This window comes from Gorilla gorilla, chromosome 2 (assembly GCF_029281585.2).
Source record: "Gorilla gorilla gorilla isolate KB3781 chromosome 2, NHGRI_mGorGor1-v2.1_pri, whole genome shotgun sequence".
Taxonomy (NCBI): Eukaryota; Metazoa; Chordata; class Mammalia; order Primates; family Hominidae; genus Gorilla; species Gorilla gorilla.
In genome coordinates, this window is record NC_086017.1 from 124,985,652 (window position 1) to 125,129,830 (window position 144,179).

General features: G+C 41.4%; 2 protein-coding genes and 1 pseudogene across 2 annotated transcripts; all 3 read right to left on the reverse strand.

The window, feature by feature from the left end:
- Positions 1–16,664: 16,664 nt before the first annotated feature.
- DRD3 (dopamine receptor D3) lies at positions 16,665–87,587 on the reverse strand. The gene is made up of 8 exons (XM_031009484.3): positions 87,449–87,587; positions 67,476–67,595; positions 60,378–60,682; positions 48,450–48,562; positions 36,166–36,308; positions 28,253–28,449; positions 20,415–20,697; positions 16,665–18,021 (listed from the first exon to the last, which is right to left on the reverse strand). The coding sequence occupies exons 3-8, from the start codon at positions 60,645–60,647 to the stop codon at positions 17,825–17,827; spliced, it is 1,203 nt and encodes a 400-aa protein (XP_030865344.1). The 5' UTR covers positions 60,648–60,682; positions 67,476–67,595; positions 87,449–87,587; the 3' UTR covers positions 16,665–17,824.
- Positions 87,588–119,539: 31,952 nt separating this feature from the next.
- Positions 119,540–121,164, reverse strand: LOC101133241 (atos homolog protein B-like; annotated as a pseudogene).
- Positions 121,165–122,781: 1,617 nt separating this feature from the next.
- ZNF80 (zinc finger protein 80) lies at positions 122,782–125,713 on the reverse strand. The gene is made up of 2 exons (XM_055381670.2): positions 123,614–125,713; positions 122,782–123,472 (listed from the first exon to the last, which is right to left on the reverse strand). Exon 1 carries the CDS (start codon positions 125,207–125,209, stop codon positions 124,388–124,390), a length of 822 nt encoding a protein of 273 aa, XP_055237645.1. The 5' UTR covers positions 125,210–125,713; the 3' UTR covers positions 122,782–123,472; positions 123,614–124,387.
- Between the last annotated feature and the right edge of the window lie 18,466 nt (positions 125,714–144,179).

A 144,179-nucleotide genomic window follows, 5' to 3' on the forward strand; every position in this document is an offset into this window, starting at 1 on the left:
ACAGGTGTGAGCCGCCGCACCTGGCCTGGGGTCTAGTATTTTAGGACAAATGAATAACATGGCTTTATCCAAAGAAAAGCGATAATCTGTTGGGAATTACAGCAAATGGGAGAGGTGCCTGAAGTCTGAAAACTTTTCACAAAGGGGAACAGAATAGATTCTATCAACTAGAGAGCAATAAACAAGCATTGACATCTATTCCACTGCAAATGATTAATTCAAGACTAAGCCAATCATGGTATTCCATTCACCTTGCTAGGATGGATTGCTGCTGTGATTTAAACCTGGTTAATAAGATAAAAGGGGGACTTCTGGGAGTATTGGGCAAAGAAATGACATGAGGAGAAGAGTGGTTCTGCAGTTACTGAGCATTGTTGTGTCAGATATGACTCCTAGAATGGCTCCATCATTACTTATGGAGGTGAAGGGTGGGGAGCCAGCTCGAGAGCAAAGCAAACCTCTGGAGTTAGCAGACAGGGGAGATGGAAAGAGCTTGAATCCATGATGACTCTGCTAAACCACTGAATCTGCCAGTCTGAAGCTCATACTTCATATAGACTTCTTCATGAGTGAGTAAAATAAACCTCATTGTTGAAGAAAATCTGAGTCAGGGTTTTCTAATATTTGGGGCAAAGACATATTCTAACTGATACAACAATATATTTGGCTGAAAGAGTATGTGATATTCTGTGCAAGTCCTACAAATAGCGTATGACACTGACTCTGACCCTTAGGATTTAGGCCTCAGTGTTTTTTCAATAACATGACAACATTCCCTTTAATATATTCTTCCATTTGGAGATAATTCAAATCTCAAGGGAAGTCTAAGACAGTAGCTATTGTAATTAAAATTCAGTGACTAAGCAGGCTGGAATGCTAGGATAAAACCAACAAGTCGAATAGATGATGAATACGAGATCCAGCATTGGTTCCAAAAATCTACATCCAAAGTTCAAGACCAGGCATGGTGGCTCACGCCTGTAATCTCAGCACTTTAGGAGGGTGAGGCCGGGGGGATCATCTTGAGGCCAGGAGTTTGAGACCAGTCTGGCTAACATAGTGAAACCCTGTCTCTACTAAAGAATACAAAAATTAGCCAGGCGTGGTGGCACCCACCTGTAATCCCAGCTACTCAGGAGGCTGAGGCAGGAGAATCACTTGAACCTGGGTGGAGGAGGTTGCAGTGAGCTGAGAACACGCCACTGCACTTCAGTCTGCATGACAGAGAGAGACTACGTCTCAAAACAAACAAACAAACAAAAATACAAAAATTCAAGATTTGGTTTAATAGAACTTTAGTGGAAAACATCTGAGAATTTTAGCTGAGCACAGGTAGCAGATGTTATAGTCTACGGCCTATAGTCTTACATCAAAACTAAGGCAGTTATTCCCCCAGCTGAGGGGAGTGTTGGTGGCTTATGGCCAGTGGCTGTCAGCTAAGTCCCTGTCCAGGACTGGTTCTCAGCTGAAAAGAACCATCACTCTTAAGTTGTGCCTCCTCCCTGGAGACAGATACTTCTTATAACTCAGTAATATGGGCATATAAAAGCCTGTTTTGTATGCCTAAAGCCAGGACAAGTTTTAAGGGCTATCCCAGATCCAGAGACCCCTATGGGATCTGCCAAAGTCCTTGTTACAACTGACTCAGAGTCCCACTCCTCTTCTGCCCAGTCTTCCTTTATCCTACGTGAGTGTTGATCCTCAATTTTCAATAAACTTTCTGCATGTGAATCTCCAACTCAAGAGTTTGTGTTTGTTAGGGACCCATGTCATCATGGACCTCCTGTTGGAGTGAAGTCATATGGGAGCCAGGTAGTACATGTAACATTGGCCTAAGTGTGACTCATGGTGGGTCGTTTTCTTAGTTCCCAAATGTGTAAATTCCAATTTATAATTGGGATGGACATACGTAGCAGTTGGCTGAACATCGTTGTGTGCTTGACCCTGGAGAACTAGTGTAACGGGGAAGGCCAAGTGGGAGCTTCTGAAACTTCCCCTCAAGGCAAGATAATAAATTTTAAAAATGAGGGTAGGTGGCATGACAGAAATTAGAGTGACCATTGAAGATCTAGAGAATTCAGGGCTGATGGTCTCCACTAATGCATCAGTCTGTCCCCTCCAGACCCTGGAGGATGACAATAGACTGCCACACAGCCAACTAAGTGGTAGCCCCTAATTGCAGCTGTGGTGCCAGATGTGATGTCTTTAACATGGCCTCAAGTATGTACTATGAGGCCATCGATCTGGTGTGTTTATGTGTTCATTTCCATCCCTATCAGTAAGGAAGATCAGAAATACATTCACTTGGGAAGAACAAAAGTTTACATTTACTGTCTTGCCTCAGAACTATACAGATTCTCCCATCTGTGGACATAATACAGTCCAAAGGAAGCTGGACCACATGGACATTTTGCACAACTTTTCATTAGTTTGCTACATCTGTAACATCATATTAATCAGACCAAGTGAACAAGTGGCAAGTGCTTTGGAAGCCTTGGCTAGACACATATACTCCAAAGGGTGGGAGATTTTAAAAAATACTATAAAGATTCAGAGACTTTCCACATTAGTAAAATTTTTAGAGGTCCAGTAGGCTGGGGAATGCTGAGACATGCACTTCAAAGTAAAGGACAAATTATTGTAACTTGCATTTCCCATAACTAAGAAGGAAACCCAGCACCAATAAGCGTCTTCTGGTTCTGAAAGCAGCACTTTCACACTCAGAGACACTACTCTAGCACACACAGCGGCTGAAACATGAGTCTACCAGATTTGGAGAGAGCCCAGAGCAGGAAAGGGCTCTGCAGCAGGACCAGGCAGTAGTGCAAGCTGCTCTGTCATATGATGATTTTGGTCACATGATGTGGTAGAGCCTATAGTGTAGGAGGTATCATTGATAGAAAAAGGCTGTGTACATTTTATGGCAGGCCTCAATAGGCAAACACAAATAGACCCCTAGGAGTCAGAAGCAAGACAAGCAATTTGCAGCAGAGAACTATACGTTTAGATAAATATTCCTGGTGCCCTACTGGTTCCTAGTAGGAACACAGCACCCAACTATGGGATGCCAAGGGTCCACACAGCAAGGACTGCCCATTGCGAATTCTGACAGACCCCCAAATCATGAAGGCAGGCAGGCCTACCAACAATTGTAAGGAAGGAAATGATACGTTTGGGATCAGGCATTAGCAGAGCCAGAGAGCACAGATAAGTTGCACACATATGTGGCCCAGACTACTAGGTCATCCACCACATTTGCACTGATGCCTCACCCTTAGCTCACACTTACGGCAGCATGGAGTGAGGGCAAAAGCTGAGTTTGATTTACGCACGGGTAAGACTGGAATGCAGTAGCAAGCCAAAAATAGACTATTGCTATATAACAGGGCTACATCCTCAGCATGTCCCAGAAAATTAGGGATGAGAGAAATTCTTCCTAATGGATAAAGCATCAGACAGTGCCTATGTCGAGAGAAATACTCTGAGATAAGATATGTATCACTTATAGGCAGTAGTGAATGATTTGGACAGTTGACTCTATACAACCTGGGAAGTAGAATGTCTTAGCCAGTTGATGTCAGCCAGCTCCTATCAGTGCTGGCACAACAGGCACATTAATGGACCATGGGTAAGGAAGGAATGGAGACACCATCCTAACAAGACTAATTGACTTTATTTTTATTTTTTTTGAGACGGAGTTTCACTCTTGTCATCCAGGCTGGAGTGCAATGGCACCATCTTGGCTCACTGCAACCTCCGCCTCCCGGGTTCAAGTGATTCTCCTCTGTCAGCCTCCCAAGTAGCTGGGATTACAGGCGCCTACCACCAAACCCTGCTAATTTTTGTATTTTTAGTAGACATGGGGTTTCACCATGTTGGCCAGGCTGGTCTCTAACTCCTGACCTCAGGTGATCTGCCGGCCTCGGCCTCCAAAAGTGCTGGAATTACAGGTGTGAGCCGCAGTGACTGGCCTAATTGACTTTCTTAATCAGGAGAAGATAGCTCTTCTCTTACATGATGGCGACAGAAAAGAATACTCCCTTGCCTAATTTTGATGGTAAATGGATAAGTACAACAACCATGACTGAGAAACAGTGGTGGTGATGGAAGCTATTTATAGGCCCAACAACACGCGCTCTCACTTGCTAAGGCTGATCTAATTACTGCCACTGCTGAAGATCCAGCCTGACAGCAACAGATACCATCACTGAGTCTCCAGTACGGCTCCATCCCTCAAGAAGACCAACCAGCTTCTTAATGGCAAATTATTCTTCTTAATGACAAAATGGGTCCTTTCCACCATGTGATTCCACCCTGTGATTTTGATACGAATGGACACTTATCCTATTCATACAACTTCGGCTAGACAGTGCCTATGTAGCATTTGATCCACTGAAACAGGATCCTGCCAAACATTGCATTGGACTAAAGTAACTGCTTATGTTAATGGAAGTATGGCTGTGTGGACATGACAATGTGATCCACTGCTCCTATTACACATCACAGCTCTCTGAAGTTTCCAGCCTAATGGAATGTAGAACAGCTTTTTATTTTTTTTATTTTTTATTTATTTATTTTTTATTATACTTTAAGTTCTAGGGTACATGTGCATAACGTGCAGGTTTGTTACATATGTATATGTGTGCCATGCTGGTGTGCTGCACCCATTAACTCATCATTTACATTAGGTATATCTGCTAATGCTATCCCTCCCCCTCCCCCCACCCCACGACAGACCCCGGTGTGTGATGTTCCCCTTCCTGTGTCCAAATGTTCTCATTGTTCAATTCCCACCTATGAGTGAGAACATGCAGTGTTTGGTTTTCTGTCCTTGCGATAGTTTGCTGAGAATGACGGCTTCCAGCTTCATCCATGTCCCTACAAAGGACATGAACTCATTCTTTTTTATGGCTGCACAGTATTCCACGGTGTATATGTGCCACATTTTCTTAATCCAGTCTATCATTGATGGACATCTGGGTTGGTTCCAAGTCTTTGCTATTGTGAATAGTGCTGCAATAAACATACGTGTGCATGTGTCTTTATAGCAGCATGATTTATAATCCTTTGGGTGTATACCCAGTAATGGGATGGCTGAGTCAAATGATATTTCTAGTTCTAGATCCTTGAGGAATCGCCACACTGTCTTCCACAATGGTTGAACTAGTTTACAGTCCCACCAACAGTGTAAAAGTGTTCCTATTTCTCCACATCCTCTCCAGCACCTGTTGTTTCCTGACTTTTTAATGATCGCCATTTTAACCGGTGTGAGATGGTATCTCATTGTGGTTTCGATTTGCATTTCTCTGATGGCCAGTGATGAGCATTTTTTCATGTGTCTGTTGGCTGCATAAATGTCTTCTTTTGAGAAGTGTCAGAACAGCTTTTTAAATGCACAACTGAGGCATCAGCTTGGAGATGATAGTTTCTGATGATGAGATACCAGGTTTCAGACACCAGTGTACACCCTAAATCAATGATCATTGTGTGTGCTGACCCAATCAATAGAATACATGGATCTGGGAAATAAGCTTTCTTATGTCTTTTCTTATAAAGACACTAATCCTATCATATAAGGGCCCCACTCTTATGATGACCTCATTTAACCTTAATTACTTCCTTACAGGCCTTAACTCCAAATACAGTCACATTGGGGGTTATGGATTCAACATATGAATTTTGGAAGGCTCTTCTTTTCCCAGAATTGTCTTTGCTGAAAATCAATTGACCATAAATATAACGATTTGTTTCTGGACTGTCAGTTCTGTTCCATTGGTCTATATGTCTTCTTACTGCAAATACCATACTGTTGATAACTGCAGCTTTATAGTTAGTTTTGAAATCAAGGATTAAACATTCTCCAACTCCTTTCTTCCCACGCATGGAAAACCACTGATCTCTTTTCTGTCTCTACAGATTTACCTATTCTAGGTACTTTTCTTTTTAAACAGTGTCTTTTGGCTATTCTAGGTCTTTTGTACTTCTATGTAAATTTTACAATCTGCTTGTCAGTTCGTGATGAAAAAGGCTGGTGGAATTTTGAGAGGGATTGTGTTGTCTATATATCAATTTGTAGAAAGTTGCCATCTTAACATATTGAGTTTTCAAATCTCAGAACACAGAATGTTAGAGGTCCCTGTTCTTTTTTAATTTTAAATTTCTTTTCATAATTTAAACATTTTTTCTATTGAGGTAAAATTCACATAGATAAAATTAACTATTTTAAAGTGAACAATTAAGTGGCATTTATTACATTCACAATATCGTACAACAACTACCTCTATCTAGTTCCAAAATATTTTCATCACCACAAAAGAAAACTGTGTACCCATCAAACAGTTACTCCTCTTTCCTTTTTCTCCCATACTCGGACACCACAGTCTTCTTTCTGTCTCTATGGATTTACCTGTTACTCTGAATATTTCATATAAATGAAGTCATACAACATGTGACCTTTGTGTCTGACTTCTTTCGTTAGCACAGTGAGTGTCTTCAAGGTTCATTCACATTGTAGCATGTATCAACTTCATTCCTTTTGATGACCAAATGATATCCTATTATATGTATATACCACAGTTTGTTTATTCATTGATGAATATTTGAATTCTTTCTACCTTTTGGCTATTGTGAATAGTGCTTCTATGAATATTTGTGTACAAGTACTCATTTGAATACTTGTTTTTAATTATTTGTGGTATATAACTAGAAATGGAATTGCTGGGTCAGATAGTAATGCTATGTTTAACCTTTTGAGGTAAAGGTCCTTGTTCCCATATGTCCTCTAGGGCATAAAAATCCCATTAAGCTCTAAATTATGGTTTCCACCTAGTCATTTGGAGCTCCTCATGCCAGGAGACAAACAACCAACATCATGGAAAGGATAATTAAATCTTGATCTTCAGGAGAAGGTAGGAATGTTGTACAGTGGGAAAATGGAAGAATGCATTTCGTACTTGGGTGATTCACTGAGGCGTCTCTTTACATCTCTTTGCCTAATTTTGATGGTAAATGGATAAAATGCAGCAACCATAACTTGAGAAAGTCACCATGTCTCTCAGAGCCACTCCACCACTGTGATGGCTAATTTTTAGTTATCAACTAGACTGAATTAAGGGATACCCAGATAGCTGGTAAAGTATTATTTCTGGTATGTCTGTGAAGGTATTTCCGGAAGAGATTGGCATTTGAATCAGTAGTAAGGAAGATTCCTTTTTACCCAATGTGGGCAGGAACCAGCCAATCAACTGGGGATCCAGATAGAACAAAAAGGCAGAAGAAGGGTGAATTTGCTTGCTTTCTCTTCTGGAGCTGGGACACTCATATTCTCCTGTCCTTGGACATCAGAACTCCAGGTTCTCTGCCCTTCGAACTATGGGATTGCATCCGTGGTTTCCTAGGTTCTCGGCCTTGGGCCTTAGGCCCAGAGTTATACCATCAGCTCTCTTGGTTCTCAGGCCTTTGAACTTGGACTGAGCTAAGCTACCAGCTTCTCTGGTTTTACAGTTTACAAATGGTGTATTGTGGGACTTCTTAGCCTCCATAATTGTGTGAACCAATTTCCATTATAAATCTCCTTTCATGTATCTATATCTACACATATCCTATTAGTTCTGTTTCTCTGGAAAACCCTGACTGATACAACCACCTAGACCAGTAGAGTGCTAGTCAATAGTGAGGAGAATCTGGAATAGATCGTAGAAAAGGGTGATGATGAGAATTACTTTGGCTCCAAGACCAGCTGCTGTGACAGAGACTACAGTTTGTCCTACTAACCTTCTCCAGGAAGAGATACCAGCTAGATTCCTGATAAAGCTGTTTCTAGCATTTATTTTTGAAGAAACTAGAGCCAAGTGGCATATAGTGTAGACTACGGTGGATGCTGTGATGTGCTACCAAGATCTTACTGAGGAATTTGTTCCCCCAGTTGTTGGGAGTGTTGACAGCCAAACGTTTTCAATTGAAGAGAGCTTCTTTGTCTAAGCATGCCTTCTGCCAGAGGCAGCCCCCATTTAATAACTGTCTGGGGCCATAAATGCCCTGCCCTCTACAGAGCTCCCTGTGGGATTGTCTGAGTTCTCTGTGTGACTGCATTATAGTACAACTCTTTCCTGTGCCGAAATCTACTTCCTTCACTCTCCTATAGGTGTTGATCCCTAAGGCATACCTCATTAAACTTATCCATTCTCCATGCAAATCTCCTTCTCAGAGTTTCAATGAGCCCTAAAAAGTCAATGCAATTTGAGTTGGGTCATTAAAAAATGAATATTCTAATCATGGGAAATAATGAGTTCATGGCACTCTGAACTGGTTACACAACATTTAGAGGATTGTGTCCTATTTGGGGTCTAGTATTTTTATTTTTATTTTTATTTTGAGACGGAGTCTGGCTCTGTCACCCCGGCTGGAGTGCAGTGGCGCTATCTTGGCTCACTACCAGCTCCGCCTCCCGAGTTCATGCCATTCTCCTGCCTCAGCCTCCCAAGTAGCTGGGACTACAGGTGCCCGCCACCACGCCAAGCTAATTTTTTGTATTTTTAGTAGAGATGGGGTTTCACCATGTTAGCCAGGATGGTCTCGACCTCCCGACCTCATGATCCGCCCGCCTTGGCCTTCCAAAGTGCTGGGATTACAGGCATGAGCCACCGTACCTGGCCTGGGGTCTAGTATTTTAAGACATACTAATAACATGGCTACAGCCAAAGAAAAGCAACCAAGATGGATAGTGTAAGAAAATATTACATCAAGTAGAGGTAAAGCAATGGAAGCTTTGGAGAACTGTTTTAATCCCACAAAGACTGCGATGAGGAGGAAAGAATAGAGATTTCTGTGCTAGAGGAGAGAATAGGAACCAAAAGGTGGATTTCATAAGGCAGCAGATTTGGGTTTAATGAAGAGAGGAATTTTCTAAAGGATGACCTGTCATGTGTCTTAGGAAGAAGTGAGCCAGCTTCTTAATACAGCTAGATGATCATGGGTCAGAGATGTTCTAGAGAGAATTTCTGCAATTACTAGCAGACCGGGCTCAAGTCTCTTCCAACTTTCAAATCCAATGATTGTAGGCTGTGATAAATTACAGGCTTCTTGAAAGTCTTTCATATGGAGTCTTAGGGAATCTGTCCAAGCATAATAAAAGACTCAATTATATCAGTTTTTCTTAAAGAGAAAAAATACCCCCATCACTATTAGTCAGTCTGGACTGGTGCTGCATGAAATAGGATAAATACAGGATTTTCCTTTTTTACTTTCCCCAACTCCAATGAGTTTGCTATTAAATTCCTTTTTTAAGACACAGAAGCAACAGATTGTCTTTGTACAGGTTTACTTTTTATTAGTAAACATATTTACAGGTTTTTAGGGCTCAGAAGATAATTCATGTCCTTCTAGGATTATTTTTAGCCTGTCTTATCATAGCCTTAGGAATCCAGACTTACCATATTTACCGATAAGAAAGTTGAGCTTTAGTAAGTTTACAGACTTGACCCAGGCCATCAAACAGACTACACGCCAATGCTGGAAACTGACATCTTGTATTCTGAATGAAACAGCCTTTGCACATTTCCCCTAGTCATCCAAATTGCAAGTTCTCTTGCCTGTCATACCACTCTCACTATATTTTATGGATTGAATTGTATCTGGCAAAAAGATTTGCTGAGGTCCGAATGCCTGGTCTTTGATCCTGTGTTGAAATAGGGACTTTGCAGATATAATCAAGTTAAGATAATGTAATATTGCATTAGGGTAGGCCCTTGTGATTAGCCTCCAGAACGCTGAGAGAATAAGTTTCTTTGTTTTAAGACACCCAGTTTGTGGCACTTTGTTATGGCAACCCTAGGAAACTAATACGCCATATCCAAGGCATTGCACCCAGGCAGGAAGAGATGGAGTAAGAGGAAGGGGTGTCAGGCTCAGATTTCACAAGGGACAAAGACAGAAAGTCTTAAAGAATAGATGTGTTCTGCTCCTCATTTTCTGGCCAGAAGAGGAACAGAGTACCCAAGTTAGCCTTTAGCAAGCAAGTATCTGCCACCATCAGCCTGGGTATTAGAGCATAACATACTTGTGCACTGCACTGTGTAAGCAGGAGAAGGTGCCCTGTTAGGTACTATCCATTTTTCTAACAATCAGACTACAAAGTCAGCCAAGTATCCTGGGCACATATAGGGAATAAAAGACAAGAGAAAAATCAGATTTTCTGTGAGAGATTGAAAACACTATGCCAAGTAAATAGGCTCTGGGTGGGCTGTGAACTAGATAGATATGATAGGAGTAGTTGCTTAGGATGAAAATAATAATAACAAGAGTACCAATGATAATAATAATCTCTTACATTTGTTAGGGCTTTACAGTTGACAAAACACTTCTGCTATAGTTTGAATGTTTGTGTCGCCTCCAAAATTCATGTTGAAACTTAATCTCCGATGCAACAGTATTAAGAGGTGGGACCTTCAGGAAGTGATTAGGCCATGAGGGCTTTGCCCTCATGGGTGGGATTAGCTTCTTATAAAAGGGCTACAGGGATCTACCTGTGCCTTTTGCCCTCTGCTGTTTTACCACACGAGGACACAGTGTTTACCCCCTCAGGAGGACTCAGTAACAAGGTGCCATCTTAAAAGCCGAAACCAGGCCCTCACCAGACACTGAACCTGCCAGCACCTTGATCTTAGATTTCCCAGCCTCCAGAACTGTGAGAAAATAAACTTCCATTATTTATAAATTTCCCAGTCTGTAGTATTTTGTTACAGCAGCAAGAATAGACTAAGACAGCTTTTAATATGTGATTTTTATCTAATCTTCAAATATACTAGTAAGGAAGATCGGGCTGTGGCCGGGCGCGGTGGCTCAGGCCTGTAATCCCACCACTTTGGGAGGATGAGGTGGGTGGATCACCTGAGGACAGGAGTTCAAGATCAGTCTGACCAACAAGGTGAAACCCCATCTCTACTAAAAATACAAAAAAAAAAAAAAAAAAAAGGAAGATCGGGCCTTCAGGTCACTGTTTTACTCACGAGGAAACTGAAGCTCATGGAGGTTAAACCACTTGTCCAAAGTAACTTGTCTGTGCTAGCACTAGAATGCCAGTCTTTGACTCATTTCTGTTCATTTTCTTTCTCACAGGGTGGTCAGAACCACCCTGGGTTCAGCCCAGCTCCCTCTCTGGGACACATGTATCCTTGGAGGCCTGTAGCCACCACTCACTCCTCTCAGTGCCCTGCAGACTATACACAAAGCAGGAGTCAATGCACAATAATGGAGATGGGGTGATTAATTGAGGTGAGGGTGGGTGGAACAAGAGGTCCCAGGTCTTGCGCTTGGCACGAACTCTCTGGTTCTGCCTCTGCCAATGTGTGCTGCAGACAGCTAAGCTGATACTGGCATCACCTGCACTGAGTCTCTGTGTCATGAGGTAGTCATGGAAACTCACTCCTTCCTAAGGTAATGAGGAGACAATTAGGTAGGAAGGAGAAATCGAGTTAATTGCTTGTCATCCCCTCTCTGCTTTCTGTGTATTTATTCAAATTAAGCTTTTTCAGTTTTCTAGTGTCAGCAGATACCAATGATCGGAGCACAGGCCTGGGAGCCAGGACCTCCAGGAAACAGCCAGTACTGCATGAATCACTTGCCCTTCCTGCCTCTTTGTTTAGTCCTGACCCAAGCATTCAGGAAAACAAATCTCTTTGCCTGACCTCCCTTGGCTTCTGACCGAAAGTCTCTGAACTGACTTAATTTTAACCATCTCTGGCTCCACATCCATTCAGCTAGTCATTCCTCTTCTTTTAGAGAAAAAGGGAGGAATTCAAATTAAATTCTACACTTGTGGAAATCCAACATAACTCAGAGAGATGTAGTTAAATAAATCAGTGATGGATGTTTCGTGGTGTGTATTGTCCGCATGGATGGTAAGGAGGCAAGACCTAGAGGTCAGTTGTGAGTAGGGCCCCCATAGGCTCAGCTGCCGCTTGAGCAGAGCAGGAAAAGATCTGCCAAGATCACACCCTTTCCTTCCCTGTCCTTTCCGTAGGGTCTCTTCTCTACAGCAAGATGGAATTATTTGAAATTCCTTTCATGGTCCTTGCTTCTACTTATCTTTAGCTCTTCAGAGGTCTGCTCTGTATAGAATGCCTTTCCTACTTTTTTATTACATCTCAACCCTGAAAATACTTGTCCAAGAAGCCTTCTCAAGGCTGAATATGGGGCTTCCAAGTTCATGAATTTCAAGAATTCGTGGGTTTCCAAACACCATGAATTCTCTTTTTTATAGACAACAAGGAGTTCATCACTGTACACCTAAATTCTACTGTGGGCTAGAAGCTTTTGGGGGCAGGAACCATGTCTTCTTTTTTTTTTGAGATGGAGTTTCACTGTTGTTGCCCAGGCTGGAGTACAATGGTGCGACCATGGCTCACTGCAACCTCCGCCTCCCGGGCTCAAGCGATTCTCCTCTGTCAGCCTCCCGAGTAGCTGGGATTACAGGTGCTTGCCACCACGCTCGGCTAATTTTTGTAATTTTAGTATAGACGAGGTTTCACCATGTTGGCTAGGCTGGTCTTGAACACCTGGCCTCAGGTGATCCACCCTCCTCGGCCTCCAAAGTGCTGGGATTACAGGAGTGAGCCACTGCGCCCAGCCAGCCGTGTCTTTTTTGATGATGTTTCCCAGTACTAAGCATAATGCCTGACACATAGAAGGTGATCAATCAATATTTATTGAATAAGTGATGGATTTAGAAAATGAGTAATGGATGGAGTATTAGAGGATTGTGTCCTGGAAGAAGAACATATTTACGTAAGGTCTAGGGTTCAATGTTGGTTGTAATCTACGTGGATTTCCATGCTATTTGCATTTTACCCAAATAGTGTGAGCAACTATGAGACTTCTTTGGGATCCAGAATAGATCTGCCCCAAGAATTCCGCTCTGCTTCATTCAGGCCAACCTCTCTCCTGGGATTTTTCGCCATGCTGGCTCTGAAGGTAGTGAGCTCTGAGAGTAAGTGTGTGGGTTCATGTGGGGACTGTAGAGGCAGAGGAGGTAGAATGAGGAGTCTCAGGATGAAGAGGCTGAAGTGCTAGCTTGGAGATTCATTTGGGATTCCTGTAGGAAGCTCTTCCTGGATCAGAAGAAAATGCGGGAAAAAGATGTTGTCTAGAATTAGGGATAATAGACACTATCTAGAAAAGGGGTGGCTCGCAGTTTAATGGTGGAGGTGACAATATAACTTTTACTTTGTATCTGCATGAAGTTTACCGTTTTTATAGGGCCCTTAGGAATGCAGCAAAATAGAAAGAGTACAGAACTAGGATTCAGCACATTTGAGTGCCAGGCTGTCATTAACCAGCTAGGGGACAACACTTCTGGGCCTCAGTTCCCTTTTCTGTAAATGAAGGAGAGGGCAGACCCAAATATGCTCTAAAAACTGTTCCATGATTCTATAAAAATAGATGAGTTTCCTGTGCTACCATTTTAGAAACTGGATGTGGCAGGAAAGTAAATTAATGTCTTGGGTTGGGTTCTTAGGAAAGTATGGGGTGCAAGTGGATGGGGTAGGATGAGGCTGCCCCAGGGAACTTTGTTCCATCTTTTTCTTCCCCACTCTTTCTCCCCTCCCCTTTACCTCTCTGGTGGGAGGCAATGTGCTGTAGTGGCAAATCGCCTGGACTTGGAAATCAAACAGAGATATATTTTAATCCACGCTCTGCCACTTACTGACTGTGTGTGACCTGGGGCAAATTTCTTAACCTCCCTCTGCTTCAGTTTCCTCATCTATAACATGGAGTTTGTCTTCCTGAAGGCTATCATAAGGGTTGAATATTTGATGTGAAAAAAGGACACAGGAGGTTTGTTATTATTCTTCCTCACAAATAACTAATACTGATGTTGTTTTTGTGTTTTTTTGTTGTTGTTTTTTGAGACAGGTCTCACTGTGTTGCCCAGGCTGGAGTGCAGTTGTGCAATCATGGATCACCGTAGCCTTGATCTACTGGGTTCAAGCAATACTCCTGCCTCAGCCTCCCAAGTAGCTGGGACCACTGGTGCATGCCACCATGACCAGCTAACTTTATATTTTTTTGTAGAGACAGCATCTTGCCATCTTGTCCATGCTGGTCTCAAACTACTAGGCTCGAGCAATCCTCCTGCCTTGGCCTCCCAAAGTGCTCGGATTACAGGCATAAACCACTATGCCCAGCCCGTTGTTTATGTTTATGCCTTTAGAACTCTGGTTTTGACATGGAATTCTATGGTCTTTTACTCCACCGTCTCATCCATTTTCTGTTTATTTTGCATGGAAAAACCTGGAAATCATCTATTTTTACTTTTGCAGATTTTAATCATCTCAAGGCTCAGCTTAGCTCACACCATGAACCTGGATGAGCTGGGTGGCACAAGGTACAAGAACTAATGGGCAGACAGAATTTTCCCACCAAGTTACAATATAAACATTATTATAGGCATTTAAAAAATGCTGGCATTGGCTGGGCATGGTGGCTCACACCTGTAATCCCAGCACTTTGGAAGGCCAAGGCTGTTGGTTCACCTGAGGTCAGGAATTCAAGACCAGCCTGGCCAACATGATGAAACCCTGTCTCCACTGAAAATACAAAAAATTAGCGAGACGTGATGGTGGGTGCCTGTAATCCCAGCTACTCGGGAGGCTGAAGCAGGAGAATCGCTTGAACCTGGGAGGCAGAAGTTGCAGTAAGCCGAGATCGTGCCATTGCACTCCATCCTGAGCAATAAGAGCGAAACTCTGTCTCAAAAAAAAAAAAAAAATGCTGGCATTAAAAGCATTCACGAGTAACAGGTAAGCAACTCACTGAGAGTGTATGTATTTCCTTATTATATATTTAAGGGCAAGAGGAATAAAGACAGGGCAAGGGAGGCCTTAGTTTCCTTGTAAAGTCCTAGTGTACTTTAAAGTTTTAACAGCAGGCTGGGCGTGGTGGCTCACGCCTGTAATCCCAGCACTTTGGGAGGCCGAGGCGAGAGGATCACTTGAGGTCAGGAATTCAAGGCCAATCTGGCCAACATGGTGAAACCCTGTCTCTACCAAAAATATAAAAAATTAGCCAGGTTTGGTGGCACGCACCTCTAATCCCAGCTACTCGGGAGGCTGAGGAAGGAGAGTCGTTAGAACCCGGGAGGCGGGGGTTGCAGTGAGCTGAGATTGTGCCACTGCACTCCAACCTGGGTGACAGAGGGAGACTCCATCTCAAAATAAAAAAATAAATAAATAAAGTTTTAACAGCATTGCAGCAGGTATCTGCCATGGCTACACACTAACAGCTCTTAAAAGTAAATTTACTGAAGTTCAGGATATTTCATAAATTATCTATAAATTGTATCTTGATTCTGCAATCAATAAAAATAGCTTCTGTAGGTGAGAAGTTAAATGGTGAGAATATTCAGGTTCCTTCTAAATGTGGTTTTGAATAACATTTACAAATTATTTCTGCTATACCTTTAATCTCAGTCGTTGGATGGGTGACATTTAGGATCTGCACCAGGACTTTGCAAAGACTGTTCATGTGATGGCTTTGGACAGCCACCCCGCCTGGTGCCATCAGTCCTGAGGTCCTCTGGCAGTCCAGGTGAGTTCCTACCACCCTTAGACAAGTAAATGGGCAAATATAAAAGCAGGAAATGAGCTCCCTGAGGGCAGGAGCTGTGTTATTCATTGTTGTATATCTAGAACCTGGGGAAGTGGCTGGCACTTTGTGGACACTACTTAGTGAGTCTCAGAGTCTGAGAGTACATTCACACATTGTTTAACTACAGGGATATGTTCTGAGAAATGCATCATTAGGTGATCTCGTTGTGCAAACATCATGTAGTATACTTATACAAATCCAGATCATATGGCCTACTACACAATTTAGGCTATATGGTGTAGTCTATTGCTTCTAGGCTATAAATCCAGACAGCATGTAACTGTGCTGAATATTGTGGGCAATTGTAACACAATGGGGAGTATTTGTATAACTCATGTAGAAAAGATACAGTAAAAATATGATATAAAAGACAAAAAACGGTGCACCTATATAGGATTCTTACCATAAATGGAGCTTGCAGACTGGAAGCTGAGTTCAGCTGTTAAGACTGGGTTAGTCAGTGAGTGAGCGGTGAGTGGATGGGCAGGCCTGGGATATTACTGTACGCTACTATAGACTTTATCAACACTGTACACCCAGACTACACTAAATTTATTTTAAAAGTTTTTCTTTCTTCAATAATAAATTAATCTTGGCTTACAGTCCCTTTTTTACCTATAAACTTAAAATTTTTTTGACATTTTTGACTCTTTTGTAATAACACTTAGCTTAAAACACAAACACACTAGATAGCTGGACAAGAATATTTACTTTCTTTATATACTTACTCTATATATTTTTTTCTATTTTTAAAACTATTTTTTGCTTTTCAAACTGCTTTGTTAAAAATTAAGACATAATCACACACATTAGCCTAGGCCTAAACTGGGTCAGGATCATCAATATCACTGTCTCCCACCTCCACACCTTGTCGCATTAGAAGGTCTTCAAGGGCGATAACACACAGGGAGCTGTCATCCCTTATAACAATGCCTTCTTCTGAAATACCTCCTGAAGGACCTGCCTGAGGCAGTTTTATGATTAACTTTTTTGAAATAAGTAGAAGCATACTCTAAAATGGTGAAAAGTTTAGTATAGTAAATACATAAACCAGTAACATAGTCATTTATTATCAATATTAAGTATTACGTACTGTACACAATTGTATACTTTTACATGACTGGCAGCATCATTTTGTTTACATCAGCATCACCACAAACATGTAAATAATGCATTGAGCTATGATGTTGCAACAGCTATGACATCATTAAGTGATAGAAATTCTTCAGCTCCATTATTATCTTATGAGACCACCGTTGTATATGTGGCCCACTGTTGCCCAAAATGTCATGATGTGGTCCACTATATTGGGTCCCTGTTAAGCAGAAATGGAAATGCCCTGGGTAGGAAAATTTGGTAGTGTTATGAAAAGCATATCTAAGGTATGTTCTGAACCATAAGTTTCAACAGTGAAACTACAATGGGATGTGTCATTCCGTCTTCAGAAAATATCCCCATCTTGAATGATTCTGGAAGTTGAGACTCTGAGATTTCCTCTAGAGAGTAAAGGAATGGAATCAAAAAGCCTTCTTAGCTAAAGCTAAAATACAAGGGTAGCAAAGTTTGAAATGAAGTCCCCATCCCAATGTGGGATAGTGTTTCTCTTGGTGTGAGAAATTCACCTCACCAAATGTAGCCCATCGGATTCTACAGAGAGGTAGAAGCACTGGCCTTGCCATTCACATTTCCAGATACAGTGAAGGAAAGAAATGACCAAGAGGAATGGGCCCGTAAAAGTACAAGGTTAGCCTGACAGTTAATTAGAGGTTTGAAGGAAGACAGACTGGCTGTTCTAGAAGGTGGTTTACTGGCTGATTTCAAGGACCCCTGCAAGTTGAGAATGATGAGATCTGTTCATTTTTCCTTCAGTGTAATGAATCATGCCTCTGATGACAATTTTGTGTGAGTCATGTTTTATCAGCTTCTTTCTGAATTATTGCTTATCACTCGGAAGCTCCCCAGTCATTTGAAGATTGTCAGAATGAAGTCAGATTTTAGCTGGGGAGGTAGAATATTCTGTTTTGGAGGACACATCTGGTTATACCTGACAAGCAGGGACATCCTGGCTCCAGGAATCTTCTTCCCACTGCATGCCGGAGGACACTGCACAGTCTTTCTGAGTGGGCCAACAGCCTGGCAGCTAGAAATGGGTACAAAGAGTGTTCCCTCTTCTGCTCCCTCAGCAAGACAGGATCTTGAGGAAGGCTTTCCGGAACTCGATATTGAAGGTGGTATAGATCACAGGGTTGAGGGCGCTATTCACGTAGCCCAGCCATGTCGTGGCACTGTAAAGCTCTGGGGACACGTGACATGTCTGGCAGTGGGTATTGAGAACATGGGTCAAGAAGAAGGGCAGCCAGCAGACAATGAAGGCCCCTAAGTTGCCAAATAAGAGAGAAACTGGGTAAGGGATTTGCTTACTCCTTTTGTTATAACATGAGAATGACTCACGGTTGTCTACTTTATGCCAGCCACTAAGCTGGAAGTTTTGCATACCCACTTACTTTTTTTTATAACAACCCTAGGCCGGGTGTGGTGGCTCACGCTTGTAATCTCAGCACTTTGGGAGGCCGAGGCGGGTGGATCACCTGAGGTCAGGAGTACAAGACCAGTCTGGGCAACCAGGTGAAACCCTGTGTCTACTAAAAATACAAAAATTAGCTGGCCGTGGTGGTTCATGCCTATAATCCCAGCTACTCGGGAGGCTGAGGCAGGAGAGTTGCTTGAGCCCGGGAGGCAGAGGTTGTGGTGAGCCAAGATTGCGCCATTGCACTCCGGCCTGGGTGACAGAGTAAGACTCCATCTCAAAAAAACAAAACAAAACAAAAAAAACAAAACAAAACAAAAAAAACCCAACCCTATGAAATAGGTGTGATTAGCCAAACTTTTTTAGGTGAGAAAACTGCATGCTAATGTCTTTCATTCACTTTGGCCTTTGTTACTAAATCAGTTTTCTAGTTGGGTCTCTAGGTAGTTCTTTACTAATCTTTTTCTTTTTCAATTTAATTCAGACGTTTATTTAATGCTTACCTATGCAAAACATGATCCTAGGCACTGATAGGTATGAAGACCTTAAAGATGTGACTGACATCGTTCCTGCTGTTGAGGAGATTACATCTAGGAGTTCTAGTAAACTCCCTGATACAGGAGAGAGTTGGGGTTTGTCAGTGACACTGAACAGGATGAACTAACTGCCTTCACTAACTCTATAGCATACCTGTGATTTATTCATTTTTAATTTCATTATTTAAATAAAGTTCAGGCTGGGCACAGTGGCTCACACCTGTAATCCCAGCAGTTTGGGAGGCCAAGGTGGGTGGATCACCTGAGGTCAGGAATTCAAGACCAGCCTGACTAACATGGTGAAACCTTGTCTTTACTAAAAATACAAAAATTAGCCGGGTGTGGTAGCGCATGCCTGTAATCTCAGCTACTTGGGAGGCTGAGGCAGGAGAATCACTTGAACCCAGGAGGCAGAGGTCGTAGTGAGCCAAGATCGTGCCATTGCACTCCAGCCTGGGTGACAGAGTAAGACTCTGTCTCAAAATAAATAAATAAATTTCATATTTTATGACTATAAAAATTACCCCTGGTTCTGGCAGGGTGTGGTGGCTCACGTCTATAATGCCAGTGTTTTGGGAGGCTGAGATGGGAGGATTGCTTGATGCCATGAGTTTGAGACCAGCCTGGGCAACGTAATGAGACCCTGTCACTACAAAAAACAAATAAAAATTAAAAATATTAGCTGGTCATGGGGGCATACGCCTGTAGTTCTAGCTACTCAGGAGGCTCAGGCAGGAGGATTGCTTGAGCCCAGGAGTTCAAGGCTGCAGTGAGCTATGATTGTGCCACTGCACTCCAGCCTAGGCAACAGAGTCAGACCATGTCTCAAAAAAACAAAAAACAAAAAATCTTGATTGTATGCAGTATGGAAAGCTTGGTAAATACAGAGAAGTAGGAAAAAAGGAATAAGCACCCACCACTCAAAGACAATCACTTTTGATATATTGGTGAATTTCTTTCCAGTCTTTTTTACTCTGTATTTAAAATAATCTAGATTTTTTTTTTTTTTTGAGATGGAGTCTTGCTCTGTCGCCCAGGCTGGAGTGCAGTAGCGCGATCTCTGCTCGCTGCAAGCTCTGCCTCCCAGGTTCAGGCCATTCTCCTGCCTCAGCCTCCTGAGTAGCTGGGACTACAGGCGCCCACCACCACGCCTGGCTAATTTTTTGCATTTTTAGTAGAGACGGGGTTTACCGTGTTAGCCAGGATGGTCTCGATCTCCTGACCTCGTGATCTGCCCACCTCGGCCTCCCAAAGTGCTGGAATTACAGGCTTGAGCCATCATGCCCGGCCTAAAGTAATCTAGATTTTATCATACCATATCACAATAGTGTTTTGCATTCTTATTTTTATCACTTAATATTTTAAATAACTAAGCATTTATTAAATATCCAATATGTACCAGACAGTTTTATTGAATCATTATCTTACTTATTGTTTGATTTATGTGTTGTAGCTCCATATAATGGACAGCGCAGTTAAGTGGCTTGTTCAGCTTCATAAATTTCAGCCTAGGTCTTTTGAATTTCCACCAGAGTTAGCATTTATATACAAATACTTTTCAATTATATTGTGAACATTTGATAAGTATTACTGTCATCGAATTTCCTATTTCTCTCAAATGTGGCTACCTTAGTTAGCATCTTCTACCAGCTCCACTTAACACAACCTAACCCAACCCAACACAGCTCAAGCCAACCCAAACTTACCAAGCACAATGGCCACCATCTGGGTTGCCTTCTTCTCCCGAAGTGGCACTCCCCGAGGTTGCAGGGGCCCCAGCTTCAAAGATGTCGATAATCTGCCATTGCTGAGTTTTCGAACTTCTAAGCTGAGCTTGGGCGCTATGGTGGGACTCAGGGAATTCCGAGTCTTCTCCTCTCTTTTCAACTCTCCTCCTCTTTCTTGGAAGCCTGGTCCACCCAAGGCAGTGTCTTGGCAGATGCTGTAGTAACGCTTCAGCTCCAGATGTGCCGGGTCAGGAGAGAGGGTCTGCAGGTGTGACAAGAGGGAATCTTGACATTTCTGGGGGTATTGTTTATCTTCTGAATGTTCCTGAAAGGGCCAGAGAATTCAAAGAAGGAAGACGGCAACACAGTTGTGGGAAACCTACAAAGGGAACATCTGAGGGAGTGGTGGGACCCTGAGAAGTTAAGGGAAATGAAATTTGCTTTAGACTTTACAACTAAAAAGCACCCACCATATCATCAGAGTGAACAGGCAGCCTACAGAATGGGAGAAAATTTTTGCAATCTATCCATCTGACAAAGGTCTAATATCCAGAATCTACAAGAAACTTAAACAAATTTACAAGAAAATAACCCCATTAAAAAGTGGGCAAAGGATATGAATAGACACTTCTCAAAAGAAGACATTTATGCAGCCAACAAACATACAAAAGAAAGCTTGTCATCACTGGTCATTAGAGAAATGCAATCAAAATGACAGTGAGATACCATCTCAGGCCAGTTAGAATGGCAATCATTAAAAAGTCTGGAAAACAACAGATGTTGGTGAGGATGAGAATAGGCACGCTTTTACACTGTTGGTGGGAGTGTAAATTAGTTCAACCATTGTGGAAGACAGTGTGGCGATTCCTCACGGATCTAGAACCAGAAATACCATTTGACCCAGCAATCCCATTACTGGGTATATATGCAAAAGATTATAAATCATTCTACTGTAAAGACACATACACATGTATGTTTACTGCAGCAATATTTGCAATAGCAAAGACTTGGAACCAAGTGAAATGCCCATCAATGATAGACTGTATAAAGAAAATGTGGCACATATACACTATAGAATACTATGCAGCCATAAAAAAGAATGAGTTCATATCTTTTGCAGGGACATGGATGAAGCTGGAAACCATCATCCTCAGCAAACTAACATAGGAAGAGAAAACCAAACACCACATGTTCTCACTTGTAAGTGGGAGCTGAACGGTGAGAACACATGGACAAAGGGAGGGGAACATCACACACCAGGGCCTATCAAGGGATGGGGGACAAGGGGAGGAAGAGCATTAGGACAAATACCTAATCCATGCAGAGCTTAAAACCTAGATGATAGGTTGATAGATTCAGCAAACCACAATGGCACATGTATACCTATGTAGCAAACCTGCTTGTTCAGCACACGTACCCCAGAACTTAAAGTAAAAAAAAAAAAAAAAAAAGCAGCTCCCACCACATATAGAACATTTGATAATCACAACAACCCCTTGAGCAGGGTAGCATAGAATTGTAGTCTGGCCTTTTTGAGTTAGAATGACCTGGTGATACAGAGAAACACATTAAGTGACACCACTATGACATAAGCCCCGAAATGTGGAGTGTGGGAAACTCCACAAGACAAATGACTCAGTTTCTTCAACAAATAAATTTTAACAACAACAATGACAATACTTACCAGTTGCAAAATATGTGCCTTATTTGAATTTTGATTCAAACAAACCAACTGTAAAATAATTTACAAGACAATTGGGGAAATTTGAACATCAATTGGACATTTAATGATATTAGAAAACTATTAATTTTTTAGTGTGATGTGGTATTGTGGTTATGTGTCTTATAAAACAGTCCGTATTCTTTTTTTTTTTTTGAGACAGACTTTCGCTCTTGTTGCCCAGGCTGGAGTGCAGTGGTGTGATCTCGGTTCACTGCAACCTCTGCCTCCCGGGTTCAAGAGATTCTCCTGCCTCAGCCTCCCAAGTAGCTGGGATTACAGGCATGTACCACCACGCCCGGCTAATTTTGTGTTTTTAGTAGAGATGGGTTTCTCCATGTTGGTCAGGCTGGTCACAAACTCCTGACCTCATGTGATCTGCCCACCTTGGCCTCCCAAAGTGCTGGGATTACAGGCGTGAGCCACCATGCCTGGCCAACAGTCTGTATTCTTTAGAGGATCTTGCAGAAATATTTTGGTTGAAATAATACAGTGTTTAGTATTTGCTTCACAGCAATCCAGTGGGGATGTGTGAACGTAGGTGGGATTGTAGATGAAATAAGACTGACCACGAATTGATCACGACTGAGGCTGCCTGATGGCTACTGGGGGGTTGTTATATTTGTCTACTTTTTTATTTTTGAAAACTTCCATAATAGAAATTAAAAAAAAAAAAGAAAACCCAGGATTTTCTTCTCAGCTTTCTTACTTAGTAGATGTATCTTTAGGCAAGTTAATTTAATATCTCTGAGCTTCATTTGTAAAACAGAAAAGAAATAGGGAAAAATGGGTTTGGGATGAGTAGCCTCTGAGAATGGAAAACTGAAAAGAAATAGGGAAAAATGCGTTTGGGATGAGTAGCCTCTGAGAATGGAAAACTGAAATATGTTAACTTTTCTGGTATGGAGGGGGAGATGTGTGTGTGCCCAACTTGAACTTCTTTTCATGTTTGAAGAATCAGACTATTGTGTCAGTCTTGAACAGGAGGCAGAACTCAACTCTTCAACTCCCATTACTGATGCCATAAAAGCCAGATATTCACTTCATACCTCCATTCCCATGCAGCTAGAGCTCAGGCACATGCACCAAGCCCAGTCAATTGCAGATTCACACCTGAGACTTTGAACTGGAACTTGTGAAGCAGGGAGACTTCAGAACTCCTCTAGTAGTGGTGGCATTCAATGTCCAGTGTGTTAGGTCTTCTAGCTAGATTATTTCTTAGGCATGAATAGCATCTTTCTGAAGCTGTTCTTCAGCCTTCTCATTGAGCCTGTGAGCCACCTGACAGCTTTCCAGTAAATTTGTTTTCTATGTAAGTCAGTCAGTGTCAGCAACAAAAACCCCTCGCTTTGGTTTCCTTAGTTCAAGGAAGCAGTCTTCTAGATACACAGAACTGGCACATTGTACATACTCAGAATGAATGAATGAATGCAAGCGGTCTTCAAGACTATTTAGTGTTCTTTATTTATTTATTTATTTATTTATTATTTTTAGTAGAAATGAGGTCTTGCTATGTTGGCCAGGCTGGTCTCAAATTCCTGGGCTCAAGTGATCCTCCTGTCTTGGCCTCCGAAAGTGTTGGGATTACAGGTGTGAGCCAACATGCCCAGCCAATTTAAGTTTTTTAAATTTTTATTTATTTATTTATTCTTTAAGACAAAGTCTCACTCTGTCACCAGGCTGGAGTGAAGTGGCGTGATCTCGGCTCATTGCAACCTCTGCCTCCCAGGTTCAAGCGATTTTCCTGCCTCAGCCTCCTGAGTAGCTGGGATTACAGGCGCCCACCACCACACCTGGCTAATTTTTGTATTTTTAATAGTGATGAGGTTTCACTATTTTGGCCAGGCTGGTCTCGAACTCCTGACCCCAAGTGATCCACCTACCTCAGCCTCCCAAAGTGCTGGGATTACAAGCATGAGCCACTGCACCTGGCCTAGAGTTTTTTTTTAAAATGGTGCTCCACAGAGGTATTCTTAGGAATTCTAGAATAATATACATTTTTTCTTGAAGATTTAAAAAATTCATATATAATAATTTTACATATTTGTGGGGCAAATGAAATATTTTGATACATGCATACAATGTGTAATGATCAAATCAGGCTAGTCATCACTTCAAACAATTATCATTTCTTTGTGTTGGGAGCATTTCAAATCTTTTCTTCTAGGTATTCTGAAATATATAAAAACTGCTGTTAAGTGTAGTCACCCTACTGTGCTATTAGACACTAGAACTTGTTCCTTCTATTTAATTGTATGTTTGTACCCCTGAATCCACCTCTCTTTCTCGCCCCCTTCCCCATCTCCTTCCTAGCCTCTGGTAACCATGAACCTACTCTCTATTTTCACGATAACCACTTTTTTAGCTTCCATATGTGATTGAGAACATGTGATATTTGTCTTACTATGTCTGGCTTATTTCACTTAACATGATGTCAAGTTAAGAGAATACATATTTAACATTTTTTGGTTTTTAGTTTGATGGCATTTTCTAATAATTAAAATAAGCATATTTCATTTTATCTGAATGCCTATTTACAACAGAGATTATGGTGTGTTTTTTTGTTTGTTTTTTTTTTTGTTGTTGTTTGTTTGTTTTTGAGATGGAGTTTCCCTCTGTCGCCCAGGCTGGAGTGTAGTGGTGAAATCTCAGCTCACTGCAACCTTCGCTTCCCGGGTTCGAGTGATTCTTGTGCCTCGGCCTCCTGAGTAGCTGGGATTATAGGTGCATGCCACCATGCCCGGCTAATTTTTGTATTTTTTTAAGTAGAGATGGGGTTTCACCATGTTGGTCAGGCTGGTCTCGAACTCCTGACCTGGTGATCTGCCCACATTGGCCTCTCAACTTGCTGGGATTACAGGCATGAGCCACCACACGCGGCCCCAAGATTATGTTTACAATTAAACTGGCACCTACTGAAAACTGGCACCTACTGATCTTCTTAAAGTGACAATATTTGACTTCTAACTCATTATTTCTAAAACTAGGGGATGGGAAACAAATTCTTGGGATTGCCTAAGAAATCTCATATTAGCTGGGTGCAGCCCAAGAGTTCAAGGCTGCCGTGAGCTGTGATCACACCACTGCACTCCAGCCTGGGGAACAGAGTGAGACTCTGTCTCAAAAACAAAAACAAGAACAAAAAAACCTCATATTTGAAAACATTGATCTAGTATACCCTGTTTCCATTTTACAGATATGGAAATTCGGTCCTATAGTAGGAAAATGATTCTTCCAAGATTATATATTGGTGAGTGTATTTTTCAGCTCTGTCTGCAAAACCTGATCACTACTTCCATGACTGACATGAGGAAACACTGGATTCCTCTGGGTCTGGCTGGCAGAGCCCTCCACTCCCAGATGGCAGGACAGAACCTAATTCTCCACACTCTTGGAAATGCCAGTCTCTTGGCTGTCTGATCTCTCTTTTGTATTCAATATTTTTCCTCCTCTTGGCCTTGAAGCCTCCTTAGACCTTGGATCAGCCATAGGCAACTTTGAGCTGCATAGCTATTATCATTTAAAATGATTATCTCCAATTCCCACACCAGGCCTGTGTAAAAAGTCATTAACTATACCGAGATTGAACAAAGCTCAGACCTTAATTATTACAAATTTTTGAAGTTTTATTTCTAATGTGGAATTCAGAGAGGAATACTGTTCTCATATCTAACACCTCCAGACTCCATTCTGCACTCTGCTAGCTGGGCGAGGCAGGCCTGGCTTGAATTGGAAGAACAAGGCTAATGGTGACCATGAAGTTGTCTTGGTTTTTCCCACATTCAGTGGTAAATATGGCACTTGAAATTTTCCTTTCTCTGCCTGGTTTTTGCTGTGTCCATGTGTGTTCCCTTGACGTCTGTTTCCTCTAATGCAGGTGGCCTTGGATGGCATTGTCACACCGTGTGCAAGAGTCATTGGCTCCAGTCACTAAGGTCAAGCCCAATAGTCATATGCTTTCTCAATATCATCTGATGAATTCTATTCTGAAGCTTAAATTAGGAAGAATTTCAGATCTTGTCTTGTAGATATATGTGTGGGAATCAGGGTAAGGTTTCATTCTGGGGTGAGAGTAGAATCAAGATAAGCCAGTATTGTGGGAAAAGGTCTCTTATTCTTTCTGTATGATCAGACATGGCCCACTTACCATTTTTCCTGTGGCATGTGATGGAAATCAGGCCCTTACTGAAAACTGCTGAATGGGGTGCACGTGCAGACAAGAAGACTGGGCAGGGGGTGTAGAAGAAGGAACAGTTAGTTGTGGGTCTAACCATGTCATTGATAACCACGGGACATGATAATATTTTGAATGCAATACTTTCATATCCTCAGCCTTGGGTCTTGATCTCTTCTTTCATGGGGATTAATAGTCTTGTTTCACTCAAGCCTTGGGACTTCAACTTAAGAGTCTGGCCTTCATTCATACTTTTGACATCATCAAAGACCTTAACAGGTCATCAGAGATAATGTAGGTCATCAGGCTGGGCACCTATGCCTGTAATCCCAGCACTTGGAGAGGTTGAGGTGGGCAGATCATTTGAGGCCAGGCATTATAGACCAGCCTAGCCAACAAGGAAAAACCCTGTCTCTACTAAAAATACAAAAATTAGCCAGATGTGTTGGTGGGCACCTGTAATCCCAGCTATTCAGGAGGTGGAGGCATGAGAATTGCTTGAACCCAGGAGGTACAGGCTGCAGTGAGCTGAGATCATGTCACTGCACTCCAGTCTGGGTGACAGAGCAAGACTCTGTCTCAAAAAAAAAAAAAAAAAAAAAAAAAAAAAAAAGATTATCCAGGTCATCAAAGATTAATCTAGACACCCAAATTGGATCTGTCTTCAAGATCAAACTCAATTCTTACTCTGTCTATGGAGCCCTTTCCTGAGTGTATTAGCCTGTTTTCATGCTGCTAATAAAGACATACCTGAGACTGGGTAATTTATAAAGAAAAAGAAGTTTAATGGATTCACAGTTCCATGTGGCTGGGGAGGCCTCACAATCATGGTGGAAGGCAAAAGGCACGTCTTACGTGGCAGCAGACGAGAGAAAATTTGTGCAGGGAAACTCCCCCTCATAAAACCATCAGATCTCGTGAGACTTATTCACTATCATGAGAACAGCAAGGGAAAGACCCACCCCCATCATTCAGTTACCTCCCACTGGGTCCCTCCCACGACACATGGGAATTGTGGGAGCTACAATTCAAGATGAGATTTGGGTGGGGACACAGCCAAACCATATCACTGAGCGTATTGGGTTTTCTCTTCTATAACCTCCAGAGCACTTCATAATTGAGTGCTTAATTGTCTTCACCTCACATTTGGCAAACATCCTATTCAGCTCTGGGATCTTCATTAACATTGAGTGGAGGGGTGCTTTATTTGCTTGTCTAGATTCTAAGCTCCATGAAGGCAGATGCTGTTTAATGTTACCACTGTCCCTTCCCTAGTAGATTTCAAGTGATCGGTATATATCCATTCATGCTTCAAGTACATCGTGGGAAAACTACTAAGTGCCAGGCAATGGGGTAAGGAGAAATTAAAGCCCTAGCAATTAGAAGATCATTGCAGAGGCAATGACATTTCTTTTCAAAGCCTAGAAAAATCCAATAAAATGCTTTATCAGCACCCTATCCCACCAGCTTGTCAGTTCCTTGACACATGGACAGATCCAGTAAGGAAAAAAGGCTTTGATGGACCCCAGTGATTCTTGGCATGAGTGGTTTAGATAAAAAGTCCGTTCTGGGAACCCACCAGCAGTGCAAGGTACAACTGCTGCACTGAAACTTCAAAGCCTGTGGGACATCTGAGCTGCTGCCCATTTGGGGAAAATGAAAGACTTTGAAGGGAAGCAGAACAAGCCCAGGAGCTATCCAATCACTTTGCCAGGTAAGGTAGGCTCTAGAGGCAACTTTCAGTGTTTTCTTGAGATTGGATTTCCTACCTTCAAAGCGCAGCCAATATTAGCAGATTCCAAAGTGGGTGTCAGATTTGTGTCTTCAATTTAGCTAAACGGCAAAATCGTGCACTGCTGGACACAGGCTGGGAAGTCAGGAGATTGGGTGTTGTCTTCCCTCTACCCCCTCCAGGGTACTTACTTGTTGGGGGAAGCCAGGCCTGACACTGTTGCACTGACTGTTCTGTCGAGTGAGGATCCTTTTCCGTCTCCTTTGTTTCAGCACCACATAGATTCTGGCATAGACAAGGACAGTCACTCCAAAGGGCAGGTAGAAGGACACCACTGAAGAGTAGATGACAAAATCAGGATTGGAGATGGAGCAGACAGTGGGGTCCCCTGCGGATGAGAAGGGGGAAGGTAAAGCAGTTAGCAAGTATCAGAACTCAGTAAGGAGCATAAAACACGGCTCCATGTCATGTGTGGTGCCTGCACTTTCTGCTGCACAGGGGGTGGGGAGAATGCAGTCTCAGATACGTATACTGTCAGGTCCTTGAGGGTAGAAGGTCTAATTCATCTTTGAGTTTCTCACAGCTTGCTTAAAATAAAAAGTTACCAACAATCATATGCCAGACACTGGGGCTACAAAGATGAATGAGACACCATGTCTTCTCTCAAGGGAGCGAACAGTCTAGATAGACAGATGATCCCTTTCATAGGATGTCACAAGTGTCACACAGAGACATGCAGCCTGGGAGGCTGGGGAGAGCATTACAGGGCAAGAGGGCAGAGGCTCCCAGGAGGGATGCAGCCCTCAGAAAAGGGCCTGCTGGTGCGGAGGCATTGGAGAATTGTTTGACTGCAATGAAAGGAAGAAGCCTTATTTGCTGAGAATGCTAGTTCTCCAATTTTGAATCTGGGATGGAGGGCAGATGGCGGCTGAATACAAGACAGAGATTTGATTTTTCAGGGAATCCCAGCACTTGTCAGAGGTGGGATGGGAAAAAGGCAGGTAATGAAATTGTGACATGGAGAATGTGCACTTAGAAGGGTCCTTGTCCCTGCTTTATATCCTGAAATGTTCCTGCCATTTCTCCTTAGGAGGTCCCTCTAGCTTTGCCTTCTTCATAGCAGATGCTGAGATTCCTCCAAGGCCCAAGATGGGCCTGAAACGTGCCCCATCTTGAAAAAGAAAAGCAAAGCAAACTAATATCTGCCAGGCAATGAGCCAAGAGCTTTGTACCCCTTATCCTACCTAATAATTATGGCAACATTGTATGAGACAGGTGCCATTACTGTCTCTCTTTTCGGATGAGCAGATTAAAGCTCAGAGAGGTTCAGTAAGTAGCCTAAGGCTGCACCTGAAAAATATGTTCTTGCAGCCAGTTTTATGCCCAAGCCAATGTTCTTTCTATAATTTTAACACCCCATCCCTCTTTACCATTGTGACATGGAACATCTGTGCTTCATCCAGCACTGTGAGCAACAACTGTTGGTACACCCGGCCAGTCTTCATAAAGGGTTGGGGATTCTTCAACCTCAAAGTTGGCCTTGGAAGATGAAGCCTCAGGTGTGGGCTGGTGGGGAGAGGGCAGTGGCCATGTAGGACCCTTATTCTGCTTCTTGGTCTTCTGAGGTAGGTGGAAGCCAGAGAGCCTTCAGTGTCAGATTCAGGTCTGCTATTTATTAACTGTGTGATCTTGGACACGTTTCATTTATTTATTTATTTATTTATTTATTTATTTATTTATTTATTTTTTGAGATGGAATTTTGCCCTTGTTGCCCAGGCTGGAATCCAATGGCTCGATCTCGGCTCACCGCAACCTCCATCTCCCAGGTTCAAGCGTTCTCCTGCCTCAGCCTCCCAAGTAGCTGGGATTACAGGCATGGGCCGCCATGCCCAGCTAATTTTTTTGTATTTTTAGTAGAGACGGGGTTTCTCCATGATGCTCAGGCTGGTCTCAAACTCCCCACCTCAGGTGATCCACCCGCCTTGGCCTCCCAAAGTGCTGGGATTACAGGCGTGAACCACTGCACCCAGCTGACACATTTCTTAAATATGCAAAGCTTCAGTTTTATTACCTGTTAAAAAAAAAAGCCTAGAAATATTGTATAGTAGTTGTGAGAATTAATGAGAATAAATGGTAGCTATTCTTAATATTTATTTATTTATTATTTATTATTTCTCTCCCCTGAGCTTTTTGAACTGAAAGGGAAGGTAACATCTGAAATGGGAATTTGGAGACAGACTTATAGGGAACAATATTTGTGGGAGAAGGAAGGGAATAACAGCTAAGAACTAAAATGAAAAGAGTGTGCTCAGTGACCAGTGATGCATTTTACTGACATCTTTGCCACTAGAATCTTTACAAGCTACTCCTAAATTCTCTGGTTCTCCGAAGAGGAGGTAAAATTCAGGTAAATTTCATGTTGTTTCACCAAAGCCTATGTCATCATCCTTTAGAAAATGGCTTATAGGGGCCAGGCATGGTGGCTCACGCCTGTAATCCCAGCACTTTGAGAGGCCGAGGCAGGTGGATCACAAGGTCAGGAGTTCGAGATGAGCCTGACCAACATGGTGAAACCACGTCTCTACTAAAAATACAAAAGTTAGCCGGTGTGGTAGCACACACCTGTAATCCCAGCTACTCAGGAGGCTGAGGCAGGAGAACCGCTTGAACCCAGGAGGCAGAGGTTGCAGTGAGCTGAGATGGCGCCATTGCACTCCAGCCTGGGCGATAGAGCGAGACTCTGTCTCCAAAAAAAAAAAAAAAAAAAAGAAAAGAAAATGGCTCATAGGCTCTGCGTAGTTCACCAAATTGGCATCTGCTGGTATTTGGGGGTGATGGAGTTGGGGAGAGGGATAGGGTGGCAGTGCGTGGTCTTTCAGAATCTCTAGGGAGCCATGTTGGTGGTGATCTGCTCCTTCTCTGAAGTCTGCTTTTCTGTTGTCAGCGTCTGACTATGGTTTTAAACCCTGCCTGTGATAAGGAGGCGTTTCACATGTCTCACGTGTGAGAAGAGGCCAGTGGGGTGGCACTGCCCATCTTGTTGCCATCCTTGGTGTCCTGGATATTCCCTGTTGGTCCCTCCACCTAACTTTCTACCTTTTCCTACCCACTCTGGGTTCTGGGAGGCTGACCTCTAAATTTTATATATGAGCTACTTCTTTTAAAAAGTCAGGGTCAGATAGGGGTATGGTATGCTTCTATTTGTGTAATAATGAATACACATACACATACATAAACATATTTGTGTATGGACATGCACACTGTTGCAAGCATTATCTTGCAAGAATATTAATGTTTGTTTCTAGGGAAGGAGATGGGAGAATGTAGTAATCTGGGGTAGAAGGGAGACCTACATATAAGTATGTATGTATCTCATGGACACCTTATGAATGTTTTATGTGCAAGCATTTATTTCTCCATTAAAAATATTGAGAGAGTTGAGAGGGCATATAGCTATTTCAGGGTCCCTAGTCAACGAAGGCTCTCACATATAATCACAGAACCTGCATTGCCATCTCTTCCTTCCTCCCCTATCTAAGCAAATAGCTTCCCTTCCTTAGATCAAGCATTGCAGCCTCTTCCAGAATGTCCCCATTGAAGGCAGAGTGACACTGGAGGTGGGTGGCCAATGAGTAGGGCCTGCCCCAGCCCCCAGCAGGCCTGGCCCTGGTTGTGTGTCCTGTTGGCAGGGCAGAGTGATGCACCAGACAGCAGCAGTTCTGAAACCTTCTCTGCTGTGTACCAAAGAGGTAAGGAAGGCAGTAATGCCCCCCAGAAGCTGACACTTCCCCAGGAGATGAGGTGCCTTGTTTTGATGATTTAACTGCAAGAGTGTTGTTTTGTTAGCACAATAGTCATTGAGCAAATGCATAAATAATAAATAAATGAGCAAAATGTACAAATGAGCATTTTATATAAACACGTGAGCACTCACTGACCAGAGGATAATGGAGAAGGCCTGTGCCGGGGGAGGGGAGGTTACTCCTCCTCTGAGATTAGAGATGCTTATCCCAACTAATCTCAACATTTCAGGAAGAAAGGATGATGATGAAGAGTCATCTATTTACTCATTCTACAAATTTTGTGGAGTACGTACTATGTTTAAAGCACTGTGCTGGGTGAAATAGGCAAAGGCATCTATGAGGCTTTTGCAGGCTGTCTTGGGAAACTGAGACCTACCATGATGTGAACAGCTTGGCTCAGAGCAGGTTTACTTGAAAGATTCACGAACTTCAAATTCATTGATGGATTTGACCCCAGCTTGATTCCAAAGACATGCGGTGCCAATGAATCTGATTTTAGGATGGGCCTGTTATTCTTTTAATTTTGTGCTTCTACTATTCTCTTAACTTTTTGTGCAACTAAGCTCCCCCTCCCCCAACCTAGCTCCAGTGCTCTGAAAACTAGGTGAGATGTTCTATTGATGAAATCAAATAAATAGCACTCCTCCATTTGCTTCTTTCAAGGGAAAATCAAGCCAGCTGATAGAGTTTTCTTAACTTTAAGTTTCTCCTCCCTTGAAGATTTCTTAAACCCTTATCATCAGCTTATTCACTCTTTGCTTATTCATTCTAGATTTTTAAAAATAACACAATAGCTTTCTGATTTAGCAGGAATTTATATACTAGTTATTTTTCTTATCTATGCAATGAAAGGGTTGGGCTGCTCATTCAGGGATCTTCAGAGTTTCCTCTGGCACCGGCACACCATGCTCTGCTGTATCAGGGTCTGTTGATGATGTGATATTTGCCTAGACTGCTGGGCCTCTGCTGGGAGTTAAGGCAACCCTGGCCAGCCAGGCCCCCGCCTCGGAACTCTCTCACCCAAAACCCTGCCTCATATTGACCTTTCATCTGAGAACAGGAGCAACTCCAAGTTGGAAGAGACTGAAGTTCAACTTTTCTGTATCTTATGTTCTCTAATAATTCACAATTGCGTGTGGCAGCCCATGGCATTAAAAGAAGAGCTCTGCCAGAAAGTTCTTTTTTTGTGTTGCACCTATTAGTGAAAGTCCAGCTGCTTCCAATATCAGGTGTTATTGGCAGGATCCTGCCCTCTCCCCCTTGATTTTCCACAGAAGGAGTAGAAAAAATGACTGAGAAGAGTCCTTTATATTGGGCTTTCAAATGAAGTTGGGAACTTCCTTATAGATGAGAGAATTGCTGCAGGAACCCACATCTATCAAGATAATGAAGCTGTACAGTGAAGGTCAGCTTGAGGCAGAGGAGGACAGCTGGGCCTGAGCTTCACTTACTAAGTCCCCTAACTGTGTTCTAGGAAGGGGCAACTGATCTCTAAAACCATCAGCAGAACTCTTACGACTGCAGATGTATAGTTACATTTTGATGTATAAACTTTTCCAATAAATAATAACAACCATAACACCAGCTAATATCTACTGAGCTCTTACAGTGGAACCTGACACTTTAACACAATATATGAGTAATTGGAAGGCTTGCTAGAGTGCTATTAATAAACTTAAATGTAAAAGACAGAGCTATTGTGAGAGACGAGAGAGAAGTGAGAGCGCACATACTAAGTCACAGGCCTTTTCTGCCTTCTCAATTCTATACTTGAAAATCCTTTTGGAAAAAACTTTCCTGAATTTTGTTTCTGGAACAATAATGATCTCACTGGGGGCAACAATACTGCAAATTCATCATTCTTCTTCACTCTGGATGTCGACATTAACCGAGAACTCAGTCTAATGTCAGATTTTGAGATTGTTTCAACTGTTTCCAGTGTGGTGTGTCTGTGAGAGTGAATAAGACCGCCTCCCCCAAGAATGAGTCAGGGGAACCACAGCCAGCCCAGCAGATGTTGGCAGGGATTTGCTGTTGGCTAGCGGGTAAGCAGTGCCTTGGTCTAGCAGTGGTGAGTTTCCCACACTAGAATTTCCAACTAAGAATGCATTTTCATATAGAAACAAGGTTACAGAAGGTGACTTAGTTATCAGACTAACTCATAAAGCACATTTAGCATTCACGAAAAATGATATTTTAGTGCCACAGAGTCAGCCTCTATAGCTGTGTTAAGGGATGTTGCTTTGTACTGGGTAATGTGAGCATGTTTGTGTGTATAAAGTGTCATTCAGTTAAAATAACAAAGTAATGAGTGGTAAACAGTAACGCAAAGATAACCTCACCATATTTTGAGAATAGCCTGGGTTGAACAGGCAAATATTTGTTGATAAGTTGGCTAGTTACCCTTTACTGTGGCAGAGAAACAAGCCAGCCTTGAGTAGGCGGTACGTGCTTGGCATATTTACATATGTTATCCCAATTTAATCCTCATTTAATGGCAAAAATCTCTCTGAAGAAGTTGGAGTGCAGTTATATGTAGCCTTAGATTCTAAAGTCAATAAATAAAGTGAAAATTATATAGACTCCAAATTTGCCTTGAAAATCTGAATCACATATAAAGATATACATGGTTTTATTATAACCCTGCAGAGTAATAAGTTGTATGGTACATATAGTAATATATCATATATTGTAGAGTTCCTATGGAACATATAATTTTAGAGATAAAATTGCTGGGCTCATTTGTAGGGGGTCATATATAAAAATAAATATTAAAAAGTCTTAACTAAATATGTAGATCAAGTTTACATATTTTAATTCACTCAAGTGTATGCTCCACTGTAATTTTATCCCACATTTACCAATGAGGAACTCAGAGAAATTAAGTAACTTGTTTAAGGAGAGACAGCTAGTAAGTCTGGACTTTGATTTGGAGTTTGGACTTAGATTTTACTTACTCCAGAGCCTATACCTATCTTCCAAAATATATTTTGACTTCTAAATCATTGTCCAGCAAATGACACTTGGAAGATTACTTAAAGTTAGAATTTGCCTGTATTTATATGTAATATGTTACATATAATATCTGCATACACACAAGCACATGGCTATGTGACTAGTACATATATACTAGACATTTACAAACCTGGAATATAGGCATTGAATAAATCAATTCAAATGGACAAAATAAGAAATCCAGATGACCACTGGAACACTAATCAAGCAGTTTTTCCTTAGCACGCAGTGTATATTGTCAATACCCATCATGTTACTATGTGGGTTAATACCTTTCATTCGACATGTTAAATTACTGAGGCTGGCCGAACGCGGTGGCTCACACTTGTAATCCCAGCATTTTGGGAGGCCAAGGTGGGCTGATCACTTGAGGTCAGGAGTTTGAGACCAGCCTGGCCAACAGGGTAAAATACAAAATTAGTGGGGCGTGGTGGTGGGTGCCTGTAATCCCAGCTACTTGGGAGTCTGAGGCAGGAGAATTGCTTGAACCCAGGAGGCAGAAGTTGCAGTGAGCCTAGATTGTGCCATTGGACTCCAGCCTGGGTGACAGAACGAGACCTGGTCTCAAAAAAAAAAAAAAAAAAAGAAAAAGAAAAAGAAAAAAAATTAGTGAGGCTAAAAGATGGACATGGTACAAACACAGAAGGCACTGATTCATCTGAGGTATTGGTGTCATGCTTAAAATCCCGAGCATTTCAGACATATACATTGTCCATCCATCCATCCACCCAGGAGATGTACCATGCGCCAACCATCATACCCATAATTTTTATATTAAAAATAGAAAATATACTCTCCAGGAATTTGGGAATCTATACTGGTTAGTTCTGAAGAATTGGAAATTATTCTTATTGAGTAAAAAGTTAGAAGTATATATCCTACTATAAGACTTTTACAATGTGTTATTTTGCATTGTAGGTCTGTTATGAATTGTTATCTTTTTATTAGCAAACCTTGCCTGAATTATTAATATATATCTTGGTTTTTTTAACTGGTACATTTCTGCAAATGAATACAATGACATTTCTTTCAAAATAAAGATGAGCCAGACTTTTCATTAATTGGGGCAGAACTTTACCCCCTGTGCCAATAATTGATGAGGTTTTACTTTATATTTTATTTATAACCCACAAAGGCCAAAGCTTTGCATTCTGTGGCATTCTCATTTAATTGCAAAGTACACTGACCGGGGGTCAGAAATTTCAGGGCTGAGCACAACTCACAGCCAGTCATTCAGCTGTGCTGTGAATCACATGGATGCTAGAAGTGAAGCCATCACTGTTACCTGTGGTATTAAAGCCAAACAGAAGAGGGCAGGACACAGCAAAGGCCAGTACCCAGACGGCCGTGATCATGAGGGCCACGCGCCGACAGGAGCTCTGTCCCGTGCCATGCTGGTAGTGAACGGGCATGACCACTGCAGTGTACCTGAAAAAGCAAGGGGAGAGGGGATAGGCATGGTGAGATGGAATGGGGTACTTTTCTTTCTGTGTTGTTGTTGTTGTTGTTGTTTTTGGAGACAGGGTCTCACTCTGTCACCCAGGCAGAAGTGCAGTGGCATGATTACTGTTCACTGCAGTTCAACTCCTGGAATCAGATCCTCCTACCTCAGCTTCCTGAGTATCTAGGATTATATGCCTGTGCTGCCACCACGCCTGCCTAATTATTTTATTTTTTTGTGGAGATGGGGTCTTACTTCGGTGCCCAGGCTAGTCTCAAAGTCTTGGGCTCAAGCAACTCTCTGGCGTCAAGCAAGTCTCTGGCCTCAGCCTCCCAAAGTGTTGGGATTACAGGCGTGAGCCACCAAGTCCAGTGAGGGGAACTTTTCAAAAGACCAGATGAAAGAAGTTAGTAGAGAAATAATCAGGTTGATACATATGGTATGAGAAATATAATTTAGTTAGAGGAAGAGAGAAAAGCAGAAAGGTCGAAAATAGCAGAAAGGTTGAGATAAGATAAATGAAGAACTTACTGAGGGAGATGAACTCGGAAAGGGAAGAATAAAAAAGTTAACACAGGATCACTGGATTGCTGGAGAGCTTCTTTATCGGTTCTACCTGATCGCCCAGCATAACCGGCCTTACTGTCACACACCCTTCACTCTGAACACTCTGGGTGCTGGTCTGTGTGCCTTTACTGTCTCTTGCAGGTTTTCAGACAATGATAGAACATACCTAAAGAGGATACTTACCTCCTGCTTGTATCCTAATATAAATTATAACCTTCATTGTGACAGCTCCTCTAAGTAGTAGATGTTTTAAAAATAGAAATGAGGAATGTCCAATGAAAGCTTATTTTAAAATCCAGTTTTCATTCTTTTACATAACCAAAGCCCAGTTCCTTACTATTATTGGACATCGTTGTGTTTTTTTTGTGACAATTCTTCACCAGCATTTCCAGCTGCCCGTAGGACTTAGCTGGACAAATGTTCCACAGTCAACTCAAACTCAAGATGTCTAAAACAGATCTCCCCAACTCCCCAAACCTCTCAATCTGGTTTCACTTACTGCCTTTCTTCAAGACATCCAGACCCAATACTTAGACCTTTTGACTCTCCCTGGACCCTTTCATATAAGTTGCTTGCTTGCTTATTTATTTATTTATTCTGAGATGGAATCTCATTCTGTCGCCCAGGCTGGAGTGCAGTGGCGCGATCTCAACTCACTGCAACCTCTGTCTCCCGGGTTCAAGCAATTCTCCTGCCTCAGCCTCCCGAGTAGCTGGGACTACAGGCGCCTGCCAACATGCCTGGCTAATTTTTTGTATTTTAGCAGAGATGGGGTTTCACCATGTTGCCCAGGCTGGTCTCGAACTCCTGAACTCAGGCAATCCACCCGCCTCGGCCTCCCAAAGTGCTAGGATTATAGGCGTGAGGCACCGTGCTCAGCCTTGGTCATTTATTCATTTAATCTTTATTCAATATTTATTGAGTCCCAACTATATGCCAGGCCTCATTCCAGGTATTCAGAGGTGTGCAAAAGGCACATTGTCCCTGTTCTCTTTGAGCTTAGAGTTAAGTGGAGTGAATGAACAATAAAAAAGGAAACAAATATGTTAACATAAAATGAAGAGTACCATGAAAGAAATATGCTGGGTGATGTGTTAGAGAACCAGGGAGGAGGTAAAACTAACACAGAGTGAGCAGGGAAGTGAGTGATACGAGAGGGAGCCAGCCATGAGGTCAGAAGGGGGAGGAACATTCCAGGTCCTGTAAATTTATCCATTGCGATATCTTCCCCATTTATTTATCCACCTATCCCTTTCCTGCTACCTGATTTCTATGATGGCTACAGCCTCCTCGTTGGTCTCCTGCTGCCAGGTTCCAAAAATAAATTTCATCACGTCTCCCCATCTCCCCAGCTGAAAATTATCTGAGATAGGCAGGACTCTAGGATGGCCCCAAGATTTCTGCCGCGTATAATCCCCTCCGTTGAGTGTAGGCTGAACCTGTGACTATAATGTAATATCACTCCTGTGATTAGATTACTGATCAGTTGAGGTTGAGTTAATCAAAAGGGAGATTATCTTGAGTGGGCCTGACCTAATTAGGTGAGCCCTTAAAGGGGACTGAGAAATTATCCTCTTGGCCTTGAAGAAACAAACTGCTATGTTTTGGAGAGGGTCATTTTTTAGGAGATGGCAAAAGGCTTACAAGGAGCTGAGAACAGCACTGGTTGACAGTCAGCTAGAAAGTAGAGACCTCAGTCCTGCAACTGCAAGGAACTGAATACTCCTAACAACCTGAATGAGTGTGGATGAGGACCTCAGGCTCCAGATGAGAACACAACCCAGTCTACACCTTGATTTCAGCCCTGAGAGATCCTGAGAAGAGAACCTACCTACACTGTGTACACAGTGCTGACTTACAGACTCTGCAAGATAAAAATGGATACAGTTCAAGCCTCTAAATATGTGATAATTTGTTCCACAGCAATAGAAAATGAATACACTGTTGATGGCTCGTCTTTTACCTATAAACCAAGCTCAGCCTTCTCCAACATGACCTCAACTTACGTTGCCAATCTGAACTCCCACTGATCCTGACACTCACTCACAGCTCCAGCCACACTGGCCTGGTGATGAGTACTCTTCAATAGTCAGAGACTGGTGTCTTTGCTCAATTAATCATTCCTTCTTCCTCCCTGGGCAACTCAATCTTGCCCTCCATTAATCTCAGATGAACTTTCCAGCAACCTTCCCAGTTCTTTCCATCATGTACAGAGACTTCTAACTATGAACTCTTAGCACTTCTATGCAAATCAATTACAATGCCCTCCTGCATGCAGCTGTCTTGCCTCATGACTGAATTTGCCTCGTGGCTGGAGAGAGAGAGCTCCATATAATTTTAGTTACTTCAGGATCAAATCTTCTTACAACCTTGATATTCTCCATAGGTCCTTGTACAAAGAAAGTAATAAGAAACTGTTAACTGTCTGCCTCATGGGTCACGAAGGCCTCCTTTCCTGTAAAAGGGGAAGGCTTCCTTCCCTTCTAATCCTGGCCAGGCTCAGGGATCTAAGGTATAAGCTGGATCTACCTATGGCTCAACATTTTTTGTCTTGTCAGTTTCCAAGGAACCTGGAGCCTCCTTAACCCTTGTTGTGCACATCAAGGCCTGGGATTAAGGAAAGGAAGGACAGATGCTGGGCTCGAAGGGATTGGGCAAGGCTTCCTGAGGCTCCTCCTGTGTGTTTCCCCTGCTCCTATGCGCCAGCACTGCCCGAATCTGCCTCTTGTGCATCTTGTTGTAGAGTAGTAACATTTGCATTCCCAAAAGGGCAGATTACAGTTAGCTGTGAGTTCTGAGATGAAGGTAAACTGTGCAGGACTTGGCCTTGACACCATGCTGTATGACAAAGGTGGCTTCTTTCTCAAAAGGGAAAAATTTGATAAGGTCAAATTAAGATCCTGCTACCCACTTCTTGGGAGGCTACAACAACCTAGTTCCCTTCATCTGATGCAAGTCCTCTCTTAAATCCCCTCCTTGGTTTATACAAGAGCAGGTCAAGTAGCAGCTGGTGTTTCTCTAGGCCTCTGACTCTCCTCAGAGCTTTAGACTCTGCCGGGGGCTTCCAGTACAATATGTCTACAGGGGCCTCGCTGTTAGTGGTAACTATGAGGCACCTTGGAGGAGGGGCTGAGCCTTGAGTCCTGCTGCTGCTATGACTGAACAGCAAGGGGAAGGAATGCTGTAACTCACTTTCTCCAGGCCTTCCACTTGCATAATGTCCTTTGATGTAAAAGAGCCTGACCCTTCTGTGTATTCAGTGGTGTGCTGGTAAATGGCTAACAACAGGCTCTGTAGTTTACAAAAAGCCCTAATTTGTATTATTTGCCAATTTCTGTGGTGTCAATACTCTCACCATGGCCGATTTTAAGCTACCACCAAAGCTTTAATAACGGACTCAAAAAGTTTCTAAAATTTTGCCAATCAGCTCTCGCTAGCCATGATAAGCTGGCTTCAGCAGACCACTGAGAGTTATATACTTTCCTAAATATGCTATAATGTTCAGCAACTCCCTGGAGGCTCCATGAATGAAGTGGGCCAGCAAGTGTAGGGAACCCTGGCTCTATCCCATAAAGGAGGAAGCAGAGATGCAAGGATGTCAGTTATGAGCCCAAGGTTCTGCAGCAAATTGTGGCAGAGCCATGTCTCCCACCCCTGAGGTGTGTTAATCTCCTGAGTGCCCTCCTCCCTCTCGAGGGCATCGACAGCTCTCTGAGTTCTTGTGGGGGACAAGGGCTTCCTCAGTGAAGTCAGCATGGCAAGGGTGGTTACCGCTTGCAGAGCACTGTGTGCGCCCACAACTGAGTTTCCTCAATTAGCTCGATTCTGTTAATTGCCTGGGGGTCCTGTTAAAATGCAGAATATCAGGCTTAGTTTCTGGAGATTTTGATCTAGTACTTCTGAAGTGGAATCCAGAAATGTGCATTTTTGTTTCTTCTTTTTTGAAATTATTTTATTTTATTTTTCGATAAGTTATTGGGGTACAGGTAGTATTTGGTTACATAAGTTCTTCATGGTGATTCGCGAGATCCTGGTGCACCCATCACCCAAGCAGTATACACTGTACCATATTTGTAGTCTTTTAGCCCTCACCCCGCTCCCCTTCATCTGATGCAAGTCCTCTCTCGAATCCCCCTCCTTGGGGATTCTTCCCCCAAGTCCCAAAAGTCCATTGTATCATTCTTATGCCTTTGCATCCTCATAGCTTAGCTCCCACATATCAGTGAGAACAGAAATGTGTATTTTTAACAAGCAAGTGCATCTTATGATTAGACAGGTTTTGAGAAAGTCTGCATTAGGGAAAACTTCTGTGACAAAGATTTTTGTTCACTTGGATAAGAAGTAAGAGACAAGACTACAATTTAACACTGTTACAGTAATTTTCTTCTTGCTCTTTTTTAAACATGATTAAACTGTTAGAATAAATGAGGCCCCCGCTTGTCATAAGCCGACTGCGACAGGGAGGCTGTACCGGAATTGGCCATCGGAGGGCACTATAATGCAGCAAGAACTTTGCCAGCACGGCTGGGGTGAGAAGTTCACTGCTCACCTGGGGGCTCTCCAGGCTCTGTGTGGAGGCAGAGAGGGAAAGCCCGGCGCCCTGCTTCCTGCAGCCCTGCAGGGACCCTGCATTCCCACCCAGGCCGACCGCTTAGCCTCTGACTTCCTCTCGGAGCGATTGCACGTGACCGACTGCAGGCGAGGGCCGCGCCAAAGCACCCGGAGGGCTGGGCTGGGCTTGGCCGGGAGAGAGAGGCTTGGCCCAGGGCCACCTCTGAACATCTGGCCGCTGCGCTCGCGGCGGTATTCCCGGGCCCGGACCTGCCAGCCTCGCACTGTGCGCGCCGCCCCTGCAGACCCTGAGCCAGGGACCCTCCCCTTGTGTCTGAGCTCTTAGCTCCCTGGGCCGTTTCTGGTGTAGATGATTCCGCTGACCCCAGCACTGGCAGTGTGCTTGGTGATTAAGTCCGCGGGCATGAGAAACGGACTGATCAGCTCTGAATCCCGGCTCTACCACTGAACTGTGTAGCCATGGGCCAGTGGTTTGTTTTTTCTAAGATCCAATTTTCTCATCTGTACAATGGGGATAATAATTTCTGCCCGAAAAGGCTGTAATGAATATTGAATGATATTTTCTCTGTAAACCTTTTTTTTTTTAAGTCACAGTGCCTAGTGATTAATACTAAACATTCAAAAGACGGTATTATTATTTTTATTGTTGTCATAATTATTGTGCTAGCTCAAGGGATCAGTGATTGTTCATATCAGTGAGTTTATGGTTGTCTTCCCCTTCCTCCTGATATCAGGGAATATTAAATTTGTTTGTTTATCCACCAAAAATGTACATGACACTTTCTATGTGACAGGCACTATTTGAAGTGCTTTACAAATATTAATTCATTTAATCCTCCTAACAACCCTTTGAGGTAGTTGTTATTATCTCCACTAAACAGATAAGGGAACTGAGGCTCTGACAGGTTAATTGACTTGCCCAAGGTCACATTGCTGTTAAACTGTAGAGCCTGGATTTTTAGCCAGGCAGTGTGACTCTATAACTAGGGAGCCCAGAGCCAGACTCGCACCTCAGCATCTCTGAGTAAGGGAGTGTGCTGTAATAGACAGAGGCTGCCTGAATCCTTACTCTTGCACCACCCAGTTGTGTGATCTCGGCAAGCTCACCTACCCATTCTAGTCTCAGCACCTTTATTTATATAGTGAGGGTAATACATCTCTCTCTCTGGGTTGTCGTGAAGGTTAGCAATAATGAATGAAGAGCTCTTAGTGTCTGGCACGTAGTACATGCTAAATAAATGTTAACTATTTTTATTGTTGTTGCTTCCAGACTCATGTAAGTTAGCAGTAGCATAGAGGTAGCCAGGGCATTGAAGACATAGGTGCCCCATCCTCACCTTCACCAATGAAGGTGTCACTTATTGTAATAGAGTGCTGGTGGAAAGTCAGGAGATTCCATTTCTAGTCCCACACCTGTGCTAAGAGGCTGCAGCACTTCATGCAAGCATTTAGCATTTCCGCTCAAATGAGATAACTGTGATGCCCCTTCTGACTTCCGGTTCTATGAGCTGGATGTTGCCCCTTCTGACTTCCGGTCCTATGAGCAGGATCTATATGGTTGGTCACTTACTGAAGGTCTCAGTACCTTGCAGAATTTGATTTCAATCTCAGAGCCCTGTCCCAGGGTGGGAGATGTGTGTGTGTGTGTGTGTGTGTGTGTGTGTGTGTGTGTGTGTGTACTGACAAGGGTTGCTCTTTAGGAAGCTAGCAGTCCAGGAGGAAAGAGGCCAGCCTGGGTGGGAAGGCCTGACTCTAACTCCCTGCCTGGGTTTAATGAGCCCCAGAGTTCTGTGAGGGCTGCTTTTCACCACCTTTTATTTGGTCAGACAGGGGGCTCAATAAATCTTTAGTTCTGTGGACTCCCCTCCTGGAGTTGTTGAAGGAGAAAGCTTTTTGCAAATGACTGGAAAGCCTTTTGCAAATATAAAGTGCTTATTTAGATGCAAACTAAAAATCCAAGGTGCCTGTGACTCATCTGGTACCTATTGTGCTCGCTGCAAAGACGCGGAGGCTTGCCTGTGTGATGGGTGCCATTTGAGAGCCACTTAAAGAACTCCCTGGTGAATGAATTTGGCTGCATTATTCCTGGGCTCCTCTCGGAGGACTCTAATTCTCACCACTTGGTCGTGTCCTCCTCTTCTGACACATTCTCAGCCCTCTTCCTGAGTTAGTTTGGACCCAGGATGTGATGGGAGGAGGGCTGGCTCCCTGGGGAGGCAAGGAGCTAAAGGAGTGGGGGCTTGTGCTCCGAGGACTTCCCACTCTGCTTTTTAAAAAAGAAAAGGCAGCATTAATCCAAGCATCAGAGCTATGCCTAAGAATCTAATGACAATAGTATTACTTGCTTTCAAAAACCCTTTTATCATTTCCTTTTCTTTCATATCTCTTTCCACAGCATTATTATAGATCAGGGCTTCATGACCAAAAAATACTGAATCCATTTGGTTAAGTTTGTCAGATTGGTGACTGGCATTGTGTGAAGACCAAAGGTCTGCGTGAATGACTGCATTTTTAATGAATTGACCAGCTATTTGTCATCACATGAACAGAATGTAATGCAAACTGCTGTGAAGAATAATGAACCCAGCTTTTCCAAGGCCTGTTTTCATTTCTAGAATAGGAGGGGGCTCCATTTTGAGGTTTGGTGAGAATTCATTGGCCCATATAGAACTATGAGCCAAGAAGGGAGCTTCGTTTTCGCTTGGGATCTAAGGCATGGCTGGTCCCTTCAGGTAGGTAAGTGCTGTGTATTCTCGGAGTTTTCCTATGTGGGACAGAAGCCAATTCAAAGTTACTCTTGTTGGTTGCGTTTTTAGTGGTAAAAACTAGAGGTGTGTGTTAGGCATGGCTGCTGGCCGCAAAATGGTGATCTTGTGCAAATTAAAGAAAGGCGCCCTCTCCTGGCTGGCAGATCGTAGAAAAGCACCCTCTTCTGGCCAACTCTAGGCTTGGAAAAGGGAGTGATAGCTGAATTTCATTTCCACACCCTTGCGCAGGGAACAACCTGCACAAACTCACCCACAGCCCTAAGTGCATAAGAATACAGGTGGGTGGAGTGTATAGGCACACTCTCAAGAGGGAAGAGAGGAGGCTCAGGAACTACCAGGGCTGAGGGGGCTCTCTTTACACAGTTCTCCCTCCTCACAAAGCGAACCCTCTCCCATTCTCTCACGTCCTTTCCGAAAGCCTCCTCCCAAAAGTCAAAAGCCTCCTCCCTTTACTCCTTGGAGTTCTCTCCCTCCCACTTCCCCTTCCACCTCTTCTCCTTCTCCCAATAATATCATCCATCCATCTCATAGCTCCAGCAGGTGACCCAAATAAGATCTGCCATTTATTGAGAATTTATCACATTGTGCTAAGCTTTGACACACATTAACTCATTTCATCTTCACAATTCTTAGGTACTGTTGTTATCTTCAATTTCCAACTTCTTAGAGTATTTAAGGAATTTGTCAAAGCCACACCACTAGTACTGGGCGGTGCCAGGATTAGAATTCATGTCTATTTGACTCCAAGTTAGTAATCTGAAGCTTTGTGCTAACCTCCCTAAATCTCCAACTACATCCCTGCCTTCTCCCCTGAGCTCCAGATCACATTACTTCCTGGATAGTCCACTTGTTCCTATTATGCCAGATGTTAAAAACCAAACCATTAAAGCATCAAATCGTCTTGACATGGTGATCTCTTCTTGACAGTATCTTTCTCCTGGAATCTTGTGTTCTGTTTGACTCCTTTCTCTTCCTAATCTTTCATATTCAAGAGGTTGGTGTTTATAGACCTTTTGCCGTTTTGTTTTTTTTTTTCAAAATTTCCCCTACTTTTCCTTTCTTGTTTCCTCCTACTTATTTTAGGATCCTATGATCCCTTACCTGAAATTCTGCTGCACTTTTTAACTGGTCCTTCATAGCACTATCAAAATCATTCCCCTAGAAGTAAAGCCCCACTCAAAATCCCTCAGTGCCTCCTTGGCCTCTTGAATAAAAGTTAGAATTACCTCCACGGCCTGACATTCAATGTTTTCCACAATATGGCTTGCCTCTTTCTTTCTTTCTTTCTTTCTTTCTTTCTTTCTTTCTTTCTTTCTTTCTTTCTTTCTTCCTTTCTTTCTTTTTCTTTCCTTTCTTTCTTTTCTTTCTTTCTTCCTTTCTTTCTTTTTATTTCTTTCTTTTCTTCTCTTTTCTTCCTTCCTTCCTTCTTTCCTTCCTTCCTTCCTTCTTTCTTTCTTTCTTCCTTTCTTTCTCTCTTTCTCTCTCTCTTTCTTTTTTTCTTTCTCTCCTTTTTTTTTCTTTCTTTCTTGTTGTTTTGAGTCAGAGTCTTGCTCTGTTGCCCAGGCTAGAGTACAATGGTGCAGTCTCAGCTCACTGCAAACTCCACCTCCCAGGTTCAAGTGGTTCTCCAGCCTCTGCCTCCTGAGTAGCTGGAATTACAGGCACCCACCACCATGTCTGGCTAATTTTTGCATTTTTAGTAGAGATGGGTTTTCACCATATTGGCCAGGCTGGTCTCGAACTCCTGACCTCAAACGATCCTCTTGCCTCGGCCTCCCAAATTGCTGGGATTACAGGAGTAAGCCACCGTGCCTGGCCTCAATCCCCCTTTTCAATTTCATCTCTTCCCAGGTTGCCCCATATCCTTCTCATGCTCCAAAGTCTATCACAATGATCCTCTTTTCCATAAAGCTCTTTCACATTCCCACAGTCTGATTCAGTCACCCTTGAACTTCACAATGCTTTCTCTGTCACTATGTTGTGGCATCTCCAGCCTGCTTTTTCTAGAGGTCATAGCACAGGCTCCCTCAATTGGCCCAGTGTTGTGCCCTCTGTAGCAACAGCCTCACATTTCCTTTTACGTGCTGAAATGGGAATTTTGAACAATAACCAAAAAATGAATATGAACACACTTTGCTCTGGTGATCCTGCAAACCAATCAGCTAATTGGATGATTTTTTATTTATATCACTTGGTTGGCTAGCCAACTGAGAAGAAAGCTAAAGAACATGTCCACAGTGCTGAAAATAATACCATTAAAGAGTGTGTTTCAAAAAGAGGGGTAGGCCAGGCACAGTGGCTCACATGTGTAATCCCAGCACTTTGGGAGTTTGAGGCGGGTGGATCACCTGAGGTTGGGAGTTCGAGACCAGCCTGACCAACATGGAGAAACCTCGTCTCTACTAAAAATACAAAATTAGCCAGACGTGGTGGCGCATGCCTGTAATCCCAGCTATTTGGGAGGCTGAGGCAGAAGAATCACTTGAACCCGGGAGGTGGAGGTTACAGTGAGCCAAGATCGTGCCATTGCACTCCAGCCTGGACAACAAAAGTGAAACTCCATCTCAAAAAAAGAAAAAAGAAAAAAAGAAGGGTCCAGATGCAGTAGTATGTGCCAGTAATCCCAGCTACTTGGGAGGCTAAGATGGGAGGGTTGCTTGAGTCCAGGAGTTTGAGACCAGCCTGGACAACATAGCAAGACCTCATCTCTGCAAAAAAGAAAACAAAAAAAAAAAGGAATATAATTGCATAAGTCTGTAAACATACCAATATAACATTGAATTACACACTTTGAGTGGATGAATTGTGTGGTATGTGAGTTATATTTTCATAAAGCTGTTTTAAAAAGTGAAGAGTTGGGGATTTTAGAATGTTTTTAGCTCTAATATCTAAGTCTTTTGTGTAATTTCTAGACATTTAGTACACATTTTCAGGAGTGCATTATTTGCAGACATAGAGGACTGCAGCTGGTTTGCTTTATTATCATTACCCCAAACTCTTCTACAAGACCTAGCTCCTGATCACCTGTGACCTTCCCTGCTGTGCCCATTACAGAGTCTTGAACAAAGAGTATTCAGCTGAATTCAGTGGTCCCTGTTTGAAGGTAGCCAATGTTTATACCATAAAATAATAGTACCTAAGATAATACATAAGATAATAACAGTACCTAAGAATTGTGAAGATGAAATGAGTTAATGTGTGTCAAAGCTTAGCACAATGTGATAAATTCTCAATAAATGGCAGATCTTATTTGGGGTCACCTGTTGGAGCTATGAGGTGGATGGATGATATTACTGGGAGAAGGAGAAGAAGCGGAATGGAAAGTGGGAGGGAGAGAACTCAGAGCAGGAACGAGAGGAGGCTTTTGACTGGCATCAAGGGCCATAGGCTTGAAAGTGACCTCCTTTCCCCCCAGGGCTCTCAGTGAGGCTGGTGATGTCCCAGGGGAGCCAGGCAAATCTCAGGCTCAGGCAGAGGAAAGGGGAAAGAAGAGAGGAAGACAAAAGGAGACAGGAAGGGAGAAACAGAGGGACCCAGAGCAAGGGTGGTGAGTCCAGGTGCTCTCAGGGATAGAAAGCAATGTTACTCAGGCAGAACACACAGAGAGAGGAGTCAAAATCACAGCAATTCACTTCAGCAAACAAAATGTAATTTTAAAAAACATACTATACTTGCTTCTCTAAGCTCTATGAGAGAAACATATAGATCACAGCCATGCTTTCTAAAATTGCCTTTCTCCCCCACTTCTCTCCTCTCTCCCCCTCGAAAATTATCCCTACACCTGCCCCTCTTTCTTTCTCTTTCTCTCTCCCACCTTCTCTCCATCTCTCCCTTCAACAAAAACAAACAAAACAACAACAGAATTTCCTACCAACCCCAGTCAGCTCACCTTTCCTCCTTCTCCCCCTCCCTAATAGGAAGCTTTCCTTCCTATTAGGAAGAAAAAAAACCCCCAAAGGATGGTGGAAAAGCAAAACCAGAATCCTCTTCAGGGAGCTGGAGGAGAAGAAAGGCCAGGAAAGCTTATAGGGTCATTATTTCCCACCTGTCGCAGGAGTTTCTTCTCACCTGCAAACCATACTTTAAAAGAAAAAGAGAGGAAAGAAAATGTTCCAGTGTCAAGTTCTACTTGGAGGTGACCCCAGTACCCTCAAGTGCAAAATCTGTCTCTCCCCACTTCCCCAGCTTTTGGGCCACCTGGAAGGGGAATTGCAGCCCTACCTGTCTATGCTGATGGCACAGAGGTTAAGGATGCTGGCTGTACACATCATGACATCCAGGGTGACAAAAACATCACAGCAAATGCGGCTGAAATTCCAGACTCCACCTGTCACCTGGGTATCAGAGACAAGGATGTTAGTGTTTACCCCAGTGAAGGAACAACAACCCAGTTGGCCCTATTTTCTTTGCTTTGCTGCCTAGTGTAGATGTTGGCACTCCTACTCCCTGTGTACCGTTGTTCCCACAGGGCAGACGGACATCAAGGGAGTGCCAGGCTATCCAAAACTGGTTGCCTAAAGAAAGGACAAATTCACAGAATGTTAGAATGCTAATGCTGGAAGTGATCTTCCAAGTCAGTTAGTCCAGTGATTCTCAAAGTGTGGTCCACAGTGGGGTGTTTATTAAAGATGTAGATTTCTGAATCCTTCCTATACCTACTGAGTCAGAATATTTGGCTCTTTGGTCTGTAAATCTTCTTTTTTGTTTTTTTTTCTTTAATTTATTTTATTTTTTGAGATGGAGTTTTGCTCTTGTTGCCCAGGTTGGAGTGCAAAGGTGCGATCTCGGCTCACCACAACCTCCACCTCCCCAGTTCAAGTGATTCTCCTGCCTCAGCCTCCCAAGTAGCTGGGAATACAGGCATGCACCACCAAGCTGGGCTAAAATCTTCATTTTTAAATAAACACTCCTATACATACCAAAGTTTGAGAATCACTGTTGAAATTCAAACTCAGGAGGCAACTAATGCTGCTTGTGGTTAAGTGATAACTTCCTCATAGATGCTCAGCTGGTGGTAAAAGAACTTCGGTGACCGCCTGATGTGTACATTGTGCCAAAACTGTCTCTCTGAAGTCCTTCACCCAGTAGAGAGCTCATCATGCACTCAAGAAATAAACTAAGAACACATTTTTCATAAAATTTACCTCCAAAGTAAAAATCTATCTGGCTTCAGCTTGTAAAGCTTGGAAACATTCTGAAACAACATTTATGGGAATCTATGTAAAATAAGTCTGTGCCAATGTGACTGCCTTCAACACTCTCCCTCCCCACCCACATCCCAAAAAACAAAAGTGGGGAAAAGGGCTGGATTCTCTCCACTACTCAGAATTCATGAGGATGGTTTCAACCTCATGCGTCTATCTATACACGTATTTCAAGCTCCATAACATCCTCTGAGTAATGCTTACAGTCAGGAATTTAGGTAATATCATATACTCTAGTATATTTCTATTTATTTTTGAAACTTTTACATACCCTAATTGAATCAGGAAGATGTGTCAGGGAGAGTGACACTTTTAAAATGTCCACCAAAGGCCACTCATGGACCAAGGCTTTGTGCAGTTACCAGCTTCTTTCCTGGGGGGGTGGGCTGTCATTCTTGGGGACCCTAGTTCTCGGGAAGAAACCTGCCAGGCTTTGGGCCTCTGGCTGTAGCTGAGTATTCACAATACCACTCCTGAACAGGCCCAATGGCCATTTAAGAGGAAGAAAGAGTGAAAAATGGTACAGTAGCCTCTGAAGTAGCTTCCCAATAAGAAAACAGATACTGACCAAATGACTGTGCATAAAGACAGCGCTATTCCTTCATCTGGATTTTCTCATCCAAGGATCTTCTTATATGACCAGGTCACTTTAGTGTTCATTTCTGTTTTATCCTAATAAAATAAGGTCCTAAAAGACCGTCTTTCCTTCCCTGTCCCTAATAACTTCTTCCCATTGGATTTATTTCTTTTTTTGCATCTCATTTTATTCCTATGTTTGGTCATCTCCAGACTGTTTTGAGAAACCCTGACCAATGATTTTTTGTTTAAAAGCAACAATGAAAATTAAAACTAGTGAAGAAGTCAAATCCACTTATGGATTTACTGTCTCTCTTTTAGTTTGACCAATTGGCTCTATATAAATAAAGGCTGAATATGAATTTACAGGAATTCTGAGAATAAAAAGCTTTTAAAAGATTGAGACATAAGAATTCTGATCTAAAGAGTCATAATAACACAATGATTTAGGGGAACCAAGAGAATAAAAGATGGTTTTGTTCATTACATAGGACAGTTGCATACTGTAAAAGCTTCTTGCAAAAGCTGATTTTGTATACTAAATTTTATTTCAATATTATATCTACTCTGCAGTTAATGTTTTAAATTGGGTAAAAAAACACTTTTTGGCATAATTGTGAGCACATGTTTGTTTATGCGTCTTTTGGGCTAGAGTAGGTAAGAAAGGATAGTTAGGATAGCAGCAAACTTCAGTGTTTGCTGGATATTCATTCATTCATGCACTTGTAAAGCAAATACTTGTGAAGCTCTTAATACTTGGTTTGCAGCAGTGTATGTCATGTGTGTTGAGAGGTTTTACAAAATGTACTACAGGGCCTATCCTTAAAGAATTTACAAGATAACTGGAGAAGTAAGGCATTCATCAATAAAATACTAGAGATCATCATGATATCCTAATATTGTTAATAGGAATTAACATTTATTGAGAATTCACTGTACATGTGTTACCAACCCACATCATGACCCATTCCAGGAATTTCTATAACTTTGAAACTTCAGACTTTGAAAACTGAATTTGTTTTTATTGTATGTGTTCTTAGAGCTTTTTGAAGACAAGTTATACATTTACTTGATAGGAGACGGAGTTATTGTTACTTAACCAACACCAACAGGAGCAGGAAGATTTACTTGTTTGCTGCTGCATCCCCAGCTCCCAGAGCAGGGCCCAACCATGAAAATATATTCTGAAATAATAAATGACTTCTGACATAATCTGTCATAATAATAGCTAACATTTATTGAACGCTTACTAAGTGCCTGGTGTTCTGCAAAGCACTTTACATACGTGGCCTCTATTGCCGATTATAATCCTATGACAGAGGATTATTATCTTCATTGCAGAGGAAGAATCTAAAAGCTTAGAAAGAATAAGCACTTTGTCCAAGGTCACAGGGCCAGTACAGGGAGACAGAGCATTGGAATGTAGGTTGTTACACACCCTGCTATAGGGAAGTGTTAGGTGAGGAGGGGTAGTTGTTGGAAAAGGGATGGAAGTGGGTAGATACTAGGGGAAAGAAGAAAACCAGGTGTTCCTCAGGGATTTTTGTGTGACAGACCATATCATCTCCTTTCTAGGGAAAGAGACACTCTCCTGATTGCCTCTATCCCAGGGTTCAAAGAATGGTGCAAGAGACAGTGGTAAGTGCTGCCTTTGGGGTTGGTGAAAGTACACAGACAGTTTTATTTAATACTCCTCCTGCTTAGCCCCCAAAGGACAAAGCCCTCAAGCTGTTCTCTGGCTTCCAGGCCCCCACTGGCCTGTCATCCCATTCTGGCTATCCTCTTTTCTTGTCTCCTGATTCTGCCATCAAAATTCTCATTCTCTCCTTGATTTCAGCTAAGAGTCAAGAAGAAAACAATCTGATTAGCTGATTAAAATAATTCCCACTAAGGTGCCATCACTTAGCCTTCCCTGGAGCTTACTCATTAAAATGAGTCTCTAATTGGTGGGACTTGTAATGAATTTTTTTTTTCTATTGACATCCTCCATATCAAGCAACGAATAGTAAGGGATCAATAAAGTGCATCTAGGTGCCAAGAATATGCTGGTAATTCTCACACATTTTCTCATCACAACCTGAAGAGGTAAATGTGATTTTTAACTTATAGGTAAAGAAATGGAGACCTGGAAGGGTTGAGTAATTTGTCTAAGGACACATAGCTTGTAAAAGGAGCTAGGATTTTGACCCCTTTATATTACCATTACTCTTCCTGCCTCTCAAAGTTTAGTGGCTTGCCTCTTCAGAGATGTGTACAATTTAACTCTACTCTAATATCATAGGAGGTAGAAGAGTTGGTGTGTGTCCATCCATTACCCCTATAGCCATGGTCTAATGAGTGCCCAAGATGTGTCTGATACTTTGCTTGGGCGGGTGTATTGAAACAAACCTGTTTTTGTTCCCAGGATCTCAGAATACAATGTGTGCCTGTTACCAGAAGTGATGTGTGAATGGGTATGGGTGAACTGAGGGCCCGGGAGATAAGTACTTAAAAAACAGCTATGAGGCAATGTGATAGGCACCAAAGGTGAGATAGGTACAAAGTGTTGAAGATTATGAAAGGCAAAATGATTTTTGAAATTAAAACAGATAAAAGTGAAAAAAGGCCTGGTGTGCTGGCTCCCGCCTGTAATCCCAGCACTTTGGGAGGCAGGTGGATAACTTGAGGTCAGGAGTTCGAGACCAGCCTGGCCAATGTGGTGAAACCCTGTCTGTATTAAAAATACAAAAATTAGCTGGGTGTGGTGGTGGGCGCCTGTTATCCTACCTACTTGGGAAGCTGAGGCATGAGAATTGCTTGAACCCGGGAGGCGGAGGTTACAGTGAGCCGAAATCTCACCACTGCACTCCAGCCTGGGTGATAGAGCGAGACTCAGTCTCAAAAAAAAAAAAAAAAAAAAAAGTGAAAAAAATCAAATTGATTTGAGGCTTTTTAGAGACATGATTCTTTCTCCTGCATTCTAATGAATAACTCACTTTAGAATTATACAGCAACCAGGTGGTGTTACTCTTACTTGCTAATGAATGTAAGTAACTCCCTGTGGCAATACAGAAGTTGAGTAAGCAGGAAAGTGTCTTCAGGTACTGAACTTGTCTATTGATTTTCAATAGCCACAGCCTAGGGCAGCATTCCCCAAATTTACTGATTGTAAGGCAGCATTTCCCAAATCTCCAGACACTCTTGTTAAACAAAATGATTCTTAGGCCTCGCTCAGAGTAATAAGTCCCTCAAGTCATTCTTATTGTCTTGGTTTGGGAAACACTGGTCTGGGGTTAAGGGGAGCATAAAATGATCCTCAGAAATTGTTGTTCCTAAAGCAGGTTTTCTTAAGCATTCTTTATCCTGTGGATTTCGTTAGCTTCATGATCCCCTTCTCAGAAGAATGCTTTTCTTCTTTTTTTTTTCTGTTTTCTTTTTTGAGATGGAGTCTCGCTCTGTCGCCCGGCTGGAATGCAGTGGCACAATCTTGGCTCACTGCATTCTCCACCTCCCGGGTTCAAGCGATTCTCCTGCCTCAACCTCCCAAGTAGCTGGATTATAGGCTCATGCAACCAGGCCTAGATAATTTTTGTATTTTTAGTAGAGACGGGGTTTCACCACATTGGCCAGGCTGGTGTTGAACTCCTGACCTCAGGTGATCCACACACCTCGGCCTCCCGAAGTGCTGAGATTACAGGTATGAGCCACTGCGCCTGGCCAGAAGAATGTATTTAAAGCATGAAATAAATACAGTGGTTCATAAAGGATATCAATTTTATTGAAATATAGTTATCAAAGTATTTAAAATATATGTGTTTCTTTAATAATTCATTAAATAACAAGATCTAGTGGCAGGTCCAAAGTTCCTATAATTTGAAAGTAATGATGAGTATAAGTGATGTTTCAAGATGTCCGCAACAATCATAATGTGGTTTGAAAATATAAATATCATCAGTGTGCAGGAAGGAGTGTTAAAAAGTTAAACAAAATTTGGGAGGCTGAGGCAGGAGAATCGCTTGAACCCGGAAGGTGGAGGTTGCAGTGAGCTGAGATTGCGCCACTACACTCCAGCCTGGGCAACAGAGTGAGACTCCATCTCAAAAGAAAAAAAAAGAAAGTTAAAAAAATTAAGAAAAAAAATCTGTGATTTCTACTGGTGACACTAAAGATTTCTTCTGCTGTGGGTTGATACCTACATTTGGAATTAAAGGAAATTCTAAATTTCATCTCAGGGAAAATAAAGGAGTAGTTTTATTTACATCCAAGTTGATGAACTCCCCAGATTAAGAACTCCAACTCTAAAGGGATGAATTTTTAGTTATTTATTTGGAAATATCTAAGAGGCAAAGATAGAAGTACTTCTCTAATTAGCCTCTTCAGTCCATTTTTGTTTGCCACATTTGGAGTATTTCTTGGTGGGAGGGTTGCTGTGGGGCAAAACAGAATAATAAATAAGGATTTTTCACTTCTCTGCATCTTCATTTCTCCATCTATGAAATAGGGGGTTTGTAGCTTATTGGTTCCCAAATGTCGTAGCAGATGACTAGCTGGTTGCACAAGTCACATAAAGTGGGAGTGGGGCCTGGGGCTTACTCTAGACTTCCAGGGCTGCCCTGGAAATGCTGGTTTGGTAGACCCGAGGTAGACCCAACAGTTTGTATTTTTTTTTTTTGAGACAGAGTCTCTGTTGCCCTAGCTGGAGTGCAGTGGCATGATCTCGGCTCACTGCAACCTCTGCCTCCCGGGTTCAAGCAATTCTTCTGCCTTAGCCTCCCAAGTAGCTGGGATTACAGGTACCTGCTACTATGCCTGGCTAATTTTTGTATTCTCAGTAGAGACGGGGTTTTACCATGTTGGCCAGGCTGGTCTCGAACTCCTGACCTCAGTTGGTCCACCCACCTCGGCCTCCCAAAGTGTGGGGATTACAGGCGTGAGCCACCGTACCCGGCCAACAGTTTGTATTTTTAACAAGCAGTCTCTCCTTCCCTTATGCTATAAATTGTGTCCCCCAAAAGGCATGTGTTGGAAACTCAATCCCCAGTGCAACAGTGTTGGGAGATGGGGCCTAACGAGAGGTGATTATCCTTGAGGATTCTGCCCTCATGAGTGGATTAATGTTGTTTTTGTGAGAGTGGGTTCCTTATAAAAGGACAAGTTCGGTCCCCTTTTGCCTCTCTTCTGCCCTCCCACCTTCCACCATGGGATGACAGCATGAAGGCCCTTCCCAGATGGAGGCCTCTTGATCTTAGACTTTCAAGCCTCCAGAACTGTAAGAAATAAATCCGTTCTTTGTAAATTATACAGCCTCATGTATTCTGTTGTAGCTGCACAAAATGGATTAACACACCCCCTAATGAAAGTTTAGCTCAGAGCTGCTCAAAGTTTAGGTGCATAAGAAGTATGGAGGAGCTCATTTGGATATGAGACTCCAAGACTCATCCTCAGAGAAACCATGTCAGTAGAATATGGCCAGGAATTTCCTGTGGTTGGATCACACTGTGGAAATGATGGCAAAAATAATCTCCAAGCCCTTCCAGCTTTAATATTCTATGACTTTTATCAAAATCCAGAGTTTGGTGACGAGATCGTGAGAATCTTCTGTCTTTGTTTTCCAGTAGGGAGGTCTTAAATTATCATTTGGGGTTTTTTGAGCTGTGGTAAAACTTTCCTTTAAAAAAACCCACTTCTTTATTCTTAATAATCAATATCATTACAAAACTCAAAGATTCTTCCCTTCCCCAAATTTTGCTATTCTTTTCTTTCATCACAATCCGACCTCGATTGCTTTTTCTGTGGTGCGTTTCCTTGCCTGAACTCATCCTATCCTATCTTACTTGACTACCTTTCTTAATCCTCAAGTTTTTCCTCCTGTCTACACTGGGACCCAAGTAGTCTGAGTTTAGTATTCCAAATGTTCCCCTGGCCGCTTATACTGCCTTTCTATCCTGATGAAAGTGTTTTAAACATCACAAAAGGTGCTTCACTGAGTGGAACAAAATGAGATGTTTGTGCTTGGAGAGGAAGCTCTGGAGTGCAGTCGGTAAAGCAGGAAATTAAAATCTTGAGAGGAAATCTGAGACAGAACTATTTGGGATGGTACAGAAAAGTTGAGAAAATGCTGCAAACTGAATTAAACAGATAGCCAAGCCAGAAGCCCTCTGAAATATAATCTTCTGTGAGGTCACCTGCTTGGTTTTTGTCCTGAACTTATCTGCCAGGCTTGAGGACAGAGAATACTGAAGCACGTCAGTGACTGGTCCCTGTGGGCCCCCTTATGTATGCCCAAGTGAAGGCTCCTGTGTGTCTTAAAGATGAGAATGATACCAATGAAAGCTGACTGTGGTTCCCACTTACTGACTATCCTCTTCTATCTTTTCAATAAATAGTCCCTAGATTCCACTGTGAATCTATGAGATCGCTGGGCAGTATCCAAAGAAGAAACATATAACCTGTGTGAAATCAATTTTTCAAGCTGGAATTCATGTGCCACAAGCCAGTCCAATCAGAGCACATCTTGATACTTCTACTAGAAATTCTAAGAAAAGGATTTTCTCTCTTGCTGTGAATGGTGTGGTGTGGACATGTGAGACCTATAGCTTAGCCTGTTGCCTGCAGGTAAGGTCAGTATATGGAAAAAGGCAGAGCTGAGAGAATTGTAGGGAAATGGAGCTGGTGCCCTGATGGAACTGTGCCTGCAGCCCACCCTACCAGAGGACTTTATAAAGTTCCTGGTATGACAGCCAATGCATTCTGCTTTTTCATTTAAGCCAATTGGAGTTAAGCTGCTTTAAACTTATAATTAAAAGTGTCTTAAGTGAGATATTTATAGATCAAAAGTTTTGGTTATCAAAATACTCTATCAGTTGATGACAGCTGAGTCTAACATCAGCTCAGGGTGGAAAATGTTGTTGTCACCTCCATTTTATGCACTTAAATCCACGTCTTCTGACTCCAAGTTCTGAGTCTTTTTCTCACAGCATGACACTGTGTTGAAATGACATTCATCCCAGTGAATTCCAATAAAGGCAATGTGATACTTTATTGCCTACGTCAGAGCAATTCCCCACCCCTACATCTTTTATAAATAAAACACACGTTTTCATTTTTTCTTTTTTAGCTTCCTTTGCAGCTAAAGGTGGCCTTATGACTAAGTTCTGGCCAATTAAGCTTATGTGAAACCTCTTAGAAACACGCTTTAAGCTACTACAGGGAAAGTGCACGCTCTCTCTCTCTCTCTCTCTCTCTCTCATTTCCTGCTGTCCCTACCCATCCTATTTTTGAATACTGCCATGGTGCTGGGGGCTATGGCAAGATAAAGAACTAAGCCAGCTTGCCAAGGATGGTGAAGAGGAAGGATGGAAAAGTGGTCTGTGATGACACCACGGGGCAGCTGAACCAACACAATAATTCTTTTCCTCCAGAATTCTGGTTATTTGAAAAACATTAAATGTAATTAAACCACAACTAATCAAGGTTTCCAATATTTACAGCCAAAACATTCCTACCTCATAAATACTGGTGTCTGGCAAAATGAGCCAATTTTTCTTCGAAGAAGGTGGATGTGTTCAAATCAAAGCACATGCAGCTATGAATCTGGTGAATCTTTTGGATCCCAAAATGGTGTTCTTCTCATGTACATCTTATCTTCCTGGGGGCCCTCAAGCCTACAGCAGTCTCAGTGGTCAACATTGCACCGTTTTCTTTTCCAAAGGGAGCTCTTAGGTATAATTAAGTAATTAGTAGAGTAGCTACTCAAACTGTACTATCATTAGGACAAGTTAGTGAGAATAATACTTTGCTTCTTCTTGAGGAACATGGATTTATGTATTCATAGCCCATATTTTAAGGGCTCAAAGTGCTCTTTTCTTTCATTAAGATGCCTCATTTGCCTCTAAGGAAAGATAGGAAAACATTTGAGATTAAGAAAAGTATAGACTGATGTAAGATAGAGAGACTTGGTCCTCTGTATTCTTCACTGGCTTTAGGGCCTCTTTTTGGTCTTACCAACTCGCTTCAAGACATTGACTGGGTCTTGAAGCAAGTTGATAAGACCAAAAAGAGGTCCTAAAGCCAGTGAGGAGACGTCTCTGCTCCCCTGAATCTTCCTTGTGTGAATATAGATTTTAAACATCATGCTCTCATTGCTTCTCAGCCTTTTGGTTAAGATCAAATGTAAAAATTATGATCTTGATCACTGAATACCTACATGAAATAACCTGTTGGACAGAGGGCATAGTATTATGGTTTTTATGGGGAGAAACCAAAAACTTCATCAGAGCTGTTCTCATGGAAGAAAACCTATATGTACTACTACAGTGATTTCTTTAAGGCCTTTGACAAGATTTCCTGTCGTTTTCTATAGTCTCACCTGCCCTTCTATGCTCAGTAGTAGAATAGGAGCACCAGTATATCAGAAGGTATGGCTAGAAGGGGTGCCATGGATTTCTAGTGTGGAAAAGTCACAATGTCTATCTCCTAAACCAGTACATACAGATGTTTTCCAGTATGGTCCAACCAGAGTCCTAGAAATAATCACAAATACATAGCCAACAAATGCCCCTGAGTGGCTTTGTTACAGACACCAAAAGCCTGGTTTTATCTTAGAGGGAATAAAAATGCTCATTAGAGTGAAGGTCCACTGCCTACATTTCTTCCTGCCATTCATCCTTCTGGAGGACTTAAGATTCCTTGGAACACATAGAAATGGACAAAAACATTTTAGGAAGATGATGACAGTGCTATGAGTTATTGACCAATTCATATTGGCTGGTTGCACCTAAAGCGCCTCATTCTTGAACAGAAATATCACATGCTTCGAAATTTTTTCAGGCTCATTATTGTTGGATGTAAAATAACAAATAGCTCATCCCCAAAAGTCCTCTCCCCAAAAAGTCTGAGTGTAACAATAGATAGAGAGGCAGATGGTATTAGCAGGAATAGCCCATATAATGCATACATTACAGAGAAGATTCATTTCATCATTCATATATCAAATGTTATAGCAGTTAGCATGTATTTTGTGCCAGGTAGTATGTTTAGGCTACAGGAGATGAAGAGTAAAGATCTAGTCTCTGACTTCAAGGTTGACTCAGACTAATTGGGTTGACAGAAAAATCAAGATAATTATAAGACCCTTCACCCTCCCAACTAGGATTATCCTAACTGGGCAGAATAAATGCATATTTTTTCCTCAAGTATTCCCTTAGCCTTTAGATCTACACAGCCTAGTTGTTTTTCTTCTTTTCCTTTTATTTCTCTATTTTCTTTTTTTCTCTCTTATTGTCTCCCCCTTGAGATCATAAGTCTAATTTTAGTTCCCAGCCATTCTTTAACAAGGGTATTAGCACAGGCAGTCTATGTACAAGGTTTTTGCTCTCCCGTGATATGTCATACTTAATTAACTGTCACTTTTACTATCAATATTAACTGAGATATTAATTTGATGAATCTTAATTTCTCTTAATCATAGCATCATTTTGATCCTTCATTGGATACCTCTTTAAAATGACACACAGTGCAGAGGAGAAATATTAATAGTATACTCGGGTTTTTTTAAAAAAACATATCTTAAGTAATTGCATGTTTTCCTGGTAAGAATATCTGTTTCTTGAACAGATATGGTCACCCTGATTTCTTTGTTAGTAAATGGGTGTTTTGTCTTGACCACCCCCTGGCTCTGTTTTGCACTCCCAATTGAAAATACTTTCAAATTTAATAAATGTTTCTCCCCAAAAGAATTCACCAGGATCTGCTGCACTATCTCTCTGGCAAAGGCTCTGTACTATTCATGGACACATGGAAAACATACATTTGAGGGTTTTGTCTGTTCCTTTGGTAGCAGAGTCTATGGAGAACTGGTACCCAGGAGGAAAGAGCAAAGAGGGACTGAGCCTTCAAAAGAAGTCTGATCTGTTTGCTGGTCATTCTTTCTATCTTTCCCTACATTCACTAATTTTTTTTTCTATAATTCCTTTTTTCCTCCTGGCCTCACATCCCTCCTGCACACCCTCACCCTCATATACATTGAGCACTGGTGAAGAGGCCTTCTGGACCGCTTCACCCAGCTCACCACGTCATTGAGACATGTCTGGCACAGAGAATAAACTCTAGGCCGTATTAGGAACAGTCCCATCACTCAAATCCAGTCACCTGAACACTGGAGACCCATGAACAGAATCATTCTCAGCTCCTTGGTTCTGATGTGGATGAGGGACAGGATGGTGACTGTTTTCCAGAGCTTTAACTCTCTCATTACAGGGAGAATGAGAGCTCTCCTTCCTTCCTCAGTTCCTGACTGTCTGGGGAGTCTTTTGAGCCCCAAAGGCCAGAACTCAGGGAAGACAAATACTAGCACAGTCATAGAGACAACATGCGCCTGAAGTCTACTCACCTCCAGGTATACCACCCAGGGCATCACCAAGGTGGCCACCAGCAAGTCTGCCACAGCCAGGCTCACTACTAAGTAGTTGGTGGTAGTCTGCAGGGCCCGCTCCTTCAGCACAGCCATGCACACCAGGCCATTGCCGAAGACGATGGCCAGGATGAGCGCGCAGTAGGAGAGGGCATAGTAGGCATGCGGGCGGGCCTGGCTGGCACCTGTGGAGTTCTCCGCCCCACAGGTGTAGTTCAGGTGGCCACTCAGCTGGCTCAGAGGTGCCATAGCCCAGAGGGAGGTGCGTGATGCCAAGGGGCTTCCTGTGAGGAGACAGAAAACAACATTAATAAAATCAGACTCTTTGGGGCTTGGTTGCTTAGTTACATTTTTTTATTTATTGCATCAGCAAATATTTATTGAGCATTTTCTATATAGTAGGCACTGTTGTGAGAGTTGGAGATAGAGCAATGAACAAAACAGATAAAATCTTAATTCCTCCCCTTTGAAGCTCCCATTCTAGAGGAGAAGACAGATAATAAACAAGATAAATAAAAGATGTGGTGTGTTCAATAATGATACGTATATTGGAGACAAATCAGAGAGGCGGGTAAGTAACGGGTGAAGATTGTGTGTATGTGAGTGAGTATCTGAGTGTAATCAGGAACTCCTCATGGAGAAATCAGCAATTGAGTCGAGACCTGGAGGAGATCAGGAAGCAGACCATGCAGTTATCAGATGTGATAGCAGTCTGAGCAGTGAGAACAGCAGGGGCCAGCAGGAAGGGCTAGCACATAGAAGTCATAGGAGGGAGTCTGGTGAGGCTTGAGCCAAGTGAGGCAGGAGTAGAATAGGAGGGTGTGAGGTAGAGAGATTGTGCAGGGCTATTGAAAGTACCATGCTTGGACTCTGAGTGAGACGGGAAGCTGTTGCAGGATTACAATCCCAGCTCTGCTGCTTCCTAACTCTGGGACCTTATGCATATTACTTTACCTCTCTGAGCTCCAGATTCTTCCCATGTAAAACGTGGGAATAATGAAACCCATCTATCTTAGTCATTTTGGGTCGCTATAACAGAACACCTGGGTCTGGGTAATTTATAAAGAGCAGAAATTTATTGTCTCACAGTTCTGAAGGCTAGGGGAAGACATAAGGCCTGTGACTTAGGGAGTAACCCTGAAACCCAAGCAAAAGTGACTCTTGCCCCAAGCTCTAGAGGAGGTGCTATAGAGGAGTCCACTCTGGTCTTCTGCTGTGGTCTCGGTGTTTGTGTCTCCCTAAATTCATATGTAGAAATCCTGATTCCCAGTATGATGGTATTAGGAGGTGGGGGTCTTTGAGAGGTGATTAGGTTATGAGGACAGAGCCCTCATGAATAAGATTAGTGCTTTTATAAAAGAGACCCAGAGAGCTAGCTAATCTCTTTCACCATGGGAAGACATAGTGAAAAGACAGCCATCTATGAACCAGAAAGCAGGCCCTCACCAGACACTGAATCTTCTGGTGCCTTGATCTTGGACTTCCCAGCTTTCAGAACTGTCAAAAATAGATATCTGTTGTTTATAAACTACTCAGTTTATGGTATTTTGTGATAGCAGCCCAAAAGGACTAAGGCACCCTCTACTGGTTATGCCTCTAGCCTCTACAGGATGATGTAACCTCCCACAGTGCCAAGGAGAAGGTCCACTAAGTTTACAATCCTGTCTAGACCACACTCAGGGAATTCTCTACCCAACTGCTCAGAGCCTGTTTCCAAGACATCACGGGTCTCATTCTAAATCTGTCACTCTGATGGGAGACTGTGCCATAAATGTGTAGGGTTCCTGGGGCCAAGTGGTGGCTTTCAGTTAGAGCTCAGACAAATAGATTCTATGCAGCCTGAGGTTGGGAGAGAAGAGGCCAGGGTCCCTGAGGCAGATTAGGGGTGGGGGCCCAGCTTCTCCTGTATGGTCACATTTTGTATGGAATTTTGAAGGGTCCAGGAATCTTAAATTCAAACTTGGCCTTCCATGTTGTTACAAAGGTGTATTTGTCAAGGTGGGAGGATGAAACATTTTACTCAATGGCTTGTTGGTTACAACTTTAAAATATTTAAGCATGGTACATATAGACCTTTATGGGAACTCTCTCTTCAGGCCCTGGAAAAAGTAGAGGCTGACTTGGTGGCCAGAATTTGCCCTCAAGCCAGGTATCTGTAGCTCTCCCTTGATTAGGAGACCGGCCTAATCATGTCTGTCATTTTGTACCTCACTTTGAAATGTTTCAGCCTGAAATATGAAAGAGTTAAAATGAACAAATAATTGGGAAAGGGTGACAAACTTGGAATGAATTTAGAGAATTGTTTAAAAAAATTGTCCTTTATCTTGGCACACTGTTTGCACTCAATGTATTTTAAAACATAATAATAATTCTTGATAATAATTATAATTTTCTCATTATTCAGAGGAGGGCAGCCGCTACCCTGGAGACAGCACCGCTGCTGCCAAGAGCTTTTGGAAAAATACAATGCTTTCTGATTGTTCAAGGATATTTCCACTTTTAAGGCAGGCTGAGGCCCAAATGTCTTCTCTTTCACAACCGGGCCACTTTGGAACACAGTGGCCAGAATCCCTCTTTTCTGGGCTCTGCAACTGGTGAATAATGTCTTAGCCTCCTCTCACCTGCCACGTAAGAGGGAGGCATAAAACCTTAGGATATTTGTTACCCTTTTGCCGGACTTTTTACTCTGCCAAGAGGTTTGACAGCTACCTAAAAATAGTATAGCTGAATGCCAGTGGCTAATTATACGAAGGGAAACCCTCAACTCTGAAAATCAATTCTGAGCCTGATGTTGGAATCACAGTTGCATGGATTTCTGATTTCATATTTATTTTTTCCACATCTGATCTTAGATCCTTTATAGCAGCAGGTGGGTTAAACCGTGATTGTTCAGGTAGTTTCTGATGAGTTGTGGATGTGGGAGATGAAAGCAAAGATGAGTGAGATGCTAGATTACTCTCTAGCTCTCAGCTAATTGTTTCAACTTCCTCCCTGCTTAGATTTTTTTTTTTTCAAACCAGAGTTGCTTATATAACACAGAACTGAGCTGGGCTTTCTTCTTTCTTTTTCCCTCTGTAAGATATGCTAACAGATAGGAAACGGGTCTCAGGTAGGAAGAAGCAAAGAGCCTAGAGAATTCATTAACTCAATCACTCTCTAAGTAATTTACAATGATAGGCTGGCTTCCTCATCAGCAAAATGGAGATAATCATATCCACTCCATAAGGTTATTATGGAGACTAAATGAGATCATATACATGAAGTTTGGCACTACTGACAATTTGGGCTGAATAATTCTTTGTTGAGGAGGTTGTCCTGTGCGTTGTGGGGGGTTTAACAGCATCCTTTACATATACCCACCAGATGCCAGTAGCATACCCCTCCCCACAAGTTGGGACAATAAAAAATGCTTCTAGACGTTGCCACATATCCTGGAGCGGGGGTGCAAATTGCTCTCCCCATGAAGAATCATCACTCTAGCATAATGTCTGGCACATAGCACTAGAAATATAGTTGCTTTTATTGTTAAGAGGAAAGTGAGAATAGGTGAAGAGTTAAATAAGCTGCAATTGTAAAGTATCTAGTGAACTTGGAAATGATGACATTCATGGTGGCATTCATGCTTAAACATTCATGAAGATGTTCTTAATGTCATCATGTCAACATTCATGATGACATGCTTAAACATTCATGACGACATTCATGATGGCATTCATGCTTACAAAATCTAAGCAGGGAGGAAGTTGAAACAATTAGCTGAGAGCTAGAGAGTAATCTAGCATCTCACTCATCTTTGCTTTCATCTCCCACATCCACAACTCATCAGAAACTACCTGAACAATCATGGTTTAACCCACCTGCTGCTATAAAGGATCTAAGATCAGATGTAGAAAAAATAAATATGAAATCAGAAATCCATGCAACTGTGATTCCAACATCAGGCTCAAAATTGATTTTCAGAGTTGAGGGTTTCACTTCGTATAATTAGCCACTGGCATTCAGCTATACTATTTTTAGGTAGCTGTCAAACCTCTTGGCAGAGTAAAAAGTCCAGCAAACAGTGTTAGGAGTTAAAAGTGGATAGGAGGTAAAAGAACAGAGAAGGCAGAGAAATAGAAGATTACTCTTGGCATCAGTCTTTTAAGATTCATTACATATAACACTACTTACACATTTTAATGAGCTTTTAAATGCCTTACAAAGTATTGATTTATCTTGGTCTTTATAGTTTGTTCTGGCATCTCTTAGAGTGAGTGCATAACCTATTTAAAAAGGCAGGGGAACAGAGAGTTGTCAGGTCCCCATCAGTTATGACATTTGTCCTACTTTGCTGATGTTCAATCCCTCAGTGCTGAATAACAGTCTTCCTGAAACATTCATGGGGTTCCTCCTTAGCACCTCATTAAGACTTACAGAGTTTTAATTATTTGTTCTCTTTCTGTAAGAAAACAAATGAAGATGAAGACAACTACATCTGGGCTACTACTGTGTGGCAAGTATGAGTACTTTACATGCATTTTAATACTTATAGCAGCCCTAAAGGTGGATAATGACCGATTTCTTTAATGGATTAAAAAAACTGAGAGAGATTCAATTACTCTCTCAAGATTACACAATGTGTAAGGGGCTGATTTGAACCAAGCTTTATCTCAGGCATTCTTAAATCCCAAACTCACAATTATCTAATGTGTCTATGCTGGGCATGGAAGTTGATGTTAGTCATTCCCAGCCCTGCTTGGGGGCTCGTTCCTGTAATCCCAGCACTTTGGGAGGCTGAGATGGAAGGATCACTTGAGGCCAGGAGTTTGAGATCAGTCTGGGCAAAGTAGTGAGACTCCATCTTTGCAAAAATAAAAGAAAAGAAAAATTAGCTGCGTGTGATGATGCCATGTGCCTGTATTCCCAGCTACTCGAAAGACTGAGGCAGGAAGATTGCTTGAGTCCGGGAGTTAGAGGCTGCAGTGAACTATAATTGAGCCACTGCACTCCAGCCTGGGTGACAGAGCAAGATCCTGTCTCAAAGAAAAAAAAAACCCCCACAAAACTGTCATTCCCGAGTTGAGATGGATTTTACTCAACCCAGAACAAAACGCTTCAGTAACAGGGTTCCATGACCACATCTTCACTCATTTCACAGATCTCTGCCTGTTGCTACATCTAATCTTTTACTCAGACAACTCCTGACCACCAGTCGCCAGAGCTTTTCTGGTCTGGGCTATAATTTGGACTTGCTATATTGCCTGATAAAATTAATAATTATAGCTAAAATTTATAAGCATTATCATCATTCAACCTCACAACAACCTGATGAAGAAGGTAAGCACTATTATCCTATCAAGTTTTCTAGATAAAAAAGGTGAGTCACAGAGAGGTTAAATATCTTGCTGAGATCACAAACCAGTAAATGACGGAGTTGATTCAACCCAAGATTTGTCTGATTCCAGAGCTCATGTTCTTAACTATGCCACTTAACTATGCCACTTTTTGGGGTGAGGCAGACAAATGTGAAATTAGTACTAATTTTAAAATCTCACTTGTTCAGAGTATCTGAACAAGTCACATCATCTGACTAGGCTTGGTGAAGTAATGCAGGTGCACACTGCTCATAGAGCCAGTGGGAGTTACATTGTTATTATTATTAGAGTTAGTCTTTAGCATTTCTATGCTACTTTCTTCTTGCAAATTGCTGCCTATTTCCCTGAAAAAGATTCACAAATGGATTGCAATACATAGCATATTTACGTATTTGGGCACATTTACATTGTTGGTAAATGTACAGAGAAAAACTATTGCTGGTTACTGAGTAGCTAAGATAACAGTTTTTTCCCCTCATTAAACCTGACTAGTAAAGCAGAGCATACTCACTTTCCATCACAACCTCTAGAGACTGAGCATCCTACCATTCTAATCAGAGATAAAATGGGGAACTCAGCAAATAAATCAATCAATAAGCAAATATTAATTGATGACAAACTTCAATGCATTAGAAATTGAATCTGATATTGAGTAGAAACTGTTCGGTATTTGCTTTAATGTATATTCCATAACAAACAGCCTTCTGTATGGATGCTTTAATATTAGGCACCCATTTGGATACTGTCAGTATTTTCCTTGCTCAATACCCTTGCTCACTGCTAGCCATACAGACCCTTGAAAATATTCAACTACAAATAAATGAGTGCCAAGTAAGAATCTTTCTCACATTGTCTCTGCTTCTCCTTGACTATAAGAGATCCTAATGCCATGTCAAGCAGTGGTTCTTCACTCTTATCTAAGGACAGATATTTTACAGACCTTTTAGTATCAGTAAGCAAAAGGCTTCACCTATAAAGTGAAATAGTCATGCACAATGAGTTTAGAATCCAAGTTTCACTTTGCTATTGCTGCATTATTATTCATGCATGTATTTTGATGGTATTCAATTAAACTAAATGGATGAACTGGAACAAATACCTAATTGCAATGACTTCTGTTGCCCCAGTAAGCTACAGCAAGTAATGGAAGTCTCACAATTAAATAACAACAATACCCTAAAAATCATATACCATCATCAAAGGAAACATACACAATCATCATCTCAAGTGCTACATATCTCTGCTGGGAATAATTGGATTCTGACTTAGAAACAGCCTGACTTTAAATAGACCATTGAAAATAGTGCCTCTCCAAACCTTCAGCTCTGAATTGCCAGGGTGCTGAATTGAGGAGTTTAAAATAACAGACCCTTACAATTAAGTAAAATCCTTAAGAGGAATACAATCAACTTCCATACAAATCCTAGAAATAATAACAGCTTTTTGTTTTCTATCTTTTAATTCTTCCTTGATATAGCTTCTAGAGCCCACAAGGATACAGTTTTGGGGGAAAAATTAAAAGAAAAAGGAATATAAAAGGTTTCTGCTGTCCAACCACTTAGAAGAAAAAGAAAACCATTTCCTCAGGGCTTTGGTTTTTAAATAAGAGTGGATATTGAGTTTTAATGCATATTTTTAGAGATCCACAGAACCCCAAGCTGATTAAATAACCTTGAGGAAAATACTATGTCCTAAATTAGAAACGAAAAGAAAAATTACTTACCCTAAAATTTTCTTCTGATTTCTGGAAACCGAGGAGTTTACCACTTCGGCTCCTGCAGCCATTTACTGACAGCAGACATACCCAAGCAAAACAAACTTTGCCTTTCTCAGGACTCAGAAACTATGAAATGAACAGAAAGAAATCACCCATTTTTGCCTCTAAGGTGAAATTACTTGAGTGCTGCTTTTCCAGCTTCCCTATTAGACCTTAGTGCATGTTTCATAGCTGCTTTCGAATGTATCCGTTTTCTGTAGAGGATTTGGGAGGGACCCTCAACTGAGCATTGCTTGGGTCAGCCGCTCAGAGGTTCTGTCCTTGGTGCTGAAAGAGGGATGGAGTAGGCATAAGCAGGATCCGTTTTCTACCTCTCTCTCTTTTCCTCTTTGTCTCTCTATCTGCTCGGATACTGTGCTTTTTAGTACATGTATATTTTCTCCTCAGTGCTCTTTTTAATCTTAGTTTTTCCACTGTTTTTACCTTTATGCTTTAATTTCTCTTGAATAACTCTCACCTTCCTCAGTTTAATTGCCTTTCCAGATTTTGGTGGGTGTAAAGATGATTAGTTCAGAAGAAGGAACAGATCATCAAATTGATACCACAATTGGTTAATGGAAATCAGTACAATTTAAAACACAATTGACAGGATAATTGAACTTGGAGGTGTAAGCCTGTCTGGGAAAAGAAGGTTAAAGGAAACATATTACAAAGGTAGCAAAACTGAGGCATGGCGTATAACTGGCAATAAAGATGAAATAAGCTTAATACTGTAAGAAATGTTAAATGTTTACTTAGCAGCACTTCTTGTTTTCAGAGGACTTCATAAATATTTGCCAATTCATTCTTACTGCTTCTCTGTGATATATACAAAGATACCTTTTTAAAAACTGGTTTAGAACAAGCTAAAGTGAGATGCAACCAAGGACAATATCAGTGAAAGTCAGCAGTAGAACATAAACAATCCTAACTTATGGTCACCTGTTCATCTTACATTTTACTGTGGAATCCTAACCATTTCCTGTTCTCTCTCTCTTTTTTTTCTCCTCTGTTTAGTCAGTGTGGTAATTCTTCGGCTGTTTTCTCTGCCAACAGTGGATGTGCTTGGCAACTGCAGTGCAGTTATAGGGAAGCTAGTTCTTGTTTGACTATGATGGAGACCTCTGCTGGCTGAGAAAGAAGGCGGCAGCATCAACAAGGTCTAAATACTGCTATTGATAACAACCATCATTTATTGAGCATGTACTTTTAGCCAGTCATTTTAATGTGTTGCTCCTTTTAATCCTTTCAACAACCCTACAAGGCAGGTACTATTTTTTTTTACCACCCTTAATTTATGGATAGGAAAATTAAAGCTTATGGAGGTTAGTATAAGTCTGAAAGTCACACAGCTAACAAATGGCTGACCCAGGATTTGGATCTAAACATCCTAATTCTCTTAACCACTATGGTATAGTCTTCCAAAAGTAGAAAATTTAAACTTCCCAGAAGACTGATAATATGTCAGAGAGAATAATAATTATGACAGTAATAATAATATTAATAATACATTTGTATATAATTATATTTAGAAATCATTTAGATGATTTAGAAATCATTCTGTAAATTATATTACATCAGTCTTCATGATGCCATCTTTATAGAGGCTGTTATGGACTAAATTGTGTCATTCCAAAATTCAAGTGTTGAAGCCCTAACCTTAGAACGTGACTGTATTTGGATGTAAGATCTTTGAAGTGTGAATTAAGTTAAAATGGGGCCTGGAGGGTATACCCTAATCCAATATGACTGGTTTCCTATAAGAAAAAGAAGAGACACCAGAAATGTGCACACAGAGGAAAGGACACAGGAAGATGGCATCTGTCTGCAAGCCAAGGAGAGGGGTCTTGCAGGAGAAACCAAACCTGCCACCCTGTTGATTTTCGATTTCTACCCTTCAAAACTGTGCAAAAATAAATTTCTCTTGTTTAATTCACCTAGCCTGTGGAATTTTGTTATGGCATCCCTAGCAAACTAATACAGAGGCTTAGAGAGGTTAGGTTCCATACCCAAGGTTGCCCATAACTTATTGGGCATAAATGTATTAGTTATATGACATAGCTATATTGAACATGCCCTAAGACTAGAACTCCTGGGTTGAATGTGAATTCCAAGGCTTTTCTTCCCTTGGATAAGGGGACCAAGAGAATATGCACTGCTAAAACTTGGCTTGTCTGACATATAAAAGCAGGGAGTAATGTCAGGCTGGTGTGTGAGCAGAATGAAGCAAAGGCCTTCTAAGGAGTTAAGAACCTCATATCACTCATTTTCAGCAACATGGTTTTCACATTTCAGTATCCTATGTTTATTTTCTTTAACATTTGAAGACATTGTGCCTAATGATAATGCTATCTTGAAAATGCGTGAATGTAGTAGGAAGAACCCTATTTCTAGACTTTCTGTGTTGAATACACATATTCTCTCTTCAAAGGCAGTTGTAAATGCTGGCAAGATATTCCTCAGCATGTTTTTAGTGCCTTCCTTTGGCAAAAGTAAAAGGAAGATAAAGAGGGATATAGACTCTAATTCTGTGTAGGAACAAGAGACAGGAAAATTAACTGACATGCCTAAAATCACACATCTAGGCAGTCAACTCTGTTCTGACTTAGCTGTCTCTGGTAGACTCCTTGACCCCCATGGTGAGTGGGGAGGGATTGGTGTGGAAATAGAAGAGAAGCAGGGTAAATGAGGTGATCCTTTCTCTCTGGACTTCACTATAGGTGAAGATTAGCAATTGCTCCTTTTATCTGGCACTTCCCATTCATACGACAACAAACAATTTTATTCTTTTAAGTAAGTGGAATCCTTATTCATGATTGGCATTGAGCTATGCCTTCTGGGAAGAACTCCAGGATGCCTACAGAAGAGATATGCCTGGGCAGAAATGAAGAAAAATATAGATCATTTTTTTCATCTTCCTTCCAGAAACTCCATCTCAATAGCATGGCTGGAACATTCTCATGTACTAGCCAATGGCCCTTCATCAGGGAAAGTCTTTATGTTTTCAACTTGAAGTGGCAAGTTTAGAGCAAGAGAAGAGAGATGGTGGGCTTCTGATACATACGGTTACTCAGTGATTTTGGTTGAAAGGAAATTGATGTGAAGTTTGTGGTGGGAATATTCTCTTCTTGTCTTTGAAATGCTGTTCCAGGGAATGATACAAGAAACCTTGCCTTGAGCACCGACCATTGAGTACACCACTTTAAACCCCCACTGAGTTCCCACTCACTAGGACAGTATGGAGACTAAATGAAGCATTATGGGGAGGCAATTTGCAGGACCTATATGAATAAAGGAACATTTTGTCTCCATGTCTTATTATAACTGGCATTCCTTACTGTGAACTGGAAGATTTGATTATCATGATGATCTTAAACTGCATGATACTGATCTGGTCTGAACAAGAGCCTCTCAGTATGTTTTTCACTGGAATCAGACCTCAAGTTGTAAAAGTGTAAATGAAAGTTGGCAAATGCAGTGAGTGGTCCAGTAGTACGGTTATGTCTTCTCAACCTTAGCCCCTGTTCCTCTCCAATGAGATCTGGTGATAGATGAGAACCATCTGAGAAAGTCTTACGTTTTATGTTTGAATTCATTCTTCTGCTGTAATACAGTTCTTGAAAGAAAAATAGTTCAACTCATTTATTATTATCTAATATTGAGCACCACTTTCTTCCTTTCTACAAGGGAATGGCAGGAAATAACAGAAGGAGGCTTCTCAATCAATCAGATTTGTACCAAATCACTCATTATAGGTAGCAGAGTAATAGTAAGGAAGGAAATAAATAAACGATATTGGTTTTTTATATCTGCATCTACCCTTCTGTGTGCTTGCATGTTACCTCCCTTTTCTACTTCTATCTTAACTTTTCGACCTATTTTCTTCCTGTTTTTTACTACCCTCCATCATCATCTAATTTTTTCTTTTTTTCTTTTTCTTTTTTTTGAGACAGAGTCTCCGTCTGTCACCCAGGCTGCAGTGCAGTGGTGCAATCTCGGCTCCCTGCAACCTCAGCCTACCAGGTTCAAGCGATTCTCTAAGTACCTCATATAAGTGGAATCCTACTGTATTTGTCTTTTTCAGACTGGCTTATTTCACTTAGCATAATGTTCTCAAAATTCATTGATATTGAAGTATATGTCAGAATTTTCTTTCTTTTCAAGGCTGAATAATATTCAATTGTACCACATTTTGCTTTTCTGTTCATCTGTGGATGACACTTAAATTACTTTCACATTTTAGCTATTGTGCATGACACTGCTATGAACATAGGTGTTCAGATATCTCTTTGAGATCCTGTTTTCAGCTCTTTTAGATATATATCCAGAAATGGAATTGCTGGTTCATGTGGTAATTCTGTTTCTAATTTTTTGAGGTACTACCATACTGTTTTCCACAGCAGCTGTATCATTTTACATTCCCATCAATAGTGCATGAGTGTTCCAATATCTTCACATCATCAAGAGCATTATGCCTCCATTGTAATTTATTCTTTGATCCACTGATTCTTTAAAAGTGTGTTGTTTAATTTCTACAAATATGTGAGTTTTCCAGTTTCACTCTGTTATTGATTTCTAATTTCCTCCCATTATGATCAGGGAAGACTTTGTATGATATTTGTCTTTTAAAATCTATTGAGACACAATTTGTGGCCTAACATATGGCCCATCCTGGAAAATGTCCCATGTGTACTTGAAAAGAATGTGCATATCATTGTTGTTGGGTAGAGTGTTCTGTATATGTCTTTTAGGTCTAGTGGGTTTATTGTGTTGTTTATATCCTCTATTTTCTTACTTATTTTCTGTCTGGTGGTTCTATCAGTGATTGAAGGTGGAATGTTAAAGTTTCCAACTATTAATGTAGAATTGTATATTTTTCTCTTTAATTCTACCAGTTTTTGCTTCATGTATTTTGATCGTCTGTTATGAGGCATGTTAATGTTTAAAATTGCTCTATTTTCTTGTTGTATTAAATATTTTGTTAATATATAATACCCTTTTTTATTTCATAATTTTTTGACTTAAATTCATTTTTGTCTGATATTTGTCTAGCCATTCCTGCTCTCTTTTGGTTACTATTTGCATGAATATCCTTTCCCATCTTTTCACTTTCAACCTATTGTATCTTTGTTTTCTTTTTTCTTTTTTATTATTTTTGTGTGTGTCTTTGGATCTAAAGTTAGTTTCTTGTAGACAGTATATCCAGCAATCATGTGTTTTTTATCCATTCTGCTGATCTCTGTTTTTTGATTGGGTAGTTTAATCCATTTACATTTAAAGAAATTACTGATAAAGAAGGACTTACTTCTGTTGTTTGCTATTTGTTTTCTATATGCCTTATAGCTTTCCCACATCTCACTCTGCATGACTCTTTTTTGTGTGTGTTTAGTTGATGTTTTGTGGTGAAATGTTTAATCTCCTTTCTTATTTCCTTTTGTTTATATTCCTTAACTATTTCTTTTTGGTTGCAGTGGAGATTACATTTAACATCCTAAAGTTATAATACTCTAACTGGAGTTTATACCAGTCTAACTTCAATAACATAAAATATCTGGTCCTCTACTATTCTTTCTTCACTCTTTTTGGTTGTTAATGTCATAAAATTATACCTTTATATATTGTGTAACACCAAACATAAACTAATAATTATTTTAAATGCGTTAGTCTCTTAAATTATATAAAAAACAAAACATGGAGCCACAAACCAAAGTTACAACAATGTTAGCTTTTAGACTAATGATTGTTTTCTTTTAAATATATTAGTCTCTTAAATTATGTAGATAGCAAAATACTACTAGCTTTTATAAAGGTCCTTGCATTTATTGAGCTCTTTGTTTCTTCATACAGCTTCAAGTTACTGTCTAATGTCCTTTCATTTCACCTTGTAGGAATCCCTTGAATATTTCTTGCAGGGAAAGTCTAGTGGTAATGTGGTAATGAGCTCCTCAGCTTTTGTTTATCTGGCAATGTCTTATGTTCTCCTTCTTTTCCTGCTTCAGTCCCCCAAGTAGCTGGGACTACAGGTGCATGTCACCATTTCTGGCTAATTTTTTGCATTTTTAGTAAAGACAGGGTATTGCCATGTTGGCCAGGCTGGCCTCGAACTCCTGAATTCAAGTGATCTGCCCACCCTGGCCTCCCAAAATGTTGGGATTATATGTGTGAGCAACTGCACCTGACCTCCTTCACTTTTGAAGGACAATTGTACTGATATAAAATTCTTGGTTGACAGGTATTTTTTTCTTTTAGCATTTTGAATACATTGTCCCACTACCTGATGGGCCAAAGTTTCTCATGAGAAATTTGTTAATATTCTTACCAAAGAGCCCTTATATATGATGAATCAGTTCTTTTTTTGCTGCTTTCATAATTCTCTGTCCTTATATTTCAGAAGTTTGATTATAGTGAGTCTTGGTGTGGGTTCATCTTGAAGTTCATTGTGCTTCTTGGATGTTTATGTCTTTCATCAGATTTAGAAACTTTTCTGCCATTATTTCTTCAAATATTCTCCTTACCCTTTATCTAGCCCTTCTCTTTCTGGTGCTGTCACAGTGTGTTAGTTGGTTCACTTGATGGTGTCCCATATGTCTTTTAGGCTCTGTTCACTTTTCTTCAATCGTTTTTCTTTTTGTTTCTCAGACTGATAATTTTCATTGTATCTGCAAGTTTGCTGATTTCTTTCTTGCCTGCTTAAATCTGCCTTTAAATCTGTCTAGTGAAGTTTAAAATTTTAGTTATTATATTTTCAGCTTCAGAATATCTTTTTGGTTTCTTTTTAGTGTTTCTATCTCTTCACTAATATTTCCATTTTATTCATAGGTTGTTTTCTTGACTTTTCCCACATCTTCTCTTAGTTCTTTGAGACTTTAAGTTAGGTGTTTTAAAGTCTTTGTCTAGTAGATCTGCCACTGAGACTCTTTCGGGAATAGTTTTGGTTGATTAATTAAAAAAAAATTGAATGTGCCATACTTTTCTGTTTCTTCATGTGCCTTGTAATTTTTTTTTTTTTTTTAAGAAATGGGCTTGGTCTGTCACCCAGGCTAGTGTGCAGTGGCATGATCATAGCTCACTGTAACCTCAAACTCCTGGGCTCAAGCAATCTTCCTCCCTCAGCCTCCTGGGTAGCTAGGACTACAGGCTACCATGCCTGGAAAATGTTATTTTATTTATTTATTTATAGAAGTGGAGTCTCACAATGTTGCCCAGGCTGGTGTCTTGTAATTTTTTGTTGAAAAACAGACATTTGAAGTTAATAATGTGGTAACTCTGTAAATCAGATTCTCCCTCTTCTCCAGGGCTTGCATATTTTTTTGTTAGTGTTTTGTTTACTATTTTTAAAAAATGTTAAGTGCTGTTTCTGTGTCAAGGATCAGCCTGACGTGCAAATTTAAGGTTTCTTTTCTAAATCTGCACCTTTCCCTAGGTAAGTGCAGTCACTTTCTAATTTTCCCTGTATATGCATTGTTTTTTAATGTCCTAGTCTTTAATGTCTGACTTCCAAAAGGGGGAAATAGAAAAATAAAGGTAGATTTTTAAAAAATGGAAGCGATTCTCCTGCCTCAGCTTCCCAATCTCAGCTGGCATTACAATTACATCCCAATTACAGGCATGTGCCACCATGCCCGGTTAATTTTGTATTTTTAGTAGAGACAGGGTTTCTCCATGTTGGTGAGGCTGGTCTTGAACTCCCGACCTCAGGTGATCTGCCCACCTTGGCCTCCCAAAGTGTTGGGATTACAGGCATAAGCCACTGCACCTGGCTCTAAATCTTCTTGAAGTTACTACAGCCAGACAGGGAGGGGCTTATAACAGTGGGGGAGGTGCAACAACCGTAGTAGCATACTCCTTTGTCTGAATATCTGTGATCAGAAGGAGCAATCAATTATCAGACCATAGTTCCCCTCTATTTGGAGGACAAGGTTCTTTTTGCCCACTCTGGCTCCTGCAAGCTGCTCCCAGAATTCAGACATAGCTGTATGCCACATTGCTGGAAGTGGAGAATGAGTAATTGCTATTATGCTAAGAGCTGACATGACCAAAATAAACTTAATTTACCATTCAAGGCTTCTCCTGGAAGTTGCAAGCTTTCAATAGATTCCAGAGTTCCAAAATAATTACATCAGGCGGACTCTGCCAGTGCAATTGTGTCTAGCTGGGGAAACAGATTCCTGGTGCTTCCTACTCCACCATATTTCTGAAATCATCCCCTTTTTTCCATTGGCTTTTAGTGCTCCCTCTGGAAATCAGAGAACTGTGTATATAGAAGATGGAAGATGAGAGAGATGTGGAAGTGTTATTATGATGGAAGTAGAAATGTCTGAGAAAGTGAAGATCTAGAGGCTCAAAAGTTGCCTGGAGACTCTAGATTGGGTGAGACATGTTTCAACTGTTTTATTCTAGGCATTTAGGGACATGTATCACGGGGAATAAGATGGAGGAGTAGTAGAGGCACTTTAACTTTTTCGTAGTTGACAACATTCCATCAAAGAACAGGTCGTGTGTTTCTTTTCTTTTTTTGCAAATGTCTAAAAAATGTTCTCTAAGATTAGAAATAAACGATCATTATTTTTGTCATAAGTTGGGGTTTGCGTGTTCACACACTGTGCTTCTCTTGGTTAAGTGCCTTTATAATGGTTTGATCTCTGCCCTAGAGCACAAAGGAGCAGCTTTATCTTCATATCTTGTTTTTCAAGATACTCAGCATGTATAAAGTATATCTGCAATCCATTTTCTGTGGGTTACACTGTCTAATCTTCAAAAGTTCATTTCTCCCCAGCAGACAGGACTTGTAGGACTTTGTATGTTAATGAGAATAATCTTGAATTCAATGAAGCTTTTGTTGCTTCCACAACTCCTTTGCAATCTTGTCATTGATGTTCAGATATCCTACTGCATTGCCATGATTGAAATATGGTCATTCCCAGAGTAAAGCAAAATGACAGACTATTACAAAGTAGTTGGTTTGAAAAGGGACAAATATTACTATCCAAGAAGGGCATTTGGTATCACTAGAACTCTTGGGAGTTCAAAAACTCAGCTTTATTGGAATGGCTTCACTATCCCTGGAAATGCCCATTTTCTCCTCTTGTCTATCTTATTTTCCCTATGTCTCTCTCAAACTGGCTCAAACTGTTACTTATGTTTTAAAAATGCCATATAAAAGTGCTGATGTTCATAAGGTTCTAGTCATATTAGGGTACTTAATAGAACCATAGCAGGTAACTCAGGCAAATGGATTGTGCCTCATATTCATTATGACCAAACTCGTGAAATGAGACACTAGATAATTCAACACAATCATGCTCCCTGTGCCCTAGGAAGAGAAAAAGAGAAGCAAATACCTGAGCAGCTCCCCTCTCCATATAGGTATCCAAGTGCACTTGGAGAATCAAGTTTATTATTTTGGCTGGGGCTTTGGCAAATAACAGAAAACCCCTTCTCAATTGAATGAAATGATAAAGAGTTGATTATCTCACATAAAAAATCCAGAGGTAGATGGCTTCACACGAATTCATTAGGGATCAACATTTCTTTTTTTCCCTTTTTTTTTTTTTTTTTTTGAGATGGAGTCTCTCTCTGTCACCCATGCTAGAGTGCAATGTTGAGATCTCAGTTCACTGCAACCTCCGCCTCAAGTTCAAGTGATTCTCATGCCTCAGCCCCTCAAGTGGCTGGGACTACGGGTGTGTGCCACAACACCCAGCTAATTTTTGTATTTTTAATAGAGATGACGTTTCACCATGTTGCCCAGGCTGGCCTTGAACTCCTGACCTCAAGTAATCCGCCCGCCTGGGCCTCCTAAAGTGCTGAGATTACAGGCATGAGCCACCACACCCAGCTCCGTTTCAACACTTCTGCTTTTATAGATCTTATCCTGGGGCTGACTTGCCTCATGTTCACAATATGGCTGCACCAGCTACATGTATTCATATTCTCAGTGCAACATCCAGAGGTGGAGAATGAGACTTGTTTTTAACATTAAGGGAGTTCTTTCCCAGAAGTCCCTTGGCAAGTTCTCTTTACGTTTCATTTGCCAGATTTACATCACATGTCCATACTTGAATCAATTAGCAGCAAGGGAAATAGGAGCACTGCTGCTGACAGATTTATTAGGACATTCCTGAGTCATAAAGGAAAAGAGGGGACACCTGAATAAAATGTGGAATTTTTGCTAGCAAGGAAGAGTGTAGGAAGTGACAAACGGCTACACTTAAGATTAAAATGAACCCTAAGTAATGTTGTCAAAGGGAATTACCTGAAATACTCCAAAGAATAATATAGCAGCATTACAATGATTTTAAAAAGAATAACAACATAATCACGCCAGTTTCATTTTGCAAATTTTATTCTAGTCTTTGTCCACTTGTACGTATATTTTACATAGTTGAAATCTTAATTTTATAGTCTATCTTTACCATGTAAAGTAATTATAAATAATATTTGTACACATTTTATATTATGGTTATCATCTTTAATGACTAAATTCTCTTTTATTCAGTTGATTTAACATTTTAATCCAGCCTATATCATTTCATCCTTTTACTACTATTAATATCAGTGCAATATATCTTTAAAGGGATTATTTATATTAAGCACACATCAAGAGTAAGATTATTATCAACACATTAGGAAAAGCAATGGCAAGTAGCTGAAAGATCATCAGACTTGGAGTTGAAGAGTGGAGTTTTGTCTATATCCTTGCTATATCCTTGTTGCATTTGCTTTGGCTGGTTTATCAGTCTTTTGAGCCTCAGTTCCCTTATTTGGAAAAGATGAAGTTGGAATAAATAAATTCTATGATCATTTCCAGCTCCAGTTGTCCATGATTTTATGAATTCTAAGATCCTTTGAAAAGCTTAAGTATTTGGGCCGCAGACTAGGAAACTGACTTAATAAAGGCATAGAGATGGAAAATTGGTGGCCACATTATGCCTGTAGAAAACTTATGTTTAGCCAGCCTATTTTTATGGAAAGTGAATGCAAATACTTTTTAGATAGAGCATGCACCATTCAGTTTGGTCACAGTTTTCTCCACTCCTTGTTGTTTGACACTAGGAGACTTCATACCTTTCTAGTACCTGTCTTGCCCCGAAGGGCTTTGAGTTTGCAACCCCTGGAAGAAGGTGACACTGTGGCAATTGAATGACTCCCCAGCCTGAACCCCTGAACCTAGCACCTAGGTTTCCATGGAAGTCTTCCTTCAAAGAATTGTTGAAAGGCAGCCTTATTTGTTCGCAAGATCTTGTGATGGTTTCCATGTTATGCACATAAACACCTTGTCAGGCATCAGAGACAGGTTGGAAAGGATGATTGATGGGAGTGGGCTTGTGAAATCACACCTGCTGTCACAGCAGATGGGGAAAAAAGCCGGAGTAACCTGTGGAATTGCTGATTCTTTTTGAAAATTCACTCATAAAAACATAATTTTAGCTCTTTTACATACTTTAGATAGAGCCAGTATCACAAACCAAACTCTAGGGGAGCAACTAATATATGAGTTTGCAGAAGTATAATTTCAATAAAATAGCAAGAAGCCTTCACCAACCAGGTGAACTGGTATTTGAGCACAGGGGTGGTGAAGCAGCTCTTTCTTTGCCAAGCAAAAATATGTCATTCAAGCTGCAATTGCTGGCTGGCTGCCCACTGGGCCTATAAGCATGTCCTCAGTGAATGTTATCCCAATCCATGCATAACTATTGCCTTTGGAGCACAGAATGCATCCTAGAGAGGAAAAAGGATTTTATATATATATATATATATATATATATATATATATATATATATTTTTTTTTTTTTTTTACAGAGCAAACCAATAAACAGAAAGTGGGAAACATGGGCTTGTCCCAACAGGGAAGCCATGTGGACCTGAGGAAGTGCTCTGAGATCTCTTTTGACTTTATGCTGTTGTTGGCTCTGCCCTGAACAGCTTAGTAATAGTTATACTAATTTTACCTGATATGCATTTAAAAATTTATTCAACACAACTAGTTATTGAGTTTCCACTATGTTCATGGTACTGTTTTATAGGAAGTACAAAGCAATGTGTTTGGGAGGGTAGAACATGCACATCTGCCTAAGTTAAGAAGCAAGGGAAGAGTTTAACAGGACTAGAAGGGAGACCCCAAAGTAGGATATGATCAAATCCAAATGAATCTTTTGAACAGTCAGAGCTGTGTGTATGGAAAAGGAAAAGGCAGATCATCTGAGTAGAAAAGGAAGACTGTCCAGAGAAGCGGGGGATTGATTTGGGCCTTATAGGGTATGGGAGTTACGTTCAAGCTAGGGCATGATAAAAGAGAATAGTTTTACCTACCAGAGTCCAAAGTCTCTGGCAGTTCAATGAGTCATTTATTCATGAACTCCTTTGTTCATTTGTTCAACAAATACTTATTGAGAATTAATTATATGACAGGCCTGTTTTGGGCCTAGAGAATACAGTGAATAAACATGACCGATAGATCTCTGCTCTGGTATAGGGAGGTGGAGAATAAAACCAAGTAAAACGAGAAAGTCTCAGATAATGGTGAACATTATGCAGAGAGGTAGAATTGGGTGACAGTGAATGGGTGACTATGGTAGACTTGGTGCTTTCTTTGCTTCTCTGAAGAGGTGACAGATAAGCTCATATCTGAAAGACAAGGGGCAGCCAACCATGCAAAGGTCAGTGGGAAGAGTATTCCCAGCTGTGCAGAGGCCCTGAGATGGGAACACGATCGGCACATTTGAAAAGGCCAGTGTTGCTGGGTGTAGTGGATGACAAGAGAGGTGGAACAAGGTGAGGCTGGGGAGAGAAGATGCCAGATGGTGTAGGAGTTTGCATTTTATTCTAAGTGGGATGGAAGCCCTTTGAAGGTTTAAGCAGAGAAATGATGTATTTGATATGCAGGTCCCTCTTTCTTCTGTGTGAGAGTGGATTACAGCAGGAGCAAGCCAGGGCATGGGCAGGCTGTTACAGTAACTCAGAAGCAAGTTGGCGGCTCCCTGGACTCCACTGGTAGTACTAGAGATGGGGAAGAGTGAATACATTGGGTTATATATGAGGACTTATCAATGGATAAATTGTGGGACATGAGGGAAAGGGAGCTGCCAAAATAGTGATTGAATTGGATCCAGTTATTAGGAGTGTGCTGGTTTCTCTGAAATGCTTAAGGAAGTTCTATAAGAGCATTGAGGATCAATCAATTAGAGGAAACATGCTGTAGAAATAAATGAAGACCAACCAAATAAGACAACAAAGGCTATTTATTTGGAGTTTGCTATAGTAAGGGAGTCAGATATCATCACTTGTGTTTTGGGAAAGGCTCAATGGCAGAGAGAGGAGGGGGAAGCTTTATAATGGAAAAAAAGGGAAGGCTTCAGGTATGCCCTGATTGGAGGCTGGTGGCATGGGGAAGCTGTGGGTTAACTATTATAGAAGCAGACTATCCTCTGTGATTGGTTAGAGGTGCATATTTTGCTTTCTCCGACTGGGCCTAAGTTGGAAGTGAGGACAAAAATTAGGGAAGCTGTCAGTTATTAATCAAGTCTTGGCCACTTGGGACCAATTGCTATGAAAATTATTGTTTTGCTTCTTGGATTGTCACTGAAGATAGCAGTCTGGCTCCCTGCAAGTCTGATTTATAGCAGTCTGGCTCCCTGGTTGCTTATTGTAGATAAGGGGTTGGTTTCCTGGGTAGGTTGCTGTAGATTGTGGGCCAAAGTTCTGTATTTATGTATGGTCTGGCTAGGGTCTGTATAGTCAATTTCTCAATGCCTTGATAATGCTTGTTTTTATTTCTGAATTAGGTCATACATTTTGATACATTTTTTCTCTGTGCTCCTCCAAATCCATTTCTCTTCATCTCCTTATTGTTCTCTGTCTTTTTCTTTGCTTCAACCTCAGTTCTGTTGGTGATTACACTTGCCTTCAATAGCTCATACAACAATTACCTCTCCCAGATGACTATTTTATGACAGATGTTCATCGAGCTTCCAATCCTAAAGCTTGAGTTTGACTAATGAAATTTTATGTCTACTTATTCCAATTGTCAATGGAACAGTCTCTAGAGATCAAAGTGTGGTTTATCAATTGATGCTGATAAGCAAACTTTGTAACTGGGTCTGAGATAAGGTAGATACAAAAATTGAGAGTAAGTATCAGAAACACTTATAGCAATTTGACAAAATACTTTTATTTCTGTTGAACTTAATATTTAAATTTTAGGCTTATATGCCCCCTTTTACCCTACTTCGTCTTTCCTATAGGTAGATTGGAAATTTAAAAAAAAACGACAAAACAAAACAAACAAAAAAAGAAGGCCGGGCCTGGTGGCTCATGCCTGTAATCCCAGCACTTTGGGAGGCCGAGGCAGGTAGATCACGAGGTCAGGAGATTGAGACCATTCTGGCTAACACGGTGAAACCCCGTCTCTACTAAAAATACAAAAAATTAGCCGGGCGTGGTGGCGGGCGCCTGTAGTCCCAGCTACTTGGGAGGCTGAGGCAGGAGAATGGCGTGAACCTGGGAGGCGGAGCTTGGAGTGAGCCGAGATCGCGCCACTGCACTCCAGCCTGGGCGACAGAGACTCCGTCTCAAAACAACAACGACAACAACAACAACAACGACAACAGAACTTTCATAACATATAGTTTGAAAAATACTGTGCTAGATTTCTCACAGTTGCCAGCTCTACAACAACCAGAATGAGATGAGAAATGGAGGCAAGCCAACAGTTTAATGCTTATCCATGGGGTCAGAGACAGCGTCTGACCTGAATAAATAAGGGCTGCTCTTCCAGCCTGAAGGCTCCCTCTCCCAGCTTCTCAGAGCAGTTCCTGAGTCAACTGGGGCTATACTGGACTTCTATTTCACCTACTATGCAGATATAGAGCATTTCTATTGCATATGGCCACCTCCTATGAATGGAGAGTAAGGGAGGAAGAGGAGGAGATAACATACCTTCCTTGCATCCTAATCACATTTTTTTCCCCAAACGCTATCTCTCCTTCTTAGGGATTTTGTGCATTTAATAATGGGACTTAGATTCCTTCCTACATTAAAGACATAGAGGAATGGAATATCAAATTCCAGAAAAGGAAATATTAAAATAAACATCTTAATTTTTATTTATTAAAGTTTTTGAGTATACATGAGCACACACATATAGTTTGCAAATATAAAACAGTTTCATTTGGCTTTTTTTGATGATGTTCATTCACTGAGTAGATATAACTTAGATTTTCCTGTTTCCTTATTCCTTTGTCATTACACATTCTGCACTCTTGGTCAGTTCTAATTTAAAATATTCTATCCTATAAATAAATTCACATCTGTCTGATCATGTGCTCTGATTTTTAATTCATAAAATATGGTCAAGGTGTCAATCAATTTTTATCCCTGCTTACCTCTAGGACTGTGATGGCGTATCCTAAATGATATCCCCAAATAACACAGCCAATGTGATTTTTGTAGTCCTGTAAGTCAGTGTTTTAGATTCAGTTTCCTCATTTTGTTTCCATCCAACTGGTGGTTTTGTCTAGCTATGTTTCAGAAGGCACACCATAGCAGGACCCTCTGAATCCTGAAGGCAATTGTGCTGTATTGTCTTGCATCCCTTCCTACCATTGCTTCCTTCCATGGGAAAGACTGACATGGTCTTGGGCATCTTGCAAAGATTTTTTTTTTTTTTGAAACCACTTAAGTAAAACAAAGTCTCCTGCTGTCAAGTCATGTGTTACTAATGTTCAGAGAAAATTCTGCTTTTCTTAGTCATCAACAGTGAAGGAGAAACAACTTTCTCCAGACTTACGGGAAGCTTGTCTGCTCTCAATTCATAGGAAATTCCCCCAGGCAGGTATCTCCAATCAGCTCTAATCTACTCATCAGTGATTTTCTTTCAAAAGGAACCACTTGAGGCTGAGCCAGAGGCTTGTCAAGTACTTTAGGCCTTTTGGGGAACAGGGAAGAATAGAATAAAGGTGGATGAAGATGGGAGCCATGGAGGAGCTTATAAATCTGCTACTAAATACCAGTAAAACATTTTCTTGAGGTAGAGTACCTGAATTCTAAGGAGAAGAGTGTGATTTCCTGTAAGTTATTTTTGTTTAGTTTTTGTCTCATTTTCAACAACTGGGAGATACTTAAAAAAATCTCCATAAAATGAAGACTAGGTACATTCAGCCCTAGTCTAGGTAAGGGATGTCTGGCTGATATTGTACTGATTCACTGCATAGCCAAGGATGATTGACATACCCTGGAAGAAGTGTGAATATCAAAATGAGAAAATGTTAAATGTCTGAAATCACATAGTAAAATGTATAAAATTATGAAAATATTTCCATTATTCACAATTTAGCTAAGCAAAGCAACTAAATTCCATAGTACTCTTTATTATTTATGTAATAACAGAAGATGGCAAATAGAGAGAATAAGACATAAATTGACTTTTAAACGTTATTGGCCTTGTGACTGAACATCTATATAGTTTTATTTTCAGGTTTAAAGTTCATTCAAAGTGGGGAGGGGTAGCCAGTATATTGCCATTTTGAATAGTGCAATTAGGATTCCAAAGGGTTAAATATAAAGCATTTATATTTATAATATTATAAGACTTTAAACTTACAAAATATCTTACATATAAAACACCCATTTACATAAGAAGAAGTTGGGGAGATCTGGCTTGACAATACTGTGTGACTAAGACTTGGGCAGAGAATGGCTGGTTGGATCATAAGCTTAAAAGGAGCAATCTGGTTAAAATAAAGGAGACATCCACAAAACTTCAAAGCTGTGCAACTTTAGGCTGTATAAACAAAAGTATACAGAACCAGGGAAGGAATATACCTGTTGTACTCTAGACTCTCTAGGTAACCTTTGGAATATCTTTGTGCAACAAGAGCACATTTTGAGCAGGATGGCCGTGTTGGCAGAGGGATTGCTATCCATAACATAGGAACTGTTTTTGTTGTTCACTTGGCCTAGTTATTTCCTATTCATGTTGTTTGTATCAGTAGTCACTTCTTTTTAATGCTAAGTAGTATCCCATTATTTATCAATTTCCAGTTTTTGGTTATTACAAATAAAGCAGCTATGAACACACATACACAAATCTTTGTATGGATATATGCTTCTTTTTATTTTACTTTATTTCTACTTTTTCATTTTTATTTTTTTAGAGATGGGGTCTCACTCTGTCACCCAGGCTGGAGTGCAATGGCATGATCATAGCTCACTGAAGCCTGCAGTTCCTGGGCTCAAACAATCCTCCTGCCTCAGCCTACATAGTAGCTGGGACCACATGCTCACATCACCATGCCTGGTGGGATTTATGCTTCTTTTCTTGTGAATAAATACTAAGGCATGGAATGACTGGATCCTGTGATAGGTATAAACCAGTACCACACAGTTTTCTAAAGTGGCTGTACCATTTTACATTTCCACCAACAATGCATAAAAGTTCCAGCTCTACATCCTTACTGAACCTTGTATGGCCAGTCTTTTAAATTTTAGTCATACTAATAGATATGACCTGAGGTCTAGTGGTTTTAACTTGCGTTTCTCTGATGAATAACGATGCTGGGCATCTTTTCTTGTGCTTGTTTACCATCTCCATATCTTTGTGTTAGTGTAGTATCTATTCAAATCCTTCCCCCATTTTATATTGGATGTTTGTTTTCTTATTATTGAGTTTTGAGAGTCCATTATACATTCTAAATACAAGTCTTTTATCTAATATATGCTTTGTAAATATATTTTTTTCCAGTCTATGTCTGTCTTTTTACGCACCTAATAGTCTTTTATTTACTTTTTCCTTTTTTTTTTAAGTCAAGATCTTGCTCTGTTGTCCAGGTGGAGTGCAGTGGCATGATCGTAACTCACTGTAACTTCAAACTCCTTGGTTTCAGCGAGCCCCCGGCCTAAGCATCCTGAGTGTCTAGGACTATAGGTGCACTTGGCTAATTAAAAAAAGTTGTTTTTTTTTTTATAGAGAAGAGGTCTCGCCTTGTTGCCCAGGCTGGTCTTGAACTCCTGGCCTCAAATAATCTCCCCACCTCAGACTCCCAAAATGCTGGGATTACAAGCATAAGCCACTGCATCTGGCCAATAGTGTCTTTTAAAGGGCATAAGTATTAAATTTTGATAGAGTACAGTTTACTAATACTTTCCTTTTAATGGATTGTGTTTTGGTGTCTCATACAAGAAATCTTTGCCTAACCCAAGGTCACAAAGATTTTCTTTAAAAGTTTAGTATTATCAGGTTTTAATCTTAAATTTATTATTTCTTTTGATTTTGTTTTTGTTTATGGTACAAGACATGGGTTGAAGTTCATATTTTGCATAATAATTTTCATGTTTTCTACCAACTTTTGTTGGCAAAGTTATTCTTTCACCATTGAATTGCCTTTGCAACCTCATCGAAAATGAGTGTCCATATCTATCTAGGTATATTTCTGGACTCCTCTTTTGTTCTATTAATATATTCGTCTATCTTGACACCAATACCAAACAGTCTTGTTTACTGTGGCTATATATGTCTTCAAGTCAGGTGATGTTAGACCTCTCTAACTTTGTTCTTGTTTTTCAAATTTGTTAGGCTATTCTCGTTCCTTAATATTTCCATATGAACTTTAAAACCAGCTTCTTATTTTCTACCAAAAAGTCTGCAGAGATTTTGATTGGGATTGCATTTATTCTACAGATCAAGTTATATAGATCTTCTATATAAATCTATATTGAATCTTTTAACACATAAACAAAAGTATATCTATTTATTTAGGTCTCAGTTTTTCTCAGCAATATTTTTTAGGTTTTAGGGTACAGGTATTTTATATCTTTTGTCAGATGTATCTTTAAGAAAATTTCATATTCTTAATGCTATTATAAATGATATTGTTTCATAATTTCTGGTTTTTTTTTTTTCCTTTTTTGGAGATGGAGTCTCACTCTGTCACCCAGGCTGGAGTGCAGTGGTGCAATCATGGGGCACTGCAGCCTCAGCCTCCTGGGTTCAAGTAATCCTCCCGCCTAACCTGGTCTCGAAGTCCTGAGGTCAAGCTATCTGCCCGCCTCAGCCTCCCAAAGTGCTGGGATTACAGGTGTGAGCCACTACACTCAGCCTGGTTTATAATTTCAATTTCCAATTGCTTGTTGCTCTTATATAGAAATACAACTGCTTTTTATAGATTGATTTCGTATTCTGCACCTTACTTACTTATTTAGTTCTAGTAGGATTTTTTTTTGGTAGATTTTTTGGTGTAGATTTTATACATAGATTACCATGTCATCTGAAAATTATGACAGTTTTATTTCTTCCTAATTGGCTAGCTTTTATTTCCCAATCTGTCTATAGCTATAGATACATAGGTATCTATAGATAGAGAAATAAATACACACACACCGCTACACTTAATTTACAAAACATATAAATATGTTTTTGTTTTTTTAGAGGCAAGGTCTTGCTCTGTTGCCCAGGTTGGAATATAGTGGCACGATCATACCTCATTGCAGCCTTGAACTCCTGGGCTCAGGCGATCCTCCCATCTCAGCCTCTCAAGTAGCTAGGACTATACAGGTGCATACCACAATGCCAAGCTAATTTTAAAAATATATATTTTTGTAAAGACAGTGTCTCATTATGTTGCCTAAGCTGGCTTGAGCTCCTGGCCTCAAGGGATACCCTCACTTCAACCTCCCAAAGCATGGGGATTATTAGTGTGAACCACCATGCCTAGCAAAAAATTATACCTGTTATATAGAATTTAAAAATTCTTACTGTTTCATTTTGGATAGTTTTTGTTTTCATGTGAAATTCACTAATTTTTACTTCCATGATATCTAACATGCTATTAATTCCATCCAACAACATTTTCATCTCCCATATTGTCTTGGTCCATTCTGTGCTGCTGTGACAGAATACCTGAGACTGGATAATTTATAATGAACAGAAATTTATTTGGCTCACAGTTCTGGAGTCCGGGAAGTCCAAGAGTGTGGCACAAACATCTGGCAAAGACCTTTGTGCTGTGTCATCTCATGGCGGAAGGCAGAAGAGCAAGAGAGGGTGAGAGCAAGAGGAGGTTGAACTTGCTTTTATAATGAAGCCACTTTCAAAATAGCTAACCCACTCTGGTGATAGAAACATTAATCCATTCATGAGGACAGAGCCCTTATGACCTAATCAGCCCTTAAAGTCCCACCTCTCAACACTGTTGCATTGGGGATTAAATTTCCAACACACAAACTTTGGGGGACACATTCAAACCGTAGCATATATCATGATTTTTATGTCTAAAAATTCAATGTGTTTTTTTTCTTTTGCATGCCTCTACATAACTTTGTAAATATAAAGAATACAGTAACAATAATGATGTCAATATCCTTACCTGCCTATTTAATATCTGTGTCAGTTCTAAGTCAGTTTTGACTAACTTATTCTTTCCCTCATTATGAGAGTTAATAACTATTGGAACTAATCTCTGAATGAGATAAAAAGAAATTCTACTGTAACAATTGATTAGAAGGCCTAAAATTAAACAGTTCAGATTATAACATAAAACAAGAAAAGTCATGAAAGTTGTCTTCAAAGAGAAGGCAGATAGATGTATTATGAATTGTTGAGAACCTGCAAGTACAAGGTATACTATTGGTGAGAGGAAGATTAAAACAACAACAACAAATCTCTATAAATGAAAAGTATCACCAGCAGCAACAACAAAGAAATACAATTAGAAACTCAGAGAAAACTGAAAATGCATATAAGAAATTTATGTTATGAAAATGAAGTAAATTATACTGCATGATATGAGCAATTGATGGAAATGAAAAAGCAGTATTTTCTGAAATAACAAAGCAAAATTTCAGATAATTCAGAAAGTTGAAGAGGAACAACTAATGCTTGGTATTCGTGTATACTTTCTTTAGGCTTGTCATAATTACTAAATTTAATCATATTCCTGTGATGTATTTAGTTTTCCTGTTTGAAACTAATTTGTCTTTTTTATAGGTTATTTTCTTTTTCATAGGAGCTTGTCCCTATTTATCTCCTCCACGGGTTCAAAGTTTTTAAAAATAAAAACTTTTCTGTTGTTGTTTAGGCCTAGTAGTATCTTCAGATGCTTAAAGACAGTTGATTAAGTATTGCCTTTTGGAAACGTAAACTTATGCCCATTAAGCACATGTTGAAAGACTCTTCACACAATCACTTAAACCCCTTCATGTTTTTTCTTTTTCTTTCTTTTTCTTCTTCTTTTTTTTTGAAACTGAGTTTCGCTCTTGTTGCCCAGGCTGGAGTGCAATGGCGCGATCTTGGCTCACTGCAACCTCTGCCTCCCGGGTTCAAGCGATTCTCCTACCTCAGCCTCCCGAGTAGCTGGGATTACAGGCACGTGCCACCACACCCAGCTAATTTTTTGTATTTTTAGTAGAGACGGGGTTTCTCCATGTTGGTCAGGGTGGTCTCAAAGTCCCGATCTCAGGTGATCTGCATGCCTCAGCCTCCCAAAGTGCTGGGATTACGGGCGTGAGCCACCACGCCCAGCCCATGTTTTTTCTTAAATTGTTTTCCTTAACTTCAAAGACAAATTTTTGGATAAAATTTTTTTTTTAATAAATAATTTTCTGAAGTTCAGTGACACCTAAGGTTTCCTTTCAGTTTATTTTTACTGTCAGATTCAAATTTATATTTTATAGCTTTATTTAGAAATAAATAAATATGTATTCACTGTGTTGGATGAGAAATTTATCATTCATTTACTTCCTTCATATTTCCTCTCCCAAGTTCTGGATTTCATTAATAAAATCTGAGATTTTATAGACAGATTACTTTTGTTATTACCTTTCAGATTATTTACCATCTTTCTGACTTAAGAGTTACCTGTGGCATTACTTTTACTTTTAAAAAAGGTGAATAGCAATTATTTTTTATTTTAAGGTATTGTAGGTAGTACTTCCTGTGAAGCAGACAGTGAGAAGCATCATAGCTCAACTTGTTCCCCTGCTCAGTCCTGCTTTCCAGGATCCTTATTATTTCTAGGTAAGATTTCTCAGGGTTGTCCTCTAGTACTGTCCCCAGGCCCCCTACAGATGTCACTGCCCTTTCTGTTTTCTCTAATTTCAGTGTTTTCAGTTTTGTCTTTCAGTTAATCTGTTGTTATTTGTTTTATGACTGTTTTTAATTATCACAATAATGATTTGTTTCTTTTAATTCCTCCTGAAGTCTTCTTTTATATTGCTTTCTCTGTATTATTGGTTTTAGTTTCAGAGATACAATGTTCTTTCTTGAGGATTACAAAAGAAACTAGAACATTTTGGGGAAATTTCTCCTTCAAAGAGGACAATATTTTCTCTGTTGGACTGGTCTCTTTTTTCGATTATTTACATTTTTTTTAGAATTACATTTAAGTTGATAAATTAGGTTTTTAGTTGTATCTATTTGTATTACATTTTAGTGGATGCTATAGGGTTTATAATATACATCTGTAATTTTTCATTGTCTATTTAGAATTAATATTGTCACATGAAATGTAGAACTCTTTTAACTATGTAGGTTCATTTATTCCCATCCCTATAATGTATATTTTAGTTACTATATGTATTACATCTATAAACATTATAAACCCTAACAAAATATTATTATTGTTTTTGCTTTAAGCAGTTATATGTAGTCTAAAGAAATTAAGAGGAATACATATTCCTATACATTTATCAGATATTTGCCATTTCTGATGTGCTTCGTTCCTTCCTTAAGATTTTGCTTCACAAATCAACAAGCAAAAAACAATCCCACTGAAAAATGGGCAAAGGACATGAACACACACTTCTCGAAAGAAGGCACAGAAGTGGCCAAAAAGCCATGAAAAAATGCTCAATATCACTAATCATTAGGGAAATGCAAATCAAAACCATGGTGAGATACCATTTCATACCAGTCAGAATGGCTATTACTAAAAGGTCAAAAAGTAACAGATGCTGGAGAGGTTGCAGAGAAAAGAGAATGCTTATATACTGCTGGAGGGGATGTAAATTAGTTCAGTAATCTTATTGCTGGGTATATATCCAAAGGAATAGAAATTGCTCTACTGTAAAGACATTTGTATGAGTATGTTAATTGCAGCCCTATTCACAATAGCAAACACATGGAATTCACCTAGATGCCCATCAATTGTTGACTGGATCAAGGAAATGTGGTACGTATACACCATGGAATGACATGCAGCCATAAAAAAGAATGAGATTATGTTCTTTGCAGAAACGTGGATGGAGCTGGAGGCCATTATCCTAAGTGAATTAATGCAGGAACAGAAAACCAAATGCTGCATGTTCCTACTTATAGGTGGGAGATAAACACTGACTACACATGGACACAAAGAAGGAAACAGTAGACACCAGGACCTACTTAAGGGTGGAGGGCGGGAGGAGGGTGAGGATGAAAAAAACTACCTATTGGATATTATGCTAATTACCGAAGTGACAATTATCTGTACCTCGAACTCCTGTGACATACAATTTACCCATGTTAACATACCTGCACATGTTCCAACCTAAAATAAAAGTTGGAAAAAAAGAAAAAAAATGCGTTTCATATGACTAAAAAAAAAAAAATTGGTTTCATTTTCCTTCGACAGGAAGAACTCCCTTTATACTTTCTTAACAGTGCACATCTGCTGGCAATGAATTATTTTAATTTTCTTTCTTTTTCTTTATTTCTTGAAGGATATTTTTGCTGAATATAGAATCCTGAGTTTATATTTTTCTTTTGGAACTTTAAAATTATTCTCTCTTCATCTTTGGTATTCAGCAGTTTGACTATGATGCTGCTAGGTATGGCTTTGTTTGTATTTATTCTGCTTATAACTGAATTGCCTAAGGTGGAATCTGTGAATTTATGTTTTTCACCAAAATTGGGAAAATTTTGGCCATTACTTTTTCAAAATTTTAATGCCTCATTTTCACACTTTTCTCCTTTAAAGATTTCAGTTGCATGTATGTTAGGACATTTGATATTGTCCCATGGGTTTCTGAAAATCTGTTCATTTTTTTCAATTTTTTTTCTTATTTCTATTTTTTCAGATTAGAAAATTTCTATTAACCTATCTCAAGTTAAAGGATTGTTTCGTTTGTCATCTCAATTCCATTAAGTCCATTCAGTAAATTTTTTAAATGTTTACGTTTTTAGTTCTTGAGTTTACATTTAGTTTTTAAAATATAGTTTCTACTTCTCTGCTGAGATTTCCTATCATTTTATTCATTGTGATTGTTTTTCTTTACCTCATCAAGTATAGTTATAACGGTTGCTAATCCAACATTTGGGTCATCCTGGAGTTGGTCTCCATTGATTACTTTTTCTCTTGAGAACATGTCAACTTTTCTCATTCTTTGTATGTTGAGTAATTTTGCATTTTATTCTGGACATTTTGAATGGTATAGGTGTGGATTCTGCTGCATTCTTCTAAATATTTATTTCACTGGCATTGTTTTATTAGGCAGTTGACCTGATTGCACCCCCAAAATGCAAACTTTGCTTTTTAGATAGCAACTCAAATCTCAGTTCATTTCTTTTGTCTTTAGTTGGAATTTGCTCCACAGAGATATGGTTCAGGAGTCAACCAGAGATTTAGGCAGAATTTATACACAGCATGTAGAGCTTCTCCTTTCTGACTGCTTTTCTGAGATTCATTCCTTAATTTTCAATGGCTGTGGTTTCCCCAGGACTGTCCTCTCATTCTTCAGACTAGATGGATTATGATTTTCTAGTAGTTTTAGCTGCTTTGAGCAGCTGCTGACTGCAGCTTGCCTTCAGTTGCTGACTGCACCTTGCTCTACACCATTTGAAAAACGGGAAATTCATCATGTGCCTATTCCTTTTTTACAAGTTTTAACATTCCTCCAGAGTCTACCTGCTGTTATTCACTCTCCAAGGCTTTCAGATAGTTTACTTCTTATATTTTGTGCGAAGTTTATAGCTGTTATCTGTAGGAGAATCAGTCTGGTTGGACCTTGCTTTGGCATACCAAAATTGGAAGCAAATTCCTTTCTTTTTAATTGCAGAAATTTTATAAAGGTCCGGTATTTTTTCTTGCTTACTCATCTTTAGTTTGTCAACATATGCTTGACAATTATTAGCTTACTGTAAAATATGAGTTGGAATGGGTTCTTTGACATACTGTGGTTGTCCCTTTCTCAATACTTCAATCCAAAACAAAGAAGTATAAACTGTTTAGTTATATTGGAAATCCATGTTACTAGTGTAGAGATGCTTAAGTCTCAAGGGAGTGGAAAAGCAGCTGGAGCCAGGAGAGAACTGTAGAGAATTCTGCCTCTGTGCCAAAGTATGTCTCTTCTATATATGAATTGGGATAACCCCGGCCATGTCCCTGAATTTTGCCTGACAAGGTCCCTGATTTTTGCCTGACAAGGAGACCTATACCAGATGTTATATTAGAACTAAGCCTCTTCTATACTCAGCTCAGTGAAGTAACTAGAAATAACTTGGTAATAAAACCTGTCAATACTGAGTTTGAACTCTTGTAAATAGTGAGTTGCCTATCACTGGAATTATTCAAGTGGGAGCTTGATGATCATTCCTCCTTTATTATTTTTACCTCTATACTTATTAAGAGGGGTGGAAGGAGAATATATCACTGCTTTCCCCTTGACACTCAATAGCTATATGTTGTATAAACAAATATTTATTGAATTCATTGCATGAATGAATTAGAAGAGAGTTTTCTCTATGGTATGAGAAGGCATATTTTGCATTCTGAGGAGAAGAAATTAAAAAGTTAGGGTAAATATTGTCAAATGGTCTTTAATTCAGAATATTTTGGTGGGAGGAATCATGGATAGTGTATTAGAATATTTTAAAAGAAAAGCAATGATTTGATTACAATCAGTTAACATGAAATAATCAGCACATGAAACTGGCTACCACAATAGCTGTTTTAAAATTATTTCAAATTATCCCTGTGGGAGAAATTTGAACTAAGATGGAAAGGCTCATGGCAGGCCCTCAGAACCTAGGTGAGTTCATATGTTCAACTTAGCAACTTTCTTTTGCTATTTCTTTATAATCTTAAAGAAAAGGCTACCTGTTCATTTGTCACAAAATTTGAACAGGTGTTCCTTTGCCTTCTAGTCTAGCTTATCCAAAACAGCACAAACAGATTGTCCTAAACAGCACACAAATGAGTCTTATTTCCTACCCAGGAGTGAAAGAACAGTCTTGGTCTTCGTTAAGTCCTTAGTCATGACAATGCTTCTTTCTTTATTCTCAGGAATCAGTGTGCTCTATTTAAAGATATTGGCACAGTCATACTGGCTTTTCAAAACTATTTGTAATGTAAGGTGAACTGGACACTAGAATGAATCTGGAAGATTTTAATTGCTCTAGGAATTTCATCTAGTTCTCACAGTGACTGCAATCGTGGCTATTATCCAGTTTACACCTCCCAATCCTGCCCTCACTTTGTCATACGAATGAAGCAAGACTGCATAAGTAGAATGGCATTCACACAGGAAGCATTCATTAAATGTTTGAATGAAGAAATGGGAAATGATCTATTTTATTCATCAGATACTTGGAAACTAAAGTTAAATAATTCTTCCCTCATTTAAAGTTCCACAGACAGATATTTAAAAGGTTTGGTAAGTGATTGATAGTGCTCTGAAATCATATTAGCTGCCATTTATTTCTCACTGTGATATGTACCAGGCCACTTCTAAATCCTTTATATGCATTATTTCATTTATACCTTACAATATCATATGAACGAGGCATTGTTATCTTCCTTTCACAGAGAAGAAATGGAAGTATAGAGAGGTTGACCAGCTCACAATCACTCTCTCAGGAAGCTTCAGAGCTGAGATCCAAGCTCCAGGGTACTTGGCTTCAAGGCCAGAGCCACTGGTCTAGAGTGCCATAGGTAAGTAGCCATTATAGAAGAACAGCTGAGCAATTTTAAAACACGTTGTGAAATCACATCAAATCTTGAGGGCAACTAAGGTGAAAAGGAGATGATCTAAAAGGGCAAAATTTGCCTTTGTGTAAGTTTTACCTGAAACTATGAGCGTATATCCCCCAAACTATCATAGGAAATATAGTAATCTCTCCCCTATTCCTTCTCAGATTAGAGCTAGGTATTTATGGAAAATGTGGTATCCTAGAAATGTCAACCAAGGAAGAAGCTATTGGTGGAAGAAAATTTGACCTCCCTCATCCTCTCCACAATCTCTTTAACATCTCATATCTGGCAAGGCCACACAGTTCAAGGCATTCAAACGATTGCCTTCATGGGTTTCTGCTGATGGTATGATTGTTTGTCAAGCACCTGCTATATTCATAATTTTTTAAAATTGTAGTAAAACATATATAATTTAAAATTTGCCATTTTCATCATTTTAAAGTGTACAATTCAATGGCATTAATTACTTTCACCATCTTATATAACCATCACAATTTCCAAAAATCATTTCATCATCTCAAAGAGAAATTGTGTCCATTAAGCAATAACTCCCCATTATTCCCTTCTCCCGTTCCATGGTAACCTCTAATATACTTTCAATCTCTGTGAATTTGTCTATTCTAGATATTTCATATAATTGAAATTATGCAATATTTGTCCTTTTGTGTCTAATTTATTTCACTTAGAGAGAGAAAGAGGGCTTAATTCTTTTTTCAGTAACCCACTCTCCAGATAATTCACTCTGCAAAACAGCATTAATTCATTCATAAAGTCCGAGCCCCATGACCTAATCATCTCTTAAAGATCCCACCTCTCAACATTGTTGCACTGGGGATTAAGTTTCTAACACATGAACTTTGGGGGACACATTCAAACCATAGCACACCACCTTTGGCTGTTGTGAATAATGCTGCTATCAACATTAGCTTATAAGTATCTGTTTAAGTCTTTGTTTTCAGTTCTTTTTGGTATATACCTAGCAGTGCAGTTGCGGGGTCATAAGGTAATTCTATGTTTAATGTTTTGAGGAATAGCCAAACTGTTTTCCACAGGGCTATACAATTTATATCCTCACCAGCAATGCACAAATTTCCATTTTTTCCACATCCTTACAAACATTCGTTATTCCTTATTATTTCCTTTTTTAAAAAATAGTCATCCTAACAGTTATGAAGTGGTATCTCATCGTGGCTTTGATCTGTATTTCCCTAATGACGAATAATGTTGAGCATCTTTTCATGTGCTTATTGGCCATTTGTGTATCTTCTTTGGAGAAATGCTTATTCAAGTGCTTTGACATTTTTAAATTGAGTTGTCATCTTTTTGTTGTTGAGTTGTAGGAGTTATATTTATTATCTTTAATTTTCATCACAACTCTGCAAATTACGCATTATTGCTTTAACTTCTTAGAGGAGAAAATCAAGGCTGAGAGACTCTTACTTGTCTGAGGTCCTACTATAAGTGGCAGAGCCAGAATTTGAATCCACATATGATAGGGCATCTCTAAGAGGGTCTCCATGATTCTCCCCTCCTGATACTCATGCCCTCATGTAATCCCTTCCCCTGGGGTGTGAGGTGAATGTTAATGACTCATTTCTAATAGGTATAATATATCAAAAGGGATGGGATGCTGCTTCTGAGATTAGGAAGTGAAAGATTGTGGCTTGCATCGTGCTTGCTCTTTTTCATTCTCTCGCTTGTTAACTCTGAGGGAAGCTAGTTACCACATTGTGAGCAACATGATAGAGAGACCCATGTGTCAATCAACTGAAGGAGTCCTCTGGCCAGCCAACAGCCAGTGAAGACGTGAGGTGTTCAGTCCAGAAAACTGTGAGGAACTGAATTTTACCAACTATGTGAGGAGCTTAGAAATCAGTCCTCCCTTAGTTAAACCATCACATCAGACCACAGCTGTGGTCAGCTCCTTGATTATAGCCTTGTGAGAGACTTTGGGGTACAGGCATCTGGCTAAGCTGTGCCCAGATTCTTGACCTATAAAAATACTAATAAATAATTAATATTTGTTGTTTTAAGCTGCTAAGTTTTGAGGCAATTTGTTATGCAGCAATAGATAACTAATGCTTCATATCTACTGCTTTTTAAGTAAAAACATTAAATTGGTTTAGATGCCAAGCAAAGACATTTTAACAGAAGATAATGGGGCAAGTACTCTCTCTGGGCCTGTTTGGGCACAGCAGACATGGGCCAACCTAAAGAAGGAATTAAATTTGGGATGGGAATAGTCAACCTGACTGTGGTTATGAGAAGTTTATTGAAAATAATTTTGTGTGTTGACCTTTTGTATTATTCTTGTGAGTCATGGGGTTCAGCCTATACTCTAGTCTCCCTTAGGAGCACAGAAAAGCTATTTTGAGATATCCTTACCTCTTCTCTGGAACCCCTAGGTTCTTCCATTGGACAGAAAGGTACTAGGGAGAGGGACAAATACGTTATGACTTCTTCCTACTTTAGAATTTTTCTGGATTAAAACCTCAGTGTTCATTTATCAGGCTTTGGGCACTCGTTCATACAAGAAATCCAATCTATCATCATCAACATCAGTAAAAAGTATTGATGGTGCGTTGTGTTCTGAACCTGTAGTTCTTGAATGAACTACATGGGGTTCAAAGAAGTCTTTGCAATTATAGGCACAATGATGTATGTTTGTGCAAATTGCATTTTTTCCTGCAGAGAGGGGCCATAACTTTCATGGACTCTCAAAGGGGTATGGAATCTAAAACAGTTAAGACCATTGCTTGGGTTTCTCATTAGCATGCTTACTCCTGGCTATAACTGTACCCTTATTTTGAATCTCAGATCAGGGATGGACCTTTTCTGCTGTCCAGAGTCTCCTGTTCTTGTTCTTCAGATCACAAGACTGGACCTTTTGGATACTGACAGCAGCTCAGCTTGGGCCCAGGTAACCACAGCCTCTTAAAATACTGTGCCTGAGTTGGCCAGGCAACCTCCCAGTGGGAGCACTGGTCCATGCTGTACAGTCTAACTCCTATCTGCTGGCCCATTGTGAGGCTCCTCTGTGCTTTTGTTTTTCTATCTCAGGGCAATTTACTCTTATACATACCTGGTAATGCCAAGAAGAGACTTTTTGGCAAATAAATCTCTTCTTTAGTGTCAAAATGATAAACAATTAGCATTGAAGGTAGAAGAACTCTAGTCCAAATTATATTATCTTATCACAGTCTTCTCTCCAGTGTTGAAGAGCTTCTATCATCCTTGCAAAGAACCCATTCCATTGCTGGTCAATTTTGTTGGAAATATCTTCCAACAAACCCTAGTGTTGCTCTGCTTCTTTCTTCACATTGGCAGCTGTTCCAATGATTGAAAACAGCTCTCAATTCAAGTTACTTTAAGAGTTGTTTGGCTGGGTGTGGTGGCTTGTGTCTGTAATCCCAGCACTTTGGGAGGCCGAAGTGGGTGGATCACCTGAGGTCAGGAGTTTGAGACCAGCCTAGCCAACATGGTAAAACCCCATCTGTACTAAAAATACAAAAATTAGCTGGGCGTGGTGGTGGACACCTGTAATCCCAGCTACTTGGGAGGCTGAGGCATGAGGATCACTTAAACCCAGGCAGCCCAGGTTTCAGTGAGCTGGGATGGCGTCACTACACTTCAGCCTGGGCATTAAGAGCAAGACTCTGTCTGAGAAAAAGAAAAAGAGTTGTTCATGTCATGTTTTTGAGCCCCCTCATCTCGCTCAACTTGAGAGCATCTGTTTGTCTACAATAATGGAGAGGGTTTTTCTCCTCCCTCACAAGGTTCTTGAAAGTAGTCCCATCCATTAAGTCTACCTCTCCCCATCAGTTGTATTGTAACCTATAGGTTGGGGGTTCTAGATGCTGAAGGAGATGTTGCTAATGTTATGTTTACATATTATGTTTATATATGTATGCATATATGTTATGTTTACACCCACACACCCATATATGTCTTTCCCATTCATTGTCTTTACTCTACCATCCTCATCACAGGGATGGTGGTGAGAAGAATAATGAATGTGTATTTTCTAGTCCTGCAGAGCATAATTAATCTGAGAGTATGAGATGGCAATGTCTATGCTTGAAATTGATTGGGGGACCCTCAAACTGATTGAATATGAACTGTTTCCCTTTCAGGCCAATGGAGGCTTAGAATAGATCATATGATTTTTCCAATTCTGTGAAGAAAGTCAGTGGTAGCTAGACAGGGAGAGCATTGAATGGAAGACAGTGTGGCGATTCCTCAAGGATCTAGAACTAGAAATATTATTTGACCCAGCAATCCCATTACTGGGTGTGTACCCAAAAGATTAGAAATCTTTCTACTATAAAGACACATGCACATGTATGTTTATTGCAGCATTATTCACAATGGCAACGACTTGGAACCAACCCAAATGCCCATCAATTATAGACTGGCTAAAGAAAATGTGGCACATATGCACCATGGAATACTATGCAGCCATAAAAAAGGATGAGTTCATGTGCTTTGCAGGGACATGGATGAAACTGGAAACCATCATTCTCAGCAAAGTAACACAAGAAGAGAAAACCAAACACCACACGTTCTCACTCATAAGTGGGAGTTGAGCAATGAGAACACATGGACACAGGGAGGGGAACATCACACACTGGGGCCTGTTGAGGGGTGGAGGGCTGGGGGAGGGATAGCATTAGGAGAAATACCTAATGTAAATGATGAGTTGATGGGTGCAGCAAACCAACATGGCACATGTACACCTATGTAACAAACCTGCACGTTGTGCATATGTACCCCAGAACTTAAAGTATAATAATAATAAAAAAAGAATAGATCATATGATTAAAGAAATAAAGATACATAACATTATTTCACACCTGGGTGCTGTGGAGTAACATTCATACCACTACTTACGATTATTTAGTAATATCTTGTTTATGGAGGTTTTCATAGCAAATTTTCCAATTGGAATTTTAACACTACACCAGGGAACTTGTCAGTTTCAGTATGTGTGTGTGTCTAAACAGTGATGATCTTTGTGAGATGGTGTACAATCTGTATTCCTGCAGCTCTTCCCTGTTTATAAAAACATTATTTTTTTTTGTTTCCTGCAGTGGTCTTTTAGGGTAGGTAAGGATCATTACCCTCCATTTTACAGAGCCTCAGAGAGATCAGGGAACTTTCTGAAAGTCACAGGCTTAGTGGGCCTCAGGCAGGGCTTCAGATGCAGACATTTGGATTTTGAGTTCTGAGTGTGATCAGCCACTGCACACAGAGCCAGGAATGGAACTTCCGGGCTGCCCATTTTCACTTGGTACCAGAAAGGTAGGTTGGAGGTGAGGAGTGTCAGAATTGCCCCTCTCTTGGCCTCCTGTATGAAAAATAGAATAGCTTTTTTATAATGAAAGTATAATTGACCTACAGTAAAATGCAGACACTAAGTGCACAGGCTGATCAGTTTTGATAAATGCAGACACGCATACAACCTACATCTGATCAAGATGTAGAACATTTCCATCACTCTGGAAACATTTCCATCACTTCGTATCCCTTGTCAATCAACTACCCCTCCGTCTCTGTTCTGCTAGCAACCTCTGTTCTGATTTCTGTCCCATAGATTTGGAGAACTTATTTAAGAGAGTTCTGTTTCGGTCACCTGCGGTAAGGGCCAAGCGAACAGCAGCGACTTTGTCATTCCTTTTGGTTGCCGTGGTCAGGCTGGAGCCAGTCTACATGTGAGCCAGTTGGATGGGTCTGCCAGCTGTCACTGAACAGAGGCAGAGTCTCTGTGACAACAGCGCCCTTATGCATTCTAACAGGTAGTGAGTGTAATTTAAGCAGCTTTGAGACCTTGCCTGAGGTTCTTGTTCACTTGCACATAGCATACCAATGGAATTAAGTTAATGTTGACATAAAAAAGATGTCAGCTCCATCCCTATCTACCTCTGTGAAGAGCAGGTATAATCCCGTAAACATCTATTCTGGGGGCTCCCCTTGGGAGAGAGACCCTCCCCTGCACACAGGCTTGGGAAGACTGAGTCATGCTTTAGAGCCCATTAGCCAACATCTTCTTCAATAGCAATCACCACTACTCCCTTTTATTTGTAGTTACTCTATGGTAACTCTGTGGAGATGACGTGCATGTGGGGGCCACTGCCCTTTGTGGAAGGAATTAGATTTGAGGAATTGGATTATCGATAGAAGGTGGCTGGGCAAGTGACGAGTCAGAGTCAGGAGATGGTTCTGAGGAAAGAGACCTGGCTGCCCAGTACTGTGCCCCGTATCTGAGCCCCATTTCTAGTCAGGAAAGGTCTTTCATGGGGTGGGGCCAGCCAGGATGGTCCAGCCTACTTGCCTCCTCCCCCAGTTGGCATTCTAGGCAATTTCTTGAAAGGACATTCCTTGCCTTCTTCTTACACAGCTTGAGTGAGTACACTTTGTGCTAGGAGCAAGATCCAGCTCATCCCAGGCTGAGATCTCTTTCTGTCCTGGTTAGGAACAGGGGCCAAGAGAGGCTGCCATGGGAAACACATGGCTCAGCCTGAGATGAGCATTCTCAGCAGACTCTTACTTCCATTACAAGCAGCAGTAGTAGGAAGCAATGTTTTTGGAGAGCGTCCACTGCACTCTCCTTGGTCTTGCCAGTGAAGTGCAGGGGCGGGGACCAGCTCACCTTCACATTCCTGGCCATGAAGGTGAGAATGGATCCAGACAATAATGTGTTTTCATTTGTGGTTGCTTATCTTTTGTCTCCAACTGGCAAGCTGGAATGATGTTGGCACCACGCGACAACAGCAGGGAGTCACAGCCTTTTCATAAATGCATGGAGAAATGAGGCATCAGCAGGTACAGGTTACAGTGACTCAAGTGGGGCACAGGAATTTCATGATTTTAAAAAAGGATTCCAGATTCTTCTGTTCTCCTTGCCAAAGGCTAGTCAATTTTCCCGGTTGCTTCTCTATTGCCCCCATCTTATTCAAAACTGCACAAATTCAAATGACCCCACTTCATCTAGACAAAAACGTAAAAAGAAAAGACAGTCAATCAATATTCTGCTTGATTAACATCTTGGGAGAAGGCTAACATGAGTCTTCAGGGATGAAAATAAATGGCTCTGAGCCTGGGCTGTGGTCATAAACCTGACCTTGTCACTGCCTAAGCGAGGAAAGCAATGGAGGCAATTAGAGCTCTCGTTCCAGTGTGATTACAATTGTACCCTTACAGGACATGACAATGTTTTTTGGCATTCAATTATGTTTTGCTATGCGTGCATGCATACACTCACACACTCACACACGCAGAGCTAGAATTGAAATCATCTCAAGTGAGAATTCTTGTGATGCATTTAAGGGGCCTGCATTTGACAGGTTGCTACCTAGTTATGGACTAAAATCTCACCAGGCACCCCCATAGCTTATCGCCTGTCATTTCAAAACAAAGACATCCTGCTTCCCCTTTCTGTGTCACACCTCATCGACTCGTTCTCAGCAGACTCTTACTTTCATTACAAGCTCGGTGCCACCTCCCGGACTTTCATCAGATGAAAACTTGAAAGAAAAAAAAACCCCATTCCATGTTTTGACTTGGACTCTAGGTGTTGTTATTCTCTCAGTCCAGCTTGAGAAAAAAAAAAAAAAAAAGCCCACCCCACGAGGGGGCAGGCCTGCTTTCCTGTCTCCTACCACCACACAGTCTCTGAAGTGTGTGAAGAAGAGAGGAAGAGACAATTAACACTCAGCGCCAATCTGCATTTCCTTTTTAGCTGCCATTTACACGCTGCTCAGGTTTTGAAAACCAGCATTTCATGCTACTCCCTAGAGAGCCAGCACCAGCTTCAGCAGGATCCATCTGCACAGCAGTCACATTGCTGAAATCTTCAGCCAACCCAGAATTCATTTATTTATTTTTTGAAAAAAAATGAGAGAGAGGAAGTGAGAGAGTACGAGTGAGTGAGCAAGCAAGCGGGTGAAAATAATAGATTAGAATCTGGTAATATTTAATGCGCACGCTTGACCAATCCCTGCGCTGGTCCAAGCAGGGGTGAGTCAGTGGAGTTTTTCTTTGATCATCTTCTAGATTAGTGTGAGCAGCGAGCGAATGAGCAAGAGCGTGTGACAACAGAGGATGACAGGCTGTGAGGTTCGAAGCAGGAAGGACACACTCCATAAGTCTCGGCACTGCTCATCAGCCCATGTGTCAGCACGCTCTTGCTGATGGGAGCAGCGGGGAGAAACGCCATACTGGGAAGTCACTGCTGGTGTGGGACAAGTTACAAGATGCTTCTGGGGGAGGAAAATGTGTATCATCAACTCCTCAGGTCTGGCCAACTTGCTTTATTTCCTTTAGCCCCCAAAGGGTGGAGCATTGAAGCATAATAGCTTCAATAAGCTTTGTTATTTTAACATTATTATTTTTTAAACTGAATTCACCACCACAGGAGGTCACAGAGTCAATGGTCACAGCTGGCTTTTAAAAAAGGGTTGAGTCATTTTGTGATTGATAAAACAGACTCAGCCTGAGATGAGGGCAATCAGGTTTCCTGCTTGAAGGCATCAGTTGATCACTACAGGGGTCAGAAAGAAGTGTTTTTCTTATGCAAGTTCTGGCATAATAGTCTAGGTGAATGCAAAAAAAAAAAAGTTAGTCTTTTGATTTGTTTGTTTTTGTTTCTAAGAGAGAGCAGAGCTAAAAAGCCCATCCTTACCTCAGTAGACCAATGAGTGGTCTGATTCCATCTGGCTCTGCTGCTCAGATGGCAGTTGTGATGATAGTCATGCTACAGACACATTTACCAACTAAGCAGTGCAGACAGTACTCTGCATTGGCCCAGATTTACCTGGGAACAAGCACAGGTGTGCTCAGATAAGGAAAATACCTTAGGTCAGGAGGTGGGGTGAGCACATGGTTGTTAAAATAGAATTTAGTGAGTTAAAAAAAACCCAGCAAACCAACACAAGACTCATAAGTACCCTATAGTATCTGCGGATGCCGTTACACATCAAGTTAAACCACATCTTCTCAGGATACAGGGGTGTTTTGCAGCTCTCACATTAACACAGATGTGTAACGTGGGTTTCTCAGCCTATCAGAGATGGGGCAAGATAGGGTTATAATAAACAGCTTTTGTTTTTTTGGCTCTGCCCTTACTAGGGGAGACTTCCAACCTTACCAATTCTCAAATAGTTCTTGGAGTCCCTGGTGAGAAGGATGCCCCTCTTCCACCATTCTGACTTAATGACACTGGAGCCACACTGCATGGGTTCAAATCCCAAACTCATTCCTCCACTCAAAATGTATTTAAGGGAGTGCCCACTGTGAACTTGACATTATTCTAGATGCTGAGGAAAGAGCCATTCCACATTTTCCTGTAATTTTGGTTCTAGTGAAGGTGTAGAAATGCAAATAAATAAACAAGTAAATGTATAATATTTCAGATAGAATATTATAGAGATGCTGTGGAGGGAACAAAAGCCTACTTGAGATGTCTTCAACAGAAGACAAGAAGAATGAGAGAGAGAGTAAGAACAACCATTTTAAGAAGTTTGCTGCAAGGGGGAAAGAAATGGAGTCGTTTGACTTAGGAGTGGAATCCAGGGAAATTTCTTGTTGCTGTTGTTGTTTGTGGTTTTGATTGGAGAAATAGCATCACGTTATTCTGATCCATGTTATTAATTATTCTCACATTATTCTAGTTCTGATTCAGTAGAGAAGGAAAATAGATGATGCTAAAGCAATGTCCTTGGGTGGCGTGAGGGGTTGGGATCTGGTGCAAAGTGGAGGGGTTGGCTTTAGGTAGAAAATACACAGTTCATCCAGAGCAGCAGGAGTGAAGGTAAACGCATGGACATAGTGTAGAAAGATGTGAGGGTAGAAACTTGTGCAAGTTCTTTTTCTAATTGCTCCGATTTTCTCAGTGAAGTAGGAAGCAAAGTTATCAGCTGACAGTGTGGAGGAAAAGAATGTGTTGGAGATTTGAAGAGAGAGAGGAAGATGTGAAATAGTCTTGGAAAAGTGAGTTGACTAGGGAAATACAGTAGGCTGCCACGCTACACTAAGGGCTCACTTGTGGTTTGTGATGATAACTTTAAAGTGAGACCAGTCAGCATGGTTGTTTTCTTTGGGTATATTTGGCTGGTTTGGTACAGGCATGGAGAAGTGGAGAGCTGGCCAAGAGTTTTGTCAGCTGAGTATGACAAAGAAAGAGAGGGTTGAGGCAGTTGAAGGAGTGTGCAGTGAGTAACACATCATGGTCCATGAAATCTAAACTAGGTGGGAAGAGAAGTAGGGAATGAAGGGAGTGAAAGACAATAAAAATGTTCCAGGAACAATGGTTTTTAGGTCTCTGTGTGGTCCACGAATTGTTGGAGTTGGCAGACTAGAGAAGGTGAGCTGGTAAGAGGAGGCGGAGGTCCGAGAGGGAGAGGGTGAAACATGGTGCAGCTGCAGTTGTAGTTGTTGATGATGACTAGGCAGGGGCATGAACTTGTGATGCTAGCAAAGGTAGAGTAGAACCAGAATCACTGGGGGAGAGGAGGTGAGATAGTTGGGGGCCAGCACTCTGGGAGGAGCATCTCCCTGCAGGTCCGGTACATCTCTGGGGGCAGTTTTCTTGTTGTTTTTTATGTGAGTAATGCCCTGCTGGAGCCCAGCTCTGTGAAGTCTAAAAGGATGTTGAAAGCACCAAGAATTACAATACAAGTAGCTTTGGAAGGGGTTCAACCAAACTGACATCTTCAAGCAATGGGTCAGAGGAAAGCGAGGTCAGGAGATGACTGCACTAAGGACCCAGGGAGGACAATGGCTTAGAAGTGGTGATGAACAGAAAGGAAGACACTCAACTTACCCTCCAACCTAGGGCTCTAAAGGAATGAGGAGAAGACGTTTGAATGGTTGCAGAGACTCCATTTGTTAATTATGTGACTCAGAAAATTATTTAACCTCTGTATGCCTTAGTTATCCCAAATGCAAAATGGAGATAATAATTGTATCTCTCTCACAGGGTTGTTCTGAGGATTCAATGAGGCAATGTCTGAAATGCATTTATCACAGTACCTGGTGCAGAGTGAGTACGGATAGATTTTTAATTGAAGCAGTTTTGTCAGCTATCTAGGTCACCAGAGCCCCAGTATTTCTGAAGGGACAGAATGAGCTTTTGGCAGGTACTGAGGAGCTTCTCAAGGAGGGTGAGCACAGATGCTGACTTAGCCATGAGAGGCACAGTTCAGAGAGGAGGGTAAGGAAAACAGGCCCACAGCCAAGACAGAACAATTAAATATGTAGGGAGCTGAGAGGCTTGACAGAAGAAGTGGAAGTAAAACATGTTTCTAGTCAGGGCTATGAGGAGGGTTGCCTGGAGGCTCTATTGGTAATTGATGTGCCTCTGACAATAATTAGAAACAATTTCTGGGGACTTACAGGGTACAATCACCTAGTGATATTATTTACCACAGAGAGTAGTGTCTGAGGTGAAAATGGATGTTATTGTTTCCTGAGAGCACATTACAAGGTGACTTCATGGTGAATAGATTTTTCAAGATATTTGACATTCATTGACTTTCTATTTAGCTCCTCTTACTCACAGAGGCCATTACTGTAATGACAATACCTGGATTTATTTCTGTTTATGGCAGAAGACATGTGAAAGATAAATCCTCGTTGTGTGGGCCTCCAAATCATGAATGCGACAGCTTTGCCTTCCCAAGCCTCTTAGATACCCAAGGGATTCTGAGAGTGTGGAAGGCCCAGGGCATAGCCTCACCCCAGTTCAAGAAATCCTCAACCACTAATGCCAAGGGACCGGACTAGCACAAATTGTCTTGTCTTTTTCTAATGTGAGCTTTATTTTATGTCACTTGGGACTAAGTAACATAGTGTATATAAAATAGCACAGAGCCTGGCTCATAGTGAGCACTAAGGAAGTGTTGAGTCAAGAATTATTGTTTTCTTGGGTTCTTCTGATAAGACCTAGGGGGCCTCCCATATTTGGCATACTTCAAGCCCTGGGGAAGCGATCAGGGTTGGGGGAGAATCAGTGGCATTTGGACAATGGTGCTGGAGAGCGGTATTCCCCTGAGGAATCCCAAGATTCGGTGGCTTGGTTTTTCTTTGAGTTGGCTTCTCTTTGTGTATAAGCTTGGAGGCAAGATGGCAAATTACAGCTCACCTACAAGGGTATTACATAGGGGTTTGAAGTCAAAGCTTTATAGATTGAACAGTATCAATTTGGCTTCCATTCCTTCTGCATTGGAAGTCAAATGGGAACGGAGATAGGGTCCAGGGAAGGAGACAGGAGGGGGCATCTATGATTGTAACCTAGCCTCCAAGCTGAGGGTCAAAAGGAGTCCCAACAGCTTATCCCATGTTCTAGCCCAGCTCGCCAAGATGGGAAACAATACTTAAGGCATGTTGAAGTCTAAGCCCTACAGATGGTTTCCCAAAAGAGCGTTATTGGCATTTTGGGAGGAACGATTCTTTATTGGGTGGGACTGCCCCTGGCAGTGCAGGGTTATAGAACACCTGTTGCCTGTGCCCATTACATGTTGATAGAGTCTTCCATCCACAGGCACTGCGATAACCAAAAATCTCTACACATTTCATAACTTGCCCAGGTTGAAAACCTTAGTATGAGTGACAGCACGCCTGGCATGTCCTCGGTGCAAATAGACTTCTCTGCAAATGTGACTGCACACCAGCTGGCTGGCCAGCTACCTGGCCTCATCTGAGTCACTCCCTCGTCGCAGTTTGAGAATGGGGGAGGCTGGCAGAGCAGTCTCCCGAGACTGAACAAGTATTTAAAGACTGTAGATCCTGGCTGTCCCCTTCATGGAGATGCGACCCTCTGTGCAAGGGCTGTATTAGTCACACTACCTTCAGTCATGCATAAGTGTCCCAGTTCATCACATACCACCTGCAGGGGGTGTGTTTACTCTGAAGCTAATGAAGCTTTAAGATTCGGAGCCTCTTTCAAGGCTCGTGTATGAAAGAAACTTGATAGAATTCCCAAATTTGAAACAATCCTAAAATTTTATATGACATTACCAATAACGCCTCATCTGAAAAATTTGGCTGTGGAATGATATTAAGAATAGCTACAAAGTGTTACAAGTCTGCGTGTGTCAGACAATATATACTACGTGCTTTCAACCTTCCCGTGAGTTCATTTTTTATTATACTTATTTAATAATTGAGGAAATTGAAGAAGAGGGAAGTCAAATGCCTTGCCTAAGATCACACAGGCAACAGGGCTAAGCATCAGGATTTGAACTTCAAACTTTCTGATTCCAAAGCCCCACATGCTCTGGATTAGGTTACACTGCCTCTCAGGCAGGGGTCATAATTAATGCATGGAGATGCTGGTTCAAGTAAAGGTGTGAAGAGTGGGACTCCTGGGCTTATCTGACCACAGTGGGTGAAGGACAAGTGCAGGGTCCCTGAGGAGATGCGTGTTTGGCTGACAGGGCAGAGAGTGTGCTAGCAGGCTAAGGGGGAAATCCCTCTGGGAGGGATGGCAGACAGACACAGGTGGAAAGTTGAAGACATTGACCAGGAAGAGTCAAATGGTCTGTTTTGAATCTCAGCTCAATCTGGAATGTTCTGTTCCTGAAAAAGGAGTGACGTTCCCCTCCTCTTTGCTGACTACATAACACAGAGCCCTCAGATTTGCAAGTTAGAGAGCAGAGGTGCAGGGTCAGGCAAGCGGACAGAAAAATCAGCAGCAAGTATTTCCCTGGCAGACTGTACTGGAGGGAGTAGCCATCTGAGGAGAGTTGTTGGTAAGGATTTGGCATTTGAAGTATTTTTGAACAAGTGCAGGTGCTGAGAATGTATATTTTCAAAAAAAAAACAGTAAATAAAATAAAGTCACCTTACAAGAAAGAGACAATGTGAACTAATGTGGGCAAGAACTGCACCCATTTGGCAGAGAGAAAAAGGATGTCACAGTAGGAGAACTCCAGAAGGGTCAGAAGGAGACACATTTTTTTACCCACAATTGGCGAAAGTGTTTCTCCAGTTTGTCAGTGAAGAAGGGTTAGAAATGTACATGAGAAACCCCTTTTACATCACTGATTCAGTCTTGTGTACAATAACGCTTAAATAAACAATGTGTAGTGTTCATCACAATATAGATTCATATTACCAACGACTCTCTTTTTTTGCCATCATAAAGAGTTAACGATTCCCTGTGTAATTTGACAATTAGCAAAATGAAAATGCACATCTTACCAGTCACTTGTTGGAATGTATCTTACAGAACTACTAGCATGGTTATATAAAGATATAGGGACAAACAAATTTATTATAGCACTTGTTGAATAAATTATGGTTCGGCAGCAGTGGTTTACTACCAGTCATTTCACAAGGTTTGAATAGATGTGTTATATTAAGTGAAAAAAGCAATGTGCAAAAAAATCTTGTGCAGTGTGCAGTCTTATTAAGAAACACTGTACATGTGTGCATGTGCCTATATGTAATTGTATAAACAGAGGAAAAGAGTCTGAGAGGACAGTGGATACATTTGAGCGCTGAAGTCAGAAATAAGAAAGGATTCTCACTTTTTAATTTATATCCTTCTCAAAAAGGTAGAAGTGGTGGGATTGTGGGTGATTTTTACTTATTTATTTTTTGTGCCTTCTTTATGTTTTCCCAAATTTCCTATAGAGAACCTGTGTTCTGTAAATGAAGCTTTTATGATTAAGCTTCATTTCTGCCTGGGAAGCAGTGCAGTGTAGAGGCTAAGCCTATGGGTTCCGAAGTCGGAATACCTGGGTTTACATTCCAGCTCTACATCTATGCAGGGGATGATGATTGTGGATGAATGACTTCGCCTCTGTGTGCCATAGTTTCCTCTTCTGTAACATGGAGGTACTAACAGTATTCCAGTCCATGAGACTGTTGGAAGTATTGCGTGAGACCCTTTGTGTAAAGGGTGTGGTCAGGGTGTAGGAAGTGTTGGCCATTATTATTGGATGTGGAAAGATCAAGCTCAGGGGCACAGGTAGACAGATTGATGTGAGCAAAGGGCTATGCTTTCCTCGTTTTCCTCTGAGACTGGAGAGAAAGAGCCCAACTGGAGGCAGAAACAAGCTGCTGCAAAGAGGAGAGTAGAGGCTGGACTTGCTCAGGTTGCTTTTCTTCTCTTGTTAGAGAACAGGAGAGAGAGCCACAGGGAGAAGATCTGGAATGACCTTTTGTTTCAGTTCCTGCCCACCTTTCTTGTGGTCCAGCAGTCATTTCCTTTCTTCTGCAGGCCTTATTCCTGCCCAATTCTCTGGGAATGGAGAATGAATGTGTGCGCTGAGGGCCTGTCCTCACCCCTTTCCACTGAGAGGCAGGGACAAGGGATTCCACTTTTCCTTCCAAGTTTTGAAATCCCCTAAGCAAATCCTGTCCAGGCTGGACCCGTCACAGTATTTCATCAGCTTCCTCCATTCTGAGGCTTGGACAAATGATTAGACACCAGGAGCTGGGTTCTGCCCACAGCGGAAATTGGTTTCTCAGAATTTACTGTTTGACTCTAAAGCCTCGGTTGCTGAAAATGACTCATGGCTCCATTTGTGATTCGTTTTCAGATAAATCACAGGCCAGACAATCCAGTGTATTTGAAAGCCACAGTGGCCGATTCAGGGTCTCAGCATGTTTAGGGCCTTTGACTTGACTGGTTAATGTACCAGGAAAGGCCTGAAGTAGGTAAAAAGGGTCACCTGTTGGTCATATAAAGACAACTATACACCAAAAAACAAGTGAGCATTATGAGAGCTTCATGTCTGAGAGCAGCCTTCCCTCATGTTAGCTTAGATGGCAGCTATGCCAGTTTGCTCTTGAGATCAATCACAGCTCTAAGAATTCAGGTGCAGACACACATGCATTGTCACTATCCAAGATGCTTCAGAGCATCTTGGCCACATCCAAGATGCTGTGGCCTCAGTCATGACAGATAGCTTCACCTCCCACATATTTCTGTTCCCCTCACCTTTGCCCTCTGCTCCCTGCCCCTAAGCTCTCATGGGAGACTTGCTTATATCTGATACCTAAGATATCTTTGCCTTTCCAAGCCAGTGCCTGCTCTCCCATGGATGGTGTTTTTATGTTGCTTTTCTGATTGGCTAGCTCCAAAACATTCTGCATGATCCCATTCAACTATAATGTGCTCTGTAATGCCTTTCTAGAGCCTTCTATGCAGAATTGATTACCTTTATCTTGGTCCCTCCTAACACTGTTCATACTTATCTCTCTTATTTTCTTTTACCATTTATTTATTGTCTATACTTATTTCTCTTACTGTAGTTTGTTATATAGGTGACCAGCAGTCCTCAAACTTTAGTGGTCATAAGAATTTAAAAGCAGCAGAATCAATAAGAATCTATTAAATACCTATGATATGCAGGCCCAGGATTGAGAAAACAGTGTACTACTATTCCACCTAGGATTGGGAAAATAGTGGAATACTATTCCACCTAGGATTGGGAAAATAGTGGACTACAATTCCACCTAGAATTGGAAAAATAGTGGGCTACTATTCCACCTAGGATTGGGAAAATAGTGGGCTACTAAGTGGACTGGGTCTCAGCATCTTATGTTATTGTGTCTCCTCCCCAAGATGAGATCTCTGATCTGGTATCTCTACCATGGAGGCTGGGAATCTTCATGAATTATTAATAATAACCCTGCATGATTCTGATTCAGGTGGTTACAGACACATTCTTTGGGTAATGGTGTAGTAGATTCACAGCCTGTATTAATATAATAAATATCATTTATAAAATGCTGTGGTGTAAATTTGAATCCAAGTGCTTTGAGCCTAGTGTATGAGAACTAGTCAGCTAGCTAGTGAGTTAAGCTAATTAATCACCTAGGACCCTCATTTCAATAATAGCTGTGGCTCTCTATTAATCTTTGAATAAATGGTGTAGCAGTTCCTAAACCAGTATGTGGGGCAACTCAATGCTACAGGATGTTAATAGGTAAGCCACAGACAAAGTTAAAGCTAAATATGTTTTCTTAATGTAGCATTTGTCCGAGCTTACAAAAAGCTATGCACATTGTGACTTTCCATGAGGAAACTATTATAATCATTTCCTGTTCCGTGAAGTGTGTGTGAAGCATATAGGCCCTGAACAAAAAGGCCTGAGCTCAAACCGACTTTGGTATTTGTTAGCTACCTACTTAGGCCAGGATTTTCCTTTCTGAGTTTCAGGTTTCTGTTTCTCATTTCTTATTAATACTGGCTCTGTCTAAGTCACAGGACTGTAGTGAGAATAAGATGACTTAAATATATGTAATAAGTGCTTTATAAATTGTAGAGTTCTGAGCAGACATTAGTTTTGCAATACATGGGAAAATGTGCTAGGTGCCGTAATTGCAGAATAAAGAAAGTACTACTGGGAAATAGAGGAAGGGGAAATAAATTAATTTTGACTATGATAATTAATTTATAACTAGCAGTTGAATGAAATGCCAAAAGCAAACAAACATACACAGGTGTTCAGGATTGTTTTTCTGACACCATTTGCTATTCATTTGTGTGTTGCTAACTGTAAGCAGGAACATGGGTGTAACTGGAGATCTGTGAATGTCAATCTTCAAGAGAAGGAACTGCCAAGGAGGACTTTGATATGGTCAAAGAATTTTATTTTGGATTTCAAATATCTCATTATAATTATACCTTAATATACAATATTGAGATATATTCAATTCTAAGCCCAAGAAAATCATAACATGGGGAAAGAGCTTCATAGAGTTATACAATAACTTTGTAGAATTTTAACATTCCCCAGAGGATGCATGAGATTATGCAATTTTTTATGTGAGTTATCATTTCAGAATAGTCTATTTGTTCAATTGATAGTCTTTTGGCAGTTCTCTTTCTCTCTATAGTAAGGTTTCGTTGATTAGAGGAGTTAGAAAAAGTCTCTCAAATTTTGTAAGAAACACTACATTTATATCATACATTTACGTATTCATTAAAAAACTCTAGAACTATTTGTTGAGTACCTACTGCATGCAAAGCATAGTACTAAGCACTAGGAAGTCAGTACTCCATAAAATAGGCCCTGACCTGACCCTCATGTAGACATAGTCTAGTGGAAGCAAGCACATGATGATAATATAATGTGACAAGCTTTACATTGGAGTGTATACAGAGTGCAATGGAGCATATAGAGGGGTAACTATTTACATTTTATGTGATTGGTAAAAGCAGCCTACAACTTCGGTTTGTAGCCCTAGAAGTAGGGATGAGGAGTTCCTCGGAAGAGTCCATTTGCTGATCATGGACAAATAAGAAAGGAAGTGCAAAGCCAGTAAATAAGGAAAGCGAGAGAGGCAATTAGAGGCAACAACATAGGGACTGGCTCCTGGGTGAATTGACTCACTCTTCCTGGGAATGATCCTTTAGCCTGGTGTCACTAAAAGCTGGACATCAGTTTGCTAAGTTGTGACATCTTAAGGGTGCTGCCCAGGGTCTAATTGTCACAGATGAGAAATGACCTGGCCCTGGGACGAGGTCTCCAAGAAGACTGAGCAAGTCTATGCCTAGTCTCCCAAAGGCCTACAGGTCACTCTTTGGGGCTTGTACTGATGGATTCAGCTTCATACAACAGAAACCACTCTAGCTAATTTAAGCAGAACGGGATTTATTAGCAAACATTAAGTGGCTACAGAATTATCCGAGGGGCTGGAAGAGCTGGCTCTAGGGTGAGCATCCAGGAACTCCTAGCCTTCAGAGATATACAGCCTCATCCATAATCAGAAAAGTTACATTTCTGCTGCAGGAGATCACTGAGTTAGAAACTGCTGACTACAGAACATGCTGCCTCTGCCTCAGTTCATGTCAGATATGAGCTCTATGTTTCCTTCCTCTTAATTCAGTTTTGAATTGAAGTCTCCTTTGAGCATACTGGAGAGTCTTTCGGAATCCTAGCTGCAAGGGAGTCTGGGAAACATAGTCTTGGATTTCCTGGCCTCTTCAGCACAGGAAAACATGAGAATGAGGTTATAATAAATTCAAAGCAAGCCAATCATAGTATCTGCAACAGGACCGTATCCTTTCTAGATTCTAACCAGATTTGAAGCCCAAAAAACATACTTAACTGCCACTCTTTTAGTTAATATGCTGAGAGGCTTGGGGATGGAATATTTGATCCTGCTGGCCCCTGAGGGTTGGTGACTTGGGGGAACTTGGTTACTTTTTCAAAGGTTGTGGAAGCTGGAGAAGGACAGCCATGGTGTGCACGAGGATGTGATGGGAAGGGTCAGGCAGAAAGTATGAGGAGTACAGTGGGAGATGTGAGAAGCGTAATGGGCGTACAGAGTTCAGACAAGCAGCTGAGTTTCAGTGTCCAGAGAAAGCAATTGACGTTTCAAGAGCAGGAACTCAGGAATGGCCACCTGGTTGTTCCAATTAATTCTGCTAGAAGTCATGATGTTGGCCTGTTGCTGCATTAATCATGAGGACACATGCGCATCACCCACTGTCTTCTTGGCTTCCTGGTCACTTGTTGATTTTAACTGAGACACAGATCACTCCATTTGATTACTTCACTGAGCAGCTTTCCTTCTGAATAGGCCTGGCTTTTGTCTTCCCTGATGGGATTGGGTCATGAGACCCACCTGCAGGCCCAGGTTGGACCTATATCCTAAGCCAATCATGGCAGAGGCCAAAAGTGAAAGAATTCCAGCCTCATCATTCAGGAGGATATAATATTAAAACTAGGTGTCCACAGACCTGATATGTGGACCACCAGAAATTCATTCCTTTATTCATTCACTTAACCACATCTACTGAGCCCCTGTCATGCAGCAGGCACATGGGTGCTCTGCATAGGTAAGGTCATGGTAAGCATCCTGGAAGATAGGAAAGACTCCCTTGGGTGGAGAAGCGATGGCAGAGCTGGTCAGGCAGAGACAACAGGAAGTACACAAGCCCTGGGGCTGAAGTAGAAGTAACAAGGGGCAGACGCCATGTGGCTGGAGGCTTGGGGCAGGGCCTGGACAGGAAAGGCCTTGTTGGCCCTGCTAAGGACTTTCACTTTTCTCCTGAATGTAAGAGAAAGCAATTGAAAAAGGTGTTAGGCAGGAGGATGGCCATAATGAGGGCAGTGTTTAAAAACTGCTCTGGTGATTTTTAAAACATCCTATGCTTGCTTGCTTTCTTGAAGTATTGATAGGATGGGGTGGCAGGTGCGGGGGGCAGTGGAGGTGGGTGAAAGTGGGTGGAGGCAGATTGGTTAGGAAGCCTTTGCAGTAGTAGTGAAGGTAAGAAGTGATATTATATCAGATAGGGGTGATGGTGGTAAAGAAGAGAGACAGGACTGAGATACAGAGAGGAGGAAGAAGACAATTGAAGGAGGAAGAGCAGTGTTGTTCTTTTTACTCTAGTCACTTCAAACTCTACTTTCACTTTTAGACTTGGTTTTCTTTTTTCATATTTATCTTTTCAACTTATATCCCAGTGTAAGAAAATCAAAAGGAATGAGATTTATTTAAGAAAATTCACATCACAATATGAATATGCTTACATACAACCCATGCCAAAGACTTGGAAGTGCTATAAAATCTGTATTTTATATAGCGCCACAGTTAAGAGCATGGATTTTGCAGAGAATCAGCTTTGTGACCTTGGACAAACTATTTCACCTTTCTATGCCACAGATTCACCACCTAGAAAATGGGGATGAAAATAGTAACTACCTTGGGTTTCACTGAGAATGAAGTGAGATAATACATATAAAACAGGCATAGAGCCTGGCATAATGAAAATGGTCAATGAATGCTAATTAGTCTTGTTATTCATAGCTTGTAGCTGACCATCCTCTGTACAGTTGATTGATGCTCCTGAAGGTCTTCAGAGCCACCAGTGAGCCCCATACAAGCAGTTATAGCATGACAGACTTGTGCACAGATTGCAAGGACCCTGAAAAGATGGTTCTGCATATTGAATTTAATTCTGCCTGTTTTCTCCCAAAACCAGGTTCTGCCTCTGGGACTGTGCAGAACTTGTTGGAGAAGCATTGCATGGCAGGGGAAATTGGGAGGCGGGGAGAAGAGGGTTGAAGAGGGTGAAGACTGTGAAGTGGAACACAGGGTTCCCACTCCTGTTGGGTAATTTTGATTGCAGTTTTATTGTGACTAATTTTGTTGTAGGGATCTGATTTATTTTCTTATTCCTCATTCATCTATGGAACATTTACATGTGCCAAGCACTGTAATAGGTACTGAGGATTCAGCTATGAGCAAAGTTCCAGCTTCCATGGAGTTTAAATTTTGGTGAGGTTATGTCTCTTGCCAGCAAAATTTATTCTCCTACAGTTCTTAGCTGGCCAAAACTTCTTCCTCCATGGTAGGAAAGAAAGGAACCAATTGGGCACATTGCCTGTTCTAGAGTCATATCAAAAAGAAAGCCCTACTGTATATGGTTTGGAGCTTATTCCTTTTGGGGGAAATTTAGTTTGTATTCTATCAGGGAGGGGAATAATAGAGAAGTTATTAATCCCAACGAACTTTCCTACTAGTCCTCAAAATATCCATACGGGTAATGTATTGCTATCCCAGATGAAGAAACTGAGGGTAAGAGGTTGAGTGATTTTCCCAAATAGAGGTGAGATTCAAGATTTCGACTTTAGCTCCCATGCTTTATTTCTTTCTTTTGTAAATTGGAAGTTATTTGTTCAACTGCAAACAAGTAAGTTTAATGGCATTAGCTCGTCTGGCCATTGGTGGTGGTTAGCACCTCTAGTTAATAGATCCTATAGTGAGTATACTATCAGATAGACTGACCTTCATGGCATGTGACGTAGCTCAGTGGTTCCCAAATGCCAGTTCCTGGACCAATGATAGTCTGTGACAAAGTTGTCACCAATTTTTGCAATGTGTGGAATAAAGTAAATTTAAATTAAAGGCCACTTCTGTTATGTCTCCTCAACATTCCATTATGGAATGATGGTAAAAGTAGGAGGGTTTTTGGGTTTTTTTTTTGCTTTTTTTTGGGTTATTGTTATTTTATGAAATAAAAAGTTGGCAAACCTGTCTGTCAATCCTTTCCTGTTAAAGTTTCCCATTTGGTTTAATTCAAAAGGCTAGGGAAACTTGATATAGCTAACTAAATGAAAAATAGAAGTTCTGTTTCTGGCAATATGAATACTAGATATTAAAAAAATCCTTCTGGTGCAAAGCACCTAAAAAAGAAAGTAAAGTTGGAAAAAATTATATATTTTAAAAAATGCATAGTTTTACTGGCAAGAAAGGAAAATTTTTAGAGGCCAAAAATGACAAGAAAGCACAAATACAGAGAAAGCCATATTTGGGAGAGAGGAGACAAATCTCAGGTTCTAATCAAGGTGGGAAATAGGATTAAAGACTGAAAGCTGGCTCTCCTAAAAGGTGACATCTTCTGTGAAAAAAGGAAATAGGAACTAAAGTGCCCCTCAAGAGGAGTCCAGTAAATACAATTACCCTTGGGATGGTGGGAAGGATAAATTTCTCCTGAAAGATTCATAACAGTGAGTTACTCCCACTGGATTTAAGTCTAGAATTCCCATTGCTTACATAAGCTGAGAAATCCTAAGCTGATAATTCAAAATATTCTGGGTTACACTGTGTCTCCAGGTGCCTGGTAAGGGCAAACACAAACTCTCCTGAAGGCATGCACCTTGATTCCAAGCCTCAAAAAATTCCTAAGATATAATTTCAATTAATATATGCTCAAAAATAAAAATCACAAAATAAAGGAGGAAACAAGATGTCACGGGGAGGTGGGGGGGTAATCAAAAGAAACATCAAGAATCAGGCCTGTAGAAACTTCAGGTATTAGTGATGCTGAGTATAAAATATAAAAGAGGTATTGAAAGTATAAGAAACTATCAAGCTGATTTTTTAAAAAGAACCAATTAGAACCTGCAGAAATAAAAATACAACCACTGGAATTTAAAAATTTCAGTTACACAGGTGAAAAGAGAGTTAATGAACTAGAAGGTAGATATGAAGTAATTACTCTGAATGCATAGAGGAACAAAGAGATTGAAAATATGGAAGGTAAGAGAAAGGGAAGATAAAGTGAGAGGTTGTAATATATATCTACAGAGAGTAATAATGGAGATAATGGGAGAGACTCATATTCAAAGTTACCATGTGTGAAAAATTTTCAGAATTGGAGAAATAAAGAAATCTTGAGATTCAGAAATCCTTATGAGCACCAAGCAGGATAAATTAGAAAATCACACTTACACACATCATATTGAAATTATAGAATATGAAAGATAAATAGATTGCAAAAAAGATACAGAAAAGAAAAATTACCTATAAAGAAATGACAATAAACTGATAGCTTACTTCTCAACATCATTAATGAAAATTAAAGGAGAGATATACATTCAAAATCCTTCATTGGAAAATATTTAACAAGCCAAATGTCATAGCTAAAGAATTACATGCCCCAAATGACTATGTTTTATTAGCTTTAGGAAAATACCTTTTCACCTGTAACTGGAATGAATTGCCCCACAAACTTGGAATTTAAATATGGACATTTTCCCTATTTTTGCAGTTAACCACATAAGTGCTCTCCTATGCCTCCTTATCCTGAAGTTCAGCATCTTCTTATGAGAGTTCCCATGCCCTTTAATTGAATTGTCCAAGAACACTTACTCCAAAGCAGGTTGATCTCCTTCCAATGTGAGATGTAGAGGGAGATGAAATTTAGTCAGTTTATACCACCCGGTGCAGTTACTTTTTTCACTGCCATGTGTATTGCAGTTGAATTTTGCCTTGAAAAATTCCATGGATATTTGTTTACTACAAAGTCTCTCTAACAAATCCAGATCATTGCATAATCACAGTGAGACCCCATTTGGGGTCTCTAAATTTATAACCTTCTTGAGTGACAATTATAACCTCCCAGGAAGCAGTGGGTCACATCAACTACCTCCACTACCCCCAGATGCAGAATTACTGTCCCAATGTCTTAGAGTGGCCACCTGCTTTCAAAGAGTAGAGGCAGGTTTTTTTTTTTTTGTAGTTTTGTCTTTTTTTGTTTTTGTTTTTTAAGTTTCCAAACAAGAATTTATTCTTTCTTTAAAAGATTTTTTTTTCTAAAAAAAGTACCAGGTACAATTTTTTCCTGTTTCTGTTTTTTCAAGTTTCGGCAAATGCTTGTTCCCCTCAGCCCAGCCCCAGGAGTCAGGACTGAGGCTGGGTCAGAGTCTGGAGTGGGGGATGGGATAGTTGGGAACCACATGACTGAGTCTGAGAGTTGCCCCTTACCCCAGATGAGGTAGGTGGGTCAGAGTCTGGCCAGGTGAGAGGAGGCACCCCAGTCCTTGGACCTGACTCTGCTTCCTGGACACCTTCCTCAGTCACACCCCAAAGTAAGGAGACACAGGTAGGAAGAAAGGGACAACTGGAGTCTGGAACTGTAGGTGAGGGGTGGTTAACCTCTGTGTGTGTGCATACATGCACACTCTCTTTCTCACACATACCACACAAAGACAAGCTTGTGCACACATGCATACATATAATTTGGCTTTCAGAGCTAGGTCAGAGGGTAGGGGAAGTGAAGGGACTAGGGGAAGGACAAGGCAAGCTGAGGCTTTGGCTACTGACTCAGTCCCTCTGGAATAACCCCTCTTCCCTCAGCTGAGGCAGAGCAGTTCTCCTTCTGCCCCCTGCATAAGCCTCTTCAACTCCTGAGGTTGGAGCAATATCTGAGAGTGGGAAAGGAAAAGGGGTGACGCCAATGATCAGGTGTGGGAGGTTACTAAGTCAATCCAATTTGAATAAGTTATAAATTAAAAATAAATAAAATAATAAGTGGTTCTTTTTCAGGACAGGGAGGCAACGCTGGCATGACTTCCCTGGGAACTTGGGATAACCTCAGGGTGGCTCTGGTTCCTCCCTACTACCTAAGCTGGACTGGGAGAACCAAGGGAGGGGACAGGCACATGGAGGACCTGAAGTAGGGCAGGTTGTAGTAAGGATCAGAAGCTTTAAATACCCAAATGATCAATCTGGGCATGAGCATGGTGAGGGCTTTAACTCGAGCCTGAAGGGTCTCTTGCCATCTCTCCATCTATGGGATGGACAAGATGGGCAGGTCATTGATCCACATTGGTTCAGAGTAATGGCAATCAGGCAAAAAGTGAATAACGTGGGTTAAGAGGGGCCCCAGTCACAGCCTGAAGTTCGTAGGGGAGCCCTGCGTCCTGCTCCAGGCTCTAGCAGGAAAAAAGCCGGCAGAGATCTCCATTCAGGCTTAAGAGGCCTGAGAGGGAGCTCCGGAACCCAAGGTGCAGCGAGTAGCAGAGGAGGCAGTGGGTGGGGTTAGCATTTTTCTCTTCACCCACAGGCACCAAAAAAGGCAATGGCACAGGAAGGGCATGTGGCAGCAGCCATGTCCAAGAAGTCAAAGGTCACCAGGAACATCTTCACCACAGTCTGGTTGGGGTTAAATGTTACTTGTGTGGTGCCCACTTTAGGCACGCTGTAACTCTTCCTCCCCAGGGGGTTCAGATCCACAAAGCCCAGGAAGTGGGTGGGGGCATTTTGCTCAGAAACCTCAAAGAAGGTGACAGTGACAGGCAGTGTGACATGGTGGGGGCAGTAGGACCCACTAGCTCCAGTCTCTGCTGTGAAGCCCTCAATGTGGCCAGATGGTGCAAAGCGTCCTTGCAGCAATGATTCCTCAAAGTTGCCCAGCAGGGTACAGCTGATAGCAGGGGTAGGAACAGGGGAGGCACTAGGGGGGCTCAGCAGGCCTGGCCCCTTCCAGAGGCTTCAAAGTGGGCTCAGCTTCAGGTGATGGGCACCTGTCAGCCTCCGCCCCATGGGACTTCAGTCCGTTAGGTCCAAAACAGGCTCCTTGGGCCCAGGCAGCAGGTGGCTCCAGAAGGGTGTGGTTTGAGCATCAGAACTGTTGGTAGCAGTAGGGTGGCCCAGGGTTCCCTGGCACATCGAAAGGGCTGGCCCCTCCCTCTTCCTTAGAACTGACATTTGGGGCTTCTCCAGCAGAAGCAGCCTTTGCTTGGTGGGGCAGGGGCCTGGAGGTCCAGGGCTGGGGGTGTGTGCTTGGGACTGTGCCCACTTTCAATGCCAGGGGACTCCCTAGGCCAGAGGCTCCCCCTCTTGCCCACCCTAGCCACTGGGCTCTTACCCCTTATTTGTGCAAAACTGCAAATCAGTGTCGAGCGTGTGTAGCTGGCCCAGAGGGCTGGCCCTGGGGACTCCCCTAGGGACCCGTCCCCCTGGGTCTGGGGAAGCCTAGTCTCTGGTGTGTAAAGTATTTCAGGAAGCATATGATCGGGGCCAGGAGGGACTCCAGGCCCCTGAAGTCCAAGAAGAGGTGGCACTACTTCCCTGTTCCACAACACAGAGGCCACGGTGGGAGAAATGGTGGCTGGCCACACCTACTCCCAGCCCCAGTCCCCCTGGGCCCAATAGCCCTACAGAAGATGGTTCTTCAGGGGGTAGTCCCTCTCTGGCCCCCAGCCCAGGGCCCCTCTCCAGCTCCTGAGGACCCTTAGTGGGTGGGGCTGGTCGCTCTGGGCCCTGTGAAGCTCAGAGGCACCAGCTGGAGGGGAAAAGATAAATACCTGGTAGAGCCTGGGGGATGTCACTGCCCCCTGCTCCCCCCACCAATTGCTGGGCTGTAGTCCATGAGCAGGCCACCCCGGAGGGCCCCCTGCCTGACTGGAGGCTGTGAAGGGCCAGCCTCTGGCTCTGAGGATGGAGACAGCTCTGCCTGCATGTGGCACATGAAGCCCCCCTTGGGTCAGGGGGGTCAGCCCCACACGGCCTTTATGCTGGGCCTGTGCTGGGGGGTCTGGGGACATCCGGATGAAGAGGGCTCAAGCCTAGCCATGCATCCCCTCTTCCTGACTGATGCCTTGTTCCTCTAGCTTGCAGTCTGATTCATGCCCACTGCACTAGCAAAGTGACTGCCACCATTCCATGCAGCTCCTGGGCTCAGCAGGACCCTGTAGTTCTGCTAGTCTCATTGCACTTGAGGAGGTGGTAGTAGAGGCAGAGTTTTAAAACCACAGCAAACAACAAAGATCTTGCATTCATCTCTCCCAGGGCAGTGAAGCCTGCTCAGTCTAGACTTACATAAGAGACTACTCAATGACTCTCACAGAAAAGAGATCTTCCCAAGGTGACATTTTCTCCTCCTAAGCCAATAAGGTCATCTTACTCACAGTCCACTTCCAGGAACTGACCCCAGATGGACAGAATCTACTTATATCATGGCACAGCTGTCAACTTCTCTTGCTAAAGAAGAGAATAACACTCACAAAATTGCCCCAGATGGTGGTGCAACATTTTTGGGCCAAGTACTACAACTGAAAAGCATGAACAGAATTTTACCAGCGGGTTACAGGTTTGTTCATATGAAAATTGCACTCCCTGTTTATTTCTAATAGGGAAAATATTTCTGATGGTATATGATTCCTAAATGAAATGATGCTAACAAATGTTCACATATTTTGTGAGGGAGAACACAGCAAATTGTAAGATATGATCCGCAGATATCAAACTCATTTTCTTTACTGGAAAACAGGTCTGACCGCATGGCACGATTATGTTGGGAAAAATGTAGCTATAGTTCTCTTCATTTGGAACACGAACGTATATCACAAAGCTAACCAGATCACATTCATTCAGTAGCAAACACAAATCAACTGTGGCTAGCAAATGTGTGTACAAAATACATTGACATCAACACCAGTTTGGTGCTTTCTTGTGATCAAATCCAGGGAAATAGAAATCAGCCATCTAAAACCTAACCACTTGCAAAAGAGCATTTATGTTACCAGCAGTTTAAAGGAAATGAATGTTCATTGAAGAGCAGCCTGTGCTGAACTCTCATTTTTACATGTATTCAAGTATATATATGCTGGCTCATCATTTTAAAACTATTATCAGCCAGGTGCAGTGGCTAACGCCTGTAAGCATTTTGAGAGGCTGAGGTGGGTGGATCATGAGGTCAGGAGATCGAGACCATCCTGGCTAACACGGTGAAACCCCATCTCTACTAAAAATACAAAAAATTAGCTAGGCATGGTGGCGGGTGCCTGTAGTCCCAGCTACTTGGGAGGTTGAGGCAAGAGAATCACTGGAACCCAGGAGGCAGAGGTTGCAGTGAGCCGAGATGCGCCACTGCACTCCAGCCTGGGTGACAGAGTGAGACTCCATCTCAAAAACAAACAAACAAACAAGCAAACAAAAAAACTATATTATCATTTATTAAATGTGATTAGGTAGCTCTGGATCCTTGGTCTGTTATTTTTTTTAAGGCATAATAAGACCAGGACTTTAAAAAAAAACACCCTGTAAAATGTACGCTTTTTAAGAAATAATAGAAGTCACTTTTATTCTAACATGCTATCTTTATTGAAATAAACATTTATTGCAAAAACAATAAATGCTTTTTATTTTTCAAACATAAACAATACTTAAGTATAAAAGTAAAAACTGAACATTGCATATAACCCTGGTCCATCCCATTTCCTGCAGAAAACCACTATTAACAGTTTTATGCTTATACTTCTAGATGTAGTTTTATTTCCTGAAACTTTCTCTTTTACTAAATACTGTATCTTAGAGATGTTTTGATATCAGTACATACAGAGATACCTTATTGTTTCACAGTATTTCATAGAACAGATGTACCATAACTTACTTCCTACTGATAAACATTTAGACTGTTCTCAACGTTTCACACATAAAAACAAAACTGCAGCGATTATTCTTTGCACGCACATCTCTGCATAACATAAGAACATTTCTGAGGTTTTCTAGAATTGAATTAACATGTCAAAGGATCTACATGTTTTATATTTTAATACACTGTATTCATCAAAACATTTTTTTCTGAGTCTCTCATTAGATTACATAAGCTGTGTTTTGTTTTGTTTGTCTTAGCTCTTGTTTAACCTGCAGAAAACTAGTGACATGCTCTTGGAGAAGCCCCTCTTACAGAAGGCCAAAGAAGCTGAGAAAGCACAGAGGAAATAATCAAGGCTCACCTGGGAAAGCAACACAGCTTCACCATCATTCTCTCGTCCCTGAGAAAATAAATCAAAACAAACAAGTATATTGAGCACTGGGTGTTCAAAACCACATGAAGAATTTTTTCTTGTTAAATAAAAGCCTTAAGTAGTCTTAAATGATGTAGCAATATATTCCCATTCAATGTGGTTACTTACCTCCTCAGATATGAAATGATTTTATATGGCAGTATCTTTATATTCTACGTTCTTACAAGTTTCACATATTCCATTACTTAAGCGTTCATATTTCTCACAAAGACTTACATTCCTCAGGAGTACAATGTTTTATAACAAAGAATGCATTCAATAAATCTTTACAGAGTCAATCTTTACAGAGGACAATTCTCCTGTAGACAGGAGTGAATACATATAAAGGACAAATAACGAGGCAAGCCCTTTGTACCTTTCAGCCATCTGCAAAATGAAGAACTGAATTCAAATTTTGATAGGCATGGCTTTCAGAGAAGTCTGACAGAAGCTATGCATGAATTTCTTTTTTTCTCTTTTACAGTTCCCTTCTTACTTAAAAAAAAAAATCCTGAAGTGGCTTAGTGATATAAACTATGGAGAGAGGTGTGGGTGGTTCTTTTAAGTGCACAATAACCAACAGGTCTCCCTCCTGGAAAAATTCTCAGATGCTGAGGAAGATATTTCCTGTGGCCAAAAGATTTTCTTCACTAGTTTTTGTCAAAATGTCTTTTCCCAGTTTAAGTTGTCTGACGTTGACTGATGTGGGCCCATTTGCAAAAGGCCTTCCCACATATCTCATAGAGTTTATCTCTGGAAGGAATTCTTCAATGCCAAGTGAGGATGAGCTGCAGGTCACAGCTTTCCTACTGTCACTGAATTCAGAGTGCTTCTCTTCAGTGTGGCTCTCTATGTATCAAAGAAAAATAAAAGAAAACTCACAAATTCCCACATCATTTGCACTCAAAGGTTTTTTCCTCCAGAGTGGATCTTACTCTGTTGGGCAAAAGCAGAGTGGTAGCCAAAGGCCTTTCTATGTTCAAGGCACTCATAAGGTTTCTCTCCAGTGTGACTCCTTGTGTGTCGAGTGAGGGAATAGCTGTAGTAAAAACCTTTCCCACATTCTTTACACTCGTAGGGCTTTCCTGCAGTGTGGGTCATACTATGTCGGAAGAAAACAGAGTGGTAGGTGAAGGTCTTCCCGCACTCACCGCACTTGTAGGGCTTCTCTCCGGTGTGAATCTTCATGTGCCGGGTTAAGGAAGAGTTGTAGTAAAAGGTTTTTCCACATTCTTTGCACCCAAAGAGTTTTTCTCCAGTGTGGGTCATACGATGCTGGATGAAGACAGAGTGATAGCTGAAGGTCTTTCCACACTCGCTGCACTCATAGGGCTTCTCTCCAGTGTGAATCTGGCGGTAGCACAGGAGGCGCGACCTGCGGTTGAAGACCTTCCCGCACTCCACGCACTTACAGGGCTTCTCCCCTGCGTGAATCCTCATGTGTCGAACGAAGTCGACCTTTTCAGGAAAGGCTTTTCCACACTCCTGGCATTCATAAGGCTTCACCCCAGTGTGAATCTGCTGATGTCGAACAAGGAGGCTGTTTTTGTTAAACACGTTCCCACATTCCTTGCATTTGTAGGTCTTCCCCTCACGAACCAAAGTGTCTTTACTTGGTCCCTGGGAGTCACATTCATGGAGATTGTCTCCTGTGGAGACCTGCTCCTGTAAAACCTGTGAGTGCAGACCATCAACTGTCCCCAACCCATCGCCTTTAGGGCTCATCTTCCTCCAGAAGGTCTCCGTGTGAGAGACTGTAGCCAAACTCAAGTGCCCTTCTGCATTTCCAACTGTGTCCAGAATTGGTGGGTTCTTGGTCTCACTGACTTCAAGAATGAAGCCGCGGACCCTTGTGGTTAGTGTTACAGCTCTTAAAGTGGCGCGTCTAGAGTTTGTTCCTTCCGATGTTCGGATGTGTTCGGAGTTTCTTCCTTCTGGCGGGTTCGTGGTCTCGCTGGCTCAGGAGTGAAGCTGCAGACCTTCGTGGTGAGTGTTACAGCTCTTAAGGCTTAAGGCGGCGCGTCTGGAGTTGTTCGTTCCTCCCGGTGGGCTCGTGGTCTCGCTGGCTTCAGGAGTGAAGCTGCAGACCTTCGCGGTGAGTGTTACAGCTGGTAAAAGCAGTGTGGACCCAAAGAGTGAGTAGTAGCAAGATTTATTGCAAAGAGTGAAAGAACAAAGCTTCCACAGCGTGGAAAGGGACCCCAGCGGGTTGCCACTGCTGGCTCGGGCAGCCTGCTTTTATTCTCTTATCTGGCCCCACCCACATCCTGCTGATTGGTAGAGGCCTGGTCTGTTTTGACAGGGCGCTGATTGGTGTGTTTACAATTCCTGAGCTAGACACAAAGGTTCTCCACGTCCCCACTAGATTAGCTAGATACAGAGTGTGGACATAAAGGTTCTCCAAGTCCCCACCAGAGTAGCTAGATACAGAGTGTCGATTGGTGCATTCACAAACCCTGAGCTAGACACAGGGTGCTGATTGGTGTGTTTACAAACCTTGAGCTAGATACAGAGTGCGGATTGGTGTATTTACAATCCCTGAGCTAGACATAAAGGTTCTCCAAGGCCCCACCAGAGTAGCTAGATACAGAGTGTAGATTGGTGCATTCACAAACCCTGAGCTAGACACAGGGTGCTGATTTGTGTGTTTACAAACCTTGAGCTAGATACAGAGTGCTGATCGGTGTATTTACAATCCCTGAGCTAGACATAAGGGTTCTCCAAGGCCCCACCAGAGTAGCTAGGTACAGAGTGTCCATTGGTGCATTCACAAACCCTGAGCTAGACACAGGGTGCTGATTGGTGTATTTACAATCCCTGAGCTACACATAAAGGTTCTCCATGTCCCCACCAGACTCAGGAGCCCAGCTGGCTTCACCCAGTGGATCCCGCACCGGGGCTGCAGGTGGAGCTGCCTGCAAGTCCCGCGCCATGCGCCCGCACTCCTCAGCCCTTGGGTGGTCGATGGGACTGGGTGCCGTGGAGCAGAGGGCGGCGCTCATCGGGGAGGATCGGGCTGCACGGGAGCCCACGGAGGGGGTGGGAAGCTCAGGCATGGCGGGCTGCAGGTCCCGAGCCCTGCCCCACGGGAAGGCAGCTAAGGCCCAGCGAGAAATCAAGCGCAGCGCCGGTGGGCTGGCACTGCTGGGGGACCCAGTACACCCTCCGCAGCCGCTGGCCCGGGTGTTAAGCCCCTCATTGCCTGGGGCCGGCAGGGCCGGCCGGCTGCTCCGAGTGTGGGGCCCGCCAAGCCCACACCCACTTGGAACTCCAGCTGGCCCGCAAGTGCCGCACGCAGCCCAGGTTCCCGCTCGCGCCTCTCCCTCCACACCTCCCTGCAAGCTGAGGGAGCCGGCTCCGGCCTTGGCCAGCCCAGAAAGGGGCTCCCACTGTGCAGTGGTGGGCTGAAAGGCTCCTCAAGTGCCGCCAAAGTGGGAGCCCAGGCAGAGGAGGCGCCGAGAGCCAGCGAGGGCTGTGAGGACTGCCAGCACGCTGTCACCCCTCACAACCACTCTTTCCCTCATTCACCTCAACCTGGAGGAACTTCTGGCTCCCTGAGTTAGTCTTTCCAGGAGCAAGCCTCCCTAGGACAAGGCTGGCTGGCTTTGGCTTTTACTTTGTCACCTGGACAGCAGCTTTAGCAAAGGTATTTTCTGCTCTTTTATCACTGCTTCAGCTAGTAGGTCAACTCTGGTTTGCATGCCCCAGTGACGAGGGGTCTGCAGGTCTCTGGTGTCACCTCCCAGTACGGGGTCCTCTGGGGCTGGTCCAGCTGCTCCCACTTCTTCCAGGTTAAGATAATGGACATGTCATGCACCGCTGCCTGGGATGTCGCCGCAATGGAGCAAGACAAAAGCCACGCGACACCTGCATCCGCATACGCAGAGAGTACTTCCGACTACAGATACCAGAGAGCCGCGTGCAGCCTCCGCCAGCCGAACTACAAGTCTCAGAGGCCTCAGTTTCATTTTTTAATTCCTGGGAATTTAACCCTCAATTATTCTAAATGGAAGTTGATGCCGGTTGGGTCGGGGGGACCTGCAAGCTTGCGCACAAACATGCACATAAGAACATGCATGTAAGGAACTTGTTCATGCAGGGCGTGGAGAGAGTGTGTCCCACTTATCACTTAATTTTACCCGCTGACCCCACGATAAACTGTACCAAGGGGCTGGCCATTAAAGTCAATCCAGTCAAAATACTCAGTGTGGAGAAGACATGGAAATTCAGGATCTCTTTTATGTTGTGGATGGTTCTGTAATTAGTAAAATCACTTTGGAAAAGTTTGGTCCTATGTCCTAAAGGTCTTTCCAAAACAAAGCTTTCCCACATGTACCAGGAAATGTGTTCCAGAATGCTCACATTAGCAAACACCTGGAGAGAGTTCAGGAAAGAGGATGGCCGCTACACAGAATACAACATTGTTCAGCCGCCTGGGACTGCTGCCGTCCAGTACTTCTCCCAGGGGAGCCAGGGAAGCATCACAGTTTATGTTGCAGAATCCTCAAAAATGAAGGGTGTAACAGTACCAAATCGCTCTGGAGCTGGTGAGGAGTGGAAGCCATCATACGGAGATTGGTGGCACTGGCTTGAGCTTTGAGCAAGACACTGATCCACTGCCCTCCCCTTCCCAAAATGCAGCTGGTTTTTAAAGTGAAGAGAGGATCTTGGAACCAGGGAATGAGAAGCAAATTGGACAGTTCTGGCGAATACTGAAGAAGAGAACTGATGGTCACTGACATATGGACCCCTCACTCCACCCCTCTTTTCTCTTCATAGCAGCTGTTTGGAATGTTCCTCTCTCAGAATCTAATCAGCTCAAGAGGAGAGACCCAAAGACGCTGATATTGCAGTTCTCCCAGTGAGGTGGCCTGGCAGGTTGACTTTTAGCAAATACTTACACTTTGTTTTATTTTTCTTTCTTCTGTGCTGGCCAGAACCTCTATCTACTATATTGAAAAGAAGAGGTGCTGTCAAATGCCATTTTCATTTTGCTGATTAAAAAAAATTCTTCTAATGTTTCATAATTAAGAATGTGTGTAGTGTGAAATTTTACTGGTATCACCAGCTTGATTACTTTTATAAGATATAAATATTGGGGTCAGAGAAATAAAAGAGCAGGCAGACATGCTAACTGAAAAATCCAACAGAGTTTTCTCACCCAAAGTATTTGGAACAAATCAGTACAGTCACAATACAAGGCAGAAGGCTCAGCTGTGTTATCCAGACAGCAAGAGTCTCCCCAAGATGGGAGGCAATAGTGGATGGCAATGACTTAGGCTGCTATGCATGAGCTCTTCTGAATCGGTTCTGAACTGTCTTGCCAGGGACAGTGCCTTCATCATTCTCAGAACGCTGCACATTTGATGGTGAAGTTCTCTCCAGCAGTGGTTCTCAAAGTGTCATTCCTGGTCTCTGTTGTGCTTATTTTTAAGAGTTAAAGAGCTGGGCACGGTGGCTCAGGCCTGTAATTCTAGCACTTTGGGAGGCCAAGGCAGGCGGTTCACAAGGTCAGGAGTTTGAGACCAGTCTGGCCAACTTGGTGAAACCCAATCTCTCCTAAAAATACAAAAATTAGCTGGGCGTGGTGGTATGTGCCTGTAATCCCAGCTATTCAGGAGGGTGAGGCAGGAGAATTACTTGAATCGGGGAGTCGGAGGTTGCAGTGAGCCAAGATGGTGCCACTGCACTCCAGCCTGGGCAACAAAGCAAGACTCTGTCTTGAGAAAAAAAAAAGAGTTAAAGAAAGCTGATCACTAAATACATGCAATCTAACCATGATCATGTGGGCGGTTACAAAATGCGTTAGTTTTGTTTCTTGGAAATGTCTATTTTTTTCTTTAATGAATTTGTCTTTCAGCATATGGTTTTAATGATATAAAACAACTCCTAAAAATGATAAAAAAATTTCTCTCATTTGAGCTGTCAGTAGCAAAGCTTGTAAGTAATGTGACTATCTCAGCAAAAAGTTGGTACGAATTAGGTCATATCAGTAACAATGCCCAGAGTCTGCTCTCTGGAAATTCTCAGGGGGTTTCTCACAAGGGATCCTGTGGATGACTTAACTAATGTGACTATAGACTCTCACCTGCAATTTTTGGTCCTTGGACACACCCATGGACTTCCCCTCATCACTGTAATCCAGGCATGAACATAAACTCTCTAGTGTTAGACCAAACTGTGGCTTTAACAAGACTTTTCTTAGGGCTGGGGATCACAGAGGGACTTTCATATAAAGAATAACAACTGGCTACTAGATAGGGCTGTTCTTGGAGTCCTCAGTTCCCAGTCCATTCAGCTGGCCTCTATACAGCTGCCTTCTGCTCAGAGCCCATTCTCTTCACCACCATTTTAGGAAGAGGCCAGTTTTTGTCTACCACCCAGAAACGTCTCACACATGCCTCAATTCCACAGTGTCTAGGCCCAAGTCAAAGTCCAGACAGAGGAACTAACGCCAGTCCAGGCCTGTATTCCCCATTTTCTGTTTCCATATTTTACAAAGATGCCTAATGAGTATATTATCTTCTTCCTTCAGTGGAGAATCCACCTTCATTCACACAATTGTGGCCTTACCCTATGACTCCAATAGTATAGCCCCTTAGAACATAGTGTCACATTTCCACAAGATATACATACTTACCACTTTGGGTTGAATTGATCCCTCCAAAAGGATGAAGTCCTAACCTCCAGTACATGATCATGTGACCTTATTCGGAAACAGAATCTTTGCAGACGATCAAGTTAAAATGAGGTCATTAGGATAGGCCCAACTAAAATGTCCTTGCCTCTAAAAACATGGATTCTCCTTGATTCTTTTTTTTTTTTTTTTTTGAGATGAAGTCTCTCTCTGTCTCCCGGGCTGGAGTACAGTGGTATGATCTCAGTTCACTGCAACCTCTGCCTCCTTGCCTCCTGGGTTCAAGTGATCCTCCTCTCTCAGCCTCCAGAGTAGCTGGGACTACAGGTGCATGCCACCATGCCCGGCTAGTTTTTGTATTTTTAGTAGAGACGGGGTTTCACCATGTTGGTCAGGCTGGTCTTAAACTCCTGACCTCAGGTGATCCACCCGCCTTGGCCTCCCAAAGTGCTGGGATTACAGGCATAAGCCACCATGCCTGGCCATGATTCTTCATGTTAGAAATACATTCTCCCTTGTATCTCCCTAGTCCTTTATCCTTTATCTCATGCCATCACTTTCTTCCTGGTAATACAGCTAACTATTTGTGCAGCCTGACTCTGTCATCAAACTGTAAGTTCTCAAGAGCAGAATTCCCATTGAACTCATCTTTATATCTCTCAGAGTAAGAAATACTGTGCCTTGCATGTGGCCAGTGAGCAAATCCATATTTTGCCTAATTTGGTTCCTTTTATAACCATCAGAAAAAGGTGTTTTATACCCTCCAACCAATGAAGAGAAGTGTGGCCAAAGATGAGAATGACCTGTCCACATAGAATTTTTTCACCATTGCTGATTGCTTCAAACAGTATTAAGCCCAAGAAACAACAATCAAAACACAAAACCCAGCACAGCTCATTTATTAATTATCTCTTTTGTGAACCAACTCTTTCTTTGTGTGAGACAGCTCTGTTTCTGTTTGGTAAGGGAGCAGTCCACTTCAAATGCAAAAGCAAATTGTTCCGCAGCCAGTTTTAGGACCTGCTTCTCCCCCTTTTCTGCTTGTATGAGATGCCCTAGGGTCCTAGAGACACTGCAGATAAACTCAACAACTGCCTCTTGGATGCCCAGGTGGATTCTGAAGTTCTCTCCGCATGGTGGTTGCTGTGGGGAAGAATGAGTTTCTGTTTTGCTCAGAAAATAGTCTTTATGACTGGAGGCTTCCCATGTGCTTCTTGTCTGTTCTACTTGTCTACCAAGTTGCTGAGTTCTCAATTATATATGTATATATACATATATATTCATTAGCATGTTTTCCATTACCAGACTAATAGCAAATCCTTCAAATGTTGTTATGAAATGTCACCATCTCATGCTGTAATATCCCACTAAAAAGGTTCAGAAATAGGAAACAGAAATATTTATTGTTTCTTGATCTAGAAGGGTTGGTAAATTCAAAGTGGAGAAGCTTAGGCTTAAGATGGGACTTACTTGTTGAATAACCTTGGGAAAATTACTTCATCATTGAGTTTCTTCACCTGGAAAATGAGGGATAAGATCAGATTCTCCACATCTAGGGATTTTCTCCTTGCCACATTTAGGTCTCAGTTAGTCTGCAGTGAGACTATAGCAGAGAGGCTGTGTAGGCCCAGGTATGATAAATTAATAAATCTCAGGGTAGACGAGAAGTAGTAAAGAGAACATGTTGTCAGAAGCAGAATTTGTGAATTCACAGAGCAGTTACATTTATAATTTCAATTTGAGATTTAAAGGGCGAATTTCAGATGAACCACCATGTTCCATTTTAATTCAGTATGTCTTAGGATTTTCCACCTCAAAACTCTTAGGTCCTTTGCTAAAAAGTCAGGTCCAGTCTTATCAGTCTTTGATTATCTAGAAATGGATGATCATGCTGTCTCTAAGGGCTCATTAACTAACTCCTCTCATTTCCATCCTTCCTAATAAGCCACTCCAGCCATAGAGCATGGATTAAGATGTGGAATAAGGAACAATAAATACAGTCCACATGAAAGTCTAAGCAGGGTATCTCCCAAGCCATGCCTTCCCATTCTGGGTGTCCTAGCCCTTTCCATAGCTTCTTGTTTTCTTATCCAATTAACATCTCCTCCGTGATGCTGTTCAAAGTGGTCAATTTGAAGATTATTCTATTAATGTCTAGACAGGTGTGGCTGTTACTATTTGAGAACTTCAGCTGTCTTTCTGAAGACTTTTTGGCCTTTCTTCCACAAGGGGAGTAAACGGAGCTCATCTGGGGGATATCCTAGTATCTTTTCATCTTGGGTAGAGTTAAGACTGATTACTGTGGTGCTGCTTTCTGGAATTTGCCTTATATAAGACAGCTTAATTTGTCCCAGCTGATATGGTTTGGATTTGTGTCCCCACTCAAATCCCATGTTCATTTGTAATCCCCAGTGTTGGAGATGGGGCCTAGTAGGAGATGATTTGATCATGGGGGTAGATACTTCATGAACGGCTTAGCACTATCCTTTTTGGTGCTGTTCTCCTGATAGAGTTCTCATGAGATCTACTTGTTTACAAGTGTGTGGCACCTCCCCTCTCACTCTTTCTTTCCCCTGCTCTGGCCACGTGAAGATGTATGCTCCAGCTTTGCCTTCCACCATGAGTAAAAGCTCCTTGATACCTCCCCCAGAAGCAGATGCTGCCATGCTTCCTGTACAGCCTGTGGAACCATGAGCCAATTTAACCTCTTTTGTTTATAAATTACCCAGTCTCAGGTATTTCTGTATAGCAGGATAAGAATGGGCTGATATAGAAAATTGGTATTGAGAAGTGGGGCATTGCTATAAAGATACCTGAAAATTTGGAAGCGACTTTGGATCTGGGTAATGGGCAGAGGTTGGAGGAGTGTGGAGGGCTCAGAAGACAGGAAGATAAGAAAAAATTTGGAACTTTCTAGAGACCTGTTAAGTTGTTGTGACCAAAATGCTGATAGTGATATGGACAGTGATATCTAGGCTGAGAAAGTCTCAGATGGCTGAGAAAGTCTTAAATGAAGAACTTATTGGGAACTTGAACAAAAGTCACATTTGTTATGCATTAGCAAGGAACCTGGCAGCATTGTTCCCCTGTTCTAGGGATCTGTGGAACTTTGAACTTGAGAGTGATGATTTAGGGTATTTAGCAGAAGAAATTTCTATGCAGCAAAGTGTGCAATAAATAACCTGGCTGCTTCTAACAGCTTAAACTCACATGGGTGAGCAAAGAATTGACTTGAAATTGGAGCTTATGTTTAAAAGGGATGCAGAGCATAAAAGTTTGGAAAATTTGCAGCCTGCCAATGTGGTACAAAAGAAAAACCCATTTTCTGGGGGAGGAATTCAAGCTGGCGGCAGAAATTTGCATAAGTAAAGAAGAGCCAAATGTTAATAGCCAAGATAATGGGAAAGAGGCCTCCAAGGCATTACAGAGACCTTTGCGGCAGCCTCTCCCATCATAGGCCCAGAGGCATAGGAGGGAAAAATGGTTTCATGAGCAAGGCCCAGGGCCGTGCTTCCCTGCGCAGCCTTGAGACACTGCTTCTCACATCCCAGCTACTCTAGCTCCAGCTGTGACTCAGAGGTGCCCAGGTACAGCTTGGGCTGCTGCTTCAGAGGGCACAAGCCACAAGCCACAATCCTTGGTGGCTTTCATGTAGTGTTAAGCTTGCAGGTGCACAGAGTGCAAGAGTTGAGGCTTGGGATCTTCTGTCTAGATTTCAGAGGATGTATGGAAAAGCTGTCCAGGCAGAAACCTGTTGCAAGAGTGGAGCCCTAATGGAGGACCTCTACTAGGGCAATGTGGAGAGGAAATGTGGGGTTGGAGCCTCCACACAGAATCCACACTGGGGACTGCCTAATGTAGGTATGAGAAGAGCACCACTATCCTCCAGACCCTGGAATGGTAGATACAATGACAGCTTGCACTGTGTGCCTAGAAAACTGCAGGCACCCAACACCAACCTGTGAAAGCAGCCAGGGTGCTGTACCCTGCAAAGCCTAAGGGCAGAGCTGCCCAGGTCCTTGGGAATCCACCTTTGCATCAGTGTGCCCTGGAAGTGAGACATGGAGTCAATGAAGATTATTCTGGAGCTTTAAGACTTGATGATTGTCCTGCTAGGTTTCAGACTTGCATGGAGCTTATATGCCGTTGCTTTTGACCAATTTCTCCCTTTTGTAATGAGAATACTTACCCAATGCTTGTATCTTGGAAGTAACTAACTTGTTTTTAATTCTACAGGCTCATAGGCAGAAGGGACTAGCCTTGTCTCAGATAAGACTTTGGACTTTGGACTTTTGCATTAATGCTGAAATGAGTTAAGACTTTGGAGACTGTTGAGAAACGATGATTGTATTTTACAATGTAAGGACATAAGATTGGGAGGAGCCAGGGGGCAGAATGATATGGTTTGGATTTGTGCACCCATATCTCATGTTCAAATGTAATCCCCAATGTTGGAGGAGGGGTCTGGGGGAGGTGATTGGATCATGGGGGTAGATCCTTCATGAATGGTTTAGCACCATCCCTTTGGTGCTATTCTCATGATAGAGTTTTCACAAGATCTGGTTATTTAAAAGTGTGTGGCACCTCCGTTCTCACTCTCTGTTTCTCCTGTTTTGGTCACGTGAAGATGCCTGTTCCAGCTTTGCCTTCTGCCATGAGTAAAAGCTCCCTGATACCTCCCCAGAAGCAGATGCTGCCATGCTTCCTGTACAGCTTGTGGAAACATAAGCCAATCAAACCTCTTTTTAAAAATAAATTACCCATGGCCAGGTTTAGTGACTTATGTCTGTAATCTCAGCATTTTTGGAAGCCGAGGCAGATCACTTGAGGTCAGGAGTTTGAGACCAGCCGGGCCACCATCGTGAAACCGTGTCTCTACTAAAAATACCAAAAAGCTTAGCTGGGCATGGTGGTGCATATTTGTAATTCTAGCTACTTGGGAGGCTGAGGTGGGAAGATTGCTTGAACCCAGGAGGTGGAGGTTTCAGTGAGCCAAGATCACACCATTACACTCCAGCCTGGATGACAGAGTGAGACTCATCTCAAAAGAAGAAAGAAAGAAGGAAGGAAGGAAGGAAGGAAGGAAGGAAGGAAGGAAGGAAGGAAGGAAGGGAGGGAGGGAGGAAGGAAAGAAAAGAAAAGAAAAGAAAAGAAAGAAAGAAAGAAAGAAAGAAAGAAAGAAAGAAAGAAAGAAAGAAAGAAAGAAAGAAAATAAATTACCCAGTCTCAGGAATTTATTTACAGAAGTGCGAGAATGGACTAATACACCAGCCCACTCTGTCTCCACAGACTCTTCATAAAACAGTGCCCAATTCTGTAGGTTTTTACTGTGCTTCACAATTTGAAACTCCTCCCCCAGAGCTGATAGAGAATAACTCTTCATCACTCTGACATTCAGAGTCTATCCCAAAACTCCAGAGCAGGGCTTCCCTAAGAAACTCCCTCGTTAACATTCTCCATAACAGAAGAGTATACATTCTTCAAAAATACCCAACTGGTTTGGTCCTGTATTTCTCAAACCATTCTTTTATTTATTCATTAAAGCTTAATTGATAGATTCCAGTTCTGGCCAAGATCAAGTAGCCCCATTTCTTACTAGTTCTGCCTCTGACAAAAAAAAATTTCAGACATAACACAATAAACACAAGAAGACTGTCGGAGGCAGATGGAAAAAAGTGAGCTGCCCTAGAACCTCAGGGCTTGAGGAACAACACAGTGGAGAGCTCCCTAGGTTTTCTTTTTGTCTCTAATTTTTCCTGAACTGCAGGGTGTTGGAGAAACCTGTAACCTGGAATCACCAATAGGCAGAGACAAAAGAAGCGCCAAGAAAATTATATCTTTAGCCAAGGACTGGGAAAACAGCAACTTAATAGAACAGAAAACTTTTTGATAACATCTGACTTGCTTCAACCAAATATCAAAAGAAAAAAAATGACCAATTTGTGGTGACAGATGTATAAAGTGCAAGAGTGATTGAAAAGAGGTGAGACTGAAGATATGGGTAAAGTCTATGTGTTTGCAGGGCCTTGAGTACTAGATAGGGCACCAAGACTATTTGGACTCCACGTTTTGGATTTAGGGAAACTACAGACATGGCTTAAGTGACTAACAACAGGTTCAGATTTGATTTTTAGGTGGATCACCCCAAGTGGTATAGGGAGGCAATTGCAGTTCCGAGAGATTGTGAAATCTTCCATTTGGCCTAGAACATTGGACTTGTGGGAGAAAGTAAAGATTCCAGAAATTTAAGGGCTTGGTAATTGGATGTTGGGGATAGTGGTGGAGATAAAACAAAGTGTTCAGAACGACTTGTAGCAGCGAAGTTAGTGAGGAAGAATCCACAATGACAAAGTAGGAGTGTCTGGACCACTAGGAAAGAATCTGAAGGATTTATGAGGTCAGACTGCAGTTGAGGCCTGAAAAGGACCATTTGATTCTTATAAACGTGAGCCACTTCCACCAGCCCTCAAGAAGCAGAGAGGAACCCAGAGGGTTGAGAATAAGTATAGTGTTCATTGAGCTCCTTTCATCTGGGTTGAGTTGACTGAGTGGCAGGAAATTCATGGATGATATGGCTAAACTGTAAACAGCTGTGTCAATCTAAAATACGACTGAAAATTTTTTGAGACTCCTTCCATTGAGAGGTGTGGTCCATGTTTCCTCACCTTGAATCTGAGAAGATCCATGACTACCTAGAACAATCAAGCATGGTGCTATGTGAAGTGGTGCTATGTGATTTCTGAGGCTAGGTCATAAAAGGTCATGCCCAGTTTTCTTGGGACATGAACTGCCATGTAAACTATCTGACTGCTTTGAGATACCCAGGATGGAGAGGCCATGTGAACACTCTCTAGTCAACAGCTGTAGCTGAGTTCAGCCTTCCAGCCATCCCCACAAAGGTACAGATGTGACTGAAGCCATTTTGGACCCTCCAGACTAGCCCATGTGCCAACTGAGTCCCACTGAATGGCTTCAGTGGATGCCACAAAGAGCAAAAAACTCACTATTATGAGCCAAATTATATCCTCCCCGAAATTCATATGTTGAAATCCTAGCCCCTAGCACTTCAGAATGTGACTATTTGGAGACAGAGCTTTAAAGAGGTCATTAAGGTAAAATTATGGGTGGGCCCAAATCCAATATGATTGGTGTCCTTGTAAGAAGAGGAGGTTAGGACACAGACACACACAGAGGGCACGTGGAGACACATGGAAAAGTGGCACCTACAAGTCAAGGAGAGAGGCCTCAGAAGACATCAACCCTGCTGCTAACTTGGTCTTGGACTTCTGGCCTCCAGAACTATAAGAAAAAATATTTCTGTTGTTTATGTTACTTTACTTTGTAACCTGTAGTACTTTGTTATGTAGCCCTAGCAAACTAACACACTCACCCAGCTGAGAACTTGTCACTCACAGGAATTCTGAAAGATAATAAAAAATAAAATGTTTACTGTTTTAAGTCACTACATTTTTGGGTAGTTTGTTCCACAGAGATAGGAGTGGGAACAAGTTTGGAACTCTGAAGTTTCTCTTGCTCTATGGATCTAGTTTTCCATCACCTTGTTGGTTTAGAATGGACTGCAGTGGGCAAACTCGAATAATTGATACCACTCAACAGAGAAGGTGGGGTGAAAGACCAGAACCCACACTTAGGGTTTTTGTGGTACTTGAGAACCAGAATTTTTTCAACAGGTTTTAAAATATTTTCTCATTAGTTTGAAAAAAACACTGGAAAAAAACTGTGCATATGATGCATTTTATATAGCTATTTTGTGGATATGCTATTTGGTCAGAGGGGATTCCTTGGGAGAGAGAATTGCAGTACCAGATTGCAGGCCGAGGGCCTTGTCTGACCTAGATTCTGATTTTCTAGAAGAGTGATTATAGCTCTGGAGGCAAGGGTTAGGTCTCATGGCCTTCACTAGGAAGCACTTTTCTTAGCCTTGGGGGATATTACATTACAGCTAATTACAGGCTGTCTGCTAAGATTTTCCTAATTACTTCATTTGCATTAGTCTTACTTTCCTAAGGAGCCTATAAGCTTTCTGAAAGCATCTTGAGGACAGGGACACACTTCTCTGGGGTTTTCTACTCCAGACAGAGCCCACCTCAGTGTCTGGACACCCTGAAGACATCAGATAGTAGAGACAGGCAGTAGAACATGAGACATGAGGAAAATGGGTTCTAGAGTCAGCCTAAGTGGGTTCAAATACAAATTTTGCCTCTCACTAGCTCTGTCACCTAGAGCAAGTTGTCTAACCTTTCCAAACCCATTTCCTCATCTGCAAAATGGGAATATTCATAGTATGTACTTTACAAAGCACTTGGAACTGTGCCTGTTACCCAGCAATTGCTCAATTCACACTACTAACTGGTCATGTTAACTAATTTTTTTTAGGTTGACTTAGTTCTAAAAGTTAAAGGGCTCCTACATACTCACTACTGTCAGGTTTGGGATTTGCATGTGGGGAGGGGGACAGGGAGGTGGGTAGGCAGATGCTGCTGGAGTTAAAGAACCTGGGCTTTGGAGGGACCTAAATCCCAGCTCCACTTTGTATAGGTTGGGTGCGTTTGCATTAGACCCTGACGTTGACACAGGGCCAGGTGATGAGGATTTTCAAGGCATTGCTGTCACTGCTTCTCTCTCCATCTCTCTCCTCTCCCCTGACAGGTGGACAAATCCCAGGGGAACATCTGGCTGCCAGACCTGGCCAGCTGTTCTGTCAGACCTGGAGACCCCTGCTGAAGCCTGAGAGACTAAGGATCCACCCCACCACAGCAGGGACTTTGAGAAATTTAAAAAGAGCAGGTTAATTAGAAAATGCTTAGTTAGAAAACCAGTTCCCTAGAAAAAAGGGAATTAACTGAAAAATAGGCCTTAATCAGGAAAGTGTGGGCACAAGAATCCAGTGCTGGAACTGGCTTGCGCTGGCATGTGAGAGACAGTCGTGCACATCTCTTCCCAAGTTCAGCAGCATCAGGTTGGCAGCTTGAAAGCAGCCACAGTGGGAGTGTTTACACCACTAACATTCACTAATGTTTCAAGCCAGGAATTTTTCTCAGTGATTTGGTCGTTACATATTTACTTGGACACCTAGTCAGAGGACCCCTGTATCCCTGGTGCCGCCCACGTAGTTGGTCTAGAAACTTGTAGTGGAAACTTGACCCTGTAATTTCTTTTCTTTTCTTTTTTTTTTAGATGGAATTTCACTCTTGTTGCCCAGGCTGGAGTGCAATGGTGTGGTCTTGGCTCACTGCAACCTCTGCTGCCCGAGTTCAAGTGATTCTCCTGCCTCAGCCTCCCAAGTAGCTGGGATTACAGGCACTTGCCACTGTGCCCGGCTAATTTTTGTATTTTTAGTAGAGGGGTTTCACCATGTTGGCCAGACTGGTCTTGAACTCCTGACCTCAGGTGATCCACCTGCCTCAGCCTCCTAAAGTGCTGGGATTACAGGCGTGAGCCACCGTGCCTGGCCTGACCCTGCAATTTCTTGATTCCTTCAAAGCTAACGTCCCCAAAGTAATTTGCACGATATGAATCATTGGGATGCATAAAGATGATTCCTCATTTTTTATTTAACAACTTTTTTACCAAATATTTTATTTTTTCTAGTCTTAGTTTTTGTTTTATAATATATAGAGTATATTATTACAGACATATATGTACATATTTCATATAAATGTACATATTTGACAAGTCTCTGTTTAATTTTTTAACTCATGAAATGTGAACTAAAAAAGATATGGAGATCATTGTTTTAGGGTAAAAGAAAAGAGAATTAGTTCTAAGAAATTCAGACTGGATAATTCAGGGGTTGTGTGTGTGAGAGAGAGAGAGAGAAAGAGAGAGAGAGAGAAGGGGGTGGGTATTAGAAGTGAGAAGTGAAGATAAAAGGTAGAAAAGGTGGTTGTTTTGCTATTTTAGGTTGGAATATTTTATTTTATTATTTTTTATGGGGGGGTATTTTACTTGCTATGCAAGAATGGAGGTGGTCACTGTAGTGATCAAGGCAGGAGCATAGGCTGCTGCTTGAAGATCTTGGAAGGAGAATCCTTGCAGATGCCGGTCAGCAACTAATGAATCTCCTGGAGGGCTTGTTACAATGTTGATCACTGGGCCGCTCTTCACAGAGATTCACATTCAGTAGGTCCGAGATGGGGCCTGAGAATTTGCCCCCCATTTTTTTCAGGCTCCATTAAAAATTATTATTGTATTAATAAGACTTAAAATCACAGTCAATTTGCTGTATGTTGCTAAACTTTTATTTTCAATTTCCATACTTGTCTTCCTGTAGACTAGTAACAGACAGCTTGGGTACTGGCACTGGTTCATGACTCCACTTGGAGTAGAAATGGTGTAAAGTTCACAGATGACAATGATGTGGTGTTGTTCCTTAGATAAGTAATCACTCACTTCTCTGGATGTCTCTATGATTTTTTTCTATATTGTTTTTTATTTCTAAACAAATCGACATAAAATAACTCCAGATGGTAATGAAGGGAGAACTAACAAATTCTCAAGTGATGTGATGCTGCTGATTCTGGCCCAAACTTTGAAAACCAGTGATTCAAAGAAAAGTTTAAAGATAAAAGAGACTTTGCTGATGGCAAGCCTTGAGACTCAGAGGGCGGAACAGAGAGAATTTGGAGTAGTAGAGAGCTGGGAGGGTGGGAAATTGGGTCAGATTAGAGCCATAAAGGAAGAGGGGTCTAGGTGTTGAGCATTGACCGAAGGGGCTTGTACTTTTGGTGCTGGTTCACATAAACACAAAGAAATAGAGGCTATGCTGGGCTTAGCCCTGCAGATTGTAGTGGTGAGGCAGGAGGTGGTTTGGGTTAGTAGAAGGGAGTGGGTAATGTCTTATTAAGAGCCAAACAGAGCCCTGGAGGTCACATCTGTATTTTGATTCCTCTTTCCCCCTTGTAGAATTCTACATGCTGTTAGTTACTCATACCTCACATCATGCCTCACTTTCCTTTCTGAAGACTTTTCTCAGATTCTCTGGAAGGCTAACTTCAATTCTGTAAGGCAAAGATTCTGTTTTCAGACAGGGTAATTGTGGAACCAGAGCCTGACACTTCCCCTTGCCCTCTAGCTGCCCCATGAGAGTCATGGTCTCCTTGACCACTTTGATAGGAGGATCAAATATCTGTGCTTACCACTTGTCTCTGCCTGACCGAGAGTGCAAGCTATGGACATGATCTCCTTCTGGACTAGGGAGAAAGTTACAAGTCTTTTACTGAAATTTTATCATGGCTTCCCTTAAGCCACAACACCATTTACATCCATTTTTTTTTTTTGTAATATGTTTTCAAGCATTCAGTCTAGGCATGACTGAATGTCCCACCACGTTTCTGAGGTGTTGTCTAGGAGCACGCGAGTCTGAATATGTGGATTAACACTGCCATCATGACTCTACACAGGGATTGGCTGCATGCCAATGGTTGTTACTACCTCGACATTTACTTTTATATTATTTAGATATATCTGCTTGCTCTGAGATTAGACATCCTTGCTTCATCCACAAAACTACCTCTTTCTCTGTTTACCTGTTACAAATGACTATTCTATAAATATGCCTTTGCTTTTCTGTACCTGTCATTCACTCTTACAGCTTTCTTTCTATTTTATATTATTTTTGTTTCAGTATATAACAGCTAGCTAGATCATAAACTCCATAAGTAAACTTTCTTCTTTATATCAACCATAATGCCTAGCATAGCAGTTTTGCAAAGGAGGTTCTCAGTGTTTGTTGATTGATTGACATGAAGAAATGTGTTAGGGCTGTTAAATTTGTTATGACAGAGAATAAAGCAGACTTAGCTCAGACTAGTAACTGTCTATCCAGTATAAGGAATTTGGCTAAATACTGAAAAGATCCTTTAATTATTATGACTTTTAAATTAATTGTATATTTCCAACTGTATTTTCCAGTTGTGCGTATAATTATTGTTATGCTAAACAGTATTTATACTTAAATGTTTAGTAGTTTATGTAAGTGACTGAAATTAGTAGTGTTTTACAGCCAAACCAAATTCATCTTTAATTGTTGTCTTCTCACAACCTTACCATTGGCAATTCCTTTGATGCAATGTGCAGTTTAATTATAATCACCCTATATCATGTGAGATGCATTAAATGGCAGAGGCCTTGAATTTAACCCTGAAACGGGCAGGAATTTCCTTTTCAGGGGCTCTTCCTTCTGAGCCCTGAGTCCTTGTGCTCTATCACCATGGCTGTGCATCCCACCTGGTGTTCTCTCTCCCTCTTTTTAATTTTTAATATTTATGGGTACATAGTGGGTGTATATATTTACAGGGTACATGAGATATTTTGATACAGGCATACAACGTACAATAATCACATCAGGGTAAATGAGGTGTGCATCACCTTGAGCATTTATCCTTTCTTTGTGTTAAAAACAATTCAGTTATACTCTTTGTTATTTTTAAATGTACAATAAATTGTTGACTGTAGTCACTCTGTTGTGCTATCAAATATTAGTTCTTATTCATTCTATCTAATTATATTTTTGTACCCATTAATCATACCCGTTTCCTCCCCCGACCTGCAGCTACCCTTCCCAGCCTCTGATAATCATCATTCTACTCTCTGTCTTCATAAATTCAATTGTTTTAATATTTAGCTCCCACAAATAAGTGAGAACATGCAAAGTTTGTCTTTCTGTGCCTGGCTTGTTTCATTTAACGTAATGACTTTCAGTTACATCCATGTTGTTGCAAATAACAGAATCTCATTATTATATTTTTTAATGGCTGAATTGTACCCCATTATATATGTACCACATTTTCTTTCCTTTTTTTTTTTTATTTTTTGACAGGATCTTTCTCTCTCACCCAGGCTGGAGTGCAGTGGTGTGATAAAGGACTACTGCAGCCTTGACCTCCTGGGCTCAGGTGTTCCTCCCACCTCAGCCTCTTGAGTAGATGGGACTAGAGGTGCATACTACTATGGCCAGCTAATTTTTTCAATTTTTTTGAAGAGACAGGGTCGTGCTATGTTGCCAGGGCTAGTCTTGAACTCCTGGGCTCAAGTGATCCCCTAGCCTTAGTCCCACATTTGTTTTATCCATCTGTCTGTTGATAGACACTAAGGTTGCTTCCAAATCTTGGCTATTGTGAATAGTGCTGCAATAAACATGGGAGTGCAAATATCTCTTTAGCAACCTGATCTCCTTTCTTTTGAGTATAACCTAGCAGTGGGATTGCTGGATCATATGAAAGTTCTATTTTCAGTTTTTAAAAAATCTCCAAACCATTCTCCATAGTGGTTATACTAATTAAAAAATTTTTAAAAATATTGTGGGTACATAGTAGGTGTATATATTTGTGGGTTATATAAGATATTTGATACAGGCATGCAATGCATGATAATCACATCAGGGTAAATGGGTATCCATCACTTCAACAATTATTTTTTATATTACCAACAATCCAATTATATTCTTTTGGTTATTTTTAAATGTACAATTAAATTATTTTTGACTACAGTTACCCTGATGTGCTAGCAAATACTAGGTTTTATTCATTCTTCCTAACTATTTTCTTGGTACCCATTAACCATTCCCACTTCCCTCTCACCCCCTTACTACTCTTCCCAGCCTCTGGTAACCATCTTTGTACTATTTCCACGAGTTCAATTGTTTTAATTTTTAGCTCTCACAAATAAGTCAGAACATGCAATGTTTGTCTTTCTGTGCCTGGCTTATTTCACTTAACATAATGATCCATCCATGTTGTTCCATCCATGTTCTTGCAAATGACAAGATATCATTCTTTTTTGTGGCTGAATATTACTCCATTGTGTATATGTACCATATTTTATTTATCCACTCATCTGTTGATGGATACTTAGGTTACTTCTAAATCTTGGCTATGATGAATAGTGCTGCACTAAACATGGAAGTGCAGATATCTTTTTGATACACTAATTTCCTTTTTTTTGGGTATATAACTAGCAGTGGATTGCTGTATTGTATGGTAGCTCTATTTTCAGTTTTTTGAGGAACCTCCAAACTGTTCTCCATAGTGGCTGTAC

Excerpts from the sequence above, each read along its gene's own strand:
- DRD3 (XM_031009484.3), bottom strand. The coding sequence starts at position 60,647 with ATGGCACCTCTGAGCCAGCTGAGTGGCCACCTGAACTACACCTGTGGG. Across the intron at positions 36,309-48,449 it reads TGTGCCATCAGCATAGACAG|GTACACTGCAGTGGTCATGC; the intron begins GTAGGGCTGCAA and ends TTGCTTTTTCAG. Across the intron at positions 18,022-20,414 it reads GATGGTGGCCATTGTGCTTG|GGGCCTTCATTGTCTGCTGG; the intron begins GTAAGTTTGGGT and ends TTGGCAACTTAG.
- ZNF80 (XM_055381670.2), bottom strand. The coding sequence starts at position 125,209 with ATGAGCCCTAAAGGCGATGGGTTGGGGACAGTTGATGGTCTGCACTCA.